The sequence below is a fragment of the Coloeus monedula genome, assembly GCF_965178545.1.
Source record: "Coloeus monedula genome assembly, chromosome: 32".
Taxonomy (NCBI): Eukaryota; Metazoa; Chordata; class Aves; order Passeriformes; family Corvidae; genus Coloeus; species Coloeus monedula.
In genome coordinates this window covers 1,024,051-1,164,468 of record NC_138812.1, presented here as the reverse complement: position 1 = coordinate 1,164,468, position 140,418 = coordinate 1,024,051, and the positions used below count along the sequence as shown (strand labels likewise).

Here is a 140,418-nt window from a genome sequence, read left to right as displayed (position 1 = left end):
AGGCAAGAGCATTGGCTGTAACTCAGAGAAGGGTGAGGGGAGCTGCTCTGTCGCTCCATCTGTCCCCAGCTGCCCCTCCTGAGATCGAGGGCAGTCACTGTGTTCCCCTGAAAATCAGCCTGGCACAGCTTAGAGCAGAGGGACCCACAGCAGAGCAAAGTGGCTCAGCCTTTCTCAGAGTCTCAGCCCCACTGCTGGCCAAGGACACTCCCGGCCCCAGTGTCCCCTGGAAGGCAGCTCACAGCTGGGATGGCATCCCGAGGGCACAGCGAGGGTCCTGTCCATGGCCCTGCTGGAGGAGAGCCGGCTCATTGCCAGCCTCCCAGCCCGGCGTGCCCAGAGCTCCCGGGGCACAGGGAGCTGGGACACCCCATTGCTGTGCTCAGCCTGCACAGGAGGAGCCCCAGGGCTGGGCCTGAGCCTGCAGCTGGAGCTGCCATTCCCAGAGAGCCCCTGAGCAGCGCCAGGAGCAGCTGAGCAGGGCAAGGAGAGAGAGCCGGGCCCTGAGGAAAAGCCTTTCCCTGCGCAGCGCTGCCCAGCCCCTCCCGGGCAGCACCAGGGCAGGACAGTCGCCCTCAGGCCCCGGGCAGCAGGAACGGGCCCGCGGCCGCAGAGATGCCCTTCATCTCTGGTGCTGCTCTGCCGGCCCAGGAGGGCACCGAGGGCCCCGAGCCCCCGGGCTGAGGGCCCCGAGCCCCCGGGCTGAGGGCTGTGCTGGCTGCGAGGGGACACCGGGGCTGCGCTGCTCAGGGCGGTGTCTGCACTGCAGGGCAGGCCCGGCAGCTGCCACAGCTCCCCTCAGCAGGGCTGCCCTCAGCGCTGCCTCCCTCCCTCCCTGCCCACGGCTCTGCTGCTGGAGCTGTCCCAGCCGGGAGCTGCTCCTGCGGCCCGGGCTCCGTCCCTGCCGCTGCTGCCGGAGCCCAGCCCAGCCCCTGGGCCAGCCCTGCCCGGCAGCCGCTCGGGGCTGCGGGGATTAAAGAGCAGCTCCCCCGGGCCTGGGCACCATGGAAAGGTGATGCTGGCTGGATCTGGAGGCCGCGGAGGTGCAGGCACTTGCTGAGGCTCCCAGGAATCCTCAGTGGGATGGTTTAAGAGCCTCAGCCCCTGCTCCACCTGCACAGCTGAGTTTCCATTCCCACCAAGCTGAGCCTGGGAAAAGTGGGAGCACAAACTGAGGAAAGCAGAGACTCAAGCAGGAATCTCCTGCCCTGAATGTGCTCATGAAAATCCCCTCAGGAATGAGCTGGGCATGAGCTGGAGCTCTGAGCAGCCCTGGCCCCCACAGCAGCCTCTCCACAGCAGCAGGACCTGCCCTGCAGGAGTCACTCCTTGCAGCCACAGCTCCCCTGCACCGCCCACGGGGAGCTGCCAGGCAGGCTGAGAGCTGCCCCTGGCAGGTGGCAGATGCCCTGGCCTGGCAAAGAGCCCTCAGGGCTGCAGGAGCTGCTCTGCAGGACAGCCCTGGGCACCCCTGGCTGCTGCCCACCTTCACAGCCTGCAGCCGGCCCTGGCAGCAGGAGCCGTCCTGCCCTGTCCCTCTGACGGTGCCCAGGGCAGCCCCGCTCTGCAGCACATCCTCCCCCAAGGCAGGAACGGCAGCAGAGCCATCCTCACAGCCATGGCAGCCGTGCCATGGGCCAGCTCTAGAGGATCCCTGCAGTCAGAGACTCACTGTGTCCCACGCTGGGAAGGTTTCTCCAGGAATGAGTTCAGAGCTGCCCTCCCAGCTGCTTTAGCCAGCTCTCTGCTCACTCCTCCCAGGTACCTGCAGGCAGTGCCCTCAGCCCTGCTGGGCTGGCAGAGGAGCTGCTCCTCAGCAGAGCTGCCTCTTTGAAGCTCTCCTTGGTTGCCAGGAGCTTGAGAGTTCCCTCTGTGCCAGGAGCCCAGCCCAGCTCAGCAGCACAGCAGCAGCACAAGGATTTTAATGACCCTCTCGGGCCTTTGGTGTTGTTCACATCAGACTCAGTCCCTCAGAGTGTCTTCAAAAAACTTCCCAAGAACTCAAAGTCAGATTCGAAGTCCAAAGTTTCTTTAACTTTTAATGGGTCCCAGTGAGGGACACGACTCACGTGAAAGTGTCCCCAGGTTCCAGTGAGAGCAGAACTCTGGAGGCAGCGATGGCAGGGGGGGACAAGCAAGGGAAAGGTGTCTCTGGTGCTGAGCAAAGCTGGCTGTGTTCCATGAGTGCAAAGGGCCAAGGCCTGAGCCCCAGCCCCTGGCAAGGCAGATCCTGTCCCTCCCTCAGTGCTCAGGGCTCTTGCCGGGGCACTGGGATGTGGGGATGTGCAGTGCCCAGGGCAGCACCATGGGGCAGCCCCTGCCAGGCTGCTGGGCAGGGACAAGGAGGCCCTGAGGCCCCAGGGCTGCAGGGGTCACTTGTCCCCTCCTGGCCTCAGGGCCAGGGCCAGCAGCCGTGGCCAAAGGGCTGCACAAGTTGGCTCTGTCAGGGCCTTGCAGCTGCTGCCCATCCCTCTGCCCTCTGCAGCCCAGGCTGTCCCACGGTGTCCCTGCCCTGCGCCTCTGTCCCTGCAGGCTGTCCTCATCCCCCCGGCTGCCCCACCTGGCTGGCCCCTTCCTTTGCTGGCAGCTCTGCGTCCTGCCTGCCTCTGCCTGGGCACACAAAGACTTGGGCTGCTCCAGACTCCTTCTGGGGGACGTGTTGCAGCCCAGCCCTGCCTGGGAGGGAAATTCCTTTCTCCTGGTGTCCACTCTGGGCCTCCCCAGCTGCCCTGTCACAAAGGCCCCTTGGTTCTTTGGGGCCAGCAGTGCCACAGTGGCCCCTTGGTTCCATGGAACGCCACAGGGTCACAATGGTCCCCTTGGTGCCACCAGCCCTGCAGGGTCACAACGGCCCCTGGGTTCCACGAGGCCACGCAGGGTCACAGTGGTCTCCAGAGGAAGGGCAGCACCGAGCCCCAGGGTTTCAGGGGCAGATGAGACACAGGCACCAGAGGCCAAGGCCAGCCACATCTTTCTGTCCTGGCAGGTTTGTCTGGGAGCAGCCCTTGGATATTGGGAATTTGGGAGGTGGAATCCCAATTTTGGCCATGGGCACCTTGTTGAGAAGGATGGGTTTATTCCACATGCAAGAAAAGCACAAAGTCCAAGAGTTTTGGAAGAAGATGAGAGGTGGCCACCATGGGCGAGGGCAGCCAGACCTGTCTCTCATGGCAGCTTTTGTCTGGGAGCAATCCTTGGATAGACAGAATTTGGGAGGTAGAATCTCAGTTTTGGCCATGGGAGCCTGGATGGGAAGGACAGTTCTCTTCTTTAGGAAGGAAAGCACGGAGCCCCAGGAGCCCCAGGGCTCCTGAGGCAGCCCCTGCTGCCCCGGGAGGGAATTTGGGGAGGGGGCAGAGGGGGTGCGCAGCCCCCGCCGGGGGATGACCCCGGCCCAGCGCCCTTCGTTCAGCACCGAGCTGGGCTTGGGGCCGCAGGAGGAAGAGGCCGATGGGAAGCAGATCCTGCAGGGGGGACAGGGCTTGGGCTCAGGGCAAGGTCCTGCCCTGCACACCTGGCTCAGGTGTGAGCCTGCCCCGGGAAGGGAGCGGGACATTGCCATCCCCACGGATCAGGGCTGGGAGCAGCGCTGGGAGCACGGACATGGAAATCCTGGGAGCCACTGGGACCGCCCTGGGGGGTGAATGATCCCCCCCAGCACCTTTCCAGGCCGCCCTGCGAGCTGAGAAATGCTCGCTGGGCCTCGGCCTTGGCCAAGAGCCCCCGGGCTCAGCTGCTCTGAGCTCAGGCGCTGCCGGCTCCCGCAGCCCGCCCAGGGCCGCCCTGCCCGTGCCGGGGCTGTGCTGGAATTCTCTGCTGCTGCTGGGCCACTCGGGGGCTCTGGCCCAGCAGGAAAGGTGACCCTGAGCCAGGAGCTTTCCTTGGCCGCAGCAAAGCCTCGGCACGGAAAGACCTTCCCAGCGCTGGGCCCTGGGCCGGGAGGGATTGTGCCACCAGAGCTGTCCCTCCATTTCTTCTGCCAGGCAGCTTTAGCACATGAAAAGTGGAGAAGCCAGAGCTGCCTCTCAGCTTTCCGCAGTCCTGCAGAGCAATCCTGTGTGGGAAGCAGCCTGGGAACAGGGTTGAGGTGCCAGGGCAGGGGAATTGAGAGCCCTTTCCTCCGCCGTGGGCCCAGGCTCTGGCCCTTGCCCTTTGCAATGGCCCTGCAGCTGCCAGAGGGGCCTTTTTGGCTCAGTTGAGAGCAGTCCTGCTGCAAGGCTGTCCTCGAGCTACTTGGGCTGCACATGTGCCCAGGGAATGCTCATTGCTTGCAGTCTCAGGCGCTGTGGGTGTGCAGGTGTAACTACTGCAGGAGGGAACAGCTCTGCTGGGGGCAGTTCTCTTTTTCTTGGTGGTTTTTCTGTTGAAGGAACGTTCCCTGCCAGCTGTGGGCAGAGCTCTGTAGCTGTATGTGCCACTTGTGTGTGGCACTGTGGCTCAGGAGGTGGCCAAGGGGAGCTTGGCCGAGGTGTGGGCAGAGGAATGGCCATCAGGCCAGGCTGGGGGGTCAGCGGCCGGTCAGTTGCGTTGCGTGGCCGCGGCTCTGGAGGCTTGTGTGGGAGCGTGTGCAGGGCTGGAAGGCTGGGGATGCCGCCGCTGTGTCCCAGAGCCGGGAAGGCCGGGGCTGGCCCGGCCCTGGCCCGGCCCCGCCAGCTCTGGCAGCTGCCGGCGGGGACACAAAGGGCAGCTCCGAGCTGCGGCCGCTGCGCTGCGGCCGCACAAAGGCAGCGCCCGCAGAGCTCCAGGGCAAGGGCCTGGCCCTGGCTCGGGGCTGGGCCGGGGCCAGCGGCAGAAAATCAACTTGCAGCTTGGGCCCCGCAGCAGGGAGGAGCAGCAATTGCTGGCTGAGAGAGACTCTTGCCAAGGGCCTGCGGGGCCGGGCCCCAGGGAACGGCTTCCCGCTGCCCGAGGGCAGGCTGAGATGGGATGTGGGGCAGCAATGGTTCCCTGGCAGGGCGCTCAGGGCCTGGCCCAGGCTGGCCCCAGAAGCTGCGGCTGCCCCCGCATCCCTGCAAGTGTCCCAGGCCGGCTCGGCCATTGGGGCTTCCTGCCCAGGAGGGCTGGGCTGGGCTGGGCTGGGGCTGCTGAGGGCGGGATGGGCTCTGCCTGAGACAGCTGAAGGCTGCGCATGATGAGGCCGGGGGGACCCCGTTCCTCAGTGGGTTCTGGGGTATCCCACATTCCTGAAGGGATGTCAGGGTATGTCCCGTTCCTGAGGCAATTTTGGGGTCCCCCCAATGCTTTGGGAGGGGTTTTGAGAGGGGGGCTCTGGTACTTGGAAGGGGGACCTATTGTCCGGGATGCGGGGAGCCCATTTTGGGAAGGATGCTGCTGTTTCTGGCAATGTTGAGAGGTTCTGAATGGGCTGTGGGGCCCTGGCTCTCATTTTGGGACTTGAGGTGAGCCCATGGGCACAGCAAGGCCTGAGGAGAGGTTCCAAGCTCCCATTTGGGATGGAGGGATTGAGCGGGTGCCTGCAATCAACTCAAAGCCAGCCCCAGTGTGTCGATGGCAGCCCCAAATGGCTCGATCTGTCAGCCCCAAGACCCGGCTGTGGGGAGTCAGGAAGCACAGAAGGGGAATTGGTGTCCAGGAGGGGTGGGATGGGATGGGATGGGATGGGATGGGATGGGATGGGATGGGATGGGATGGGATGGGGATGGCATCGTGGGGGTTGGATGAAGTTTAGGAGGGATGGGGTGGTTTGAGCACTTGGAGTGGGGGACTCAAGGGAGGGAAACAGGAGCTGCTTTTGGGGAGGCTCCTGGTGCTTTTTCGCAGTTTTGGGGCCTCTAAGTGGCTTCTGGGAGGTTGCAGTGAATTTTGGGAAGGTGCTGTAAACCCCCCGCAATTTGGGGGGCTGAGGTGAAGTCCCCACATTTTGGGAGGGTGAGGGGATCCCAATTGGGAGGGGGTCCTGCTGCTTTGCACCCCTTCAGTGGGGTGAGAATTGAGGAAGGAATTCGGAAGGAAGGAATTCGGAATTCGGAATTCGGAAGGAAGGAAGGAAGGAATTCGGAAGGAAGGAAGGAATTTGGAAGGAAGGAATTCGGAAGGAAGGAATTCGGAATTCGGAATTCGGAAGGAAGGAAGGAAGGAATTCGGAAGGAAGGAAGGAATTTGGAAGGAAGGAATTCGGAAGGAAGGAATTCAGAAGGAAGGAAGGAAGGAAGGAATTCGGAAGGAAGGAAGGAAGGAATTCGGAAGGAAGGAAGGAAGGAAGGAAGGAAGGAAGGAAGGAAGGAAGGAAGGAAGGAAGGAAGGAAGGAAGGAAGGAAGGAAGGAAGGAAGGAAGGAAGGAAGGAAGGAAGGAAGGAAGGAAGGAAGGAAGGAAGGAAGGAAGGAAGGAAGGAAGGAAGGAAGGAAGGAATTTGGAAGGAAGGTAGTAAGGAAGAAGGAAGGGAAGGAAGAAAAGTAAAATCGAAGAAAGAAAAGAAGAAAGAAGGAAAGAGAGGAACAAGAAATAATAAAAAAGAAAAAAAAGAAAGAAAAAAATTAAAAATGAAGGAAGGAAGCAAGAAAGAGATAATAAAAATGAAAAAAAGAAAAGAAGAAAGGAAGATCAAAAGACATATAAAAAAGAAAATGAAAGTGATTAAAAAAGAAAAGAAAAAGAAAGAAAGCAAGACTAAATAACATGAAACCAACAAGGAAAAAATATTAAAAAAGAAAGAAAAATCATTAAAAAATGTAGGAAGCAAGCAAGCAAAAAGATAATAAAAATGAAAGAAAGGAAGAAAAGAGGAAAGAAAGAAAGTGAAAGAAAAGAAAAATTAACAAGAAAATGAAAAAAGTGAAGAAAATAGAAAAGAAGAAAGAAACAAAGAAATAAACAAAGAAAGCAAGAGTACATAACCTGAAGGCAACAGGAAAATAAAAGAAAAAGAAAAAAAAGAAGAAAGAAAGAAGCAAGGAAGAAAGAAAAAAAGAACAGAAAGACACAAGAAAAAAACAAAAGAAGAACAGAAAGAAAGCCAAAAGAGAAAGAAGGAAGACACAAAGCAACAAAAAAAATTTAAAAGAAAGAAAAAAAGATAAAAGAGTGAAGAATGAAGAAAGTAAGCTAAAAGAAATGAACACGAAAATTTAAAAAGCAAAGGAAAGTAAATGATAAAGGAAAGACTCAATAATGTGAGACCAGGAAGAAAAATGAAAAAAAAAGAAATGAAGAAGAAAGCAGCAAGAAACAATTAAAGAACCAAGAGAAATATTGAAAAATGAAGAAAGAAAGAAAAAAGCAAAAAGGTAATAAAAATGAAAGAAGGAAAGGAAGAAAAAAAGAAAGACTGAAAACATGAAACCAGCAAGAAGATAAATGTTAAGAAAAGTCAAAAAAAGAAGAAAGAAAGAAACAAGGAAGAAAGAAAATGACAGAAAGAAAGACATGAGAAAAAATAAAAGTACAAGAGAACCAAAGAAAGCAGAAGAAGAAAGAAAGATGAAAAACAGAAAGCAACAAAGACAAGAAAAAGAAAAAAGGTAAAAAAATGAAGGAAAGAAAAAAGAAGGAAAGAAAACGAAAAGAAATCAACCAGAAAATTTTAAAAGTGAAGAAAAAGAGAAGAAGAAAGAAAGACTAAGTAATGTGAAACAAAAAAACTTTAAAAAAAAAAAGAGGAAAGAACCAAAAAAGAAAGAGAAAAAGAAAAAAAAGAAAGACACAAGAAAAAATAAAAGAAAGAAGAAAGCAACAAAAAAAATAGGAAAAAGAAAGAAAAAAGAGGAAAGAATGAAGAAAGAAAGCAAGCTAAAAGAAATCCAGGAGAAAATGAAACCCTTGTGCCACTGCGGGACCTTGTGCAGCCAAGGAGAGCATTGTGAGAGTGCGGGGCCATGGAACCAAGGGACCATTGGGACCTTGTGGGGCCTCCTGGACTCAAGGGACCATTGCCACACTGTGGGGCCTCATGGAATGAAGGGTCCATGGTGCCACTGCAGAACCAAGGACACCATGGTTACACTGCGGGGCCATGGAACCAAGGCACCATTGGGACACCCCGTGGCCTCATCCTCTGGAATTCCAACACATCTGAGGGATGGCAGCACCTGCAGGCAGCACGGAAGGATTCTGGGGAGAGCCTTTGATCCCTGCTCCAAAGGAAATCAGAGAAAGAGCTCTCGTCAGATCAAGGCACCTTTTCCTTTTCCTTTTCCTTTTCCTTTTCCTTTTCCTTTTCCTTTTCCTTTTCCTTTTCCTTTTCCTTTTCCTTTCCCTTTCCCTTTCCCTTTTCCTTTCCCTTTTCCTTTTCCTTTTCCTTTTCCGTTTCCTTTTCCTTTCCCTTTCCCTTTTCCTTTTCCTTTCCTGGTGTAAACTGTTGACCTGCCTGTAAGGTGCAGCAAAAGCTTTGCAGGGTTTGGTTCAAGGTCCCCAAGGTGGGAAGAGGGAAGTGTTCGAGTCCCTTCTAAGAGAAGGCTTGGAGTCTTTGTGCCATGACTGCCTGGGATGCATGGAACAAGTGTGTTCTGGCAGACTCTGGGACCTCGAGAGCAATCCCATGCAGGAGCCAGCACTGGCCCTGCACCCTGGTGGGAGCAGCGTGGTGCGGATGGGAAACGGGCAGCTGGGTGTGCAGTGGCAACCTCGAGCCAGGTCCTAGAAGGCCAGGCTTTAGCTTTGAACAGAGCAGCACAAAAAGCAGAATGAATGACCTTGCCTAGAAATCCCTGAAGGACAAAGGGTGACCATATGGACTGATTTGAACTCTGGGTTTGCAATAATACACGCCCAGGGAGCCACATGGAAGGAAAGGGCACAGAGGTCTCCAGTGAGCACAAAAAGAAATCAGTCCCCTACTGCAGAGTGTGCCAAAGCCAAAAGAAGTGGCCCTGCTGCCCTTGTAAAGCCCATGGGTTTGGAGACTCCCCAGGTAATCCAGGGAATCCATTGGCTGACCAAACAGCTCAAGAGGGGGCTGCAAAAGCTCTCCTTGCACTAATACCTAGCAAAAGCTGGAATGTTCTGCAACACAAACCAGATTCCAGTGATCAGGACAGGCAGTCAGCCCCAGCAGCAGCAGCAGCTACGGAAAATCCCAGCAGGTGATTGGTAACCCCGTGTGGGCAGGTAATTGTAGCTCCACAATTCATGTAGAACGGAACTAAAACATCAGGAACCACATGAGGAGATGGAGAATCTGGTGGCCAGTTTACAAAGGCATCTAGTAAGCACCAAAATGGCAAAAAATAATAGATCAGTTGTTGAGAAAGATGGGATTGGTTTTGAAGGAAGAAGGCTGCCTCCAGGGCTCGTTAAATGGGAATCACCAGGTGATTTTGGCCAACTGATTTTGCAGAAGTGCCCAGGCAGAAGGGGCACTGGCACATTTTGGTATTGGTGGATCCTTTTTCTGGAATGGCCAGAAGCTTTCCCATGTGGCACCAAGAAGACAAGGGAAGGCTCAGAAGCTTTGCAGAAATGAATATTTAATAGCACTGGGACTAACTCTTGTAAGCCTTAAAAGGTGCATGGTTCTCAACAGATCATTGGGGCTGGACTCGCCTGTGCATCCTTTCCAACCAGGAGATGCGGTGTGCATCAGAACCTGGAATTCTGGAACAATCCAGCCAAAGTGGAAGGGACCATCTCAAGTCCTCCTGGTAACCTACCCTGCACTCAAGGTAGAAGGAATCCAACTTGGGGTTCATCACATGTAGGTAAAACCAGCGAGCACACATTAAACACAGCAGAAACAAGACTGACTGACACCGTGGAGTTTGGGGTTTTACATAAATCCTATTGTTTTAGGTATTGAATATGATTTTCTAAGGGGATACTATTTATTGGATCTGGATGAAGATGATCAATCATTGTGTATCTATAATAATAATAGAAACGATGTTCCTGACTTCTGGGAAGGGAAATGCAGTTTTCAAAGTCAGTGCAAGATGTTGGCAGATGACAGAATGTAACCCCTGTAACAGCTTGTTTGCCAACACCAACCTCTGCAGAAAATCCAGTGCCATGGGGAGCTTCAGTCAGCAATTTGACAAAAATCTGGGAACACGTGTGGGAAGGAAAGAGCACCCAGGGCACCTGGACAGGGATGGAAGGAGAATATTCCTTACCATGGGCACATCAGAACAATAGTGCTGAGAATTGTAACATTCCAAAGCGGATCTGGAAATTACATCAGGAAATATTGATCAGCTGACAGATTGCACTGATAACCCCTGGGGCTGTCAAATTCCAGCAGTATGGAATGGCCCTCAGACAGGACACTGGGAATGTTTCCAGCCAGTTCAGGGGTGTCTGGGCTGGGCAGGGAGCCCAGGCCTCCCACAGGACCCCTTAGAGGTGGGTATAAAATATCCAGATTTAACAAGGTCAAGGCCAAAGGATCCCAGGACCAAGGAAAAGTGGGATTGCCCTGGGACAGACACTTGAGCTGTTTGGAATGCTGAGGTCCAGCGGCTCCTGGCTGTGGCCCAGGCTCTGAGGCTGGGCTGTGTTTGTAGAAATGATTCTGCCTTTCTCAGGGACACGTGGGCTGAGCCAACAAACAAGGAGCCTTGGAGAGGCACAGAGTGTCAGCAGGACACGGTCAGATCCTTAGGAGCCCCAGGATGGGTGGGAAGGGATGGAATTTGGAGCACACGTTTGCCCCTGGGAGAATCAGGAGCACCATGGACACTGGGGGTATGAACGTTCCGTCCCTCGTGCAAGGAGTCACCACTGGGAACCCGACTGTGGGGAAAGGTTAAAGGGGATGGAACTGGGAAACATCCCAGTGCGGGAACTCCAGCGGGATGGATTTTAGAATCCATCCCTGCTCCGCAAAGATCTGCCTTTAGGAACAGACCAGCCCCACACCATTGGGCTCTGCCAATGGAAACTTCAGTGAATGCAGCTCCTTTGGGGTTTGCTGAAATAAAGGAACAATTGCCAGCCCCAGCTAAAATGACCTTCCAGAGCAGATTGGCTTTAGCCCCATTGCTGCTACATGGACAGGGAGTGTGTGGATTCTTGAACTGAAACAGCAACACTTGTTGTGTGCACATTCCAAATGTGATGCTGGATTGGATGATCAGGTAGAGAGGATAAAATCAGTTGCTGCATCCAGCAGGGAATTAAGGGGAGGGTTAGACTGTAACTGTTTGGATAAAATATTTAGAGGACTTGGATTTTCCCTGACTGATGGCTGGCGTCACTTTTGCAAAGTCTAACTGGGATCACAGCACTACTTGTGCTTATGACACTTGCTTTGAGCTGTGTAAAGAACATGGCTGTGAAAGCAGCTGAGGAACTCGTGGGATGTGAGTAAAGGAGCAGAGTGAGGCTTCTGAAGGCTTGAAGGGAAGAGAAGCTTCACAGCCCTCCAAGGGGGGGAAATTTGCCAGATGAAAAACCGTTTGCACCTGGTGGGTTCATACAATGCTTCTTCTCCAAAAGCCACTGGCCATGGACCCGCCCAAGGCTGATTCTGTAGGCAGCAACCAGCCCAGGTGTGCCAACTTTCACCAGTTCACCGGGCAGTCAGGGCTGGCTTTGGGGTCAGCGACCACCAGGGACCCCCAAAGAGACCCCCAGGGCAGAAGAAGGGATGTGCAAAGGGGTGGGGGAAATCTGCAATGATTTTGGGGCAATGATGATCGTGTGTGTGTTTCTGGTGGGACAATCTGGGAATGTGTCTGTGAAGCACAGTCTGCAAACAGGAACATTCCTGAACTCGGCACACACGGCTTTGGGAGGGGCTCTCCCCTCGTGCATCCGGCCCAATAAAGAATGCTGCTGCTTCGTGCTGCGCTGGTGCTGAGGAGGTTTTGTTTCACTGAAGTTTTGGGAACACCTCTGTGCCTGTGTCACAGACCCACAGAGCAGCTGTGATGTCAGAAAGGGGCTGTGTGACATCACAGAGTTGGCTGCGACATCACAGAGTGGGTTGTGACATCACAGGGTGGCTGTATGACATCATAGAGTCTACTGTGACATCAAGGAGCACCTTTGTGACATCACAGAGTGGTTCTGTGGCATCACAGAGTGGTGCTGTGGCATCACAGATTGGGCTATGACATCACAGGGCAGAGGTCAGATATCATCTAGCAGACTGACATCACAGAGCACTTGTGACATCAGAAAGCAGGTTGTGACATCACAGGGTGCTGGTGTGACATCACAGAGTGGTCGCGTGACATCCCAGAACAGGCTGTGACATCACAGGGTGGCTGTATGACATCAGAGAGTCAGCTGTGACATCACAGAGCAGCTGTGTGATATCACAGAGAGGACTGTGACATCACAGGTGGTGTGACATCACAGAGTGGCTATGACATCACAGGGTTGCTATGTGACATCATAGAGTGAGCTGTGACATCGCAGATAAGGCTGTGATATCACTGGGCAGAGGTCTGACATCATAGAGGAGACTATGAAATCACTGAGTGGTTGAGAATGTCCAACACCAAAGCTTCGAGCCAACAACAGCTCCTGGAGGGGATTCTGCCCCCTCTGCCTGTCCTGGGAGCCCAAGGGCAACGCCCCGGGCACAACAGCCCAGAGTGCTGGAGCACAGTGTCCCTGCGCCAGGCCGTGTTCCCTGGCTGTCCCCTGTCCCTCGGCTGTCCCCTGTCCCTCGGCTCTCTGGGGCCGGGGGTGGCAGCAGCCCTGGGGGAGAACAACCCTGAGCCCCGGCTGGGCCAGTTCCCCCAGTTCCACCCAGAGTGGGGCCCAGGTCACTCCCAGCATGGGCCCTGGGGCTCCCAGTCACCCCCAGTACGATCCCAGTCACTTTCAGTTACACTCAGTATGATCCCAGTCACTCCCAGGATGATCCCACTATGATCCCACCATGGTCCCAGGTGTTCCCATTCACCCGTCTGTGCCCCCCAGATTTCTTCTGCAGCCCCCCCGTCAGAGTGGGGGGTGGGGGCCGAGTGCTGGTGCCCCCCTGCCTGCAGCAGATCCAGCGGTGAGGGGAGTTCAGGGGTCCCTCAGCATTTGGGGTCCCCTGGGATTTGGGGTGAACCCCCCGGGCCCCCCAGGATCTCCCTGAACACGCTGACGCTGCCCGTGCGCAGCGAGAAGGTTCATACCCGGCACGGGGTCCCCAGCTCTGTCACCGGCATCGCCCAGGTACCCCAAAACCTCCCGGGAATCCCCAACACCCCCCCGGGGAACCCCAACCTCTCCTGGGACCCCGAAAATATCCCCGGGACTCTCCAAAAACTCCCCAGGACCGCAAAGCCCCATACAGACCCCCCAAAACCCTCTCAGGACACCAAAATTCCCACGGGACCTCCCAACACCCCCCGGACCCTCTTGAGAAAGTTTATACCTGGCACGGGGTCCCCATCTCCATCACCGGCAGGGACCCCAAAACAGCCTTGGGACACCCAAATATTCCCCTTGTGATCGCCCAAACCCCCACTTTGAGACCCCTGAAAACTCCCCTCGGGAACCCCAAAAAACACCGGGACGCCAAAAACCCCCGGGACCCACAAAACCCCCCCAGGAGCCCCTCGCGAATGTTCAGACCCAGCACGGGGTCCCCATCGCCATCATCGGCACCACCCAGGCACCGCCAAACCCTGCCGGGACCCCCAAACCCCCCCGGGGCTCCGCTGCCGGAATCAACGGGAGTGGTGTTGCCCTTTTAACGGGAGTTACAGTGGGCACCGACTTTACCGGGGCATCTTAAAGCGCCGATGGTAGAGCGAACCCCAACATTTCACCCGGGGGGCACTCTCCCGTTTGCTGCACTCGGGGGAGCCCCGAACGGCGACGGCTCCTGGGCTGAGCCCCGCACTCAGCCGGGGCTGGGGAGGGAACGGGGAGGGCTGGGACGGGCTTTGGGGTGCTGGGCTTAACTGGGGGACCCCACTGGAAGCCCTTTGCCGCTGTCCCACCTGCCCGGATCCCCCCTCTCGCACCCCTTTGCCGCTGTTGCCCCAAAGCTCCGCTGCCCCAGCTCGCTCTGGGGTGACCCAGCCCTTTCCCATCGTGGCCCGGCCCGGCCCCGCTGCCCCGAGAGCTCCCGGGCCGCGGCCGCAGGCACGGAGGAAGGGCAGGAGGAGGAGGAGGCGGGCCAGAGGAGGAGGAAGAGGAGGCACGGGGGGAAGAAGGAGGAGCCGGAGCAGGCGGAGGAGGCTCCAGGTGCGGGCAGCGCTCTCTGGATCCGCAGCCGCTCGGGCCGGGAGCATCGCCCGCCCCGCATCCCGCAGGTACCCGGGGAGGGGGAGCTCGGCCCAAACATGCCGGGCGGTGTTTTTGGAGGGGGGAGGGATATTTGGAGCTCGCAGGGAATCGATTTGGGGCTCGCTGTTTCATGCTGTCTGTCGGGGCGGGCGGCGCGATGTTTGGAGCTTGCGGGGCTCCAAAGGCGAGCCGCAGATGCCCCGGCGGGGGCGGATATCGGGGGGTCCCGGGAGGTGTTTTTGGGGGTGGCGGTGGCGGCAGAGCCCCGGCGGGGGCGGGGGGATGCGGGTCCCCCCGCGGTGGGGGTTGGGCTTCCCGGGCCGGGCCCTCCGAGCTCTGCCGGGGCCCCGTGGGGACGGCGCGGGGCCGGCGGGGGCGGGGGGACACCGGTTTTGGGGAGCCCCGGGAGAGCCGCGGCTTCCCTAAGCGGGACCCCGGAGAGAGGAGAGCCCCAGAAGGCCAAAGCGGGGAGCCCGAGAGGGGGGACCCCTGGGATTGGCGGGACCCCGGCGGGGGGGTCTGGGGGCTGCAGGGGCGGCACGGCCGGGAAAGGGGCTCGGGGGTCCCGGGGCTGGAAAGGGGCTCGGGGGTCCCGGGGCTGGAAAGGGGCTCGGGGGTGCCGGGGCTGGGAAAGGGGCTCGGGGGTCCCGGGGCTGGAAAGGGGCTCGGGGGTGCCGGGGCTGGAAAGGGGCTCGGGGGTCCCGGGCCGGGAAAGGGGCTCGGGGGTGCCGGGGCCGGGAAAGGGGCTCGGGGGTCCCGGGGCTGGGAAAGGGCTGCTCCCAGTATGAGCCCAGTTCCCTCCCCGAGTGGTTCTAGTTTCCTCCTCAGTCCCAGTATGAGCCCAGTCAGTCCCAGTATGATCCTGGTCACTTCCCCTCACTCCCTGCAGAATCCCTGTTACTCCCAGTATGAACCCAGTCACTCCCAGTCACTCCCCATTATGATGCAATTTGCCCCCAGCACAGTCTCAGTTGCTCCCAGTTCTTCCCACTTTTGTCCAGTGTGTTCTCAGTTCTCGCAGTTGCCCCAGGATAGTCCCAGTCACTCCCAGTATGATACCAGTCTCTCCCAGCAGGGCCCCAGTCACTCACAATTGCCCCCAGTTTCCCCCAGCGTGGTCCCAGTTCTCCCCAGCACATTCCCAGTCACACCCAGTGTGGTCCCAGTCACCACCCACATGGTCTCAGACACTCCCAGTATATCCCAGTTGCCCTGACCATTCTCGTGGTCATTCCCAGGCACTCCCAGTTACCTCAGCATGGATCAGTTGCCCCCAGATTTATCCCAGTCACTGCCAGTACATCCCAGTTGTCACCAGCATGCATCCTATCATTCCCAGTTCCTCCCAGTGCATCCCAGTGCATCCCCAGTAGGCTCTCAGCATGGGCCTGGTCGCTCCCAGTAACCCCCACTGACACCCACGCTAATCCCAGCAAGGCCCCAGTCACTCCCAGTATGATGCCAGTGGTCCCCAGGGTGTTCCCAGTTGCTCCCTGTCAATGCCAGCATGAGCCCAGTAGCCTCCAGTATGATCCCCGTGACTCCCTGTCTCTCCCAGTATATCCCAGTCACCCCCAGCATGTTCCCAGTCCCTCTCACTTCTTCCCAGCTGCTTTCAGCACGATTCCAGTTGCTCACAGCCACTCCCAGTCAATCCCAGTATGATTCCAGTCACCCTCAGTATGATGCCAGTCTCACCCAGCATGGACCCACTGTGATACCGGTATGATCCCAGTTGCCCCCAGCATAGTTCCAGTTGTTCCCAGTTCCTCCCAGTGTGATCCCAGTTGCCCCTAGAACAGTCCCAGTCACGCCCAGTTGCCCCCAGCATAGATCCAGTTGCTCCCAGGTGCCCCCAGCATGGTCTCATTTCCCCCCAGCATGATCCCAGCTGTTCCCAGTGTGGTTCCAGTCACCCCCAGTATGGTTACAGACACTCCCAGTATATCCCAGTTGCCTTCAGCATGTTTGTAGTCATTCCCAGGCACTCCCAGTTGCTCCAGTAAGGTTCCAGTTACCGCAGAATGATCCCAGTCTTTCCCAGTTACTTCCAGGGTCCTCCAGCATGATCCCAGTTTCTGTCAGTTGCCCAAAGTGTGGTCCCAGTTGCTCCCAGTATGATGCCAGTTGTGGTCTCAGTCCCCTCAGCATGGTTCCAGTACCTTCCAGTTGATCCCAGTTACTCCCAATGTGTCCACATTTTCCTCCCAGCATGGGCCCAGCAGCTCCCAGTAACCCCCAGTCAGGTTCCATTCACACCCGCTGTAATCCCAGTGGCTCCCAGGATGATCCCAGTAGGACCCATAGTCACTGCCAGTATGGTTCCAGTCACTTCCAGTATGGTCCCAGTATCCCCAAATGTGATCCCAGCTGCTCCCTCTCAATGCCAGTATGATCCCAGTTGTACCCAATCACCCCAGTATGGTAACAGTCACCCCCAGTATGCCCCCAGTCAGTTTCAGGTACTCCCAGTATTATTCCAATCATGCCCAGAGTGCCTCCCTGTCACTCCCAGTGTGGGCCCAGTTGCTCCCAGTATGAATCCAGTCACTCCAAGTTCCTCCAAATACGATCCCATTTGCTCCCAGCATGGTCTCTGTTGCTCCCAGTCACCTCCAGTATGGTTCCAGTCATGTCCAGCACCTTTCCAGTCCCTCCCAGTCTGATTCCAGTATGATCACAGTCCCTCTCAGATACTCCCAGTATGATCCCAGTCAGTTCCAGTAGGATCCCAGTATGACCCCAGCATGGGCACAGCTGCTCCCATTATCTTCCAGTGTGGTTCCAGTTGAACCCAGTTGCCCCAGTTCAGACCCAGTCACTCCCCACATGAGGTTGAGTGCTCCCTGAATTCACAGCCCCCCACCCGTGGGATCATCGCCCCCCATCCCGCAGGTGCCCGGGGAGGGGGAGCTCGGCCCAGATATCCCGGGGGGTTCCCTGGGTTGGGTTTTTTGGGGGGATGTTTGGAGAATGAAGAACTCCAAAGCTGAGCAGAAAATGCCCCTTGTGAGGACATTGGGGGTCCCCAGGAGGTGTTTCTGGGGGTCCCGGTGGCGGTGCCAGCAGAGCCCTGGCAGCGGGCAGGGGGATGTGGGGTACGCCCCGTGGTGGGGGTTGGGTCTGCCCGGGTCAGGCACGGCCACCTCCAGCCCGGAGCCAGGGGGCTGCGGGACCCCTTGGGAGAGCCGGAGGGGGAACCTCGGGAGCCCCAGAGTGGGACGAGCAGAGAGGGGCAGTACCAGGAGCAGGGGAGCCCCGGCAGTCTGGAGGAGCGAACCCCTGTGACCCCCAGGGCCCCAAAGTGGGGAGCCCAGAGAGGGGGGAGCGCCGCCATTCGCGGGACCCTCAACAGCCTGGAGAGGGGCAGGGGGGACTCCTTGGACCCCCTGCACCCCGAAGCAGAGAATAAGGGGAGAAGGGACCTGGGGACCCCATAACCCCCAGCATCCCTAAGTGGGGAGACCAAAGAGGGGAGCTTTTGGATTCCTGGACTCCCAGCAGCCTGGGGAGGGTGGAGACCAAGGAGAGAGGGGGACCCCAGTAAAAGAGGAACCCCCAGCAGCTGGGACAGGGGGAACCCCCGGACACCAAAGGGGAGAGACCAGAGACAGGGAACTCCTGAGAGGCTTTTTCAGAGCAGATTTTTATGGACACACAGTGCCCAGTGACTTCTAGAGATGGACTTGGGCAGAGGGACCTTCAGACTCAACGTGCTCATCCCTTGTTTTCCTCCAAACCAGGATTTCCCATTCCCAACCCTTGGCCAGATGGAGGAGGAGGCTGTGAGGAAGAGGAAGATGCCCCGGGAGCCCCAGGCAGGTGAGGAGGAAGTCAGTGCCCCTTTCCCCTCTCTCCTGCTCCATCTCCCAGCCCAGCATCGCCCCCGGCTGCAGGACAACCCCGCTGCCGACGCCGTCCTGCCGGGGACGGACTGGGGGGATCTCCTTGCCCTTCCCTGTGGCACGGCGGCAAATCCCATCCTCTCCTTGTCCTTCCTCCCCAGACAAGGAGCTGAGCACGGGGCCCAGGGAGGACAAATCCCTGCGGCAGAACCTGGTGGAAGAGGCCGTTTTGAGCGGCTCCACAGCGCTGGAATCCAACGGGGAGGAAAAGCCCCGGAGATCCCGCAGGAGGAGGGGCTGCAAACGCAGCCCAGGGTGCTCTGAGGAGGAAAGACCCACCCTGTGCCGGGAAGGCGGCCGGAGATCCAGGCAGAGGTCAGAGCTGGTGGTTCATGAGCAGCTTCACGATGGGGAGAAGCCCCACACGTGTGGGGAATGTGGGAAGAGCTTCAGGTGGAGCTCCCACCTGATCATCCACCAGCGCATCCACACCGGGGAGAGGCCCTACAAGTGTGGGGAATGTGGGAAGAGCTTTGTCACAATCTCCAACCTACGTATCCACCAGAGGATCCACACCGGGGAGAGGCCCTACGAGTGTTCTGAGTGTGGGAAGAGGTTTCACACCAGCTCCAATCTCCTCCTGCACCAGCAGATTCACATGGATGAGAGGCCCTTCCGCTGCCCCGACTGCAGGGAGGGCTTCAAACAAAACTCCCACCTCGTCACCCACCGGCGCATCCACACCGGGGAGAGGCCCTACGAGTGTCCCCAGTGCGGGAAGAGCTTCTCCAGGAGCTCTCACTTGACCCAACACCAACGGAGGCACCGCTAAGGGAAGCCCTGCGAGTGCCCCGACTGTGGCAAGAGCTTTGTCCTCTGCTCCAACTCCGTCTCCCATCATAGGAGCCACATTTGGCAGAGCCCTGGTGACCCACATTCCCTGTGATCCAGGTTGGGAAGAGCCCTGGCTGGTGCTCTCCACGTTCTCCTGGATCCCCGTAGGCACCTGGGTGAACGCAGGGGCAGGAACATCCATCGGGACTCAGATCAACATTGGAGATCCATTGGGAAGAGCTGATTTTTTACCTTTACACCCTAAAATTTTCATCTGCTCTGTCCAATTGTTTCTTCTGGTGGCTGCGGAGACAAACAATTGACTCTACATGATTCGGTGTGAATCAGGCAGAAGCCATTTTATTGATGACCTACTGTCCCTCATATACAGTTCTTGCTTTCCCTACATGCGATCGTGCATAATTATTATGGGTTCAGGGCTATTTTCACACGCTGCTTTATGCTTTGTGATTGGCTCTTGTCTGTGTGTCACATTGTCTGTCGTGTATGTCACAACTGTCCTTCAGTTTGCCTTTTCTTATCCTTTTCTTCCTTTGCTTGTTCCTCATTCACATCCTCCCCAGTGCTGCTTGTTCCTTTCTCACAACCTCCCCATGGACTCTTCCCCTGTGTAGGTGCTCAAGTCCTTCTGTCTTACGTGCTCTGGTTCCTCTGTTTTATGGCTGGTTCACATTATGTCCATTTTCTAGTAAAAACATGATTTCCACAGTCGAGGCATCAATGGGTCCCACTGAGCTCCATGCCCGCCACAGGCTCCTCATGGACTCCTTGGAGGAGAGAATTGGGGGCCAGGATTGCACAAAGCTCTCAGAGACTCCCAGGCAAAAGCCAAAGCCAAAGTCTTTTGAAAACCCTGCAGTCCCTGGGAGCATTGAGGAGCCCCCAGGGCCATTCCTGACCAAGGCTCCGCAGGGACTCCTTCCAGCAGATCCCTGAGGCCACTGGGATGTGGGGGGATGCTGAGGGCAGGACAAGGGGCTGACAGTGCCCAGCCTTGCTGGGGCTGTGCCAGGAGGCCCCAGGGCCTCAGGACAAGGTGTCTCCTCCCAGCCCTTGGTGGCACAGATGCTGCTGTGCCCCAGGGCACCAAGACTTGGCTTCTCTTTGTCCCCCTGTCATCCCTGCCTCCAGTTCTCTGCTCTGACTGCAGCCTGGGGACACTTTCTCAGTCGTGTCCCTCACTGGGACCCATGAAAACTTCCAGAAACTTTGAAGTTCAATTCTGGCTGGAATTCTTGGGAGGTTTGTGCCAGTCGCTGTCAGGGACTGATGTTCAGGGCCTCAGCAGCAAGGCCCGAGAGGGTCATTGCAGTCCTTGTGCTGTGTGTGTGCTGCTGAGCTGGGCCGGGCTCCTGGCACAGAGGCAGCTCCTGGCAAGCGGCAGCGCTGCAGAGAGACAGCTCTGGCCAGGAGCAGCTCCTGGGCACAGCCCAGCAGGGCTGGGGCACTGCCTGCAGCCAGCCCGGGCACAGCACAGAGGGACACAGGGCTGAAACTCAGCCGGGGCTGGGAAGGGGCTGGGAAGTGACTGCGGGAGAATCACTCCCAGCCCCTGGCACAGGAAGCCTCTGGCTGCAGGACACGGCAGCTGCAGCTCCTGGAGGGATCTCCTAAAGCTGCAGCATCCCCCTGCCTACGGATTCTGTGAGTACAACTCGGAGCATCTCGAGTGCAGGGGAGGTGAAATGCTCATGAGCCTCTGACGGGCTGAGGGTTTCTGATCACTCCCAGAATATTTCCAATACAAGGATTTTGATAGAAATGAGGAAATTTCCTGAGACTTTGTTTTCAGTTTCCTGCCATTGGAGAATGGTGGGGAGGGTGGATAAATATTAAAGGTGTGATGAATTTTGTCAGGTCCCTGGGACATCCAAACTGTTCCTTTCAGTGATCAGCAGGTGCACAGGAGATGCCTCCTGTGCTTTCAGCCACTCCCGTGCCCATGGACAGCACCAGCATCACCTTGGCTGGACCCCTCAGGCTCAGTCTGAGCTGTCCTTTCTCCAAGCTGCAAACAGAACCTGCCCCAGCCAGTGCCCTGCACACAGGCAGGTTTCTGTAGGGCCAAGGAGAGTGCACAGAGATTTGGGGTCTGTGAGTGCTGGCAGGGAGAGATCAGGCAGAGGGAAAAAGCTCCAGGAGGAAAATCCCCAGGAAGCAGAGAGGAGATCAGGGAAGGAGAGAAAACAAAGCCAGCAATGTGTCAGGGAGAGTTTAGAGATCCCCACAGGATCCCCTCCAGTGCAGCCCCTCCCTCTGAAGAAGCCCCCTCCCTCCTGTGCCCCCCAGCCAAGCCTCTGCCCTCAGGGCCGGGGCTCCAAGGCGTGAAGCCCCTCCTGGGCAGGCAGAGCTGCAGCAGAGCCGTGGGGCAGCTCTGCAGCCCTGGGCCCAGTTCCCTCTGCAGAGCACAGGGCTGGGAGCAGCTGCCCGGCCCTGGGGGCTCTGGGAGGGGGCACAGCTGGCTCAGGGTGACGCTGGCCCCAGTGCCCGGCTGTGGGCAGGGCTGTCAGTGCAGCCAGGGCAGCAGCTCAATCTCCCTTCATCCAGTGCCCGCTCTGGGACTCTTGGCTCTCTCCCCGAGGTTTCCTTCCAAGCTGGGAGTTTCCTCCAGGATGCAAACGTGTCCTGGAGCATCTTTGTGTTATCTGAAAGGCCCAGAGAGAGGAGAAAAGCAGAGATGCTACAAGTGTGAAAATGCTGTCGGGTTGGTGAAATGAGCCAGGGGCACGAATGTGGTGCTGAGACCTTGAGAGAGGGACGGACATTTGGGGGTCTGTGGTGGATCCATCTGCTCCCAGCAGCACCTGGTGATCTTTAAGGGAAACATGGGAGGGTGAACATTCTACATTTGAGAGAAGTGAAACTGAGAAAATCTGAGCAGGTCAGAATGACAGAGCACCTCCCCTGAGTCTCCACTCATCATCTTGCCTTGCAAAAGTTGCTCTGTTCTCCCTGAAGGCAGCAGAAATGCTGAGGATTTCTGATACCCAAGAATACCAGGAGAGATATGGGGGGAGTTAGAAAAAAAAACCTCAGAACTCTTAAACACAAAAGGGTGTCTGTGTGTGTTCCAGGGGAGGGTGGATGGGAAATGGCTTTGGTTGTGGTTACAGATCTCCTCTAACTCTTCACTGTGTTTTTCTCCATGGTAGAACCCAATGCCCGGACACAGCCAATGTCCAACAGCAGCTCCATCAGCCCCTTCCTCCTGCTGGCATTGGCAGACACGCGGCAGCTGCAGCTCCTGCACTTCTGCCTCTTCCTGGGCATCTCCCTGGCTGCCCTCCTGGGCAGCGGCCTCATCATCAGCGCCGGAGCCTGCGGCCAGCACCTGCACAGCCCCATGTTCTTCTTCCTGCTCAGCCTGGCCCTCACCGACCTGGGCTCCATCTGCACCACTGTCCCCAAGGCCATGCACAATTCCCTTTTGGGACACCAGAACCACCTCCTAGGCAGGAGGTACTGCACAGCCTCTTTCTCTTTCTCTTTTTCATTTCAGCAGAGTTTTCCCTCCTCACCATCATGTGCTACGAGCGCTACGTGTCCATCTGCAAAGCCCTGCACTACGGGACCCTCCTGGGCAGCAGAGCTTGTGCCCACATGGCAGCAGCTGCCTGGGCCAGTGCCTTTCTCTACGCTCTCATGCACACGGCCAATACATTTTCCCTGCCCCTGGGCCAGGGCAATGCCCTGGGCCAGTTCTTCTGTGAAATCCCACACATCCTCAAGCTCTCCTGCTCCAAATCCCACCTCAGGGAACTTGGGCTCATCACTGTCAGTGCCTGTTTGCTCTTTGGCTGTTTTGTGTTCATTGTTTTCTCCTATGTGCAGATCTTCAGGGCCGTGCTGAGGATCCCCTCTGAGCAGGGCCGGCACAAAGCCTTTTCCACGTGCCTCCCTCACCTGGCCGTGCTCTCTCTGTTCCTCAGCACTGTTATGTTTTCCTACCTGAAGCCCCCCTCCATCTCCTCCCATCCCTGGATGTGGCCCTGTCAGTTCTGTACTTGGTGGTGCCTCCAGCCCTGAACCCCCTCATCTACAGCCTGAGGAACCAGGAGCTCAGGGATGCCCTGAGGAAAGTGAGGACTGGATACTTTTCACAAGTTAAAATCTTTCTATTTCCTTCTGCCATGCGAGGAAAATGATGACTAGGATGCTTCTCAGAAGCAATAATCTCTCTCTTTCCTGCTCCAGAACCTTCAGAATGTAACTTTACAATCCGGGCCTTTTTTTTCCTCTTTGTCCATATTTTCATTGGTGCTTTTTCTTATTCTTTTTCTGGTGTTATTCTGCTTTTTATAAAGTACTGTAGTACTACTCCTTGCATTTCTACATGAACATCTACCTTTCTTTTGAAACACAAAGACTTTCAGGAGGCTTCTTCCCTGTGCATTTGAATCAAAACAAGGGGCTGTCCTGACCTTTGTGTCCAAGGTTTGTTCCTCAGCCCTTCTCTGGCTCTGCAGGGGCAGTGCCTGTGGGCAGAGCTGGAGGGAAGAGACTCCCAGCACAGCAGCACGGCCAGGGACAATGGCCCAGCCTCTTCCCACCTCTGCTCTTCCCAGCTCCACACTCCCTTTCCCAGCCCTTCTGAGGGTGCAAGGCCGGAGTGCTCGGGCAGCTCGGTCACTGTCCTGCTGCGTGTCCGTGCTGTGAGCACAGGCAGGGACAGGCCACGGGCACTGCTGGGACACAGCCGGGCTCCAGCACAGCAGCTCCATCAGCAAAGGGCATCTCCTGGGGGCAGGGCAGGAAGGCTTTGCTCTCCTCCAGAGCTGCTGTCAGGAATGTGCCCCAGGAATGCCCTGGCAAAGCAAACCCCAGTGCCCAGGGGCAGGGGGGAGTGTGCAGGGGGGGCACGCAGCAGTGTCCTGGCACTGCCAGAGCTCCTGGGATGGACCTGAGGGAGCAGCAGAGCAGGGCCTGGGCTGTGCCTTTGTTCCGGGCACAGCCTGGGAAGGTGCCCAGGGCAAGTGTCCCACACCAGCCCCTGCCACCAGCAATCCCAGCACTGGCCTCTGCCCTCCCCTGCAGGAGGTTGTTTGTCCCTGCACGGAGGGACACCAAGTGACCAGGCCAGCAGTCCGTGTTTGCTGTGTCCTGAGGAGCCTTCAGCAGTGCATCGAGTGGGTGTGGGGAGATGAACCCGAGTGAGCACAAACACCATCAGCAGCACTCGGGGCTGGCACAATTCCAGGGGCACAAACTGTGCCCTGAGGCCACTTCACTGCCAGAGTAATGTCCTCTGGGAAAGCACCTGAATTCTTTGCTGGGCTGTGCTGAGAACTGCATGCAGACAAACGTCCAGGGCAGGGAGGCTCCAGGGAAAGTGCTCAGGACAGCCAAGGGCTGCACAGAGAGACACCGGAGTGGTGGGTCTGTGGGGAGAAATCACAGCTGCCTCCCTTGGGAATCGCCCCCAGGACCTGGACAGGCTGTGCTGTGTTCTGGGCACTGACCTGGAACCGAGGGATGTGGAAAGGCCTTTGGTGTCAGGGACGTTGGGAAGGCTGGGCAGGCACTGGCATTTGTCCCTCAGGGATTCCATGAGGGTCCTGCCAAGATGAGCTCTGCTCCTCCTTGGAGCCCTTCATGGGCATAGAGGGCTGAGAGACCTTTCCAGGACAGGCTCAGGCCAAGGAGCCCTTGAGTCTCTCAGCCCCCTGTCGGTGCCTGCTGGAATTCAATCCCCCTCCCCATCCCGCAGCAGCCCCGCATTTCCCTCCTCCAGCCTTGCTCTCCAGCACAGCCACGGGGGCTCTTCGGGCTCTCGGCTTTTCCTGCAGCCACCGAGGCCAGCTGAGCTCTGCCTTCCCCACACTCAGCCCTGCCCAGCGCAGGCAATGCCCAGAAATTCCCTGTGTGTCCCTGGCCTTGCTGTCAGCCCCGGCAGCGGCTCCGTGGCCCCTCTGTGCCCCGCTGCCCCAGCCATGGTGCCCCAGCCCCTGTGCAGGCCCAGCCCAGGACAGGAGCGCTGCGGGTGGGAACGGCCCCTGGGCCCTGCTGCCCACAGCAGCCTTGGGGCTCTGCGCTGTTGAGCTTTGGACGGGGTACCCTTCCTTCCCGGACCAGGGTGAGAGAGCAGAGGAGGCTGCTGTTCTGCTGAGTTCTGTATTTCATAGTCTCACAGCTTTCTTGAAGGCAGAGTTCAAAGGGGGTTACATGATAAAGGCAAGCAGCAACAGCAACAACAGGCAAAAACAGCTTCTTCTTCTTCTTCTGTATGCTCTATATGCTTTATATGCTCTATATGCTCTATACTCTATATTTTTTCTTGCAGAAGTGTGGATTAGATTTGTTAATTGACCAATAAGATTAACACACGATTCCAGTTTTCCTTTTCTTAACCTATCCTGGTCTAATTCTAACAGTCGTAAGCCTCACACCAGTGTTACACAGGTATTACACAGATTTGTGGATGCAGTTTCTATCAGCTCTTATTGTTTACGTGAATGCTCCATCTAAAAAATGTGAACAGTGTCATTCTATCCATATTTTGTCTAAAGTAAAGAATTCTGTGAAAAGGTAACACTGCTGCAGTAAGAACTGTGTTTAAGGTCTCTGCTGCAGCTTTTCAATGTTTAAGGCACTTAGCATATATTTCTACTAAAGGTTAAAAAATCTATATTTCTATTTCACTTTGGTGTGACTTCATGTATCTCAGCTTGTCCAAAGGTTTTAATTCAACCCCTGTGCTTTGGCTTCCCTCTGGGCCTGAGTCCAGAGGAGCTTTCACTTCAACAAAACAGAACACTTACAAGAAAAGTAAATGGAGTGGGAACTCATGAGAGATTGAATTTTCTCTGATTCAACTCAAGGATTGATGCCATAGACTTCTGAGTGGAAGAATAATTAATTCATTCTCCTTAAGACAATAAATCAAGAGAATAAATTAGACTTTTGTATCAGGTATGAGTGAAGAGATTGCATCCAACACAAGTTTTTCCTGTAGGATTTTTATTTTATTTTTTTATTTTCTCAGGAGATTGTATCAAGGCAGAAGAATTAAATTCAAGATATTTGTAGCAAAGAGACCTCTGCTGAACTCATTGTTCCAAATAAACATATCCCTTACCCCATATTTCCATGACCAGAAGTTTTTCTAATTCTGGACTCTAGTATATTGTACTGTATGTGTATTCAGAATACTTTGCAACAGTTAAATTTGCTTAAATTTCATTTCAGACATTTACTTAATTTTAAGAATTTGCCTCATTTCAGCCATCTTTTAAAAAGTATTTTCACACTTTCATTTTTTTTGTCTGTTACCTTTTCAGTGAGGAGGATCATCATTTGGGTTTTCTCTTGGTACCTCACTAATGCACTCTGAGAGCCATGTTCTGTGTTATTAATGTAGTAGTGATCCGGGGTTCATGGATGGCTACTGCAGGAAACTTGATGGCTAGTAGTGAAAACAGCAAAAATAATGATGAGAGGAGCCACAGACGTTCTGCTGTCTGAGAACTGTGAACTGCCAAAATCAAAAGGTCAGTGCTCTTCTGGTTCAGAATGCCCTTCAGTTGGAGCTGGAACATACTTTGGGCTAAGAGCCTGAGCACAAGAGGCTGTAGCACCTATTTTGTTCAGCAGTTCCCTATTGCCCTACTCCATACTCCACTGCATTCCAGCATGTGATTTGCTGAGCTGTAGACTGTCCCTGAGTGGTGTGATTGCCTGGAATGCTTGAAAATTTGGCTTCACATTCCTCCGTTTCTTTTCAGCATTTTCTCTGTTGCCCTCGTTGCCTCACACCAGCCCCTGTTTTACTTCTAGATGGAGAACAAGGTTACAAAATACAACTTCTCTTCCTATGTCCTTAGAGGGGCTCTCACCTGTAATAATAAATGAAATAGGTTTCATTCCTTTTGATTCCTCCTGGTATGATGCAAAGAAAGGAAAGGTAGCTGGAACTATGGCTTTTTGGGGTGGCTGTTATACCAGAGCCCTGGATCTGTATTAGGGATATTCGTGTTGGCCGGACTGTCTCAGCAGAAAGAGGGAGGAGTGCAATATTAATGTCAGGAGCTCATCCCTGTCCGTGATTTATTAAAAGAAGCCTAGCTTCATGTCTTAGGCCCTGAATGAAATACCTGCAGTTTGGCTGCCTGAGTTTGTATCTATGGATCCCACTTCTGTGCAATGTCTGAAGGCCAGGGAACTGCCTTTGTTACCTCTCCTACTGGCACTGCTACAGGAGAAGGAAAGAAATCCAACTAATTTTGAATCAGCTAACGTGTCCCTTTTGGGAATTCACTGAGAGCCATAAATACAGTGCGTGGCTTTAATAAAGCACAAACGTGAATTTTAAACCACACCTGGCATTGATGTTGCTTGGACTGAATGTGTGCACAGCCCAATGTTTCTCCTCATCGTCCCTGTTATGAATTTCTGCCATTTTTCCTCTTCATTCCTGTCTGAACAAAAGCAGACTTTGTGCCACTGAGTTGAGAACGTTATAAATAAGGTATGTAATTCATGCTATTATGTATAAAATTGGAGTGTAATCAGACCCTACAGAGACCGAGTTTCAAAATCCCTTCAGCAGCCTGGCTGAGAGAAAAATTTCACAACACTAAAAGAAGTTCTCTCACAATAAGTGAGGATTCCACCCAGGTGGGGTTAGATCTTATCACCGGGACATTTGCACCATAACGACTTGATTGCCACCTTCTGATATCTACATCTCATCTGATAAGGAATCGGACATCCCGGGAACTAAAAATAACTGTTCCAGGAAGCAGAGATGGCCCATTCATCAGCAGAAATGGCCCACTCATCACCCAGGATGGACAATTCCTGGGATCCAGGAAAGGCTTTGTGCAGCCCAACTCCGGGACAAGAAAACTTCATGAATATGCTAAAATGACGAGAAGAGTAGAATTAATTCGGACTCTGCCCAAAAAATGTATAAGAAGGGACCAACCAAAGCAGCATCCGTGAACTTGGGAGGTCTGGTGCGACAGAGATCAGATCTATGCGTGTTCACCCAGCTCCGACCCCGGGCTCGGAGCTGCTTTTCTCCATCGTGGCTTTTAAAACCGATATTTCGGTCACATAATAAATGTCATTTCTTTATAAATTTTGATTGGGCAATTTTGTTTATCTTAAGAACATCCTTCTCAGGCATCAGGAAACTGCCCCATCTCTTTGTTCACCATCTCGAGTGCTTTTCTCACTCAGAGAGGATGGTAACACCACAGGGATTTGTGTACTGACTCTGAGCAGCAAGCTTTGGCCCTGGTGAAGCTGAAGGACCATAAGGCAAGGTAGGAATTTGTTAAGAAGTTCTCACTAATCCCTGGATTTGAAGGAATGATGGAATAAATGGCAAACCTTTTGCTTCAGGCACTGGAGCAGATGATCTTTCTAACAAATAATATTGTTTTGAGCGTTACTGAGCTCATTCACCTTGTGAGGGATTTTTTCTTTAAAAAAACATTGATTTCTTTGTACCTTAACTGCACAGCTTTTGAACAGCTGGGTGCTTTTGTGTTCCTTCTCCCGTTTATGATGTCAGTGTGCTTTTTACTGCATATCCAAGAACAGCTTCTAATTTTTCTCATTTTTAGCTTCACTTCCTAGTTTTTACAGTTAAGTGCATTTTTTATGTTATAGGTCACCTGTCACATTTCCCTCGGGCAGTATCTGTACACTGCAAGTGATTCAGCCTCTCTCTTTCTGTTTCATCTCATGCTAATGGCTGGGAGATGTTATCTGGGTTAGCCAGGCTAAGGAACATCCTGTTCTTGCTTGATTTTCTTGAGCTGAGAACCTTCTGGCTATCTCACTGCTCCTTGGAGTATTATGTTGCTCTGGGTTCTGCAGATAGTTATCTGAGGTGTGAACTGGCCAGATGAGTTGCTGCCCTTTGTAAATGGCTCTGTTTAAATTTCTGTGCTATCTTGGACACCGCTTAAGGTGTTGGGTCCCTCTTGCCTCAGGTGCTGTAAATGGGAAGATGAGAAATTCCTTCCCATCACTGATGAAAGTCCTGGCCAACCTCTGTATAAGGGGAGATCTGTAATGTGATGAATTTCCTTTGCTGCAGTGTCTGTGCCAGGCTTTTCTCCCTTGTGTTTGATCGTTTATAACATACACAGATACATGTTTTACTTAGGGAAAATCTGGGAGCATGGTGTGTTCATAGCTACTCGGTAACATATTTTCAGTATATATAACACGTGAATGGAAAAGGGGAAGTGCAGCACAATGAGTGTGTTTTGGGTATCTCCTGCAGATGTTGAATCTGTCCATAAGAAGAGATTTCTAAGAAAGTTTTATTAATGAACGTTGCATCATTGTTTTTTTTATGCTTGCAGCTGCTCAGAGGGAAGGAAAGTCCCACGTCTCTCTTACACTTGTTGAAACACAGCATGATTTGTTGGTGTATATAAATTTAAGCTAGCTATTTCTCATTTGACTTCATTTTGCTTTGTGCCAAGGTCCTCTGGAGTAACTGAAACAGAAGTAAAATGCCTGTTCTGATGGAATGATTGAATAAAATGTAAAAGGATAGCAACAGTCAAATTAGATCCCCTTGCTGCTCATTGCCAGGAAGAGCTGGTTCATTAAACCAAAGCAGGATGGAAGTGATGAGCAATGTGCTTGCTTAAAGGATTCCTCCCTTGAGAGGGTGATGGTGTCACCTGGATCCTTGAGATCATCATCTGCTGCTTGCTGACTGCCTCTGAGGAACAAGCCTCAATGTCACCTTACCTGTCTGTGACCCATCGGCCTCGGGAAACAGCTGCTTTCTCTCATGCTGCACTGGTTTGGAAAGGAAGGAAGAGGCAGGAAAATTGTGACTTTCACCTGTGTGAGTGCTTTGGTGGCAACAAGATTGTGTCTTTCTATGTAAGAAAGTGTGTGTGTGTCTCTCTTAAAAAGCCTGGTGCTTGTTATCTTTGCTAAGCAATTGCAAAGAACCAATGAAATAGAGAGACAGTGTTGTGGTGGATATTAACTTTTAATGAGCTTACAGAATAGAGCCTTTCATAATCGGAATTCCTTAGCTCTACAGAGATAATGAAAATAAGAATGTAGTGAAGTTGCTATATACACTAGCAGATGATTTCCAAACACTGAAACCCAAAGGATTTAAAATTTATTCTGCTAAGAAATTGCTTGGGACATGCAACTCTTGGACAGGAACTACATTTCATGCTAAGTAGACATCATCTGGTTATGTTGAAATGTAAAGACTCAATTGGGGTCTTGCAGAAAGCAGTGGTAGAAGTACTGTTGGCTTTGCTAAACGCAGACCTGGGGCAGTGGGAACTATCCTGGTGCTGGCAGACAACAAGGTCTGCATGGAGGCGGGGGTGGGGGAAATCACGGGTAGGGCTTGGCCCCAGTATTTTCAGAACTATAAAGGACTTGGAATGGCCTGGGAAATTCTGTTCTGGGTAGAGATGATGATGGGATGGGTCAGCATTTAGGAAATGCTGATTAAATGAAGGGCACGCAGGGAGTTGAAGACATTGTGTTAAGGTGAGGAACAAGACCGGGACACCGCACTGGGGCCCCGCGCACTTTTCCAGCCCGGCCGCCCCCACGGGCCGGGCCCCGCGGCTCCCGCTGCCGCCCCCCAGCACGGGGCTGTGTCCCAGACCCCACGGTCCAGCCCGAGGGTTGGGGGCGGCAGCGGAGCTGCTGGACGGAGCTTCCAGCCCCACCAGCCGCAGCTCCGATCCCTTGGGCCGTGACGCCGGGGACGGGTGTCCGTCGGCACTCGGGGTCTGTCAGCTTTTGCAATGCAGAGGGAGAAACTGAGTCCCAAGGGGTGTCGCTTTCCATCAATCGCTATTTCTCCTCTCTTTTCCATGACGGATTTCACAGCGCTTCCTTTCGCCCCAGAGATTTGGAAAACAAAATTCCCGGCTGCCCCGGATCCCTGCAGCTCTCCACAGCTCCAGCCTCGTCCCTCCTCTCCGTTTCCTTCTCTCCAGTCTCTCCCGCCTGGCCCTGCCGGCTCGGAGGAAGGAGATTCCCCCGGCACCCCCTGCCTCCTCCTCCTGTCCCGTGGGGCGCAGTTGGTGCTTCTGGAGCCGCCTGCCCGCGCAGCCGGACCCGCCCTGCGGCCGCTCAGCGCTGCAGCCGAGGGAATGAATTGCAGGCACCGCTGCGCTGGGCTGGCCCTGGCCGGGTGCCCGGGGCCACCAAAGCCGCTCTGGCACTCTGCTCACAGCTGCAGCACACAGAGCACTGAAGGAAAGGCTCGTGGGCTGGGATCGGGGCAGGGAGAGCTCACTCACTGCTCACTGCCAGGGCCACAACAGACCCAAACTGGGGAAATTAATGGAATTTATTTCCAAACCAATCACACCAGGACAAGGAGAACTAAAACAAATCCTAAAGAAACACCTTCCCCACCCCTCCCTCCTTCCCGGGCTCCCAGTCTCCGCCCGCAGTCCCTCCTCTGCCCTCCCTGCACGGCAATCGTGTCACCAGCCATGAACTTGGCTTTTGCCTCATCCCGGGATCTCTTCCCGGACAGGAAGAACTTTCCCCAGCACAGATTCAGGCTGTGGCAGCCTTTGAGGCTCAGGGTGTTTCTCCTGCAGCTCCTTGCAGGTCTCCTCTCCCCGTGCCGGCTCTCCTGCACCACAGAACTCTGCCGGCTGCAGCTTTGCAAACGTCAGGTCCAGGTCTGGATGTTCCTGCACGATTTGCTCGAGGTCCTTGGGGGCTGCATCCGATCCACTGTTGTTGTGTTCCCCCTCGGCACGGAGCCCATGGATCTGATGGCCCCTGGCCAGGGCCTGGCACAGGAGGTGGAACCTGGGTGCTGCTGCAGCGGCGCCGGGGGAGCCCCAGGACTCGCTGTGGCCGCTGTGGCAGCCGCAGCACAGCCCGTTCCCAGCGAGGAGCCCAGGGCTCCGTGGGGCTCTGCAGGACCTCGGCCCTGGGGCTCGTCTGCATCAGCCCGGGCAGCTGGGCTGGACTTGGCTTCCTTTGTGTCTCTGGCTGCCCTGGCACAGCAGCTGCCCAGCGCCCAGGGGACAGCAATGGGAGCGGGGCAGGTCGGGGTGAGCTTCAGTGTCTGTGCCCGGCAGAAATGCCAAAGCCTTCCCTAAGGAGCAGCGAGTGCTGCCAGAGCACAGGATGCTGCTGCTGCTGCTGCTGCTGCTGAGCACGGGACGGCCCCAGGGCTGATGCCAGACAAAGCCGGGATGGGAGCCACAAACAACGGGAGGAGGGGCAGGAGAGGACGAGGAAGAGCGAGGGGGGAGGGCGGATGGAGGAGCAGGAGCGGCAGGAAGAGGAGAGATAAAAGGGGAGGAGCGGGAGGAAGAGGAGAGATAAAAGGGGAGGAGCGGGAGGAAGAGGCAGGACAGAGGAGGCAGGAAGAGGAGCCTCCACGTGCATCCATCGCTCTCTGTGTCCGCAGCTCTCGGCTCCCCCCATCCCGCAGGTGACCGGGTAGGGACAGCTCGCCCCAAATATCTTGGGCGGTCACTGGGGTTATTTTTGGGAGAGGGGATTTTTGGAGCTTGGAGGACTCCAGCACCGAGCCCCAAATATCTTTGTTGGTTCCTGGGGGAAGGGGGTTTGGTGGGGCGGGGGGGGAGGCGGATGTTTGGATCTTGCGGGGCTCCAAATGTGAGTCGGAAATGCCCCTTGGGGGATATTGGGGAGCCCCCGGCACGCGGGGTTTTTGGGGTCCCGGTGGCGGCTGCCGGGAGAAATGGGATGGGGCGGGATGGGGCCCGGGAAGGGTGGGATGTGGATTGGGGGGTGGGATGAAGTGTGGCGGAGGGGGATGGGCGGGATGGGGCCTGGGCTGAGGCAGCCGAAGGTTGGGGATGATGAGGCCGGGGGGACCCCACTCCTGAGGGGCGTGCGGGGTATCCGGCAGCTCGGAGGGAGTTTTGGGGCACCCCTAATCCTGAGGGGGTGGTGCCGGCAGCGGGGGACACGTGGCTCCGGCAGCTCTGGCCCCAGCTGAGCCCCCCCCGCCGCCAGCGCCCCCCGGAGCGGAATTTGGGGAGGGGGAGGTGGGGGCGGCCAGGCCGGGCCCCCCCGCGCTGTCCCGGCGGGGGCCGAGTGCGGGCGGGAGCCCCGCGGGGCCCGGCCCTGCCCGGGCACGGCTGATGCCGCCCGCCCGCGCTCCGCACTGGTCCGGACTGGTGCTCCCAGTGCCGTGCGGGGCGGGGCCGCTCTGGGGACCCCCCAGGGCACAGCGCGGCTGCTTTGGGGCTGTGGGCAGCGCCCGGCGCTGGGCATGGGGCGTGTGGGGGCAGCTGGGGCCGCACTGGTGGCACTGGTGGTGCTGGGAGCCCCTCGGCCGCGGGCGAAGAGCTCTGGGGTGAGGGGCGGGGGGGGGAAAGGGAGACCCGTTTTAAAGAGGGGGAGAGCAGTGAAAAGGGGATCGGACTCCCCAGACTGAGTGGGAGAGGGAACTGAGAGCCCCAAACCAGGTACGTGGGACACGGAGGCTTTGGGGGAGGATGAGAAAGGAGAGGGGGATATCGGAGAGAGGGAGGAAAAAGGGAGTGGGACCCTTCCCCTTCGTGGGGTCCGTTGGTGGATGAGGATTGGGGGATGATGGGAAAAGGGTGGAGGAGGGGAAAGATGGGGGGTGGGACCTCCAGAGGAGTGGGAGGGGTTCTGGAGAAGCCCAAAGTTGCCATCATTGCAGGGGACTGATCTCCTGTGGGAAGAGCTTTGGCCGGAGCACGGAGCTGATCTCCCAGCACAGGATCCAAGTGGGGGAGAAGTCCTGTGTCTGCCCAAGCTTTGCCCAGAGGTGCCATCTCAGAGGAGAGAGACCCTACAGGGGCCAGGAGGGCAGGAAAAGCTTTCATAGGAGCTCCAGCCTCCCCAGACACCAGGGGATCCACACTGGGGAGCCCCTATGGATGCCCAGACTCTGGGAAGGGCTTCACCGTGAGCCCCAAGCCCCTGGAACACCCGTAGGAGCCACCTGGAGGAGGGTCCCTACAAGTTCTCGGCTGCAGGAAGAGCCCCAAGGAGCCCAGGTCCCTCCAGAACCACCACCTGAAGCAGAAGGTGGTGACAACTCTCCATCCCAGGGCCCTGGGAACACTCTGGGGTCTCCGGGCTGACCTCTCCCAACAAGAACTCACAGCAGCCCTCGTCCTGCCCCTAAAATCCCTTGGGATCGCCCATCAGTCTCTGCATTCCCTGCTCCCCTCTCCATCCTGACATGAGACCAGAGGGGTGGAAGTCCCCACCCAGGGTGACCACAACACCAAGTTTTTATCTCCACCCACCAATTTTGCATCTTTTCCCTTGGCCAGGTTACCCCAGGGGTTGGGAGCAGCCCAGAGCCCTGCACTGCCCATCCCGACCTGTCCTGGCTCCATTCCCATTCCTCCCGTGGGATGTGAGGGGCTTGGGGAACAGGGGAGGAGGGATGGAAGACAAGAAAGGGGGAAGAAGCAGGAGAAAGGATGGAGAGAGGAGGAGCAGGAGGTGGGATTAGGGAGAAGGAGGACAGATGAAGGAAGACGAGAAGAAGGTGGAGGAAGAGGAGGGAGCTCGTGGGTCCAGCGGTCCCAGAATTTGCAGGCCCCTCACCCCAAGGAGCATCGACCCCCCCATCCCACAGGTGATGGGGAGGGGGAGCTTGGCCCAAATATCCTGGGGAGTCCCTGGGCCAGTGTTTGTGGGGGGGATGTTTGGATCTTGCAGGAGTCCAGAGCTGAGCTGTAGGTGCCCCTTGAGGGGATACTGGGGGGTCCCCAGGCGGTGTTTTTGGGGGGTCCCTGTGCTGGCTGCTGGCAGAGCCTCAGTGGGGGGTGGTGGGATGTCAGGTCCACCCCATGCTGGTGGGTCAGGCACGGCCACCTCCAGCCCGGAGCCAGGGGGCTGCGGGACCCCTTGGGAGAGCCGGAGGGGGAACCTCGGGAGCCCCAGAGTGGGACGAGCAGAGAGGGGCAGTACCGGGAGCAGGGGAGCCCCGGCAGTCTGGAGGAGCGAACCCCTGTGACCCCCAGGGCCCCAAAGTGGGGAGCCCAGAGAGGGGGGAGCGCCGCCATTCGCGGGACCCTCAACAGCCTGGAGAGGGACAGGGGGGACTCCTTGGACCCCCTGCACCCCGAAGCAGAGAATAAGGGGAGAAGGGACCTGGGGATCCCATAACCCCCAGCATCCCTAAGTGGGGAGACCAAAGGGGGGAGCTTTTGGATTCCTGGGACTCCCAGCAGCCTGGGGAGAGCGGGGACCAAGTAGAGAGGGGGACTCAAATAAAAGAGGGACCGCCAGCAGCTGGGACAGGCGGGAGCCCCAGAACCCCAAAACAGAGAGGCCAGAGAGGGGGAACTCCTGAGATGCTTTTTCAGAGCAGATTTTTGGTTGGACACACAGTGCCCAGTGATTTCTAGAGATGGACTTGGCAGAAGGACCTGTAAAGTCAAAGTGCTCATCCTTGTCCTTCCTCCCCAGACAAGGAGCTGAGCACGGAGCCCAGGGAGGACAAATCCCCGTGGCAGAACCTGGTAGAAGAGGCCGTTTTGAGCGGCTCCGCAGCGCAGGAATCCAACGGGGAGGAAAAGCCCCGGAGATCCCACAGGAGGAGGGGCTGCAAATGCAGCCCAGGGTGCTCTGAGGAGGAAAGACCCACCCTGTGCTGGGAAGGCGGCCGGAGATGCAGCCAGAGGTCAGAGCTGGTGGTTCATGAGCAGCTTCACAATGGGGAGAAGCCCCACAAGTGTGGGGAATGTGGGAAGAGCTTCAGGTACAGCTCCCACCTGATCGTCCACCAGCGCATCCACACAGGGGAGAGGCCCTACGAGTGTGGGGAATGTGGGAAGAGGTTTCAGACCAGCTCCAGTCTCCTCCTGCACCAGCGGATTCACACGGATGCGAGGCCCTTCCGCTGCCCCGAATGCAGGAAGGGCTTTAGGTACAACTCTGACCTCGTCAGGCACCAGCGCATCCACACCGGGGAGAGGCCCTACGAGTGTCCTGAGTGTGGGAAGAGCTTCTCACAGAGCTCTACCTTGACCCAACACCAACAGAGGCACCGCTAAGGGAAGCCCTGCGAGTGCCCCGACTGTGGCAAGAGCTTTGTCCTCTGCTCCAACTCCATCTCCCATCAGAGGAGCCACGTTTGGCAGAGCCCTGGTGACCCACATTCCCTGTGATCCAGGTTGGGAAGAGCCCTGGCTGGTGCTCTCCACGTTCTCCTGGATCCCTGTAGGCACCTGGGTGAATGCAGGGGCAGGAACATCCATTGGGACTCAGATCAACATTGGAGATTCATTGGGAAGAGCTGATTTTTGACCTTTACACCCTAAATTTTCATCTACTCTGTCCAATTGTTTTTTCTGGTGGTATCAAGCAACCCTGGATGATCTTGGAGATCTTCTGCAGCCTAAGTAACTTCTGTGTTAATCCTACTGAAACAACCAAAATTGGGGTAAAAATAAAGAAATTAAACAAAGAGATCTAAAGCGGCACCATTTTACCGGAATTTGGGGGTGACTTTGCTGTTCAGGGGAATATTCGGGAGGATCTGAGTGTTGTGGGGTCTGAAGCTGGGCAGATTGGGGCCACAGTCTCGTAGTTGTGCTGACAGAACATGTTCACCTGAGCCCGTCTGTTCTCCAGGAATTCCGGTTGTCTGTCCCAGTCCCTGCCCTGGGTCTCCCCCTTTGGGGTGTGACCTCCAAAGTGCCCAAATCACTGCTGAAGTGCCTGAGCTGCTCTGGGCTGTGGATGTTCCTGTGCCCCAGCCTGTCCTGGTCAGTGCCATGGGGGGTGGAAGGGGGTCTGGGGGCTCCTTGGGGGACTGGGAGGGGCTTTTGTGTCTCTTGAGGGCATTGGTGGTGCTTGGAGGGGCCTTTTGGGGTGGTCTCTGAGAGAGTTTTGGTGATCCTGGCTGGGCTGTGTGGCTTGGAGAGAATTTTGTGGTTCTTGGCGTCATTTATGATGCAGGGAGTGGTTGGGGGGTTCCTGGCCAGGAGCTGTGGGGTGATTTGAGGGGTCTGGGAATGGCTGTGGGGCTGGGAGGGGGTTTTAGGGCAGTTGTGCTCTCTCCCGCAGACCCCCAAAGCTGCCACCAGACCCCACCCCCAAGATGCTGCCATGGGTCGGGGGCTCCATGTTGGGGTTCACCCTCCTGGCACTGCACGAGAAGGTGAGGGGGGGTCCCCAGGGGCTGTGTGTGTCCCCCCAGAGCATGTGTGACCTCCCCCATCCCGGTGTCACCCCCTCTTCCCTGCCCACAATGTTCCTGAGCCAGCCCCTGCTGCCCCGGGAGGGAATTTGGGGAGGGGGCAGAGGGGGTGCGCAGCCCCCGCCGGGGGATGACCCCGGCCCAGCGCCCTTCGTTCAGCACCGAGCTGGGCTTGGGGCCGCAGGAGGAAGAGGCTGATGGGAAGCAGATCCTGCAGGGGGGACAGGGCTTGGGCTCAGGGCAAGGTCCTGCCCTGCACACCTGGCTCAGGTGTGAGCCTGCCCCGGGAAGGGAGCGGGACATTGCCATCCCCACGGATCAGGGCTGGGAGCAGCGCTGGGAGCACGGACATGGAAATCCTGGGAGCCACTGGGACCGCCCTGGGGGCTGAATGATCCCCCCCAGCACCTTTCCAGGCCGCCCTGCGAGCTGAGAAATGCTCGCTGGGCCTCGGCCTTGGCCAAGAGCCCCCGGGCTCAGCTGCTCTGAGCTCAGGCGCTGCCGGCTCCCGCAGCCCGCCCAGGGCCGCCCTGCCCGTGCCGGGGCTGTGCTGGAATTCTCTGCTGCTGCTGGGCCACTCGGGGGCTCTGGCCCAGCAGGAAAGGTGACCCTGAGCCAGGAGCTTTCCTTGGCCGCAGCAAAGCCTCGGCACGGAAAGACCTTCCCAGCGCTGGGCCCTGGGCCGGGAGGGATTGTGCCACCAGAGCTGTCCCTCCATTTCTTCTGCCAGGCAGCTTTAGCACAGGAAAAGTGGAGAAGCCAGAGCTGCCTCTCAGCTTTCCGCAGTCCTGCAGAGGAATCCTGTGTGGGAAGCAGCCTGGGAACAGGGTTGAGGTGGCAGGGCAGGGGAATTGAGAGCCCTTTCCTCCGCCGTGGGCCCAGGCTCTGGCCCTTGCCCTTTGCAATGGCCCTGCAGCTGCCAGAGGGGCCTTTTTGGCTCAGCTGAGAGCAGTCCTGCTGCAAGGCTGTCCTCGAGCTGCTTGGGCTGCACATGTGCCCAGGGAATGCTCATTGCTTGCAGTCTCAGGCGCTGTGGGTGTGCAGGTGTAACTACTGCAGGAGGGAACAGCTCTGCTGGGGGCAGTTCTCTTTTTCTTGGTGGTTTTTCTGTTGAAGGAACGTTCCCTGCCAGCTGTGGGCAGAGCTGTGTAGCTGTATGTGCCACTTGTGTGTGGCACTGTGGCTCAGGAGGTGGCCAAGGGGAGCTTGGCCGAGGTGTGGGCAGAGGAATGGCCATCAGGCCAGGCTGGGGGGTCAGCGGCCGGTCAGTTGCGTTGCGTGGCCGCGGCTCTGGAGGCTTGTGTGGGAGCGTGTGCAGGGCTGGAAGGCTGGGGCTGCCGCCGCTGTGTCCCAGAGCCGGGAAGGCCGGGGCTGGCCCGGCCCTGGCCCGGCCCCGCCAGCTCTGGCAGCTGCCGGCGGGGACACAAAGGGCAGCTCCGAGCTGCGGCCGCTGCGCTGCGGCCGCACAAAGGCAGCGCCCGCAGAGCTCCAGGGCAAGGTCCTGGCCCTGGCTCGGGGCTGGGCCGGGGCCAGCGGCAGAAAATCAACTTGCAGCTTGGGCCCCGCAGCAGGGAGGAGCAGCAATTGCTGGCTGAGAGAGACTCTTGCCAAGGGCCTGCGGGGCCGGGCCCCAGGGAACGGCTTCCCGCTGCCCGAGGGCAGGCTGAGATGGGATGTGGGGCAGCAATGGTTCCCTGGCAGGGCGCTCAGGGCCTGGCCCAGGCTGGCCCCAGAAGCTGCGGCTGCCCCCGCATCCCTGCAAGTGTCCCAGGCCGGCTCGGCCATTGGGGCTTCCTGCCCAGGAGGGCTGGGCTGGGCTGGGCTGGGGCTGCTGAGGGCGGGATGGGCTCTGCCTGAGACAGCTGAAGGCTGCGCATGATGAGGCCGGGGGGACCCCGTTCCTCAGTGGGTTCTGGGGTATCCCACATTCCTGAAGGGATGTCAGGGTATGTCCCGTTCCTGAGGCAATTTTGGGGTGCCCCCAGTGCTTCGGGAGGGGTTGTGAGAGGGGGGCTCTGGTGCTTGGAAGGGGGACCTATTGTCAGGGAGCCCATTTTGGGAAGGATGCTGCTGTTTGTGGCAATGTTGAGAGGTTCTGAATGGGCTGTGGGGCCCTGGCTCTCATTTTGGGACTTGAGGTGAGCCCATGGGCACAGCAAGGCCTGAGGAGAGGTTCCAAGCTCCCATTTGGGATGGAGGGATTGAGCGGGTGCCTCCAATCAACTCAATGCCAGCCCCAATGTGTCGATGGCAGCCCCAAATGGCTCGATCCGTCAGCCCCAAGGCCCGGCTGTGGGGAGTCAGGAAGCACAGAAGGGGAATTGGTGTCCAGGAGGGGTGGGATGGGATGGGATGGGGGTTGGTTGAAGTTTGGGATTGATGGGGTGGTTTGGGCACTTGGAGTGGGGCATTTCAGGGAGGGAAAGCAGGAGCTGCTTTTGGGGAGGCTCCTGCTGCTTTTTGACAATTCTGGGGCCTCTAAGTGGCTTCTGGGAAGTTGCAGTGAATTTGGGGAAGGTGCCGTAAACCCCCTGCAATTTGGGTGGCTGAGGTGAAGTCCCCACATTTTGGGAGGGTGAGAGGACCCCAGCTGGGAGGGGATCCTGCTGCTTTGCACCCCTTCAATGTGGCGAGAAGCAGCCTGTGAGGGAGGGGGGGAGGGAAAGAAGGAAAGAAGGAAGGAAGGAAGGAATTCTGAAGGAAGGAAGGAAGGAAGGAAGGAAGGAAGGAAGGAAGGAAGGAAGGAAGGAAGGAAGGAAGGAAGGAAGGAAGGAAGGAAGGAAGGAAGGAAGGAAGGAAGGAAGGAAGGAAGGAAGGAAGGAAGGAAGGAAGGAAGGAAGGAAGGAAGGAAGGAAGGAAGGAAGGAAGGAAGGAAGGAAGGAAGGAAGGAAGGAAGGAATTCGGAAGGAATTCGGAAGGAAGGAAGGAAGGAAGGAAGGAAGGAAGGAAGGAAGGAAGGAAGGAAGGAAGGAAGGAAGGAAGGAAGGAAGGAAGGAAGGAAGGAAGGAAGGAAGGAAGGAAGGAATTCGGAAGGAAGGAAGGAATTCGGAAGGAAGGAATTCGGAAGGAAGGAAGGAAGGAAGGAAGGAATTCGGAAGGAAGGAATTCGGAAGGAAGGAAGGAAGGAAGGAAGGAAGGAAGGAAGGAAGGAAGGAAGGAAGGAAGGAAGGAAGGAAGGAAGGAAGGAAGGAAGGAAAGAAAGAAAGAAAGAAAGAAAGAAAGAAAGAAAGAAAGAAAGAAAGAAAGAAAGAAAGAAAGAAAGAAAGAAAGAAAGAAAGAAAGAAAGAAAGAAAGAAAGAAAGAAAGAAAGAAAGAAAGAAAGAAAGAAGAAAGAAAAAGAAAAAAAGAAACAAAATAAGAAGAAACTATAAAAAGAAAAAGAAAGAAAAAAGAAAGAAAGAAAAAGTCCTAGAACAAAAAGCCAGTGCTGCCTTTCACAGCCCCTTTGCTCTCTAGGAACTAGAGGAAACAAGCTCGTGATACGCACTTTCTTTCTCAACTCCATCGAGCGCATCCTTCTCTCCAGGTGGCAGAGTCCTTGGTGGAAGTGAAGCATCTCCAGCTGCAGTTCAGACTGAGACATGTGCCAGGACAGGAAACATTTGCTGACCTTCCCTCTTCCCTGTGCAACATGATTCTCGCAGCCCAGTCACTTTCACACACCTTCGCTATCCCTGAGTCCAAGCACCTGAAGCTCCCACAGACAGACGTGTCAGGAAGGAAAACGTTCCAAAATCACCCCCTTCTCTTAGCAGCATAGAAATTGTGCACAGCACGCTGCGGCACTGAACCTTCCTTCTCAGATAGACATGCCATCACACTTTTCACTCCTGCAGCTCGGTTGAAAATGTCCACCAGCTGCTCCCGCAAGAGCAAAAGCTTCTCCAAGTGAAAGCCAGCTCTGGGCTGCAGCTTCTCCTTGCCGCATGTAAGCCACACCAAACTCACTGATGCACTCTGTCCTTCCCTTCTCAAACGAGTACACGGCGGCCATCAGGACACACCTGTGTCCCAGCAGCTGCGTGCCCAGCCGGGACCAGGAGCAGGGCTGGGGCTGCTGCCAAAGTTCCCCTGCCCCAATGACACAGCCGGGCTGAGGGGGGGCTGGATCAGGCTTGCTTGTCCACCTGCATGCCAGGAGGGAGCACAAAATCTACCTGCATTCTCTGCAGCATGCCATCCTGCAGCAGAGCCATTCCCAAAGGAAGCCGTGAGCCCGTGACAAGCCAGTGCCGCAGGGGCATCCTAGCAGCACCTGTGGAAGCTGGGAGAGAGGAGCCCACCTGGAGCAGGTTCCTGCCAGCATTAATCATCCCGTGGCTTCCCATCAGGGTCTCCTTGCTTCCAAAAGGCCCCAGAGTGTCACTGTGGCTCCTCGGTTCCACCAGGTTCCACAGCGTCACTGTGGTGCCCAGGCTTCCGTCAGCTTCCCCAGCATCCCCACGGTCTGCAGGGATCCCCGAGCTTCTGTGCTGGTGTCACAGTGGAGCCAGGGTTCCGGGTAGGTCCCCAGCATCACAAAGGCTCTCCTGGCAGCCACGGGTCACAAAGCACCGTGGCTTCTGTGCAGCCCCGCTGGGTCACAATGGCCGCTGGCTTCCACGAGCCCCCGCAGTGTCCCAGTGGGCCCGTGGCTTTAGGAGTGGCTGGCTGGCAGTTGGTGCCCCGCCAGCGGCTGGGCGAGAAGCAGCAGGGACAGCGTGCGGACAGTGCCATGGCCACTTCTGTGGCCACTCGTGTCTCTGTCCCAGGCACAGCCGTGGTGGGGAACACCGGCTCCTTTGGCTGTGCAGCTGGCAGTGACGGCCTGGAGCATGGCTGCTCCCGGGGGACACCCTGGGGCAGGAGGCTGCTGGAGATTCATCCCCACACGCTGCAGCTCCTTGTCATGAGGTGCTTGGAGTGATTCTAAAGGCTCCTCCCACCAGGCACTTCTCTGGCTTAGAGCTGTTGAGCTGTCAGCGGGAATGCAAAGGCCAAGCTCGGGAGCCTTTTGTCCTGGTGCCTTTCGTGTGTGAGCAGTCCCTGGTGCCGTTGTCTTTGGATCCTGACTCTGTGAGAGGGAAGGCTTCGGATGGTGCCTAGAGCTGAGAAGGAAAGTGCCCAGAGCAGCGTGTGTGCTGCTGGTTTGAGGGCTGCAGTTGAAGTTGTAGGCAGCAAGAGCTTTCTCAGCTGGCCCTTTGGTGAGCTCTGCTTTTGCCAGATGGCTTCAAGTTGGTGGCCGGACTCTGGGAGAGGGAAAAGATTTGTTAGGGCAAAGGAGTTCATCTTGCTCTTGGAGTGTGGGTGCAAAGAGGAGTCTGCACTTGCAAGGGGAAGATGAGGGAAATCTTTTTGTCCTGACACCGTTGATTTGAGAGCAGGGAAGTTTCCAAGTTGCCTCTGCCCTTGGGCTGCTTTCGAGCTGGCCTCGCAGTGATTCCTTCTCCTGCAAGTGGGCAGCGCTATCGTGTGCTTGTTTCCATGAGCGCTGACAGTGGCCAGCAAAAAGCCAAGCGCTTGGCTGGCGCGGCCCCAGTCGTGTGCGAGCAGTGGGTGGAAGAGCTCGGCTGTGCATCCTGCCTCTTGGAGACAGAAAGGAATGGGATCCTGCATGGAGCAGGCAAGGAGGAGGAGGAGGAATCGTTTTTGCTGTTGGCTGTGCAGTTTCTAGGCTGCAAAAGAAAAGGCAATTCCAGCACGGCCTCTTTCTTTAGAACCTTTTCTGTGCCATCAGCTGCTCAGCATGGAACTCACAGCCTCTGAAATGCATCCAAATCCCTGAAGATAGGCTTTTTCTCTCAAGCTCAGTGTACCATCTTACCCTCTCATTTTTGCATATCTCAAACGCCCTTCCAAACATCCAGCAGCTGCTTGTCAAGAAAAAGTCCTAGAGCAAAAAGCCAGTGCTGCCTTTCACAGCCCCTTTGCTGTCTAGGAACTAGAGGAAACAAGCTCGTGATACGCACTTTCTTTCTCAACTCCATCTAGCACATCCTTCTCTCCAGGTGGCAGAGTCCTTGGTGGAAGTGAAGCATCTCCAGCTGCAGTTCAGACTGAGACATGTGCCAGGACAGGAAACATTTGCTGACCTTCCCTCTTCCCTGTGCAACATGATTCTCGCAGCCCAGTCACTTTCACACACCTTCCGTATCCCTGAGCCCAAGCACCTGAAGCTCCCACAGACAGACGTGTCAGGAAGGAAAACGTTCCAAAAGCACCCCCTTCTCTTATCAGCATAGAAATTGTGCACAACACGCTGCGGCGCTGAACTGATTTTGGGGGGTCGTGTGTCCCCCCCAGCCCCGCTGTCACTCTGCCCCTGCCCGGCTGCTCCCAGTGTTCCCAGGAAGGCTTCCCAGTTCGCCCCGGTCCCGTTTATTGGGGAACAGTGGGAAGGGACTTTGGGGGATCCCGCGCGGGGACCGAGAGTGGAGGGGGCGGAACCGGCCCCAGGATGGATCGGGAATGGGACCCCCGTGTGTCACCCGTGTGTCGCCCCCCCCGGGGGGTCCTTGGGAGGCACCTCAACCCCAAATCGCCACCCAGCGAACCCCAAAGGCGCAGAGACCCCCCCCCAAGCCGCCCCACAGCCCCCAAGGACCAACCAAAATTCCCCGCGAGTGTCAGAGAATCAGAGAAGGCGCTGAACAACCTTCAGCCAATCAGAGCGCGCGGCGCTGGTGACTCACCAGTTGCCAGGCAGACCCGCAGCGCCCAGCGCTCCCCCCCCGGACCCCACCTGCGCCCCCCCTCGCCCCCAGCGCCCCCCGCCAGGGGAATTTGAGGAGGGGGCGCGTGGGGGGCTCCCAGGCCGGGCCCACAGCCCAGCCCTGCCCCAGCCCGACCTGCCCCGGCTCCATCCCTGCTCCTCCCGAGGGATGCGACCGCGCTGGGAAAACGGGGGGCCAAGGGTGGGCGCTGGGCCCGGGGGGAGCAGGAGAAGGGATGGGGGAGGAGGAGAAGGAGAAGGAGAAGGAGGCATCTTTTAATGGTATTTTATTGAGTCTCATTTTTTAGAGACCAGGATCAATACTCCCCGGGCATCAGGGCGAGTCCCTCAGGGCTCTGGGGCCCTGCTGCCGGCTCACCCCGTGCCAGCGCAGCGCCAGCGCTCAGCGGGGCTTTGGCTTCCCGCGCCCTTTCCCGTGCCCTTTCCCGTGTCCCCAGCCCACCGTCACCACCCCCGTGTCTCCAGCTCGTGCCCCACCCCTCCCCCTCTCCCGCTCTGTCGAGACATGGAGATTGAGAATTTCCCCACCATCCACCCCAAAGGTTCCCCCGAGGCCATTTCCTCTCGTCCTTTCCCTTGGCAGCAGAGCTCCAGCCCTCCTGGCTGCCCCCTCCTGTCAGTGACTTGGAGAGAGCCAGCTCCCCCCTGAGCCTCCTTTCCTCCAGGCTCAGCCCCCTCAGATCCCTCAGCTGCCCCTCAGAAGTCCTCCAGACCCTTCCCCAGCTCCATTCCCATCTCTGGACATGCTCCAGCCCCTCCATGTCTTTCTTGAAGTTTGAAGCCCAATCGCTACCCTGTCGCTGCAGGTGCCAAAACCCCAGGGAGACTCCTTGGAAATGGGAGGAGAGAGGAGCCCTTCAAAGGGAAACGTGTGCAAAAATGCTCCCAAAGGCCGAGCGGGTTTGCTGTGGCTGCGGGAGGAAGAGATGCTCCGGGACTCCGCCTCGGCCCCGGAGCGGAGCGGCCCGTGCTGCCCCGGGGCGCGCGGGGCTCGGCCGTGGGGCGCGCGGGGGGCAACGGACACACGGGCACCGGACACACGGACACGCGGACAAACGCTCCCAGCGCTTCAGCGGCAGCGGCAGCAGCGGCAGCAGCGGCAGCAGCACAAGAGCAGCAGAAGAGCAGCGAGTCCACGAACCCTCTGCTAAGTCCCTTCTCCTGCTCCTCCTCTCCCTCTCCCAGGGTCTCGCACCCTCTCCCGCTCTCCCTTTCGTTCCCCAACCCCCCCGTCCCGCGGCCTCCCTCTCCCCGTGCCCGGCCGGGCCATGCCCCCGGCCCGGCCCCGGCCCCGGGCGGGGCTGCCCCCTCCCCGCCCCCGGGCGTCCCGCCGCGGTCCCGCCTCCGCCCGGCTCTCGCCGTCCTGGCTGTGGCGCTGCTGGGCGGGCATCAGTGCCTGGCTCCTGGGCACCATCGCCAGCCCCTGGCTCCGGCTGGCCCGACCCCGACCCCCACCCCGGCCCCGGCCCCGGCCTCGGCTCCTCCCGGGGCCCGCCGGGGACACAGGCGGCGCGGCCGCTCCCGCCGCCTCCGCAGCGTCTTCCCCGCTCCGAACTCCGCCGCTCTTGAGCGCGGCCGCCGGCCCCGAGCCGCCGGTGTCCGCTTCAAAAGAGGCAACATGTGGGGATGGCCGGCCCGGGGCGGTTGAGCGGCGCTCGGGGGCCGTTCCTGGCCCCGGGCCGAGCGCTGACGGCCGCGTCTCGCCGGCACGGAAGGCGCAGCAGGGCCTGAAGGAGCGCTACCGGCTGGGTTCGCTGCTGGGGCGCGGCGGCTTCGGCAGCGTCTTGGCGGCGACGCGGCTCTCGGACGGCGCCCCGGTGAGTGGCGGGGCCGGCGGCGGGCGCGGGAGGCGGGGGGCAAAGGAGGAGGAGAAGGAGCATGGGGCTCGGCAGGGCGGGCGGCGAGCTCAGCCCGCTGCTCCCCTTGCCTTGCAGGTGGCCATCAAACGTGTGCCGCGGAACCGCATCCACCATTGGGGCCAGCTGGTGAGTGAGCGAGGGGCAGCGGGAGAAGCCGGGGCGCGACGGGCGGGGATGAGCCGAGGCCCGGCAGGGTGGAAGCCGCCAGAACGCCTCGAGGGAGAGCGGCCGTGGGGCCAGCGGAGCGCGCAGAGCGTCCCCGGCTGGCTGAGGGCTTGCCGAGCCCCGGCACGGCATCGGCTCCGCTGACGGCATCGTGCTCCTCCCGCAGCCCGACGGCACCCGAGCACCACTGGAGATCGTGCTACTGGCCAAGGTGTCCGCTGGCTTCCCTGGCATCGTCCAGCTCCACGAGTGGCTGGAGCTCCCCAACAACGTGGTGATGGTGCTGGAGCGCCCGGAGCGGTCTCAGGACCTCCTTCATTTCATTCGGGCACGGGGCTTCCTGTGCGAGGAGGTGGCGCGGCACCTGTTCCGCCAGGTGCTGGAGGCCGTGCGGCACTGCACCAGCTGCGGGGTCCTGCACCGGGACATCAAACCAGAGAACATCCTGGTTGACCTGGCCACCGGGCAGGCCAAACTCATCGACTTTGGCTGTGGCACCTACCTGCAAGCCGCAGCCTACACCAGCTTTGCAGGTGAGCCCACGCAGGGGGAGGCTCCTGGGAGCGGCATCTCAGAGCCCAACAGCTCACAGCCCAAGGCGGCTGTGGCAGGGGGGATTCTCCCTTTTGCTGCCAGTCATGGCAGCCGGAGTCTTCAGCCTTGCTGCTTTTGAGCGGCGCTGGCTGAGGGGCCATCTTCCAGCCCTGCTGGCAGCCTTTGCCAGCCCCTCTGCCCAGGACTGGCGCTGGGGCTGGGGCAGCCAGCGCCACAGAAACACCCGTGGGTGGGGGTAGCAGAGAGGGGGGGCCAGAACCTGTGCTCCAGCCCGTTTGGTGTGCAGGCGAGACAGGGCTCAGACTGCTCTGCTGCCCGTGCTTGCCTCGGCTTAAGAATGGTTTCTGGGGCAGTGCAGGCAGGGAGGATGAAAGCGTGGTTTTTCCCCAGCACCAAGTGGGTTTTTCCTTTGCATGAAATGCTCGGGCCTTGCCAGGGCTTCCGCTGCCCTCTTGCGACACCGGCGGCTTCTTTTCCAACCCCCAGTCTGTACACAAGCCCCAGGTGCTGGCGAGAGGGCAGCGGGTCAGGCCGCGTGCCGCTGGTGCGGCCCCCGCATGCCCGGGGATGCTGGGGCGAGGCTCTGGGAGCAGGCAGCGTCCCCCTGAAGAACTCCATCTCTATTCCATAGGAACACCGTCCTACAGCCCCCCGGAATGGACGCACCTGGGCTGGTACCACGGCGAGGCAGCGACCGTCTGGTCCCTGGGCATCGTGCTGCACCAGATGGTCTGCGGGGAGCACCCTTTCAGGAGGGGCTGGAACAGCACCTGGGGCCGGCTCTCGCTCCCACGACGGCTCTCTCCAGGTGGATCCTCGTCTCTGCAGCACGGGGGGAATAGCAGTGCTGGGAGGCAGCAGCGGGCTCAGGAGCATCCCACACTGGCAGCTGCTGAGGAGGTGGCAATGTCCTGCTCTCCTCCAAAAGAAAGAACTGATGGCAAAGTTTAGGCACAGCCCTGAGCACACGCAGCACGGCCTGGCCATGGCAAGAGTGGGGCAAAGCGGACAGGAGCCTTCTGCAACTGACTGGTGCTTTCTGCTTTCTCTGCGCAGAGTGCCAGGATCTCATCCGACGGTGTTTATCCGTGCTCTCCTCGGAAAGGCCCTCATTAGAAGACCTGTCCTGTGCTCCTTGGATGCAGGATATTCGCGTGCCATAGGAGAAGGGAGAGAGCCACACGCACGCTTTGAGCCAGGGAGCCGGTGAGTTCCAGCTGCACACGCGCCTTGGCAAGGAGCAGCAAAGAAAGGCAGAGTTTTTGTCCTGCCTGAATCGCTGCGCAGGGCTCCTCAGCTGGGCACGCGCAGCCCTGCTGCTGGAGCTGAGCTGCTCTTCCCAGCTCTGGTGGCCCCCGTGCCAGCTGCTTTTGCTTGTCCTGCTTCAGCAACAGCCGGGGCCCTGGGCAGAGCACTGACAGCCTGCTCCAGCCCCAGGGAAGAAGAAGCCCCTGGAGAAGCTGTGCCAGGTGCGGCTGCTGCTGCTGGAGACATGGAGGGTGACATCAAGGATGACAAGCTCTTCCTCCACCTGGCAAGCTGAAGATGATGGACTTCAGTTGTGGCACCTTCTTCAAAGCCAGGCTCCACAGCGAATTTACAGATGAGTCCACACCCAGGGGGATGCTCCCAGATTTGGGCATTGCACGGCCTGGCCAGGAAGCAAAGGTTCCTCCCTTTGCTGGGGCAGATGCAACCAATCCTTCAGCCGGCTGCCAAGCTGCTTTTGGGCAGGGTGGGCGGGATGGGCTGGGGTGCTTACGAAATGGGAGTCAGCCCCTGGCCCTGCCAACAGCCCCCACCACCCACTGTTCCCTGGGCTGGGGCTGGGGCTGGGGCTGGCAGCCCGACACAAACAAGCCCCCATGGCAGGAGCAGAGGTGGCAATCCAGGAGCTGTGCACGGGCTGCTTTGTTTTGCAGGAAAGGAAGGGCTTGGGCTGCTCCCCTCCCCTTGTTTGCTTTGGGCTCGCCGTGCCTGTTGGGGGGCAGTGCAGGGGGGAAGGGAGAAAGCGTGGGCTTCCCTCGCCCGTGGGTGGGTTTTTCCCCAGCATGTAGGGAAGGTTGGGCCTTGCTCAGGCCCCCGACAGAGAGAAGATTTTTTAGCTTTTTTCTTGTTTCTCCTTTTTGTCTGTAATGCCTTTTCTTTAATTTGTTGTTTTTCTTCAAGGAAGCGTTGTAGGTGGTGTCCAGTCTGGATCGGGAAGTGCTTGGGAGCAGCTGCAGCGTGGATGGGACGTGGCCTTGGAGAAGGCCGAGGACATGGCTTGGGAGCAGCTTTTCTTCCGGCGGCGGGTGGCGTGCGGTGGGTCCCCGTCTTCTTGGCACGGCTGGGATAAGGGCTTTTGGGAGATGGCAGCGAGCACAGCAGCATCCCGCTCTGGGCAGCTGCTGAGGAGGTGGCTGTGCCACGGCCGGCTGCGGGCTGGGCACGTGTCCTGCCCTCCTGCTCTCCTGCCAAAGGCAGCAGGGACGGGCGGCTTCGGGCACCGCTCTGAGCACGGCCAGCACGGCCTGGGCACCGCGGGCGGCTGGGACAAGGGGGACGGGAGCCTTCAGCTGACGGGCGGTTTCTGCTTTCTCTCCTTGCAGCCGGGCTCTGTGGATGCTGAGGCTGCTCTGGGCTCCGCCAGGGCTCTGCTGCGGCTCAGCACCGGGCCGGAAGAAGCCAAAGAAGAACCGGTGTGAGCTGCAGCAGAGACGTGCCCGAGCATTTCGGCAACGCAGCTCAAGCCTGCAGAGTGCACGCCTCCAGGGGAAAACATGACACCCCCCCGCCCAAAATAAACTTGTTCAATAACTTGTGAAATGAAATCAATCTGGGATGACCCCAAATGACATTTTTCAGCTTGCTCAAGCTTTAGCTCAGCCCTTCTCTGCACAGTTCTCTGCCCCACCTGCCTTTACTTCACAAGTGCTCCCTCTTTTCCCCCAGTGAGTTGCCAGCTCAGGGCAGTCTCTGTTGCACTGTAGCCTTCCTTGATGCCCCTGACCACGAGGAGGAGCGAGCCCCAGGTTTAGGGACTCATCCTTTCACTGGCAGAAGAACAGCAATGTCTCAGAGGTCCGGTGAGATTTGAGCGTCATTCAAGAGCTGCTCTCCAGGCCTCAGCTCTCCTCACTGTTGGCTTCCCACTGCCACTTTTCCTCGTCCTTGCAGCAGGATGAGCTCTGGGAATGCCCTTGACCCTCGCCACTCCTGCCAGCCCAGCCACCCAGCTCAGTTTGGCTTAAGCTGAAGCTTCTCTGTCTCCTCTGGCACGGCAGTGCAGTTCCCTCTGCGGGGAGCAGCAGCCTCAGAGCACAGCAGGCAACAGAGCAGGCCGTGATGCCTTTCCCTGGTCTTAAAATCAAGAGTCATACACGGTTAGAAGGGGAAAAGGGATTTTACCTTGGTATTTATTTTTAAGGATCCGTAGGTGTTCACGTCCAGGTCATATGCATCGAGATGCACCCCGCCGAGTCTTTCCCTGTGTCTCTGTGTCTCTCCTCCTCTTCTTCTCCCCCCAACATTGGGTATAACATTATAGGTGTTACTAATTAGCAGATCTATCAAAGATTCCCCAATGAGAGACTCAAGTGAGCCCCTCCCTCCCCCAAGGAACCTTCCCCTGGATGGTTCTATCTTGGTTTACAGAATATGTTCTGGAGAGGACCTTGGGCTCTGGGGCACACTGATCCCTGGCTACAAAGCTTCTAAAATGTTTAGCCTCTTAGCTTGACTAACAAGTCCAAGAATGTAGGCAAAAAGCACTGGGAATACAGAAGTTGTAAAAAGGTATAACGGGTAAAAAAGAAAAGGCAAAAATCTTCATGGCATCATTTCCCCCCTTTTAGAGACTAACAAAACTCTACCTTGTCTAGTCTCTACTCTACTCTACCTTTCTAACCACAGAACCGGTTTACACAACCGGCTGCTCCACAGGAAATTACACAGATAATAACTACAATTACAGCTATTATGAATATTTCTTTTACCCAGGCCCAGTTTGGTAACCATGAGGTGAGGGTATCAAAAATATGATCAAATTTTAAAGTGTTATTTTTAGAAGCCACTTCATGTAGAATTTGAGTTCCCTTCCAAATTTCATCCAAATCTTTCTTAATTCTTCTATTAAAATGCCAATCAATGGCCAGTGACCCTTCCCATCTAGGGGTGGTAACTGAGTACAGATCCAGCAATCGCTCTTATTAAGAATTTTGGACACATTTTGGACCACAGTCTTATGTAAATCATGGGGTGAACCCTGAACCATGGTTACCAGTTGGGCAAACAGCAAACATGTAAAAAACAGTTTAGACTGCATCTTTCTGATTTGAATCAGTCTCTGTCTTCTTGGTGATTTTGGGAGCAGAAGCTTTCTTCACCCTGGAGTAGTGAATCCACGGTCCCTTGCCAGCAACCTTGACCGCAGTAAAAGTGGTCAGCAAAACTTGGACTGGTCCCTTCCACTTGGCTTGCAAGGGGTCGCTGTCCCAGCACTTGATGCAGACCCGGTCTCCAGGCTGGAACGGATGAGCAGCTGTGTCCAATCCTATTGGTTTGGATAACACAATGAATCTCTGGAGCTTCTGCAAAGTGGAACTCAGAGCCATTAAATACTTTTGCAAATCAGTTTTACCTCTCGTATGAATTTCCCCTGGGATATGTGGAACCTGGTACGGCCTGCCATATAATATTTCATAGGGACTGATGTTGTCCCTTTGCCTTGGCTGTATGCGGACTCTCAGCAAAGCTACAGGCAGGGCTTGAACCCACGTCATGGATGTCTCTTGACAAATCTTGCAAATCTGGGTTTTGAGGGTCCCATTTCTACACACATAGCTACTTTCTCTGGGTTGTCCCTGTACTTCCCAGTTGAGTTTTTCCACTGCTGTAATTCTTGGTGCATATGACCTGGACGTGTGCACCTAAGGATGCTTAAAATAAATACTGAGGTAAATTCCCTTTTTCCCTTCTAACCGTGTATGACTCTTGATTTTAAGACCAGAAAAAGGCATCACCCTGAGCGTAGAACTGCAGCCAGGAGCCACGCGGCGAGGAGAAATCCACCCCCCTCCCACCGGGAGCTCTTTAGGGAGCGCTCCAAGTGCCCCTCTGAAAGTCATCCTGGAGAGCAGCAGCAACCAGGGATCCTGAGCCAGCTGCGCTGCTGTAGTGGTTTTGGTTCAGAATATTCATTACTTACTTATTTTCCTTCTGTGAGATAAGAATTAGGAGAAAAGCAAAGCAGGCACAAACCTTAAACAGTTGCAGTACAATGAAAGAGTTTTATTACTAATAGAATTAAAAGTAAAGAGGCAATAACAAAACAAAATTAAAGCAAATCCCCCCCCCCCCCCCCCCCCAGCACTTCTCTCCTTTTACCCAGCTCACACAAGGGATAACAGAACGTGGGATGTTAGTCAGTGTTCCAGTTCTTGAAAAGTCTCTCTCTTATGCTTAAGGGAAAAAAGGGTTTTTCCTTCAGTTGCACGTGGTTCCCAAACTGCCACCAACAGCAGATCCGCCCGGAAACAAACAATCTGCTGTGTGTAGAACATCTCTCCCATGAAAAATCTCACAGTTCCTTCACACTGCAAAACATGGGCCATCACATGGGGTTATTCATCTTTTTAAGGATAAGTTCTTTTGGCCTGCACACAAAAGCTTTTTCTTCGCCACAAGTCTCTAACAGCCTCTTACTACTTCTATATAGCCTGGCATAGGCATTCTTCACAATCTTCACAGGCCACACGAGGATTCTCCATCCCCCCATGTTCTTCAAATGGATTAAAGAGACAAACAGTTTGTGGTATTACAGTTTCTTACCACGGCATGCAAGAAGGTTTCTTTTAAGCTGCGCACCAGAATCGCGGCACCGCCCTCTTTTCTCCCGTCGCCATTTCCAGCTCCGTCCCACAGGACTCACTTCTCTTCCTCTCTGACTCTGCAGCCGCCACGTTGAAGGGTGTTCTTGTTCGGGCTTTACGGTGGAGAAAGCCTCGCTCCCCTTGTGCTGCTGGCTGCGTGGTGTCCTCTTCAGTTCAGCACGAAGTGTGCTGGCTGCAGACAGGAGGCTCCGCCGGCTCCCGCTGGCTCCGCCGGCTCCGCATGGAGAGGAGAGGGACCCGCCTGTCCCCAGAAGCCGCGCTGGATGGGTTTAGCTGTGGCAGTCCATGGCTGGTTTGAGCTGCCTGCGGCTCTGGGACAGTCCCCCCCAGCGACCCAGGGTCCGTGCCGCAGTGTTGGGAAAGGGGGGAAGGGGCAGTGGCCCCGGCCTGGCCCGGCGGGGCCTGGAGGCTCGGAGCCCCCCCCACCTTCCAGCAGGCGAGCTCCGACAAAAAGGGGAAGTCCTGCTTTCTGTGTGGTTTAAATATGTAAATTGTGAGAAGCGTAATTGGTCTTAAAGACTGTCCATCAACTCAGGGTCAACCCAATACAGGGGGGCACACACGTGGCCGGCGGGAGCGGGGGAGGTGCGCCAGGTAACGCAGACGCGGCCGGCGGGATCAAAGAAGGGCCGCCAGATACCGCAGACGCGCCTGAATGGAAAAGGGGGGGAATCCCAGAGGGGGAACCAGGGCCAACCAGAGCGCTCGCCCGGAAACATGCCCTTATATACAAGGGCCTCCCTCAGCAGGAGGCGGGGCGAGCCCAGGGGGAAGGAACGGCCCAACCCTAAGAGAAGGGGGCGGGGTAGGAGCCCGGTGAAAAAGCTCCGGAGCCCAGAAGTATCCAGTCAGTCGACTTCCGGCTCCGAGTCGGACCACAGCTGGAGCGGGTGGCCTGACGAATGGTCCGTAACCGACTCTGACTCCGACCAAGATTATTTAAGAATAGATAAAAGCCATAACCACCGCGCTCCTACTTGGGCCAAGGGGAAATTTGAAAAAGAACGTACTCCGCTTACAGACTGAAGAAAGATAAAAACAGCCTGTGCTGAATGGGCCCCTTCAGCCACGCTTGCTTTCCCGGTTCGGGTAGGAGGGCAAGGCGGAAACCGGAGGACTTACCGATAAATCCTAAAGATAGACAAGCAATTGTTAAAGCAATTGCAGACAGAGGGATTAATTCGGCTATGGTTTCCACCCTCATCGACAGCCTTTTGGGAGGGGATGACATGCTCCCATTTGACATCAAACAAACCTGCAGATTAATTTTTGATGGGGCAGGGATGATTGTTTTCAAACAAGAGTAGGAAGACAATTGCACAAAGCAACTAGCCCTAGTAACCGGGGCAGATCACCCCCTCCACGGCTCCAGCCTACAGCGGCTAATGGGCACAGACCCAACCATGATCACACCCCAGGCGCAGGCCGAGGGCCTACGGGCCCACGAAGTCATGGCAACTACCCGTGCTGCCAGAGAAGCTATCTGCTCTGCTTCCAGAGTTATTGCCAGACCATCGCCATGGTCCACAATAAAGCAGAGCGAGAGCGAAAGCTTCACACAATTTGTAGACCGCCTCCAGGCAGCAGTCGATTCCTCTGCTCTGCCCCCAGAAGCAAAGGGCCCTGTGGTGGCAGAATGCTTGCGGCAACAATGCAATTCTGCCACCAAGGACATTTTACGGTCATTACCAGCCGGGTCCAGTATTGCAGATATGATTAAGCATGTCGCAAAAGAAGAACATCTGGCCCCAATCCAGGCAGCCGTCCGCACTGCAATAACCAGTGTAATGGCATGCTTTAAGTGTGGCCAGGCAGGCCACGTTGTAATGAATTGTCCTCAATTAGAGCCTCCAACAACAGCAGTTCCCCCACGCCAGACCCGACCTAGGGGGCCATGCTGGGCATGTGGGAAAAAGGGACATTTTGCCAGAGAATGCAGATCCAAGCTCCAGGGAAACGGGAGGGGGAGGGGGCATCCGGGCCGCACACAGCTCCCTCCCACTCGGGACATGAAGCGGCCCAGCTATGCCAACCCTCAATGGGCCATGGAGCTCCCGCACCCACAGCCCCCCTGGGAAATGACCAATTCCACAGCTCAACCAATGGCTCAGTTGAACCTGTCTGCGCTCCAGGCACAGCAGGAACAAACTCCTGGGAGCGAGACCCCTGGGTGGCTTTGGCCATGAAGGTGGGCAGCCACCCGCCGATCGTGTGGGGAGTTTGCTGTCTCCATAACAACCCAGGTGACTTTGCTATTCGTCTCCCTTTTTTGATTGACACGGGATCAGATGTTACCGTTGTCCCAGAAACGTACTGGCCTATACATTGGGAACTGGAGGAGGCCCCCATGGTGGGCGGAGTTGGGGGACTATCTCGGGCCCAAAAAAGCACCCAATTGATAGCGATAACGCTCCGCACCGAAAGAGGACTGGAGAAAACTATCACCCTTTTCCCATATGTTATGCCAAAGTGTCCACCCTTGTTGGGGAGGGATGCCCTTGCCCTACTGAAAGTCAGGGTGACAAATTTATTCTAAGGGCCACTGCCGCATACCCACTGCTGCCCATCAAACTGGTATGGAAATCAGTTGACCCCGTGTGGACCGAGCAGTGGCCCTTGTCAAAGCCTCGAATGACCGCCCTCCTCGAGCTAGTTAGCCGCGAGCTACAGCGGAACCACATAGAGCCCTCCACAAGCCCATGGAACACCCCGGTTTTTGTAATACCCAAACGATCTGGCGAGGGCTTTCGCCTCCTGCATGACCTGCGGGAAGTGAACAAGAAAATCCAACCAATGGGTCCAGTCCAAACCTTGCTGCCCATGAACTCGATGATACCAAAAGGGCAGCCCTGCGCGGTGCTTGACATTAAAGACTGTTTCTTTTCCATACCCCTGCATGATGAAGACAAAGAGCGGTTCGCCTTTTCCATCGTCTTCCCGAACAGCCAACGGCCTAACCTGCGCTTCCAGTGGAAGGTGCTGCCCCAAGGGATGATCAACTCCCCCACCAACTGCCAGATCACGGTGGACCGAGCACTAGCGCCAGTCGGGTGCAGCCACCCAGCCGCGACCATCATTCAGTACATGGATGACATCCTGATCGCCGCGCCATCAACGAGCCAGGTAGACCGACTGGTGTCGACAGTCTCAGAGACTCTGAAAGCAAATGGCTTTGAAATCGCGAGCGCAAAGATTAAAAAAAGACCATGTGTAACCTTTCTCGGAGTGGGAATTACAAGCTCCTACCTAACCCTGCTCCAGATAAAGATCCGCAGGGATATCAAGATGCTCCATGATATGCAGCAGCTGGTGGGATCTTTACAATGGCTCCGCAACATCATCCTGATTCCTCCCGAGGTCATGAACCCTTTAAATGACCTCCTGAGAGAAAAAAACTCATGGGAACAGAAAGTTCTGACACCAGAAGCGACAAGCTCGCTCGACTTTATCGAGCAGCAAATGTCTGTGAGTACGCTTACCAGGTGGGAGCCAGGAGCACCTCTTGATTTGTATGTCCACTTTACAAAGAAAGGAGGGGTAGGAGCGCTAGCCCAAGGGCCCCTGACAAAGCCCAACCAATACAGTGGGTGGTCTTGGGAAAGCCGTTGCGCGCATTTTCCCAGGAGTTGAGTGTCTTGGCAACCTTATCATGAAAGGGAGAAGGCTTGCCCTAAGGCACTTGGGCACGGAACCTGCCAAGATATACCTACCCTTCCGCAAACAGCTCTCCGCGCAATCAACGACAATGTCAGAGCTTTTAGCCATAGCCCTCGCTGGTTTTGGAGGAGAGGTTTGCTATGCCGCAAAACCCCCATGGACCCAGCTGCTTGCGATCATCGACATCGACCTCCCGCCAAAAGTCATCGACCGACCACAGCCGGGACCGACGGTCTTCACAGACGCGTCTTCACTAACCTCAACTGCAGCAGCGGTGTGGCAGTCGGGAGGGCAGTGGCAGTGCATCAAAGCAACCGACCCTACGCTTTCAGTCCAACAACTCGAAGCAGCTGCCGTTGTGTTGGCATGTGGACTGTTCCCGGAAGAGCACCTCAGCATTGTGACTGACTCTATGTTTGTGGCTAAGCTTTGCCTAGCCATGTCAGGGCCTGGCGTGTCAGTGTCCACGGTGGCTGTGATGCTTGAAGAAGCACTCTCTTCACGGAAGGGCACCATATCTGTCCATCCACGTTAACAGCCACAATCCGGTTAAAGGATTCTTTCAAATCGGAAACGACAAGGCAGACGCCGCCGCAGAAGGACTGTGGACACTGAGAGATGCCCGTCAGCTACACGAGTCTCTCCACATCGGAGCTAAAGCACTAGCAAAAAGGTGCGGGATTTCAACCGCTGATGTGAAACGTCGTAGCCACATGCCCCCACTGTCAAAAATCACCGCTGTGGTCCAGTGGAGTTAACCCCAGAGGCCTTAAAGCCTCAGAAATATGGCAAACGGACTTTACACTATGTCATCAGCTAAAACCCCGAGAGTGGCTTGCAGTGACTGTGGACACATATAGTGGAATGATCGTGGCCACACAACACCTAAGAACTGATTCTAAAGCAACCATCCAACACTGGCTAACAGCTATGGCGTGGCTTGGCGTTCCGAAGCAGATCAAGACAGACAACGGTCCGAACTTTATCTCAAAATTGAGCCAAACATTTGTCTCAAAGTGGGGTATCACTCTGGTACATGGCATCCCGTACAATAGCACCGGGCAGGCCATTGTTGAGCGGGCAAATCAAACCCTGAAAACCAAATTGGAAGCGTTAGCAAAAACAGAGGGCTTTACCAATTCGATTCCCCCAGGAGACCAGGCGCGCATACTGGCAACTGCCCTGCTAGCACTGAACCAATTCCCTAGGGGGGATGAGACAAATAGTCCCGCTCAAAAACACTGGGCCACTCGAGCACTAGACGAAAGCCCGCAAGTTGTAATCAAAAATGAGTTGGGGGAATGGGAACAAGGCTGGAGACTAGTGCTCACGGGGCGAGGGTACGCAGCTGTTAAAAAAGATGGTAGAGTCAAATGGTGTCCACTTAAGTCTATCAAACCTGACCTTCAGAATAAGACTAATGAAAGCTGTGAGGTTTTGTTTGCAGGACTGGATCTTTGAACGCCCCCGTGACCCATACATCCCTGTGCCTGAGGGAAGCGACAAGTCATCGAGCAGCCCAGCAGCACCCAAGAATCCTACACTGGTGAAATCCAAGCAACAACGGTATCTTTGCATAATTTTGCTTTTACAGCTCCTTGGCAGAGGGCAAGCCGATGCAGAACATCATCCTCACCAGCCATTCAGGTGGGTCCTACGCCACCTTTCGGGCGACAAAGCAATCAAAGAAACTGTCACACCAGACAGCCCATCTTTCGAGTTTAAGCTAAAAGACATTTTTCCCTCGCATCTGCAATTTCCTAATTTCGGTGATTTTTCACTGTACCAAACCTATTGGTGTCCTGCTTCAAACCCAGGTAAAAGCTACTGTACCTATCCTGGGTATGGTTATTGTGGGTATTGGGAGTGTGAGACTATCGTGACAAGCGACAGATGGCGACCGCAGCAACCTGATGAGTTCCTCCAAGTCAAGTATGCGCCCCAAGGCTGTCGTGAGCCAAAATCCTCACTGGACAAGTGAATATACCTGCCCCAAGACGGAACGAGACACACTTGCACACACTACAGAATGACAATTCTACAGCCGGCCCATAAGAGCTGGGCCTCAGGTAGAGTGTGGACAGTGTATGTTCGCGCCCCTCACAACTATTGGGTGAACGTACAAATTGTCAAGCTCCTACCGTCAGAATCCCAACCAGTCGGGCCTAATCAGATTCTTACGGTAAATAGAAATCCTATCCTCACCCCACCTGGCCCATTAGGTACCTATCAGATGCCCAAGTCAGCTCCTTAGGATCCGTTTCTCAGCGTACTAAACGCTACCTTTTTGTCTCTGAATCAATCGAACCCGAACTTTACAGAATCACGCTGGCTGCGTTATGACGCGCAACCCCCTTTTTATGAGGGCATCACACTTCATGTTCCTTTTGGCTACTCAGCGGCACAAAATCCACACCAGTGCAGGTGGAACACCCCCTGCAGAGGAGTCACTCTGAGTCAGATCACAGGCCAAGGCAAGTGCTTTGGCAATGCAGCCTTAGCAAAAGGAATGGGCAATGTCTGTACTGAATTTGTCAAACTTGACAAAACGACCAATAAGTGGGTGGTCCCATCCGCGTCAGGAATGTTTGTTTGCCAGCAATCTGGAATAAGCCCCTGTGTGCTCCTTGATAAATTCGATAACTCTGCTGATTTTTGTGTCCAAGTTCTAATTGTTCCTAGAGTCCTGTATCACCAGGAAGAAGAAATGTACCACCTTTTTGAAGAACCCAGCCGGCTCCACAAGAGAGAAATAATAACAGGCATCACGATCGCAATGCTGCTCGGCCTTGGAGCCACCGGCGTGGCCATGGGTGTTTCAGCCCTCGTGACCCAACACCAGGGATTTTCTCAGCTGCAGATGACTATTGATGAGGACTTACAAAGGATTGAAAAATCCATCTCCTTTCTAGAGAAATCTGTTTCCTCGCTCTCAGAAGTCGTCCTGCAGAACAGGCGAGGACTGGACCTCTTGCTCATGCAACAAGGAGGCCTGTGTGCCGCCTTGAAAGAGGAATGCTGCTTTTATGCAGACCACACCGGAGTTGTACAGGACTCAATGACTGAACTAAGAGAAAGGCTAGCCCAGAGAAAAAGAGAAAGAGAAGCCCAACAAGGATGGTTTGAGTCGTGGTTTAACCAGTGTCCATGGCTGACCACCCTTGTTTCCACTCTAATAGGCCCCCTCACTATGTTACTCCTAACGTTGATTTTCGGGCCTTGCATACTGAACAAATTGGTGTCATTTGTTAAAAGCCGGCTAGAAAAGGTCAACATTCTGTTTGTTGACCGCCAGCAATTGCTCTAGAGCACATTTATTTTCTGAATGTTATATCACCTTTTATAACTTGTTATGTAGGTTTTTACTAGTTCTTGAAATTTTACACCATTTATACTTTGCATGTTTTTTAATCAATCATGGGGGGGGGGGGGGGAAATGTGGATAATTAAGGATGGGGGGGGGAAATGTAGGAGATTAGGGACAGGCGTTCGGAAGATATCGCGTTGTGCGGGACAGGTAAAGCCCCTCCCCTCTACAGGTAATACCTGACCAGAAGGAAGTGACGTGGTAAACCCAGGTTATTTAACCCTGTGTAACCCATGAATAAACGCCATTTGCCGTCCACCAAATTGGTGTCTGTGAGCTGATGGCCCGAACGACCTGAGGTGGTCGTCGTACCGTTCCTGAACCAGGTCGCTACGCCTCCGTCAGAGGCAACACCCCTTAAGTTACTTATGGTTGTCTCTTCACTACACCAAGCAGTCCAAATTCACACACACACCAAAAAACACAGTTCCCCCTTTTACACTAAGAGATCTTTTGCGAGAAATCTGAAGACAGAGCCCTCAACTGAGTATGGGGTGCTTTTCACCCAGGCGTGTGCAGTTTGCGGGGAATTCAAGTCACCCCCCTTGCTTTCTAGACACCGCTCACCCTTTGCGGGGTGTCGGGCTGGGTGCGGCTGGAGTGAAACGTCCTTCCCCTATTACAGACTACACACAACCTTGCAACCCCTTCTGTCTGTCAGATCCTGTCCGTGACGCCAATTTAATGTCACGATCCGCTAATGCAAGCGGGGGTCGTGATGGTTCGTTTATCGATCTCAGAGTGTAAAAGGACACAAGAGATTTCAGTTTTAATCAAAACAGTGCACCTTTATTAAGTGTCCACAACACAGTAATGCAATAGAAGAGAGTAAAAGAGAGAGAGAGAGAGAAACAAAGTAGAGAGGGGGAAAAAGAGGGGCAATAGCTACCAACAGATGAGACGAAGCCCTCGTGGTCTTCCGCCAATAGATTCGTCTTCTTTCCGTGGGGAGATCTTGGACTCGGTTATTTCAGAAAGTCCCTTTATAGTCCTTTTCAGAAGCGAGGGGCAACTGGCCAAGAGGTTGGGAAATCTACAGCCGTTGTTATGGGGTCCGTTGCTTTGGGAAGCAGGTACAGGACAGACGTACAAGACAGGTGTACCGGACAGGTGGACAGGACAGGTCATTCCTTTCCGCTTCGGTGCAGTCCTTCCCGCCTGGGCAGCAAGAACGGCGCAGTCCATTGGGACCTGCACTAATTTTCCTCAGGAATGCGTACCAGCTCCCAGTGGGCACACCTGTAGGCAACTCTTGGCAGACATCCCACCTCAGCCAGGCCAGGACTGCTGTGTTCAGTCTCTGTCCTCGGCGATGATCGTGAGGCAGATGAGGGATTTTCGGACCGTCTCTTACACCACCCCGTGACTCACGATTGTCGTCAAGCGAGCTCCATCAGCACAATTTCGTAGTGTCATTGTGAAGTTTTCAGGACTCATCAATGTTGGTAGCATATCCCGGAAAAGGGTAGAAAACATAAGAAAGGAAGGAAAAGAAAAAAAAAGAAAAAGAAACAAAAGAAAGAAGTGAATGATTTTTTAATCAGAATACACATGTAATTTTTTAATCAAAATACCTCTAATTTCTTATCACATCTTATTTTAATACTCGTGTAGTTCGTCTCGTGTCAACAACCTTGGGGATGTCCACAGTGGATGGGACGTGGACGTCTATTATAGATGTCAACTGTGTTAACCGTTTCATCATTCTCCAATTCATGATGTATAAGACTGCTGATAAAGCAAAACCAATCAAGATCAAAATCAAGAGAACAATGATGGGATGGCACAATTTGTTCAGGACACCTGTAGCAGTGGGTGACCACCCAAAAAGAGTATCCCACCACCTGTGTTCAGCATCTTTCTTTACCCTTTCTAGAACACGATGTATTTCTTTCACATTGTGATGAACAGTTACCAAGGTTTTCTGTCCATTTTTCTTGATCTTTTCCAAAATTTCAATTAAATCTTGGTGAAGCAACAATTGCTTTACCAAAGTAAGATTCATCCCAATGGGGGTAGGCAATAATTGGTGGATCAGTGTGTAATTGGACTGTAAAAGGTGATAAGAAGTAACTGGGGCTAAATATGAAAAATCACATCCTATGATTTTAGTAAAGTTACAAACACAAAAATTTGAATGATTTTTAGTATCTACTACTACATTTTCTACAAATATTTTATCACAAGCAGCTCTTAAGCATGCACATCCATTACCTATATAGACAAGCACTGTTTCAGGAATTCGTTAGGATGAATTTCAAAATGACAGATATTTTGTTCTGTATCTAAACCAATGTCTTGAGCTCTAATTGCATTACTTTCACAGATGAACCCTTGTTGTTCTCGGACAATACAAGTTTCCAAATTAACAGTTTGCCACTTCTCACCGATTTGACGGGCCCATTCTCTATGCTCGAAAGGATAGAGAACAGCTCCATCATGGTTCAGCCCTAATGCAATGACAGGGAATATCAAATGCACTGAAGCGTTATGTATGGTTAGTACAAAGGCTGTGGCTGTGTTTGTGAGGGGATCGTAGGTAAAATTTACTAAGTTCCACCAGGATTGGAATTCTCTTTCAAAATCAGCGGCACCGTCCCAGATTATTTTCCGAATTTCAGTAGGAAAAGTGCCTTCTTCGCCTTCTCTTATAATTGAGGCAGCAACTGGCTGGACGCAGCTGAGAGCCAAAGAAACGTTGTTTTGTGTAGCACAGAGCATGCCAATTATCAATTTGTGGTCATTCACATTCACCTTTTCCCAATTTGGTAATGTTTGATAACAACCACTGATGGCTTCCCAAGGCTAATAGGGATGACTGTAGTGGTTGTTGTATTTTAGTCAAATCTGTAGTTGTGGCAGCCAATTTATTCATTAGCACTTCTGAATCAATACTATTGAAGATTCCCAATCCTGTTCCCACAACGCCGGTTATGTCTCTTTGCGTCCGTTTCTTAGAAGGGTTCCGCTTCTGCAACCAGTTTGTCCACCCCTTGAAGGAAGTTTGCAGAAAAGGTGAACAAGCTGGCTGAACAACTGAGACATTGTTTTGCATCAGCAATTTAACTTGTTTGAGGGACCATGCTGGATTCTTCATGTCCCTCGGAGTTCTTCTGTGAAAAGCAAACACAACAGAGTCTGCCACCAAAGGCAGAAAAATTAGAACGATGGAATTATCCAGCGTGTATGTATCCAATGCTCTCTCCCTAGGGCATCAGAGGCTACCCATGTGTGGAAGGAATCTTTTCAGCTTTATACCGGCTAGCGCTTGTATTTCAATGCCTTAGAAAGCCCCGAGCAGCCTTGAGAGGTAGCAAGGGCGATCTAGCGCTTTGGTAGCTCTAAAATCGGTACCTGAATCAGCTGCAGAGCAAATACCATCAGCAGAAGCAAAGAGGGAGAAATACAGCTCCCTGCCCGCTCAATTCCCTGCAGTTAGAAGCTTTCAAACGAGACAGACAACCAGAGATGTTCGCAGGAAAGTCGCTGAGCTGAGTGAGAGAGCGTGGCCTCCCCTCGACCATCTTTTATTAGGAGAAGGGGAAAGGGGAGGACTGGGGGCGGACCCGGGGTGACCGGCCAATCAGACACTGCTGAAGAGTCTGAGTTACATTTGGCTTTGCCCGCGCTTGGAACAAAGGAGCTCGGAGCACATGGGCAGGAGCACGTGTCTTTGGCAGGGGGAGGGGAAGCTCGGAACAGGCAGCAACAATTCCCAATTTTTTTTTCCTTAAAGCTGGGTTGTAACTCTTAGCAACTTAAAAGTGCATAGAACAGTAACAAAACAACAGTGCAAAATAGAATTGTAATCTATCGTCCTTACAACTCAACAGTACCTAGGATGCCTTTAAACTAGTTCCCCAGTCAAAACTCAGGGGTTTAGTTAGGACATCTATGGTATGGAGTATCAGGATGAAGATTTACAAAATACAGTGCAAAAACCTGAGTGCAAAACAGTGCAACTTAAGGGATTAACATAAAGATCTGCAGTAGGGGGTTTACATGAAGGTGCAAAATCAGGATTCTTTTTACGGCGTCTCTCCCAGGAGGCAGTTTTAACCTCCTTAACTTTTGAGGAAGTGACATAAGGTTTTACCCATTTCCCTGGGATCCATCTCAGTCCTTGAGGGGTAGATACACTGGCATACCCACGTCCCCAAGTTACAAGTTTGTACGGTCCTTGGATTTTTTGAGTCTCTGGGTCCCACATCAGGACTTCTGGATTTTCCTTCAGTTTCTGTCTCCCGGTGTTCTGGAAATGACGATAGATGGCAGGGTTTGGATCCTCAAAGGTGCCATTCAGGAAGTTTACGGTAAACAGTGCTTTGCTGAGTCTGAGGACAGGTGAGTTGAGTTTGGTGGTCCCTGACTGTTGTAGCAGCATTCGCTTGAGGGTTTGATGGGCACGTTCAACAATGCCTTGTCCAGTTGGGGAGTGAGGAATACCTGTAACATGTCGAAATCTCCACTGCTGACGAAAGTTTTTAAACTCCTGGGAGGTGTAGGCAGGTCCATTATCAGTTTTTATCTCCTCAGGTACACCGAGCACAGCAACAGCTTGGACAAGATGTTTTTCAACATCCTTAACCTTTTTACCTGCATGTGCAGAGGCATACATAGCACCAGAGAAGGGATCAATAGAAACATGAACGTATTTTAATCTCCCAAATTCAGGGAAATGTGTGACGTCCATTTGCCACACTTCACCGCTATTGATGCCTCTGGGATTGACCCCCATGCCCAGTGATGGAAGCTGTAGCTTCTGGCAGCTGGGACATGTTGCCACTATTGCTTTTGCCTGTGTCCGCGACAGATGGAACATGCGGATAAGAGCAGGAATATTTTGATGGTACATGGCATGGCTCAATTTTGCTTGTTCAAAAACTTGGGGGAGCTTTGGTAAGTCAGCGGATAGAACTGTATCTGCTGGCATAGCCAGAGCATCAGCTCTACGATCACCTTCCGCAATAAATCCTGGCAGGTTTGTATGTGATCTCACATGCATGACAAAATAGGGATGCTCTCTGCGGGAAACCAGATAAATTAATTTTGAGGGCAAATCATAAATTTTCTTGTTTGAGATTTCTTTTAGGAGAGCATGCTCAGCTCTAACAGTTACTCCAGCTACATATGCTGAGTCTGTGACCAAATTAAAGGGTTCTTTGAACCTCTCAAATGCTCTAACGACAGCTGCTAATTCAGCTACTTGTGGTGATCCCTGGGTTACCTCGATGTCAGATTCCCACTTTTGCGTCTTTGGATTTTTCCATGTGACCACGGACTTTTTACTTTTTCCTGAGGCATCAGTAAAAACGGTAATTGCATTGAGGGGTTTTCTACTTTGAATCTCTCGAGGGATGAAAGAGAATGGCAGATTCAACATGTCATGTTTTGGGTAATGATTTGAGATTTGGCCTGAGTAACCATCTAATGCAAATTGTAAATTTATATTATTTTGGAGTAGGTGATCTAATGCGTCAGTTGTTACAGGTAAGTAGATGCATGCAAAGTCACATCCTGCCAGGGTGCGGAGCCTTGCTCTACCCTTCATGATAATTTTTGCCATTAGTTCTTGTGGCTGTGTGATGGTTTTAGGAGGTTGGAGTGGAAGGAATACCCATTCAGTTATGATGAGGGGTTCCTTCTGCTCTTTGTCCCACTGAAATATGAGGCTGTGAAAGCGTGGTACCTTCCCTAGAATGACAAGCTTAAAGGGTAGGGAGGGCTGATACCTGTGTGCTTGTCTGGTGGAAATGAGCTCTTGTATCTTTTTGAGAGACTGCCTTGCCTCTTCTGTCAGGGATCTAGGGGATGCTGGACCACCTTCCCCTTTTACCAGGTTTGCACTAGGAGCTACATCCTCTGTGGTGAGTCCTAACCAGGACCTTAAATACTTCAGTGTCCCACAGATCTGTTGCACTTCCTCAAGTGTTTTTGGGTTATTATTAATGGTGACGGGTGTTGGGGTGATAGAGGTTTCTGTGATTTTGAGTCCGAGGTATTTCCAAGGGCTTGTTCTCTGCATTTTTTCAGGTTGCAATTCAAAGCCCTTGGCCTCTAAGGCCTCAATCACCATGTTAAGTGTCTGCTCGAGATACTGATTATTGGGAGCACACACCAGCACATCATCCATGTAATGCAGGATGATGGCTTTCTCTGCTTTGGCACGGATGGGAGACAGAATTTTAGCAATACACTCTTGGCAGAGAGTTGGGGAATTTTTCATACCTTGGGGAAGCACAAGCCAATGATAACGTTCCATGGGAGTTTCACGATTAAGGGATGGTACAGAAAATGCAAATCGGGGGGCATCTGCAGGGTGCAGTGGAATATGAAAGAAGCAATCTTTAATGTCAAGAACAGCTAAATGCCAATGTTGTGGGAGCATTGAAGGTGATGGCATACCTGGTTGAAGGGGTCCCATGTCTTCAATAACCTTATTAACTTCTCTAAGATCTTGGAGTAGCCTATATTTGTTCTTTCCCGGTTTTTGTACTACAAACACGGGTGTGTTCCATGGGCTGTTAGTTGGAACTATATTTCCTTTAGCCAATTGTTCAGCTACTAATGTTTTGAGTGCCTCTAAGTTTTCTTTTTTTAGCGACCACTGGTTAACCCACACGGGTTCATCTGTTTTCCAAGTTAATTTCTGTGGATGGCACTCTGCTTCAGTGGCCTGCAAGGGAAAATTTTGATGTCTAGGGGTGATATCAATTTTTGTTCCCCACTGAGACATGGCATCCCTTCCCCACAGGGTGAATTTGGCGTCTAGGACATACGGACGAAGCGTCGCTATTTGTCCTTCAGGACCTTCAATTTGGATGGTGTGTTTGGACTGCTTTGCAATTTGGGTACCTCCAATCCCTTGTATGATGCCCTGAGATTGCAATTCCCATTGCTCAGGCCACTTATCAAATGGAATGACAGACACATCGGCACCTGTGTCTATCATTCCCATTATGCTGATTTTATGTGATTTGTAACGCAGCTTACATTCTATTACAGGTTTGCCATTTCCCAAAACCTCAGTCCAACAGATGGCTGGGATATGACCATCTGTGGGCAGGTATTTGGGCAGTGGAAAGGCCTGTGCAATGACTTGACCCTTTGGCATAAAGTACGGTGGATTTATACATTGTACAATTAGGTTAGAACACCCGTTCTGATCCATTTTCATGAGTGTGGGTGTAACCTCTATCCCAGCAGGTGTTTCCCAAGTGTCCCCAATAACAAAAAGGTATGTAAATTCTGGCATGTGGTCCACATTCTGGAATGAGATGGGTATTACAGTCTGTTTGTTGTTGTAGAAATGGTGTGCTTTATCACAGGTCACCTTAAACCTGAGTCCAGAAGTCCAAGTTGCTTTGTCTGCAGCCCTATTTCTGTCTGAACGCGGAGCTGTTAGGACGCGTTGAGTCGCTAGTTTCCCTGCTGTTGACCTGGGGAAACAGTCTTTGGAGAGTTTTTATCAGCAGTTATAATCGCTCTGCAATTGCGAGCTACGTCCCTTTTTCTGACAACGATAGCATACAAAGTTACCGCGCAATTGATTCTCTCCTGTACCCATAACATTCTCTACAACTTCCCCAACCATCCCCACTTTTTTCAAAAAGGGAGCAGCTGTGTTCAGCCGCACCTTCTTCGTACAGACTTCGAGCATGGATTCAACAGTAGGAGGAGGATACAGCGGGAGAGTGAGAATGACTTGTTTGCAAGCATCGTTTGTATTAACTTGGAGAAGTTCGAGTAGGAGCGCTTGTTGGAGGTCAGGATTAGGGACCTGGGAAGAGACAGCTTCGCACAAACGGTTATAAAAGTGAATAATATTTTCATTTGGCAATTGCTTGATGATGGGATAATGAGAATTAGGAGTTTGAGATGGTAATAATGTTAAGGCCTTTTCAGCAGCACGTGTGATTTCAGTAAGAACTGGACGAGGGATAAGCATTGCTTGTTTTTGAGGATTTGCCATATTATTGTCACCAGATAAAAGGTCTAATGTGATGTAATTGTTTTCAAAATCCAGGTAATTATCTGGAGTTTGCCACAAAATTTTTAATAAATCAGATAAAATTATTTTCCATTGCTTTTTCCACACCATAAAATCACCAGGTGTGAGAAGAGTTTGCATTAATGTAAGTAAATCATGAGGTACAAGTAAGTGAGTTGCAAAAGTAGCACTTAAAAGGCTCTTAAAATAATTACTATGCATTCCAAACTCCTTAATTGCCTTGCACAAATCCTTAATATCAGAATAAGGAAGGGGTTTCCAGTCGGGGTTCGCTCCATTGCTAGTACAAGAGAGTGTAGTAGAAGCATTTGGAGTTACTTCCCGGTAGGCATGGGCTCCCGCATTCAGAGGGGCAGTCACGGGATTGCGGGAACCTGGGGCGGGACAATGGAAGCAGGGGCGGGACAATGGGAAGCAGGGGCGGGACAATGGAAGCAGGGGCGGGACAATGGGAAGCAGGGGCGGGACAATGGGAAGCAGGGGCGGGACAATGGGAAGCAGGGGCGGGACAATGGAAGCAGGGGCGGGACAATGGGAAGCAGGGGCGGGACAATGGAAGCAGGGGCGGGACAATGGGAAGCAGGGGCGGGACAATGGAAGCAGGGGCGGAACAATGGGAAGCAGGGGCGGGACAATGGGAAGCAGGGGCGGGACAATGGAAAGCAGGGGCGGTACTTGAGCCATGGGCGGGCACAGAGGGGGGGTCAAACACGACGCTGTGGGGGCGGGGTTGAGGGCGGGGCCAGGTTGTGACGCGGGAGTGGGAGGGGATGGGGACAAGAAGGGATTTGTGGGGTGGGGAGAGAGGGATTGTGGGAGGTGTAGTTTGGAGAGGAAGGAACATTGCGTTCGCCATTACTGGAGACAAACTGGGAGAAACGGGGTTGGGGGGAGGGGTTTTTTACGGGCTGCGAGCACGTGGCAATGGCTGCCCCTGGGAACAAAGAGATCAGGGGAGAAGGGGTTTTTATGCGCGCTTGAAACATGAGGGCTAGAAACTGGGGAAAAGGGAGTGGAGAAAAGGGGTTGGGAAGGTCCTGGGATGGGCTCCGGATTCCCATCCAAGGCAGGGTGCTGAGGAAACGCGGGTGAGCCAGGAGGACGAGAGCTCTCCTGTGCTGAGAAGCAGTCTGCTCTAGCTGTGTTTTCCAGCGTAGGGGAAGAGGGGTCCGGGACACAGGGGTTGGAAGAGGGTATAAGGGAATTAACAGGGGGGTTTTGCAGTGGCTTTTCATGTACTGCCTTTTTCTCCGGCAAAGTATAACTTAGTAACAGGAGAGGAAAGAATTTTGAAACTGTTTCATCTCCTGCACGCCTCAGAGAGCAGAGTTTTCTCCCCACCTTATCCCAAAATTCAGCAGATCTTATGTCTTCGGAGGTCAGATTAGGGAAGTACTGAAAAAGCCATTGTACAAAAGATTGAACTAGATTTTTAGGGTATTTATGCCCTGTGTTCAGAGATAGCACGTTGGGCGCCAAATGTGGAAGGAATCTTTTCAGCTTTATCCCGGCTAGCGCTTGTATTTCAATGCCTTAGAAAGCCCCGAGCAGCCTTGAGAGGTAGCAAGGGCGATCTAGCGCTTTGGTAGCTCTAAAATCGGTACCTGAATCAGCTGCAGAGCAAATACCATCAGCAGAAGCAAAGAGGGAGAAATACAGCTCCCTGCCCGCTCAATTCCCTGCAGTTCGAAGCTTTCAAACGAGACAGACAACCAGAGATGTTCGCAGGAAAGTCGCTGAGCTGAGTGAGAGAGCGTTTGCCTCTCCTCGACCATCTTTTATTACGAGAAGGGGAAAGGGGAGGACTGGGGGCGGACCCGGGGTGAGCGGCCAATCAGACACTGCTGAAGAGTCTGAGTTACATTTGGCTTTGCCCGCGCTTGGAACAAAGGAGCTCGGAGCACATGGGCAGGAGCACGTGTCTTTGGCAGGGGGAGGGGAAGCTCGGAACAGGCAGCAACATCCACCAGCTGCTCCCGCAATAGCAAAAGGTTCTAGAAGTGAAAGCCAGCTCTGGGCTGCAGCTTCTCCTTGCCGCATGTAAGCCACACCAAACTCACTGATGCACTCTGTCCTTCCCTTCTCAAACGAGTACACGGGGCCATCAGGACACACCTGTGTCCCAGCAGCTGCGTGCCCAGCCGGGACCAGGAGCAGGGCTGGGGCTGCTGCCAAAGTTCCCCTGCCCCAATGACACAGCCGGGCTGAGGGGGGGCTGGATCAGGCTTTCTTGTCCACCTGCATGCCAGGAGGGAGCACAAAATCTACCTGCATTCTCTGCAGCATGCCATCCTGGAGCAGAGCCATTCCCAAAGGAAGCCGTGAGCCCGTGACAAGCCAGTGCCGCAGGGGCATCCTAGCAGCACCTGTGGAAGCTGGGAGAGAGGAGCCCACCTGGAGCAGGTTCCTGCCAGCATTAATCATCCCGTGGCTTCCCACCAGGGTCTCCTTGCTTCCAAAAGGCCCCAGAGTGTCACTGTAGCCCCTCCATTCCACCAGGTTCCACAGCGTCACTGTGGTGCCCAGGCTTCCGTCAGCTTCCCCAGCATCCCCACGGTCTCCAGGGCTCCCCGAGCTTCTGTGCTGGTGTCACAGTGGAGCCAGGGTTCCGGGTAGGTCCCCAGCATCACAAAGGCTCTCCTGGCAGCCACGGGTCACAAAGCACCGTGGGTTCTGTGCAGCCCCGCTGGGTCACAATGTGTTGGGGTTTTAGTTTAGTCTTAGTTTTTTTCCTGTTAAAGGAATTTTCTCCCATATGCATGTTGCTAGGGGAGAAATGGCTGTACTTAAGAAAGACAAAAAGAGCTGCCCATTGGGGCTGGGGCAGGCCTGGCTACTCCTTTGTTTCACCTGGGTGTGGGGTCAGTTCGCTCTCGGCATCCGGAGAGAGAAGCTGCCGAGAAAGGAGCTGCTGCTTCTTTTAATTCGCCCGTTTTTGTTTTCTGCTGGAAACAACGCCGGGACCCCAAAAGCCGCTTTCCCTGCCCTGCTGGAGGCCGAGCTGTGGCTGCCCTGCCCCGCTGCTGCTGCTTCGAGCTTTTGCTACGCTGTAGCCCTGCTCGCCCTGCCTGCCTGGGCACCCGTGGGGTTCTCCCATCTGGATACATCTCGCCTGCCACCCGGGATTTGCGTTCGTCCCTGCCGCTCTAGCCTGCCGCTCTAGCCTGCCGCTCCTGCCTGCCGTTCCAGCCTGCTGTTCCTGAGAGTCCGGGATCGGCTGCCCAGGGGTTTGTGAAGCCTTTGTTCCTTCCCTTCCCGGGATCCCGGGATCGGCTGCCCAGGGGTTTGTGAAGCCTTTGTTCCATCCCTTCCCGGGATCCCAGGCCGCCATTGCCCGCGTGTTTCCCGAGCTCGCTCCGGAGCGCCCCCTGCAGCCGCGGGGGAACCATCGCACCTGCCCTGCTCACCGGGAGCCGCCAGCGCCCCTGCCGGCTGCGAGCGGAACTGCACCCGAGGGGAAAGGGCCTGACAGCCGAGAAGGCTGGCACTGGGTTTGTGTGTGCTGTTACTGCCATAGTTGTTGTTGTTTTGTTTGACTGGTTATATACATATACATATATATATATATATATATAGTAAAGAACTGTTATTCCTATTTCCCACATCTTTGCCTAAAGGCCCTTGATTTCAAAATATAATAACTCGGAGGGAAAAGGGGTTACATCTGCTATTCCAAGGGAGGCTCCTGCCTTCCTTAGCAGACACCTCTTTCAAACCAAGACACCGGCTGAGAGGAAAATTTCAGGACACCAAAGGAAGTTCTCGCAGCACGGATGCAATCAATAAGTGAGGATTCCACCCAGGTGGGGTTGGATCTTATCACCGGGACATTTGCACCATAACGACTTGATTGCCACCTTCTGATATCTACATCTCATCTGATAAGGAATCGGACATCCCGGGAACTAAAAATAACTGTTCCAGGAAGCAGAGATGGCCCATTCATCAGCAGAAATGGCCCACTCATCACCCAGGATGGACAATTCCTGGGATCCAGGAAAGGCTTTGTGCAGCCCAACTCCGGGACAAGAAAACTTCATGAATATGCTAAAATGACGAGAAGAATAGAATTAATTCAGACTCTGCCCAAAAAATGTATAAGAAGGGACCAGCCAAAGCAGCATCCGTGAACTTGGGAGGTCTGGTGCGACAGAGATCAGATCTATGCGTGTTCACCCAGCTCCGACCCCGGGCTCGGAGCTGCTTTTCTCCATCGTGGCTTTCTGTGGGACCGATCCTTCGGCCACAAAATAAAATCCATTTCTTTATTAAATTGAATTTGCCTGAATTTCTTTACTTCCAAGTAAAGGCTCTTCCTCATCCTGACTTTTCACCTTTCCTCCCTGCGCCTGCTCTTTGTGTCCCTGGGCTAAGTCCAAACTTAAGGCTGGGTTCAGTTAGTCTGAGGTTAAAACAAGGATTTTTGGGGAAGATTCCTTCGCCTGATCAATAATCGGAGATCTTCTCATCCTGCTTTGGGAGGCACAGCTGGAATTGGGGGAGGGGAATGCACTGATTCGAACGAAGAACTTCGGAGGAAATCACGGAACGTCGGTTCCCCCATCGCCCTGAGTCACTCTGGGTGCTCCTGGACACTCTGGGTGCTCCCCGCACACTCTGGGTGCTGTCAGGACACTCCGGACACTCCCCGGACACACTGGGTGCTCTCCCCAGAAACTCTGGGTGCTCTCCCCAGAAACTCTGGGTGCCCGCTGGACACGCTGGGCACTCTTTGCACACACTGGGTGCTCTCCCTGGACACTCTGGGTGCTCTTCCTGGACACTCTGGGTGCTCTCAGGACACGTTGGGTGCTCTCTGTACAATCTGGGTGCTCTCCGGACACTCCGGGTGCTCCCTGGACACTCTGGGTGCCCCCTGGACACTCTGGGTGCTCCCTGGACCATCTGGGTGCTCTCCGGACACTCTGGGTGATCCCCGGACACTCTGGGTGCTCCCAGGACACTCTGGGCCCTCTCCGGACACTCTGGGTGCCCCCTGGACACTCTGGGCCCTCTCCGGACACTCTGGGTGCCCCCTGGACACTCTGGGTGCTCTCCGGACACTCTGGGTGCCCCCTGGACACTCTGGGTGCTCTTTGGACACTCTGGGTGCTCTCTGGACACTCTGGGTGCCCCCTGGACACTCTGGGTGCCCCCTGGACAGAGGAATTTGGGAAAAGATCCTGGAAAAACCGAGGAAACCGAAGATGGCGCCGCGCACACGCCTCGATGTATCCCAGCATGCCCCGCGCTCCGCAAGGCGTGGCCGGTGTTTTGTGCCTCGGTGTATCCCAGCATGCCCCGCGCGCACGCCTCGATGTATCCCGGCATACCCCGCGCTCCTCTACGCGGGTTCGGCGTTTTTGCCTCGGTGTATCCCAGCATGCCCCGCGGCGCCGCCGCCATTCCCGGCAGCCCCCGCGCCGCCCTCAGCCGCCGCCGCCGCCGCTGCTCCGGTGGGTTCCGGGATTGGGGGAGGGGCGGGGGGGGGGGTTGGGGGTCCCACCGGGATCGGGATCCTCGGGAAGGCCCCGGGATCCTCGGGAAGGCCCCGGGATCCGCCGGGATCCGCCGGGATCCGCCCTGAGCCGCGGTGCCGCCCGCAGGTCCCGGATCCCCCCGCGCCCGGCAGAGGAAATGGTGAGGGACCAACTCCGCTCCCCCCCCCCCCCGCGGCGGGAATGGAACCGGCCGGGCCCGGACAGCGCCCCCCCCCCCATCCCCCAGTGCCCTCCCAGTTCAGCCCAGTTCAGCCCAGTGACCCCCCAGTGCCCTCCCAGTTCAGCCCGGTTCAGCCCAGTTCAGCCCAGTGCCCTCCCAGTTCAGCCCAGTGCCCTCCCAGTTCAGCCCAGTTCAGCCCAGTTCAGCCCAGTGCCCTCCCAGTTCAGCCCAGTGCCCTCCCAGTTCAGCCCAGTGCTCTCCCAGTTCAGCCCAGTGCCCTCCCAGTTCAGCCCAGTTCACCCCAGTGCCCTCCCAGTTCAGCCCAGTTCAGCCCAGTGACCTCCCAGTGCCCTCCCAGTTCAGCCCAGTTCAGCCCAGTGACCTCCCAGTGCCCTCCCAGTTCAGCCCAGTTCATTCCAGTGACCCCCCAGTGCTCCCAGTGCCCTCCCAGTTCAGCCCAGTGCCCTCCCAGTTCAGCCCAGTTCAGCCCAGTGCCCTCCCAGTGCTCCCACTGCCCTCCCAGTTCAGCCCAGTTCATCCCAGTGACCCCCCAGTGCTCCCAGTGCCCTCCCAGTTCAGCCCAGTGCCCTCCCAGTTCAGCCCAGTTCATCCCAGTGCTCTCCCAGTTCAGCCCAGTTCATTCCAGTGACCTCCCAGTTCAGCCCAGTTCATCTCAGTGACCTCCCAGTGCTCCCAGTGCCCTCCCAGTTCAGCCCAGTTCATCCCAGTGACCTCCCAGTGCTCCCAGTGCCCTCCCAGTTCAGCCCAGTGCCCTCCCAGTTCAGCCCAGTTCATCCCAGTTCATCCCAGTGCCCTCCCAGTTCAGCCCAGTTCAGCCCAGTGCCCTCCCAGTTCATCCCAGTGCCCTCCCAGTTCAGCCCAGTTCATCCCAGTGCCCTCCCAGTTCAGCCCAGTTCATCCCAGTGACCCCCCAGTGCTCCCAGTGCCCTCCCAGTTCAGCCCAGTGCCCTCCCAGTTCAGCCCAGTGCCCTCCCAGTTCAGCCCAGTTCAGCCCAGTGACCTCCCAGTGCCCTCCCAGTTCAGCCCAGTGCCCTCCCAGTTCAGCCCAGTGACCTCCCAGTTCAGCCCAGTTCAGCCCAGTGACCCCCCAGTGCTCCCAGTGCCCTCCCAGTTCAGCCCAGTTCAGCCCAGTGACCTCCCAGTGCCCTCCCAGTTCAGCCCAGTGCCCTCCCAGTTCAGCCCAGTTCACCCCAGTGCCCTCCCAGTTCATCCCAGTGCCCTCCCAGTTCAGCCCAGTTCATCCCAGTGCCCTCCCAGTTCAGCCCAGTTCATCCCAGTGACCTCCCAGTGCTCCCAGTGCCCTCCCAGTTCAGCCCAGTTCATTCCAGTGTCTTCCCAGTGCCCTCCCAGTTCAGCCCAGTTCATCCCAGTGACCTCCCAGTGCTCCCAGTGCCCTCCCAGTTCAGCCCAGTTCATTCCAGTGTCTTCCCAGTGCCCTCCCAGTTCATCCCAGTGCCCTCCCAGTTCAGCCCAGTTCATCCCAGTTCATCCCAGTGCCCTCCCAGTGCCCTCCCAGTTCAGCCCAGTTCAGCCCAGTGACCTCCCAGTGCTCTCCCAGTTCAGCCCAGTGCCCTCCCAGTTCAGCCCAGTTCAACCCAGTGACCTCCCAGTTCAGCCCAGTTCATCCCAGTGACCCCCCCAGTGCTCCCAGTGCCCTCCCAGTTCAGCCCAGTGCCCTCCCAGTTCAGCCCAGTTCAGCCCAGTGCCCTCCCAGTTCAGCCCAGTGCCCTCCCAGTTCAGCCCAGTTCAGCCCAGTGACCTCCCAGTTCATCCCAGTGCCCTCCCAGTTCAGCCCAGTTCATTCCAGTGACCTCCCAGTTCATCCCAGTCCCCTCCCAGTGCCCTCCCAGTTCAGCCCAGTTCATTCCAGTGCCCTCCCAGTTCATCCCAGTGCCCTCCCAGTTCATCCCAGTGGCCTCCCAGTGCCCTCCCAGTTCAGCCCAGTTCATTCCAGTGACCTCCCAGTTCAGCCCAGTGGCCTCCCAGGGACCTCCCAGTTCATTCCAGTTCCTCCCAGTTCATTCCAGTGACCTCCCAGTTCAGCCCAGTTCCTCCCAGTCCATCCCAATGACCTCCCAGTGACCTCCCAATTCATCCCAGTTCATCCCTGTGACCTCGCAGTGCTCCCAGTTCATCCCAGTGACTTCCCAGTGACCTCCCAGTTCATCCCAGTGACCTCCCAGTTCATCCCAGTGACCTCCCAGTTCATCCCAGTGCCTCCCAGTGCTCCCAGTTCAGCCCAGTCCCCTCCAATCCTCCCCCAGTTCTCCACCAGTGATTTCCAGTCCCCTCCCAGTTACTCCCAGTGCCCACCAGTAACCACCCAGTAACTTCCCAGTTCCCACCCAGTTCCCTCCCAGTTCCCTCCCAGTTCCCTCCCAGTTCCCTCCCAGTCCCCTCCCAGTCCCTCCCAATCCCCTCCCAGTCCCTCCCAATCCCTCCCAGTGCTCCCAGTCCCCTCCCAGTCCCCTCCCAGTCCCTCCCAGTCCCTCCCAGTGCTCCCAGTCCCTCCCAGTCCCTCCCAGTGCTCCCAGTCCATCCCAGTTCGCTCTCCCAGCACGGGCGGCTCAAGCTCCGCCCCCCGGACTCCGCGCGGCGCCGGCAGCGGGAGGAGAAACTGAGGCACTACCGGGAGGCCATGGACGCCTTACTGGGGGTACTGGTTTGGACTGGGAGGGACTGGTTTGGACTGGGAGGGAACTGGTTTGGACTGGGAGGGACTGGGAGAGACTGGGAGGGGACTGGGATGGGACTGGGAGGGACTGGGAGGGGACTGGGAGGAACTGGGAGGGGATTGGGGGTTACTGGTTTATACTGGGAGGGGATTGGGAGGGAACTGGGAGGGACTGGGAGGGGATTTGGGGTTATTGGTTTATACTGGGAGGGGATTTAGGGTTACTGGTTTATACTGGGAGGGGGCTGGGAGGGGACTGGGAGGGACTGGGAGGGGATTGGGGTTTAGTGGTTTATACTGGGAGGGGATTTAGGGTTACTGGTTTATACTGGGAGGGGATTGGGGGTCACTGGTTTATACTGGGAGGGGATTGGGAGGGGACTGGGAGGGGATTGGGGGTTACTGGTTTGGACTGGGAGGGATTGGGAGGGGTTTAAACAGAGTCTAAAGGGGATTTAGGGTTACTGGTTTATACTGGGAGGGACTGGGAAGGACTGGGAGGGTATTTGGGGTTACTGGTTTATACTGGGAGGGACTGGGTGGGAACTGGGAGGGACTGGGAGGGGACTGGGACGGGACTGGGAGGGGACTGGGAGGGGATTGGGGGTTACTGGTTTATACTGGGAGGGGATTGGGAGGGAACTGGGAGGGACTGGGAGGGGATTTGGGGTTACTGGTTTGGACTGGGAGGGACTGGGAGGGGATTGGGGGTTATTGGTTTATACTGGGAGGGGATTTAGGGTTACTGGTTTATACTGGGAGGGGGCTGGGAGGGGACTGGGAGGGACTGGGAGGGGATTGGGGTTTAGTGGTTTATACTGGGAGGGGATTTAGGGTTACTGGTTTATACTGGGAGGGGATTGGGGGTCACTGGTTTATACTGGGAGGGGACTGGGAGGGGACTGGGAGGGGATTGGGGGTTACTGGTTTGGACTGGGAGGGATTGGGAGGGGTTTAAACAGAGTCTAAAGGGGATTTAGGGTTACTGGTTTATACTGGGAGGGACTGGGAAGGACTGGGAGGGTATTTGGGGTTACTGGTTTATACTGGGAGGGACTGGGTGGGAACTGGGAGGGACTGGGAGGGGATTGGGGGTTACTGGTTTGGACTGGTTTGGGTTCAAACAGAGTCTAAAGGGGATTTGGGGTTACTGGTTTATACTGGGAGGGCACTGGGAACACTGGGAGCACTCGGAGGGTCACTGGTCCATACTGGGAGATCACTGGAAGTTACTGGGATGAACTGGGAAGTCCCTGGGGGGGATACTGGGCCATACTGGGAGGGACTGGGGGGGAAACTGGGAGCTACTGGGATGTAACTGGGAGGGAGTGGGAAGTACTGGGAATTTACTGGGCGGTTACTGGTGGGCACTGGGAGGGACTGAGACAAACTGGGAGTAACTGGGAGTTACTGGGATGGGACTGGGAAGTCCCTGGTGGGGGGGTGGGGGCGGTTACTGGGTTATACTGGGAGGGAACTGGGAGGGGGCGCCTGGTTTATACCGGTTCATACTGGTTTATACTGGTCTGAACTGGGATTTATCTGCCCAGCAGGGGGCGCCACCCGCCCAGGTGCTGTCCCTTAACAGAACTGGGAGTTACTGGGACGGAACTGGGATTTAATGGGGATAAACCGGTTCATACTGGTTTATACTGGTTCATACTGGTTTATACTGGTTTATACTGGGATTCTCTCGCCCAGCAGGGGGCGCTGCCCGCCCAGGTGCTGTCCCTTAACAGAACTGGGATTTAATGGGGATAAACTGGTTTATAGTGGTTCATACCAGTTCATACTGGTTCATACTGGTTTATACTGGTTTATACTGGTTTATACTGGTTTGAACTGGGATTTATCTGCCCAGCAGGGGGCGCCCCCCGCCCAGGTGCTGTCCCTTAACAGAACTGGGATTTAATGGGGATAAACTGGTTTATAGTGGTTCATACCAGTTCATACTGGTTTATACTGGTTTATACTGGTTCATACTGGTTTATACTGGTTTATACTGGGATTCTCTCGCCCAGCAGGGGGCGCTGCCCGCCCAGGTGCTGTCCCTTAACAGAACTGGGATTTAATGGGGATAAACTGGTTCATACTGGTTCATACTGGTTCATACTGGTTCATACTGGTTCATACTGGGATTCTCTCACCCAGCAGGGGGCGCCGCCCGCCCAGATGCTGTCCCTTAACAGAACTGGGATTTAATGGGGATAAACTGGTTTATACTGGTTCATACCGGTTCATACCGGTTCATACTGGTTTATACTGGTTCATACCGGTTCATACTGGTTTATACTGGTTTGAACTGGGATTTATCTGCCCAGCAGGGGGCGCCCCCCGCCCAGGTGCTGTCCCTTAACAGAACTGGGATTTAATGGGGATAAACTGGTTTATAGTGGTTCATACCGGTTCATACTGGTTCATACTGGTTTATACTGGTTTATACTGGTTTATACTGGTTTATACTGGGATTCTCTCGTCCAGCAGGGGGCGCCGCCCGCCCAGGTGCTGTCCCTCACGGGCGCGGTGCTGGCGGCCAACCCCGACGTGGGCACCTGCTGGAACCTGCGGCGCCGCGCACTGGGAGCACTGGGAGGGGACTGGTGCGTACTGGTTTGCACTGGTTTGCACTGGTTTGCACTGGTTTGCACTGGTTTGCACTGGGAGGGCGCCGGGGGGCCACTGGTTTGGACTGGGAGGGGTTTAAAGGGGGTAAGGAAGGGTTAAAAGGGAGGTGGGGGTTACTGGTTTGGACTGGGAGGGGACTGGTTTGGACTGGTTTGGACTGGGAGGGCGCTGGGAAGGGTTAAAGGGGGACTGGGAGGGACTGGGAGAGCCTTTACTGGTCTGTACTGGTCTGTACTGGTCTATACTGGTCTGTACCAGCCTATACTGGTCTCTACTGGTTTATACTGGTCCATGCTGGTCTTTACTGGGAGGGGTTAAAGGGGCACCGGGAGGGACTGGGAGAGCCCGTACTGGTCTGTACTGGTGCGTACTGGTCTGTACTGGTCTATACTGGTCCATACTGGTTTGTACCAGTGTATACTGGCCTGAACTGGTTTGTACTGGTTTTTGCCACTTACATTGGTCCAGACTGGTTTATACTGGTTTGTACTGGTTTGTACTGGTTTTTACCATTTATACTGGTTTATACTGGTCCATACCCATCCATACTGGTCCATACTGGTCCATACTGGTCCATACTGGTTTTTATTTGCTTATACTGGTCGATACCACTTTGCCTCACCTCACAGTGCTTTTTACTGGTTTTTACTGGTTTTTACTGGTTTGTACTGGTTTGTATGGTTTTTACCATTGATACTGGTTGATACTGGTTTATACCGGTCCATACTGGTCCATACTGGTTTTTATTTGCTTATACTGGTCTATACCACTTTGCCTCACACTGGTTTTTACTGGTTTTTACTGGTTTTTGCTGGTTTTTGCTGGTTTTTACCACTTATACTGGTTTGTACTGGTTTGTACCGTTTATACTGGTCCATACTGGTTCATACTGTTTTTTATTTGCTTATACTGGTCTATACCACTTTGCCTCACACTGGTTTTTACTGGTTTTTACTGGTTTTTACTGGTTTTTACTGGTTTTTACTGGTTTTTACTGGTTTTTACTGGTTTTTACCGGTTTTTACCACTTATACTGGTTTGTACTGGTTTGTACCGTTTATACTGGTCCATACTGGTCCATACTGGTTCATACTGTTTTTTATTTGCTTATACTGGTCTATACCACTTTGCCTCACACTGGTTTTTACTGGTTTTTACTGGTTTTTGCTGGTTTTTGCTGGTTTTTACCACTTACACTGGTTTGTACTGGTTTATACTGGTCTGTACTGGTCCATACTGGTTTATACTGGTCCCAGGGTCCCGTCGGAGCTGTCGTTCGTGGGGCAGTGCCTGGGGGTGAACCCCAAGTCCTACGGGGCGTGGCACCACCGGGGCTGGGTGCTGGGCCACGCCGCGGCGCCCCCTGCTGGCCGGGAGGACCTGGCGCTGTGCGAGCGCCTCCTGGCGGCCGACCCCCGCAACTGTGAGTCCCACTGGGTTAGACTGGTTCAGACTGGTTTATACTGGGATGGGGCGCTGGGGGTCGCTGGGTTGTGCTGGGTTGTACTGGGTTGTACTGGGAGAGGGAGCGGGGGGGGGGTGTGAGCGCCCCCTGCTGGCTGGGAGGACTGGGCACTGCGTGTACTGGTTGTACTGGTTTATACTGGTTTATATTGGGAGGGGGTGCTGGTGGTGGTGGGTGATACTGGTTTGTACTGGTTTATACTGGGGTGGAGCGCTGGGGTTGCTGGGTTATGCTGGGTTACACTGGGGGGGGGGTGTGAGCGCCCCCTGCTGGCTGGGAGGACCTGGGAGCTGACATTGAGTCAGACTGGGTTATACTGGTTTGTACTGGTTTATACTGGGATGGGGCGCTGGGGGTCACTGGGTTACACTGGATTGTACTGGGTTATACTGGGTTTTACTGGGTTCTACTGGGTTCTACTGGGAGAGGGAGCGGGGGGGGTGTGTGAGTGCCCCCTGCTGGCTGGGAGGACCTGGGAGCTGACATTGAGTCAGACTGGGTTATACTGGTTTGTACTGGTTTATACTGGGATGGGGCGCTGGGGGGTCACTGGGTTACACTGGATTGTACTGGGTTATACTGGGAGAGGGAGCGGGGGGGGGGTGTGAGCGCCCCCTGCTGGCTGGGAGGACTGGGCACTGCATGTACTGGTTATACTGGTTTGTACTGGTTTATATTGGGATGGGGTGCTGGTGGTGGTGGGTGATACTGGGGTATACTGGGAGGCCCTGGGATGGGGTGCTGGGGGTCACTGGGTTATACTGGGTTATACTGGGAGAGGGAGCGGGGGGGGGGTGTGAGCGCCCCCTGCTGGCCAGGAGGACCGGGCACTGTGTGTACTGGTTATACTGGTTTATATTGGGATGGGGTGCTGGTGGTGGTGGGTGATACTGGGGTATACTGGGGTATACTGGGCGGGGACTTGGGAACTACTGGGTTGTACTGGGGGATACTGGGTTATACTGGGAGGGAGCTCAGGGATGGCTGGGAGCCAATGGGAGCAAATTTTGTGGATACTGGGCTTACTGGTTTATACTGGGAGCTGCTGCCACAGCCCTCACGGGTGACTCCCAGCGCTTACTGGTTTATACTGGTGCCCTCCCAGTATAAACCTGGGATCCCCAAGACCGCACTGGGAGCCCCTAGACCGCACTGGGAACGGGTTTGGCCGCATCAACCCTTACTGGTTTATACTGGGAGCTGCTGCCACGGGCCTCAGGGGCTCGGGGGTGGCTCCCAGTGCTTACTGGTTTATACTGGTGCCCTCCCAGTCCACGCCTGGGAGCACCGGCGGGCGCTGGCGGCCGGGCAGGACCCCGAGGCTGAGCTGGCCTTCGCCGGGGCCCTGCTGAGCCGCGACTTCTCCAACTTCTCCGCTTGGCACCACCGCCTGCGGCTCCTGGCGCCCGCCAGGAATTCCGGGAAGGGCGAGGCAGGGGCGCTGCCCCCCGAAAGGCTGAAGGAAGGTGAGAGAATTCCCACCGAAAATTCCCGAAATCTTGCGCGAATCCCAAAAAATTCCCCAAATTTTGCGCGAATCCCCAAATTTTTTCCAACCTCTTGCCTGAAGCCGCAGAGGGGGGTTGTGCTCCGTTGGGTTTAACGGGTAGACCTGGTGTCCCAAAAGTCCCATTGCCGACAATGGGTAGACCTGGTGTCCCCAAAATCCTATTGCCGTCAATGGGTAGACCTGGTGTCTCAAATTTCCCGTTGCCGTCAATGGGTAGACCTGGTGTCTCAAAGTTCCCATTGCAGCCAATAGATAGACCTGTTGTCCCAAAATTCTCATTGCCGTCAATGGGTAGACCTGGTGCCCCCCAAAAAAATTCCCACCGCCGTCAATGGGTAGACTTGGTGTCCCAAAATTCTCATTTTCGTAAACGTGTAGACCTGGTGTCCCGAAATTCTCATTTTCGTGAAGGGGTACACCTGGTGTCCCAAAATTCCCATTGCAGTCAGTGGGTAGACCTGATGTCCCAATGGTCCTGCTCGTTAACAGGTAGACCTGGTGCCCCTAAGCTACTATTGCCTTTAATGGGTAGACGTGTTAATCCCAAATTCTCGTTGCCGTTCACGGGTAGACCTGGTGTCCCAAAATTCCCACTACCTTTAATGGGTAGACCTGGTGTACCAAAGTTCCCATTGCCGCTAATGGGTAGACCTGTTCTCCCGATAATTCCCCATTGCCGTTTACGGGTAGACCTGTTGTCTCCATAGTCGTGAATGGGTTGACTTGATGGCCCAAATAGCTCATTGCCCGGAATGGGTAGACCTGATATCCCAAAATCCCCTTTGCCATCAATGGGTAGACCTGGTGTCCCATTTATTGTTAGTAGGTAGGCCCGATAGTAAATCCATGTTGTTACTGGTGGGTAGACCTGGTGTCCTTAAATTCCCCGTTGGCTTTAATGGATAAATCTGACTTTGGGGTCACTCCCTGGACTCCTGGGGCCACCCCAAACCCCTGTGGGGACACATTAGGGGTCACCACATTTCCCAAAACCACCCTTAAAACCCCTGGGGTCCCCCCAACCCAGTGTCCCCATTGACTTTACGGGGTAGACCTGAACTCCCACACACCTGGGTGCTCCCCTCAGATATTGGGGTGTCCCTGCCAGACCCTTGGCTGCCCCCCTGAGATACTGGGGTGCCCCCTTTTTTCCACCCCCAGAGCTGGAGCTGGTGCAGAACGCCGTCTTCACTGACCCCACGGACCAAAGCGCTTGGGTGTACCTGCGCTGCATCCTCTCCCGAGGTAACTCAGGGTTCCCTGCCACACCTGGGTCCTTCACCTGCATTTCCGGGGTGCCCCCTGAATGTTGGGGTGCCCCCCAACAGCCCCCCCACCACCGAGGATCATCTGTGTCTACGTCGACCGGGAGGACGCGTCGTTGGCCGTCATCTTCTCCCGCCCCGTCAGGGTGAGTCAGGACGCCTGGATCCCCCCCCAAAATTCAATGGATCGCCCCCCTTACACCTGGGTACCCCTGGAACACCGGGATACCCCCAAAAGCCCTGAGGGGCCCCCCAAAAATCCTTGGGGTTCCCCCACAGACTGGTGGTCCTGTGTCCCCATTGACTTTAATAGGTAGACCTGGTGTCCCAGCAATCTCCATTGGCCTCGAAGGGTAGACCTGGTGTCTTATTTATCCCATTGTCTTTAATGGGTAGACCTGATGTCCCAACAAGGTCTATTGTCTTTAATGGGTAGACTTGGTGTCCCAATTATCCCTATTAACTTTAACAGGTAGACCTGGTGTCTTGATTATCTCCATTAAACCCCACTAACCTCTCCAAGTGCTTCCAGTAATGCCCCAGTGCTCCCAGTTCCCCCCTCCTAGTGCTCCCAGTAACCGCAGTGCCCCCACTTAGCCTCTCCCAGTGCTCTTAGTAACCCGCTCCCAGTACTCCCAGTTTGTCCTTTCCTCCCTTGCGATGCTTCCAGTTCCCCCCAGTGCTTCCACTTCCTCCCCCAGTGCTCCTCCTTAGCCCTTCCCAGTGCTCCCAGTTTAACCAGTAACCCTTTCCAATCAAGCTCTATTAATGGAGAGACTTGGTGTCCCAAAGTCCCCATTGACTTTAAGGGGTAGACATGATGTCCCATTAATCCCTGTTGTGGTTTTCAATAGGTCGACCCGATTTTCCCTTCGTCTCCATCGGGTAGACTTGATGTCCCATGCGTTCCGTTTCCTTTAGTGGGTAGACCTGATGTCCTTTTCTCCTCCATTGTCGCCAATGGGTAGACCTGGTGTCCTTTTAATTCTATTGTCGCCAATAGGTGGATTTGATGGCCCTTTTCATTGTCGCCAATGGGTAGACTTGATGTCCTTTTTCTTCCGTTGTCATCAATGGGTAGATCTGGTGTCCTTTTTTTTCCATTGTCGCCAATGGATAGATCTGATGTCCTTTTCCTTCCATTGTCGGTAATGGATAGACCTGGTAACCTTCTTCTTCCATTTTCGCCAACGGGTAGACCTGATGTCCTTTTTCTGCCATTGGCGACAATGGGTAGACCTGGTGTCCTTTCTCTTCCATTGGCGACAATGGGTAGACCTGATGTCCTGTACGACCTGTTTATTGTAATGGGTAGACCTGATGTCCCCAAATCCCCATTGCCTTTAATTGGTAGATCTGATGTCGAAAAAGTTCCCCAGGCCTTTCAATGGGTAGACCTGATGCCCCAAATATTTGGATCTAAAAAATGTCCACTTGACGGCTGGAAACTCCCAAATTCTGGTGGGAAAACGCCCCAAATGTTGTTCCTTTTAATCCCACAGGTGAACCCGGAGTGCCCGGAGCTGACGGCGACACTGGATGGCTCCACCCTGGACGGGGCGTGGCGCTCGGGGGAGGGGCGGCCACGCCCCAGCCACACCTGGGTATCCTCCCTTGGGAAGGAAGGAAGGAGGGCGGGGCCGGGCTGGGCGTGGCTTTGGGGGGGAGCTGGGCGTGGCCAGCGCCTACCTGGCACACCTTGACGGGTGACATCAGCTCTGCGACCTCCCTGCCCCGCCCAGCGACCGCCCCGCCCACCTGGGGGTCACCTGGGCGCCCGACCCCACCCCTCGCCAGGTGACGCTGCAGCCAGGTGAGGCCACGCCCACCCTCGGCCCCGCCCACTTCGGGCCACGCCCACTCCTCACCTGGCCACGCCCTTTTTCGCCAGGTGAGGCCGAGGCCTGGTGGCAGGAGCCAATCGTGGAGCGGGAGCTGTTCTGGTGAGCCACGCCCCCTTTTGGGCAAACCACGCCCCTTTCTGGGCGAGCCCCGCCCCTTTGTGACCAAGCCCCGCCCCCAGGCCCGAGCTGGGCGTGGCCGAGGCGCCGGTGCTGCGGGAGCAGGTCCGGATGTGCCGGGAGCTGCTGGAGCTGGAGCCGCAGAGCCGCGGTGAGAGCCGGGAACAAAAACCCCCCTGGAGTTCCTGGGAAGGGCTGAGGAAGCCCTGGAAAAGGCCAAAAAAAGGGAAAAAAAAAAAAGCCCAAAAAGCCTGAAAAAATGAAAAAAAAAGGCCCCAAAAAAGCTCAAGAAAACCCTCAAGAAACCAAAAAAAAACCCACCCAAAAAAACCCCAAAAATGAAAAAAAAGGCCCTAAAAAAGCTCAAAAAAACCCTGAAGAAACCAAAAAAAACCCACCCAAAAAACCCCAAAAAATGAAAAAAAAAAGCTCAAAAATTCTCGAAACCCCCCTGCAAAAACCCCAAAAAGGAAAAAAAGACTACCTAAAAAACCCCCCCCAAAAAAAAAGCCCCAAAAATGGCCCAAAAAAAGCTCAAAAAAAACCCCCAAAAACCAAAAAAAACCCACCCAAAAATGCTCGAAAACACCCCCCCCAAAACCTCCAAAAAACTAAAAAAGCCCAAAAACCCCAAAAGCCAAAAGAACCCCCCAAAACCAAAAAAAAACTGCCCAAAAATGCTCGAAACCCCCCCAAAACCCCCCCAAAACAAAAAAAAAGCTCAAACCCAAAAACCAAAAAAGGCCCCAAAAAACTGCCCAAAAAACCCCAAAAAACAAAAAAAACCCCAAGACCAAAAAAAAAGCCACCCAAAGAACCCCAAGAAACCCAAAGAAAAGAAAAAAAGCCCCAAAAGAGCTCAAAAAAACCACAAAAACCAAAAAAAACCCGCCTAAAAAGCTCGAAAAAACCCCAAAACCCAAAAAGCCCCACCCCCCAAAAACCCCCAAAAGCTGCCCCCGAAAAACCAAAAAAAAGAAAAAAAAAACCCCAACCCCCCCCAAAAAAACCCAAAAAAGCCCCCAAAAAACCCCAGCCAAAAAAGCTCAAAAAAAACCCCAACCCCCCCGAAAAAACCCCAAAAAACCAAAAAAACCCACCCAAAAAAGCTCCAAAAAACCTAAAAAACACCCCCCAAAAACCCCCAAAAAACAATTAAAAAGCGCCTAAAAAAGCTCAAAAAAACCCCAAACCTCCCCTGAAAAAACCCCAAAAACCAAAAAAAGACCCCCCAAAAAAGTTCCAAAAAAACCCTAAAAAACACCCCTGAAAAACCCCAAAAAACCTCCATAAAACCCCAAAAATCCCCCCGAAAAATCCCCAAAAACCTCAAAAAATCCCCAAAATCCCCCCCCAAAATCCCCCCAAAAACCCAAATTCCCCCAAACTGCCCCAAAAATCCCCAAAAAAACCCAAAAATCCCCAAAAAACAAAAAAAACCCCAAAATCCCCCAAAATGCCCCAAATCCCCCCAAAAATCCCCCCAAAAAACCCCAAAACCCCCAAAACGCCAAATCCAGCCCAAAAAAACCCCAGAATCTTCAAAAAATCCTCAAAATCCCTCCAAACCCCCCAATTCCCCCAAAAAACCCGAAAAACCCCAAAATGCCCCAAACTTCCCCAAAACTCCCCCAAAAAACCCCAAAAATCCCCTCAAAAACCCAAATCCCCCAAAACTGCCCCAAAAATCTCAAAAAAGCCCAAAAAACCCCAAAACCCAAAAAACCTCTAAAAAACCCCAAAATGCCCAAAAAACCCCAAAATGCCCCAAAATCCCCTCCAAAAATCCCCCAAAACCTCAAAAAAAACCTCAAAAAACCCCAGAAATTCCCCAAAACCCCAAAATCCCCCGAAAAATCCAAAACTGCCCTAAAAATCCCCCAAAACTCCTGAAATTCCCTCAAAAATAATCCCCCAAACCCCCCAAATCCCCCAAAACCTCAAAAAAAAATCCCCAAACTCCCCCAAAATCACCCCTAAAAGCCCCCAAAAAAACCAAAAACCCCCAAAAATCCCCAAAATCCCCCGAAAAATTCCCCCCAAAACCCAAATTCCCCCAAAACTGCCCCAAAAATCCCCAAAAACCTCCAAAAAACCCCAAAACCCCAAAATGCCCCAAACTTCCCCAAATCCCCCCAAAATTCCCCAAAAAAATCCCCCCAAAATCCAAATCCCCCCCAAACTGCCCCAAAAATCCCCCCAAATCCTGCAAAACCCCAAAATCACCCCAAAACCCCCCAAAACCGCCCCAAAAACCTCAAAAAACCCCCAAAAAGCCCCAAATCCCCCCAAACCACCCTCAAAACCCCAAAACCTCAAAAAAACCCCAAAAATCCCCAAACCCACCCAAAACCCACCCAAAACTCCCCCAAACTTCCCCAAAAGCCCCAAAATCCCCAAATCCACCCCAAAAAACCCCAAAACCCTCCAAAAAACCCCCCAACCCCCCCCCAAACCCAAAATCCCCCCAAAAGTTCCCAAAAAATCCCCCAAAATTCCCCAAATCCCCTCAAAAGCCCCCAAAACGCCCAAAATCCCCAAAATCCCCCCCAAAATTCCCCCCAAACCCCCCAAAATGCCAAATCCACCCCAAAACCCCCTAAAAACCTCCAAAAAAACCCAAAAATCCCCCAAAACCACCAAAATCCCCCAAACTGCCCCAAAAATCCCGAAATCCACTTCAAAAACCCCCGAAAATCTCCAAAAAACCCCAAAAATCCCCAAATTCCCCCAAACTTCCCCAAAATCCCCCCAAAGAACCCAAATCCCTCCAAATCCACCCCCAAAAATCCCCCAAAAACCTCAAAAAAATCCCAAAACCTCAAAAAAATTCCAAATTTTCCCCCAAATCACCCCAAAACCCCCCCAAAAAACAAAAAAAACCAAAAACGCCAAACCCAGCCCAAAATACCCCAAAAACCCCAAAATCCCCCTGAAAAATCCCCCCCAAAAACCCCAAATCCCCAAAACTGCCCCAAAAATCCCCCAAAAACCCAAAAATCCCCAAAAACCAAAAAAATCCCCAAAAAAACCAAAAAACCCCCAAACCCCAAAAATCCCCCAAAACCCCAGAAATGCCCCAAACTTCCCCAAAATCCCCCCCAAAAACCCCAAACCCCCCAAAATTCCCCCAAAAATCCCAAATCCCGCCAAAACTGCCCCAAAAATCCCCAAAACCCCAAAAATCTCCAAAAACCCCAAAATGCCCCAAAAATCCAAAAAAAATCCCCAAAAATCTCAAAAAATCCCCAAAATCCCCTCAAAAATTCACCCCCAAAACCCCCCAAAACTGCCCAAAAATCCCCAAAACCCCAAACCCCAAAAAACCTCAAAAAAACCCCAAAATGCCCCAAACTTCCCCAAAATTCCCCCGTAAATCAAACAATCCCCAAAAACCTCAAAAAATCCCCAAAATCCCCCCAAAAAATCCCCCCAAAAACCCAAATTCCCCCAAACTGCCCCAAAAATCCCCAAAAAACAAAAAAAACCACCCAAAATGCCCCAAAATGCCCCAAATCCCCCCAAAAATCCCCCCAAAAAAACCCAAAACCCCAAAACGCCAAATCCAGCCCAAAAACCAAAATCTTCAAAAAATCCTCAAAATCCCCCAAAAAACCCCAATTCCCCCAAAAAACCCGAAAAACCCCAAAATGCCCCAAACTTCCCCAAAACTCCCCCCCAAAACCCCAAAAATCCCCTCAAAAACCCAAATCCCCCAAAACTGCCCCAAAAATCTCAAAAAAACCCAAAAAACCCCAAAACCCAAAAAACCTCTAAAAAACCCAAAAATGCTCAAAAAACCCCAAAATGCCCCAAAATTCCCCTAAAAATCCCCAAAAAATCCTCAAAATGCCCCCCCAAAAACCCCAAAAATCCACAAATCCCCCCAAACTGCCCCAAAAATCCCCAAAATCCCCAAAAACCTCAAAAAACCCCAAAAAACTCTAAAAAACGGAATTTTTACTGGTTCGTACTGGTTTATACTGGTTCGTACTGGTTTATACTGGTCTAGGGGCTGGGTTGAACTGGGAGACACAACTCCACTCCTTACCAGTTTATGCTGGTTCATACTGGTTTATACTGGTTTAAACTGGTTGAAACTGCCTTTAACTGGTTCGTACTGGTTCGTACTGGTTTGTACTGGTTCATACTGGGAGAGGTTTGGGCTCTTTTTGGGGTGGATTTGGGGGTGCTGGGCTTACTGGTTCATACTGGTTTATACTGGTTTAAACTGGTTGAAACTGCCTTAAACTGGTTTGTACTGGTTTGTACTGGTTTGTACTGGTTTGTGCTGGTTCGTACTGGGAGGGGTTTGGGCCCTTTTGGGATGGATTTGGGGCTGCTGGTTCGTACTGGTTTATACTGGTTTATACTGGGTTTGGGTTTAGGAATCCCTGGGAGAGGTTTTTGAGGGGAACTGGTTTATACTGGTTTATACTGGTTTATACTGGTTCATACTGGTTTATACTGGTCTAGGGGCTGGGTTGAACTGGGAGACACAGCTCCACTCTTTACCAGTTTATACTGGTCCATACTGGTTTGTGCTGGTTTATACTGGTTGAAACTGCCTCAAACTGGTTTATACTGGTTCATACTGGTTTGTACTGGTTTAAACTGGTTTATACTGGTCTAGGGGCTGGGTTGAACCGGGAGACACCACTCCACTCTACCAGTTTATACCGGTTTATACTGGTTTATACTGGTTTAACCCGCTTTAAACTGCCTTAAACTGGTTTAAACTGGTTTAGACTGGTTCATACTGGTTCTTACTGGTTTGTACTGGTCTGTACTGGGCAGGCTGCCTGCTGACCCTGGCGCTGCTGCTGGCGGCGCTGGAGCCGCGGGGCCACGCCCAGGAAATCCGCCAGCACCTCCGGAGCCTGCAGGTGAGCGCCACTGGTTTATACTGGTTTATACTGGTTTATACTGGTTTGCACTGGGAGGGCTTGGGGGATGAGCGGGAGGGGGTTTGGGGGTTACTGGTTTGTACTGGTTTGGACTGGGAGGGGTTTGGGGGGGGTTGGGAGTCATTGGGAGGGATTTTGGGGGTTACTGGTTCGTACTGGTTTGTACTGGTTTATACTGGGAGGGGCTTGGCGACTCCTAGGGAGGGATTTTGGGGGTTACTGGTTCGTACTGGTTTGTACTGGTTTATACTGGGAGGGCTTGGGGGGCTTTTGGGAAGCACTGGGAAGGGTTTTGGGGGTTACTGGTTTGTAGTGGTTTATACTGGTTTATACTGGGAGGGGTTTGGGGACCCTAGGAGGGAGTTTGGGGGTTACTGGTTTATACTGGTTTATACTGGTTTGTACTGGGAGGGGTTTGGGGTCCCTTAGGGAGGGATATTGGGGTTACTGGTTTATACTGGTTTATACTGGTTTATACTGGGAGGGGTTTGGCGACTCCTAGGGAGGGATATTGGGGTTACTGGTTTATACTGGTTTATACTGGTTTATACTGGGAGGGGTTTGGGGTCCCTTAGGGAGGGATATTGGGGTTACTGGTTTATACTGGTTTATACTGGGAGGGGTTTTGGGGGTGTTTGAAGGTACTGGGAAGGATTTTGGGGGTTACTGGTTTATACTGGTTCATACTGGTTTATACTGGTTTGGGGCTTTAAAGCCTTTTGGGCGGGGTTTTTCCGTTCCTACTGGTTTGTACTGGTGTGTACTGGTTTGTACTGGTTCATACTGGTTTCTACTGGGACAGCTTTGACACCTTTTACGATGGGTTTGGCGTGGCCAGCCTTACTGGTCCATACTGGTTTATACTGGTTTGGGGCTTTAAAGCCTTTTGGGCGGGGTTTTTTCCGTTCCTACTGGTCCATACTGGTCCATACTGGTTTGTACTGGTTTATACTGGTTTATACTGGTCCCCGCAGGACGCTGACCCGCTGCGCTCCGGCTTCGTGGCCGACGTCCGGTCCCGCTTCGAGGCCGCGCTGGCCGTCCTGGGAGCGGGGGAGGGGCTCAGCCTGCCCGGGAAGGTAACTGGGTTATAGTGGTTTATACTGGTTTATACTGGTTTGGACTGGGAGAGGGATCAGGGGTGAGCGGGAGGTGGTTTGGGGATTACTGGTTTGGACTGGTTTGGACTGGGAGGGGCTTAGGGAAGTTTGGGAGCTGCTGGGAGGGATTTGGGGGTTTACTGGGTTATACTGGTTTGGACTGGTTTGGACTGGGAGAGGGATTGGGGGTTACTGGTTTATACTGGGAGGGGGGTTGGGGTTACTGGTTTAGACTGGGAGAGGGATTGGAGGGGTTTGAGGGCTTCCGGAGGGGTTTGGGGGGTTACTGGTTTGTACTGGTTTATACTGGGAGGGGTTTGGGAGGGCTTGGGAGGCACTGGGAGGGATTTTGGGGGTTACTGGTTCATACTGGTTTGTACTGGGAGAGGTTTGGGAGGCACTGGGAGGGATTTTGGAGGTTACTGGTTTATACTGGTTTATACTGGGAGGGGTTTGGGAGGGCTTGGGAGGCACTGGGAGGGATTTTGGGGGTTACTGGTTCATACTGGTTTGTACTGGTTTATACTGGGAGGGGTTTGGGAGGGCTTGGGAGGCACTGGGAGGGATTTTGGGGGTTACTGGTTTATACTGGTTTGTACTGGGAGAGGTTTGGGAGGCACTGGGAGGGATTTTGGAGGTTACTGGTTTATACTGGTTTATACTGGGAGGGGTTTGGGAGGGCTTGGGAGGCACTGGGAGAGATTTTGGGGGTTACTGGTTTATACTGGTTTGTACTGGGAGAGGTTTGGGAGGCACTGGGAGGGATTTTGGAGGTTACTGGTTTATACTGGTTTATACTGGGAGGGGTTTGGGAGGGCTTGGGAGGCACTGGGAGGGATTTTGGGGGTTACTGGTTCATACTGGTTTGTACTGGTTTATACTGGGAGGGGCTTGGGAAGGCTTGGGAGGGACTGAGAGGCACTTTAGAGGTTATTGGTTTATACTGGTTTATACTGGTTTATACTGGTTTGGGGCTTAAAATGCTTTTGGGCGAGGTTTTTCTGTTCCTACTGGTTTGTACTGGTTTATACTGGTTTATACTGGGACAGCTTTGACACCTTTTGCGATGGGCTTGGAGTGGCCGGCCTTACTGGTCCGTACTGGTTTATACTGGTTTGGGGCTTTAAAGCCTTTTGGGCGGGGTTTTTTCCGTTCCCCCCGCTCTCTCCTGGTCCGTACTGGTTCCTACTGGTCCGTACTGGTTCATACTGGTTTGTACTGGTGCAGGAGCTGACCTCGCTGCCCCTGGCCGAGCGCCTGGCGCTGCTCACCCGCCTGGAGCTGCCCGGCAACGGCCTGGGGGCGCTGCCGCCGGGGCTGGGGGCGCTGCGGAGGCTGCAGGTGAGCCCAGTATGGACCAGTATAAACCAGTATAAACCAGTATAGACCAGTAGAGACCGGGAGGGACCGGGGAGCCCTCCCAGTGCTCCCAGTTCAGCTTCCCAGTGCTCCCAGTTCCACCAGTGACGCGTGAGCCCCGTCCTGCTAACACCGGGGAGCCGTCCCAGTGCTCCCAGTTCAGCTTCCCAGTGCTCCCAGTATGGGTGAGGGAGCCCTCCCAGTGCTCCCAGTTCAGCGTCCCAGTGCTCCCAGTTACACCAGGGACCCCTCCCAGTGCTCCCAGTATGGGCGAGGAAGCCCTCCCAGTGCTCCCAGTTCAGCATCCCAGTGCTCCCAGTTACACCAGGGACTCCTCCCAGTGCTCCCAGTATGGGTGAGAGAGCCCTCCCAGTGCTCCCAGTTCAGTGTCCCAGTGCTCCCAGTTACACCAGGGACCCCTCCCAGTGCTCCCAGTATCACCAGTGACCCCTCCCAGTGCTCCCACTTCAGCTTTCCAGTGCTCCCAGTATCACCACGGACCCCTCCCAGTGCTCCCAGTAACACCAGTGACCCATCCCAGTGCTCCCAGTTCAGCTTTCCAGTACTCCCAGTAACACCAGGGACCCTTCCCAATGCTCCCAGTAACACCAGTAACACGTGAACCCCGTCCTGCTGACACCAGCGACCCCTCCCAGTGCTCCCAGTTCAGCTTCCCAGTGCTCCCAGTAACACCAGTGACCCATCCCAGTGCTCCCAGTTCAGCTTTCCAGTGCTCCCAGTAACACCGGTGACCCATCCCAGTGCTCCCAGTTCAGCTTTCCAGTGCTCCCAGTAACACCGGTGACCCCTCCCAGTGCTCCCAGTTTGACCAGAGACCCTCCCAGTCCCCTCCCAGTCCCCCCCAATCCCCTCCCAGTCCCCCCCAATCCCCTCCCAGTCCCTCCCAGTTCCCTCCCAGTCCCTCCCAGTTCCCTCCCAGTCCCTCCCAGTCCATCCCAGTCCCTCCCAGTCCCTCCCAATCCCCTCCCAGTCCCCCCCAGTTCCCCCCAGTCCCTCCCAGTCTCACCAGTTCCCCGCAGGAACTGGATCTCTCCGATAACCGGATCTCGGAACTGGGCCCGGCCCCGCCCCTCCCCCGCCTGCAGCTGCTGCGGCTGGACCGGAACCGTACGGGGGGGACTGGGATGGACTGGGAGGGACTGGGAGGGAACTGGGAGGGGACTGGGATGGAACTGGGAGGGGATTGGGAGGGACTGGGATGGACTGGGAGGGGACTGGGATGGACTGGGAGGGGACTGGGATGAACTGGGAGGGGACTGGGAGGGGACTGGGATGAACTGGGAGGGACTGGGAGGGGATTGGGAGAGACTGGGAGGGAACTGGGATGGACTGGGATGAACTGGGAGGGACTGGGAGAGACTGGGAGGGACTGGGAGGGGATTGGGATGGACTGGGAGAGACTGGGAGGGGACTGGGAGGGACGGCGGAGGGTACAGACGTTACTGGTTTATACTGGGAGGGGACTGGTCCGTACTGGTTTGGACTGGTCCGGACTGGAGGCGTGTCTGAGGCCGCAGTGGGCGTGTCCTGACTGGCCACGCCCCCAGCGCTTGGCCACGCCCCCGCTCTGTCCCCATTGGCTGCCTGGCCCCGCCTGGCCCGGCTGGGATTGGCCGGGACCCCGCTGAGCTCCGCCCCCGACGGCCCCGCCCTCCTGGCCCAGCTCCTCCCGCGCGTTGACGTCACCTTCAGCTGATTGGCTGCTCATCGGGAGGCCACGCCCCCCGTCCGGGTTAACCACGCCCCTTCGTGGTCATGGTGGAAGCACTTCCGGGTTCGGCACTTCCGGGTTCGGCACTTCCGGGATTCAATAAAGTGATGCTCCCCAGTCTCTCCCAGTTTGTCCCAGTTACCCCCCACTGCCTCCCAGTGGCCTCCCAGTCCATCCCAGTCCCTCCCAGTTTCTCCCAGTTACCCCCCAGTGCCCTTCCAGTGCCCTCCCAGTCCCTCCCAGTTACCCCCGGTGCCCTCCCAGTGCTCTCCCAGTCCCCTCTCAGTCCCCTCCCAGTCCCCTCCCAGTTTCTCCCAGTTGCCCCTCAGTCCACTCCAGTTACTCCCGTGTCTCCCAGTCCCTCCCAGTATGTCCCAGTCCCTCCCAGCCCCCCCCCCCAGCGCCTCCCAGCACATTCCAGTCCCCTCCCAGTGCCTCCCAGTGCCCTCGCCGCCCCTCCCAGTGCCTCCCAGTCCTTCCCAGTTGCCTCATCCCAACCCCAAACCGCCGCTCCGGTTGCGCCACCGCGGGCGGGGCGGGGGTGGGGGAGGGGCGGGGGTGCCCCTGCGGTTTTTATTTTGGGGGGGGGGTGGGGGAGGGGCAGCGGCCGGACCCGTCCGGGAAGTGGGGGAGGGGCGGTTTGGGGTGGGGGGAAAATGCGTCACTGCCAAATAGTGAGCCATGGCCCAGCCCTAGGGCGAGGCCCTTGCCAAATAGTGAGCCGCGGCCCGGCGCCGGGCGTGGGGAGTTGCCAAATAGTGAGTCAAGCGTTGCCAAATAGTGAGCCGCGGCCCAGCCCCGGCCGTGGCATCCCCCACCGCCCCTCCCCCCCTCCCGCGGGGCCGCCCTGCCAGATTGTGATCCACAGGTTCAGCCCGTAGGGAACCCCCTGCCAGATTGTGAGCCATTGAATTACCCTATAGCTGCCCCCCTGCCAGATTGTGAGCCATTGATTATGCTATAGGGACCCCTCTGCCAGATTGTGAGCCATTCATTCAACCCACAGGGACCCCCCTGCCACATAGTGAGCCACTGACTTACCCTATAGGGACCCCCCTGCCACATTGTGAGCCATTGAATTACCCTATAGAGACCCCCCTGCCAGATTGTGAGCCATTCATTCAACCCACAGCGACCCCCTGCCAGATTGTGAGCCATTCATTCAACCCACAGCGACCCCCTGCCAGATTGTGAGCCACTGAATTACCCTATAGGGACCCCCCTGCCAGATTGTGAGCCATCAGTTCAGCCTATAAGGACCCCCTGCCAGATTTTGAGCCATTATTTCACCCTATAGAGAGCCCCCTGCCACATAGTGATCCATTTTATTACCCTATAGGGACCTCCCTGCCACATAATGAGCCATTAAACTACCCTATAGGGACCCCCCCTGCCACATAGTGAGCCATTGCTTCAACCCATAGGGACCCCCCTGCCAGATTGTGAGCCATTAAATTACTTTATAGGGACCCCCCTGCCAGATTGTGAGCCATTGGCTCGCCTTATAGGGACCCCCCTGCCAGATTGTGAGCCATATTCACCCTATAGAGAGCCCCCTGCCACATAGTGAGCCATTCATTCAACCCATAGGGACCCCCCTGCCACATAATGAGCCATTAAACTACCCTATAGGGACCCCCCTGCCATATGGTGAGCCATTCATTCAACCCATAGGGACCCCCCTGCCAGATTGTGAGCCATTGAATTACCCTATAGGGACCCCCCTGCCAGATTGTGAGCCATATTTCACCCTATAGAGAGCCCCCTGCCACATAGTGAGCCATTCATTCAACCCATAGGGACCCCCCTGCCACATAATGAGCCATTAAACTACCCTATAGGGACCCCCCTGCCATATGGTGAGCCATTCATTCAACCCATAGGGACCCCCCTGCCAGATTGTGAGCCATTGAATTACCCTATAGGGACCCCCCGACCCCCCTGTCAGATTGTGAGCCATTAAATTACCCTATAGGCACCCCCTGCCACATTGTGAGCCATTGAATTACCCTATAGGGACCCCCCTGCCACATAGTGAGCCATTCCTTCAACCCATAGGGACCCCCCTGCCAGATTGTGAGCCATTCATTCAGCCCACAGCGACCCCCCTGCCAGATTGTGAGCCACTGAATTACCCTATAGGGACCCTCCCTGCCAGATTGTGAGCCATCAGTTCAGCCTATAGGGACCCCCTGCCAGATTTTGAGCCATTAGTTCACCCTATAGAGAGCCCCCTGCCACATAGTGAGCCATTGAATTACCCTATAGGGACCGCCCTGCCAGATTGTGAGCCATTGGCTCGCTCTATAGGGACCCCCCCCAGAACCTCCTCCCTGCCAAATACTGAGCCAGTCCCCCCACCCCATTGAGCCACAGACCCCCCTGCCACATAGTGAGCCATTGAAGCCCCCATAGAGACCCCTCTGCCAAATAGGGAGCCATTGACTCACCCCATAAGGACCCCCCCACCACGTAGTGGTTTGTACTGGTTTATACTGGGACGGCGCTCAGGGCACTCTGGGACCCACTGGGAGCCACTTTTAGGAGTTCTGGGCTTACTGGTTTGTACTGGTTTATACTGGGAGGGGGCTTGGGACCCACTGGGGACGACTTTTGGGTGGCTCGGGGCTTAGTGGTTTGTACTGGTTTATACTGGGAGGGGGCTTGGGACCCACTGGGAACAACTTCTGGGTGGTTCGGGGCTTACTGGCTTATACTGGTTTATACTGGTTTATACTGGGACGGAATTCATGAGGCTCTGGGACCTACTGGGAATGATTTTGGGGGTACTGGTTTATACTGGGAGGACACCTTGGGACCCACTGGGAATGACTTTTGGGGCTGCTGGGCTTACTGGTTCATACTGGTTCATACTGGGAGGGAATTCCTGAGGCTCTGGGACCCACTGGAAACGATTTGGGGTGGTTCCGTGCTTACTGGTTTATACTGGTTTAGACTGGGGAAGGTTCGGGGGGGGTGCCACATAGTGAGCCATCACCGCGCCCATAGCTCCCCTCCTGCCAAATTGTGAGCCAGGTGAGGTCGGAGGGGGGCGTGGCCTGGGTTGACCCCGCCCCTTTCCCCGCCGGCCACGCCCCTTTCCTCGCTCCGCCGATACTGGGAGTTACTGGGAGCTACTGGGAGCACCCGGACAGGTACTGGGGGCACTGGGAGCGCTGGGAGGGCGAACTGGGAGGACTGGGAGCGCTGGGAGGGCGAACTGGGAGCACTGGGAGGGCGAACTGGGCGAACTGGGAGGACTGGGAGGGGCAAATGGGGTGACTGGGAGGACTGGGGGGGGACTGGGAGCGCTGGGAGGGGGAACTGGGCGGACTGGGAGCACTGGGGGGTGACTGGGAGCGCTGGGAGGGGGTTACTGGGAGCACTGGGAGCGCTGGGAGGGGGTTACTGGGAGCACTGGGAGCTCTGGGAGGGGGAACTGGGCAAACTGGGGGGTGACTGGGCAAACTGGGAAGGGGTTACTGGGTGAACTGGGGCTACTGGGAGCGTGGGGAAGCGGTTACTGGGCGAACTGGGAGCACTGGGAGAGGGTTATTGGTCAGACTGGGAGCACTGGGAGGGGGTTACTGGTCAGACTGGGAGTACTGGGAGCACTGGGAGGGGAAACTGGGGTGACTGGGAAGGTCTGGAGAACCATGGGGGGGTTACTGGGAGCACTGGGAAGGGGTTACTGAGCGAACTGGGAGCACTGGGAGGGGCTTACTGGTCAAACTGGGAGTACTGGGAGCACTGGGAGGGGGTTACTGGTCAAACTGGGAGCACTGGGAGGGGTCACTGGGGCTGCCGGAAGCGGCCGGGAGGGGAACTGGAAGCACTGGGAGCACTGGGAGGGGTTACTGGGCAAACTGGGAGCACTGGGAGGGGTCACTGGGCAAACTGGGAGCACTGGGAGGGGCTACGGGGGGGCACTGGGAGCACTGGGAGGGGGTTACTGGGAGCACTGGGAGCACTGGGGGGGCGCTGGGAGCTCGGGGGGGGGGTTACTGGGAGCACTGGGAGGGAGGCGAGGGGGGAACTGGGTGAACTGGGGGAACTGGTCTGGCGGGGGAGGAGCTGCTGGGGCAGGCCCGGCCCGGGGGGACTGGGAGGGACTGGGAGGGAACTGGGAGGGACTGGGAGCACTGGGAGCGGCTTCCGGGGACGGACTGGGAGGCCAGGAGGGGTTACTGGTCCATACTGGGAAGGATTGGGGGGTCACTGGTCCATACTGGGAGCACTGGGAGGGGTCACTGGTCCATACTGGGACCGCTGGGAGGGGTCGCTGGTCCATACTGGGAGCGCTGGGAGGGGTCACTGGTCCATACTGGTCCATACTGGTCCATACTGGGAGCGCTGGGAGGGGTCACTGGTCCATACTGGTCCATACTGGTCCATACTGGGAGCGCTGGGAGAGGTCACTGGTCCATACTGGTCCATACTGGTCCATACTGGTCCATGCTGGGAGTGCTGGGAGGGGTCACTGGTATTACTGGGAGCACTGGGAGGGGTCACTGGTCCATTCTGGGAGGGGTCACTGGTCCATGCTGGTCCATACTGGTCCATACTGGGAGCGCTGGGAGAGGTCACTGGTCCATACTGGGAGTGCTGGGAGGGGTCACTGGTCCATACTGGGAGTGCTGGGAGGGGTCACTGGTCCATACTGGTCCATACTGGTCCATACTGGGAGCACTGGGAGAGGTCACTGGTCCTTACTGGGAGTGCTGGGAGAGGTCACTGGTCCATACTGGTCCATACTGGGAGCACTGGGAGGGGTCCCTGGTCCATACTGGGAGCACTGGGAGGGGTCACTGGTCCATACTGGTCCATAGTGGTCCATACTGGGAGCAATGGGAGGGGTCACTGGTCCATACTGGTCCATACTGGGAGCACTGGGAGGGGTCCCTGGTCCATACTGGGAGCACTGGGAGGGGTCACTGGTCCATACTGGTCCATAGTGGTCCATACTGGGAGCAATGGGAGGGGTCACTGGTCCATACTGGTCCATACTGGGAGCACTGGGAGAGGTCACTGGTCCATACTGGTCCATACTGGGAGCACTGGGAGGGGTCCCTGGTCCATACTGGGAGCACTGGGAGGGGTCACTGGTCCATACTGGTCCATAGTGGTCCATACTGGGAGCAATGGGAGGGGTCACTGGTCCATACTGGTCCATACTGGGAGCACTGGGAGGGGTCCCTGGTCCATACTGGGAGCACTGGGAGGGGTCACTGGTCCATACTGGTCCATAGTGGTCCATACTGGGAGCAATGGGAGGGGTCACTGGTCCATACTGGGAGCACTGGGAGAGGTCACTGGTCCATACTGGTCCATACTGGGAGCACTGGGAGGGGTCCCTGGTCCATACTGGGAGCACTGGGAGGGGTCACTGGTCCATACTGGTCCATACTGGGAAGGACTGGGGGGTCACTGGTCCATACTGGTCCATACTGGTCCATACTGGGAGCGCTGGGAGAGGTCGCTGGTCCATACTGGTCCAAACTGGTCCATACTGGTCCAAACTGGGAGGAGTCCCCAAGGATCTGCTATAGAACTTAATGGGTGGCAGAGACCCTGTACTGGTTTATACTGGTCCATACTGGTTTTTACTGGTTTTTACTGGTTTATTCTGGTTTATATTGGTTTTTATTGGTTCCTACTGGTCTGTACTGGTCCATACTGGGAGGAGTCCCCAAGAACCCACTAATGGTCCTAATGGGGGGTGGAGACCCTGTACTGGTTTATACTGGGTTTTACTGGTTTATACTGGTCTATACAGGTTTAGACTGGTCCGTACTGGTCCAGACTGGTCCAAACTGGTCCATACTGGTCCATACTGGGAGGAGTCCCCAAGGACCCGCTGTAGGTCCTAATGGGGGGTGGAGACCCTGTACTGGTTCATACTGGTTTATACTGGTTTGTACTGGTTTAGACTGGTCTAAACTGACCCAAATTGGTCTCTACTGGTCCATACTGGTCCCTACTGGTTCAAACTGGTCCGTACTGGTCCGTACTGGGGGGAGTCCCCAAGGATCTGCTATAGAACTTAATGGGTGGCAGAGACCCTGTACTGGTTTCTACTGGTTTAGACTGGTCTAAACTGATCCCTACTGGTCCAAACTGGTCCATACTGGGAGGAGTCCCCAAGGACCCGCTGTAGGTCCTAATGGAGGGTGGAGACCCTGTACTGGTTCATACTGGTTTAGACTGGTTTAGACTGGTTTAGACTGCTCCATACTGGTTCATACCGGTCCATACCGGTCCCTACTGGTCTGTGCTGGTCTGTACTGGTCCATACTGGGAGGAGTCCCCAAGGATCTGCTATAGAACTTAATGCAGAGACCCTGTACTGGTTTATACTGGTTTCTACTGGTTTACACCAGTCTAAACTGATCCAAACTGATCCAAACTGGTCCAAACTGGTCCAAACTGGTCCAAACTGGTCCATACTGGTCCATACTGGTCCATACTGGGAGGATTCCCCAAGGACCTGCTGTAGGTTCTAATGCGGGGTGGAAACCCTGTACTGGTTCATACTAGTTTTTACTGGTTCATACTGGTTTCTACTGGTTTAGACTGGTTTAGCCTGTTCCGTACTGGTTCATACCGGTCCATACTGGTCCCTACTGGTCCAAACTGGTCTGTACTGGTCCCTACTGGTCTGTACTGGTCTGTACTGGGAGGAATCCCCAAGGCTCTGCTTTAGGACTTAATGGGTGGCAGAGACCCTGTACTGGTTTCTACTGGTTTCTACTGGTTTAGACCGGTCTGAACTGATCCAAACTGATCCATACTGGTCTGTACTGGTCCATACTGGGAGGAGTCTCCAAGAACCCGCTGTAGGTCCTAATGGGGGGTGGAGACCCTGTACTGGTTCATACTGGTTTAGACTGGTTTGTACTGGTTTAGACTGGTTTAGACTGGTCTAAACTGACCCAAATTGGTCTCTACTGGTCCAAACTGGTCCCTACTGGTCCATACTGGTCCATACTGGGAGGAGTCTCCAAGAACCTGCTGTAGGTCCTAATGGGGGGTGGAGACCCTGTACTGATTCATACTGATTTATACTGGTCTCTACTGGTTTAGACTGGTCTAAACTGATCCAAACTGGTCTCTACTGGTCCATACTGGGAGGAGTCCCCAAGGACCTGCTATAGGCTATAATGTGTGGCAGAGACCCTATACTGGTTTATACTGGTTTATACTGGTTCATACTGGTTTAGACCAGTCTAAACTGATCCAAACTGATCCAAACTGCTCCATACTGCTCCAAACTGCTCCAAACTGGTCCAAACTGGTCCATACTGGTGTTCCCCCTTCCCCCCCCCCTTTCCAGGCCATGCCGGACCCCGACCCCCGGCGGGACCCGGGGCGCTTCGCCTCCGTCCGCCACCAGGGGGCGCCGTCGCGGCGGGGGGTGTGGCGCCGCCTAGCGGGCGGCTGCTGCGGCTGCTGCGGGAATCGCGACCGGAACCGCGAGTGGGAACCGATCCCGGGGGAGCTGCCGGGCCGGAGGGCGCCGCAGCCGCTGCGGCCAGGTGGGTGCGCTTTGGGGCGAAAAAAGGGGGATTCGGGCAAAAAAATGTACCCGGGGGTTGGGGGGGGAAAGGGGGGGAAAAAATCCGGGGGTTTTGGGGGAAAGTGTACCCGGGTTTGGGGGGAAAAAGGGGATTTGGGGGGGAAAAATGGGATTTTGGGGGAAAAATCATAGCGGGGGTTTGGGGGAAAAAGGGGGAATTTGGGCAAAAAAATGTACCCGGGGTTTGGGGGGGAAATGGGGGAAAAAATCCGGGGGTTTTGGGGAAAAGTGTACCCGGGTTTGGGGGGAAAAAGGGGATTTTGGGGGAAAAATGGGATTTTGGGGGGAAAAATATGCCGGGGGTTTGGGGGGAAAAAGGGGGATTTGGGGCAAAAAATGGGATTTTGGGGGAAAAAATAATAGCGGGGTTTTGGGGGGAAAAAGGGGGAATTTGGGCAAAAAAATGTACCCGGGGTTTGGGGGGGAAAGGGGGGAAAAAAATCCGGGGTTTTTGGGGAAAAGTGTACCCGGGTTTGGGGGGAAAAAGGGGATTTTGGGGGGAAAAATAATAGCGGGGGTTTGGGGGGGGAAATGGGGAATTTGGGGGAAAAAATAATAGCGGGGTTTTGGGGGGAAAAGGGGGGAATTTGGGCAAAAAATGTACCCGGGGTTTGGGGGGGAAATGGGGGAAAAAAATCCGGGGTTTTGGGGGAAAAGTGTACCCGGGTTTGGGGGGAAAAAGGGGATTTTGGGGGGAAAAAATGGGATTTTGGGGGGAAAAATAATAGCGGGGTTTTGGGGGGAAAAAGGGGGATTTTGGGTAAAAAATGTGCCCGGGGTTGGGGGGGGAAAAATCCAGGATTTTGGGAAAAAATGTACCCGGGTTTGGGGGGAAAAAGGGGATTTTGGGGGGAAAAAATGGGATTTTGGGGGGAAAAATATAACGGGGTTTTGGGGGGAAAAAGGGGGAATTCGGGGGAAAAAATAATAGCGGGGGTTTTGGGGGGAAAAAGGGGGAATTTGGGCAAAAAATGTCCCCGGGGTTTGGGGGGGAAATGGGGGAAAAAAATCCGGGGTTTTTGGGGAATAGTGTACCCGGGTTTGGGGGGAAAAAGGGGATGTGGGGGGGAAAAATATACCGGGGTTTTGGGGGAAAAAGGGGGGATTTTGGGCAAAAAAATGTACCCGGGGTTGGGGGGGAAAAAATCCAGGATTTTGGGCAAAAGTGTACCCGGGTTTGGGGGGAAAAAGGGGATTTTGGGGGGAAAAAATGGGATTTTGGGGGGAAAAATATGCCGGGGTTTGGGGGGAAAAATGGGGAATTCGGGGGAAAAAATAATAGCGGGGTTTTGGGGGGAAAAAGGGGGAATTTGGGGGAAAAATGTGCCCGGGGTTGGGGGGGGAAAAATCCAGGATTTTGGGAAAAAATGTACCCGGGTTTGGGGGGAAAAAGGGGATTTTGGGGGGAAAAAGGGGATTTTGGGGGGAAAAATATAACGGGGTTTTGGGGGGAAAAAGGGGGAATTCGGGGGAAAAAATAATAGCGGGGGTTTTGGGGGGAAAAAGGGGGAATTTGGGCAAAAAATGTCCCCGGGGTTTGGGGGGGAAATGGGGGAAAAAAATCCGGGGTTTTTGGGGAATAGTGTACCCGGGTTTGGGGGGAAAAAGGGGATGTGGGGGGGAAAAATATACCGGGGTTTTGGGGGAAAAAGGGGGGATTTTGGGCAAAAAAATGTACCCGGGGTTGGGGGGGAAAAAATCCAGGATTTTGGGCAAAAGTGTACCCGGGTTTGGGGGGAAAAAGGGGATTTTGGGGGGAAAAAATGGGATTTTGGGGGGAAAAATATGCCGGGGTTTGGGGGGAAAAATGGGGAATTCGGGGGAAAAAATAATAGCGGGGTTTTGGGGGGAAAAAGGGGGAATTTGGGGGAAAAATCATAGCGGGGTTTTGGGGGAAAAAGGGGGATTTTGGGCAAAAAAATGTACCCGGGGTTTGGGGGGGAAATGGGGATTTTGGGGGGAAAATATACCGGGGTTTTGGGGGGGAAAAGGGGGAATTTGGGGGAAAAATGGGATTTTGGGGGAAAAAATAATAGTGGGGTTTTGGGGGGAAAAGGGGGGATTTTGGGAAAAAATAATATCGGGGGTTTAGGGGGAAAATGGGGAATTTGGGCAAAAAAATGTCCCCGGGGTTGGGGGGGAAATGGGGGAAAAAATCCGGGGGTTTTGGGAAAAAGTGTACCCGGGTTTGGGGGGAAAAAGGGGATTTTGGGGGGAAAAAATGGGATTTGGGGGGAAAAAATAATAGCGGGGGTTTGGGGGAAAAATGGGGAATTTGGGAAAAAAATAATATCGGGGGTTTGGAAGGGGAAAGGGCGAATTTGGGAAAAAAAAAAGGATTTTGGGAAAAAAGCCATCTTGGGATTTTGGGGGGAAAAAGGGGGAATTTGGGTAAAAAAATAATACCGGGGTTTGGGAGGGAAAAAAGGGAATTTGGGCAAAAAACACAGCCGGGGATTTGGGTCGAAAAAGAGGGAATTTGGGTTTAAAAAAATGGGATTTGGGGGGAAAAAAAAATCTTCGGGTTTTGGGGGGAAATGGGGGATTTGGGGTAAAAAAAGGGGATTTTGGGGTAAAAAAAAAAATATCGGCGGTTTGGGGGGAAAAGGGGGAATTTGGGGGAAAAAATTCTCGAGATTTGGGGGATTTGGGGTAGAAAATGGGGATTTGGGGGATTTGGGGGGGATTTGGGGGCATTTGGGGGATTTTGGGGGGATTTTGGGAGATTTGGGGGGGATTTTGGGGAGATTTTGGCGGATTTTGGGTGGATTTGGGGGAATTTTGGGGGATTTTGGGTGGATTTGGGAGGATTTTGGGGCATTTGGGGGGATTTGGGGGATTTTGGGGGGATTTTGGGTGGAAAAATGGGGATTTTGGGTGGATTTTGGGGGAATTTGGGGGGATTTTGGGGGGATTTTGGGTGGAAAAATGGGGATTTGGGGAGGATTTTGGGGAATTTGGGTGGATTTGGGGGAATTTTGGGTGGAAAAATGGGGATTTGGGGAGGATTTTGGGGAATTTGGGGGGATTTTGGGTGGATTTGGGGGGATTTTGGGGGATTTTGGGTGGATTTTGGGGAGGTTCCCGTCTGGAGATCCCGAAGTGGCTCAGGGGAATTGGGGAGAGGAGTTTTGGGGCAAAATCCCGGGATTTTGGGAAAAAAATGGGAGGCTTTAGGGTGGAAAATGGGGATTTGGGGGGAAAATCCCAGGATTTTGGGGCTTTTGGGGGAAAATTTGGGATTCTTGGGGCCAAAGTTCCAAAAAGCGGCACTTTGGGGCCAAAAATGGCCCCAAAATCGCCAATTCTGAGCCCAAAACCTCTCATTTGGGGCCGAAAATGCCATTTTGGGGTGAAAAGTGCCGATTTTGGGTCCGAAACGTTCCGAAAGTGCAAAAATCCCAGTTTGGGATGAAAAATTCCCATTTTGGCGGCAAAAAATGGCCCAAAAGTTCTGGGTTTGGCCCAAAATTCTGATTTTGGCTCCCAAAATCGCCGGATTTGGGTCCAGAAGTGCCCAAAACGTCAATTTTGGGGTCAAAAATTCCCATTTTGGGTTAAAAATGGCCAAAAATGGTCCAAAAATGGCCCAAAATGGCCAAAAATTCCCGTTTTGGGGTCCAAGAGTTCCATTTTTGTCCAAAAATTCTGATTTTGGTCCCCAAAATTGGAGGATTTGGGTCCAAAAGTGTCCAAAACGCCCATTTTGGGGTCTAAAAGTCCCATTTTGGGTCAAAAGTGGCCAAAAATGGTCAAAAAATGGCTGAAAATTCCCATTTTGGGGTCAAAATTGGCCATTTTCATCCAAAAATTCTGATTTTGGCCCCCAAAGTTGGTGGATTTGGGTCCTAAAGGGTCCAAAATGGGCATTTTGGGGTCTAAAATTCCCTTTTTGGGTTAGAAATGGCCAAAAATGGTCCAAAATGGCCAAAAATGGCTGAAAATTCCCATTTTGGGGTCCAAAAGTTCAATTTTTGTCCAAATATTCTGATTTTGGCCCCTGAAATCACCAAAATTGGGTCCAAAAGTGCCCAAAATGTCCCATTTGGGGTCAAAAATTCCCACTCTGGGTCAAAAATGGCCAAAAATGGCCCAAAATGGTCCAAAATGGTTGAAAATGGGCCAAAATTTCCAAAAATGGTCCAAACCAGCCATTTTGGAGTCAAAAAGTCCCATTTTGGGTCCAAAATGGCCAAAAATGGCAAAAAATGGCTGAAAATTTCCCATTTTGGGGTTCAAAAAGTGCCATTTGGGGGTCCAAAAGTGCCATTTTGGGGTGGAAAATTCCCATTTTGGGGCACCAAAATAAGACCGAAAAATGGTCCAAAAGTGGCCAAAAATAGTCCAAAAGTGGCCAAAAATTCCCATTTTGGGTGCAAAACGGCCAAAAATGGTCCAAAATGCTCCAAAATGCTCCAAAATGGCTGAAAATTTCCCATTTTGGGGTTCAAAAAGCGCCATTTTGGGGTGCAAAATTCCCATTTTGGGGACTAAAATATGACCGGAAAATGGTCCAAAAGTGGCCAAAAATGGTCCAAAAGTGGCTGGAAATTCCCATTTTGGGTGCAAAACGGCCAAAAATGGCCAAAAATGGCCCAAAATGGCCGAAAATGGTGGGAAATTGCTGAAAATTGTCCAAAAGTGACCCAAAACGCTCCAAACCCGCCCCAAAATTCCATTTTAAGCCCTCCAATTCCCAACCCAGCCCCAAAAATGCCCCAAAAATCCTTTTTTTGGCCTCAAAACGGCATTTTGGGGGGGAAATGAGTCAGTTTGGGGTTAAAATGCTGGGTTTTGGTCAAAAAGTGCCGTTTTGGGCAATAAAGTGTCAGTTTAGGTCAAAATTTCCCATTTTGGGGTCAAAAAGTTCCTTTTTTGTCCAAAAATTCTGATTTTGGCACCTGAAATCACCAAAATTGGGGCCAAAAGGGTCCAAAACATCAATTTTGGGGTCAAAAATGTCTCAATTTGGGTCAAAAATGGCCAAAAATGGCGGGAAATGCTCCAAAAATTCCAAAATTGGCCCAAACCAGCCATTTTGGGGTCCAAAAGTCCCATTTTGAGTCCAAAATGGCCAAAAATGGCTGAAAATCTCCCATTTTGGGTCAGAAATGGCCAAAAATGGCCAAAAAAGGTCAAAAATGGGCCAAAAATTCCAAAATTGGTCCAAACCAGCCATTTTGGGGTCTAAAAGTCCCATTTTGGATCAAAAATGGCCAAAAATGGTCCTAAAATGGCTGAAAATGGTCCCAAAATTCCGAAAATGATCCAAACCAGCCATTTTGGAGTCTGAAAGTCCCATTTTGCATCCAAAATGGCAAAAAATGGCTGAAAATTTCCCATTTTGGGTCAGAAATGGCCAAAGATGGCCAAAAATGGCCCAAAATGGTCAAAAATGGCCGGAAAAATTCTCATTTTGGGCGCAAAAAGCGCCAGTTTGGGGTGTAAAAATTCCCATTTTGGGGACTAAAATATGACCGAAAAAAAGGTCCAAAAGTGACCAAAAATGGTGCAAAAGTGGCCAAAAATTCCCATTTTGGGTGCAAAACGGTCAAAAATGGCCAAAAATGGTCGAAAATGGCTGAAAAATTCCCATTTTTGGGGTTCAAAAAACGCCATTTTTGGGTCAAAAATGGCCAAAAATGGTCCAAAGTGGCCAAATTTTTGCCATTTTGAGTCCCAAAAGTGCCATTTTGGGGTGCAAAATTCCCATTTGGGGGCACCAAAATATGACCGAAAAGTGGTCCAAAAGTGGCCAAAAATGGTCCAAAAGTGGCCAAAAATTCCCATTTTGGGTGCAAAACTGCCAAAATTGGTCCAAAATGGTCCAAAATGGGTGAAAAATTCCCATTTTGGGGTTCAAAAAAGGGCCAGTTTGGGGACTAAAATATGACCGAGAAATGGTCCAAAAGTGACCAAAAATGCTCCAAAAGTGGCCAAAAATTCCCATTTTGGGTGCAAAACGGCCCCAAATGGTCCAAAATGGCTGAAAAATTCCCATTTTGGGGTTCAAAAAGCACCATTTTTGGGTCAAAAATGGCCAAAAATGGTCCAAAATGGCCAATTTTTTGCCATTTTGAGTCCCAAAAGTGCCATTTTGGGGTGTAAAATTCCCATTTTGGGGCACCAAAATATGACCGAAAAGTGGTCCAAAAGTGGCCAAAAATGGTCCAAAAGTGACCGAAAAATGGTCCAAAAGTGGCTAAAAATTCCCATTTTGGGTGCAAAATGGCCAAAAATGGCCCAAAATGGGCCAAAATGGTCCACAATAGTGAAAAAATTCCCATTTTGGGGTCCAAAAATTCCCATTTTGGGACACCAAAATATGACCGAGAAATGGTCCAAAATCGCCGGAAATCATTGAAAAGTGACCCAAACCGCTCCAAACCCGCCGAAAAATTCCACTTCAAGCCCTCCCATTCCCAACCCAGCCCCACAACCACCCCAAAACCCCGATTTTTCCCCCCAAAATCCCCATTTTTCCCCCCAAAATCCCCATTTTTCCCCCCCGCTCCAAAACCCCCTTTTTTCCCCCGGCGCCGCCGCCATTTTGCAGGCCAAGATGGCGGCCGCGCTAAGCCCCGCCCCCTGGGGCTCTCCTCGCAGGCCTATTGGCTCCCGTCAGGCTCCGCCCCGGCTCCTCAGCCAATCGCGTGGCGCACCACACGCAGGAGTTCGCGCAGCGCCCCCTGGTGGTGCGGCGGGGGCAGCGGTTCCACGTGGGCGTGGCCCTGCCGCGCCCCCTGGCGGACGGAGACGCGCTGTGCTTCGAGCTGACGCTGGGTGCGGCCCCGGTTTGGGGAGAAATCCGGCGGTTTTGGGGTTTTTGGGGTTTTGGGGGGAAATTGGGGTTTTTGGGGTTTTTGGGGTTTTTGGGGGGTTGAGGGGGAGATTGGGGGAAAAAAATTGGGGATTTTTGGGGGGAAATTTGGGGGATTTTGGGGGAAAATCAGGGATTTTCGGGGGCGGATTTGGGGGGAAAATGGGGGGTTTGGGGAAAAAAAGGGTTTTGGGGGGAATTGTGGGGTTTTGGGGGAAATTTGGGGATTTTTGGGGAAAAATCGGGGGTTTGGGGAAGAATTTGAGATTTTGGGGGAAAATTTGGGGATTTTGGGGGGAAAGATTTTGGGGGTTTGGGGGAAAAGTTGGGGATTTTTGGGGGGAAATCAGGGATTTTCGGGGGGGGGAATTTGGGGGAAATTTGGGGGATTTCGGGATTTTTTGGAGAAAAATGGGGGATTTGGGGGGGAAATTGGGGATTTTGGGGGAAATTTGGGGATTTTTGGGGAAAAATCGGGGATTTTGGTAAAAATTGGGGATTTTTGGGGGGCGATTTGGGGGTTTTGGGGGAAAATTTGGGGATTTTTGGAAAAACAATCGGGGATTTTGGGGGAAATTTTTGGGGGTTTTGGGGGAAATTTGGGAGATTTTTGGAAAAAATTTGAGGATTTTGGGGGGAATTTTGAGGGTTTTGGGGTAGATTTTGGGGGGTTTGGGGGAAATTTGGGAGATTTGGGGGAAATTTGGGGAGATTTGGGGGAAATTGGGGATTTTGGGGGGAATTTGGGGATTTTGGGGTAAAAGTTGGGGATTTTTTGGGGGGCGATTTGGGGAGTTTTGGGGAAAAATTGGGGATTTTGGGGGAAAAATCGAGGATTTTTGGGGAGAATTTGGGGGATTTTGGGGGAAAATTTGGGATTTTTGGGGAGAATTTGGGGGAAAAATTGGGATTTTTGGGGAAAATTTGGGGTTTTTGGAGGAGATTTGGAGGAATTTGGGGGGAATTTTGGGGTTCTGGGGGAAATTTGGGGGATTTGGGGATTTTTGGGGAAATTGGCAGAATTTGGGATTTTGGGGGGGAAAATTGGGGATTTTGGGGGGGAGATTTGGGGAGTTTTGGGGAAAATCGGGGATTTTGGGGGGAAATTTTGGGGGTTTGGGGGTAATTCGGGGGATTTTGGGGAAATTTGGGGAATTTTTGAGATTTTTGAGGGAAAAATTGGAGATTTTGGGGGGAATTTGGGGGATTTTGGGGGAAAACCCGGTGATTTTTGGAGGAAATTTGGGGGAGTTTGGGGAGATTTTGGGGATTTTGGGGGTTTGGGGAATATTTTGGGGATTTTTGGGGAAATTTGGGGATTTTGGGGCAAAATTGGGAATTTTGGGGTAAAATCAGAAATTTTGGGGCAAAATTGTGAATTTTGGGGTAAAATTGAGAATTTTGGTGTAAAATGGGGAATCTGGAAGGGAAATTTGGGAGATTTTGTGGGAATTTGGGGGTAAAATTTGGGATTTGGGGTAAAATTGGGAATTTTGGTGGGAAATTTGGGGATTTTGTGGTGATTTTGGGGTAAAAATGGGAATTTGGGGGATTTTGGCGGTTTTTGGGGAAAGTTTGGGGGATTTTGGGGAAAAATTTGGGGATTTTGGGGATTTTGGGGGAAATTGGGATTTTAAGGTAAAATCGAGGCTTTTGGGGTAAAATTGGGAATTCTGGTGTAAAATTGGGGATTTTGGGGTAAATTTGTGGCTTTTGTGGGGATTTGGTGGCAATTTTGGGGTAAAATCGGGGATTTTGGGGCAAAATTGGGAATTTGGAAATCAAATTGAGATTTTGGGGTAAAATTTGGAGCTTTGGTGTAAAATCGGGAATTTTGGGGTAAAATTGGAAATTCTGGGGTAAAATCGGGAATTTTAAGGTAAATTTGGGAATTTTAGGTTCAAATTGGGCATTTTGGGGTAAAATGGGGAATTTTGGGGTAAAATGGATGAATTTGGGGGTAAAATTTGGGATTTTGAGGTGAATTTGGGAATTTTGAGGTAAAATCGAGAATTTTGGGGTCAATTTGGTGAATTTTGGTGGGAAATTTCAGGATTTTGCGGGAATTTTGAGGTTAAATTCGGAATTTTGGGGTAAAATTGGAATTTGGGGGTAAAATTGGTGAATTTTGGGGGGAAATTTCGGGATTTTGCAGGAATTCCGGGGTAAAATGGGGAATTTTGGGGGTAAAATTGGTGAATTTTGGGGTAAAATTGGGAATTTTTGGGTTAAAATCAGGAATTTTGGGGTAAAATGGGTGAATTTCGGGAAATTTGGGGGTAAATTTGGGAATTCTGGGGTAAAATTGGTGGGTTTGGGTCAAATCAGGAACTTTGGGGTAAAATCGGGAATTTTGTGGGAATTTGCGGATTTTGTGGGGATTTTGTGGGAATTCTGGGGTAAAATCGGGAATTGTGGGGTAAAATCCGGAATTTTGGGGTAAAATCGGGAATTCTGGGGTAAAATCAGGAATTTTGGGGTCAATTTGGTGAATTTTGGGGGGAAATTTCGGGATTTTGCGGGAATTCCGGGGTAAAATGGGGAATTTTGGGGTAAAATCGAGAATTTTGGGGGGCAAAATCGGTAATTTTGGGGTAAAAATCGGGAATTTTGGAGTCAAATCGGGAATTTTGGGGTAAAATTGGTGCGTTTGGGTTAAATCAGGAATTTTGGTGTAACATTGGGAATTTTGGGGTAAAATCGGGAATTTGGGGGTCAAATTGGTGAATTTTGGTGGGAAATCTCGGGATTTTGCGGGAATTCCGGGATAAAATCCGGGATTTTGGGGTAAAATGGGGAATTTTGGGGTAAAATGGATGAATTTTGGTGTAAGATTCGGAATTTTGGGGTAAATTTGGGAATTTGGGGGTAAAATCGGGAATTTTGGGGTCAAATTGGTGAATTTTGGTGGGAAATTTCGGGATTTTGCGGGAATTCAGGGGTAAAATGGGGAATTTTGGGGTAAAATCGGGAATTTTGGGGGCCAAATCGAGAATTTTGCAGCAAAATCGGGAATTTTGGGGTAAAAATCGGGAATTTTGGAGTCAAATCAGGAATTTTGGGGTAAAATTGGTGGGTTTGGGTTAAATCAGGAATTTTGGTGTAGCATTGGGAATTTTGGGGTAAAATCGGGAATTTTGCATAAAAAATGGGAATTTGGGGGTCAAATTGGTGAATTTTGGGGGGAAATTTCGGGATTTTGCGGGAATTCTGGGGTAAATTCGGGAATTTTGGGGTAAAATCGGGAATTTTGGGGTAAAATGGATGAATTTTGGGGTAAAATTTGGAATTTTGGGGTAAATTTGGGAATTTTGGGGGTAAAATCGGGAATTTTGGTGGTAAAATTGGTGAATTTTGGGGGGAAATTTCGGGATTTTGCGGGAATTCCGGGGTAAAATTGGTGAATTTTGGGGTAAAACGGGGAATTTGGGGGCTCAAATCGAGAATTTTGCAGCAAAATCGGGAATTTTGGGGTAAAAATCGGGAGCTCTGGGGTAAACCCGGGAGTTTTGGGTTCAAACCGGGCATTTTGGGTTAAAGCCCGGGAATTTGGGTTGCAAATCCGCCTCCCTCCCGCAGGCCCCACCCCGCAGGTGGCCAAGGGCACGCACGTCCTGGTGCCCTTGGGTGGCTCGTCGGCCACGGGCTGGGAGGCCCAGCTGGACGAGGGCGTGGCCGAGCCCGTGGGGGGCGTGGCCGGCGCTGACCACGCCCTGTGGGCGTGGCTTCAGGCCCCGCCCACGGCCCCCGTGGGGCGCTACGCGCTCAGCGTCCGCACCCGCAGCGAGGCCGGCGAGTTCGCGGCGCCCTTCGAGGCCGCCAACGACGTCGTGGTGCTCTTCAACCCCTGGTGCCCCGGTGCGGCTTTGGGTGGAAAAAAGGCGGATTTGGGCAAAACGGGGAAGGGGTGGGAGAAGGGGAAGGGGAGGGGGTGGGGTGGGGGTGGGGGGTGTTGGGGTTTTTGGGGGGGTTTGGGGGTTTTTTGGGGGGGGGATTTGGGGGGAATTTGGGGAAATCTGGGGGAATTTGGGGGAAATGTAGGGATTTGGGGGGGATTTGGGATTTTGGGGGGGAGGTTTGGGGGGAATTTGGGGGTTTTGGGGGGAAATTTGGGGGAAATTTAGGGATTTTGGGGGAAATTTGGGATTTTGGGGGGGATTTGGGGGGAATTTGGGGATTTGGGGGGGTTCTGGGGGGAATTTGGGGGTTTGGGGGGAATTTGGGGGGAATTTGGGGAGTTTTGGGGGTGAATTTGGGGGATTTGGGGGGAATTTAGGGATTTTGGGGGAAATTTGGGATTTTGGGGGGGATTTGGGGGGATTTTGGGGAGTTCTGGGGGGAATTTGGGGGATTTGGGGGGATTTGGGGATTTTGGGGGGAATTTGGGGATTTTGGGGGGGATTTGGGGGGAATTTGGGGATTTGGGGGGGAATTTGGGGATTTGGGGGGAATTTGGGGGGAAATTTGGGGGTCTGGGGGGAATTTGGGGATTTTGGGGGGAATTTTGGTGTTTTGGGGGAAAATTTGGGGATTTGGGGGGGATTTCGGGGGAAATTTGGGTGTTTTGGGGGGGAAATTTGGGGGTTTGGGGGGGTTTGGGGGCAATTTGGGGATTTTGTGGGGAATTTGGGGGGTTTGGGGAGAATTTGGGGGTTTTGGAGGAAAATTTGGGGATTTTGGGGGGATTTTGGGGGGAAATTTGGGGGGGAATTTGGGGGTTTTGGCGGGGAGTTTGGGGGGTTTTGGGGGAAAATTGGGTGATTTTGGCGGGGAATTTTGGGGTATTGGGGGATTTTGGGGGAAATTTGGGGGCTTTGGGGGGAAATTTGGGGGTTTGGGGAGAATTTGGGGGGAAATTTGGGGATTTTGGGGTTCCTTGTGGAGAAATTCGGGAATTTTGGGGGGAGTTTTGGGGTTTTGGGGAAAAATTTGGGGATTTGGGGGGGAAATTTGGGGGATTTTAGGGGGAATTTGGGGGTTTTGGGGGAGAAATTTGGGGGTTTGGGGTTTCTTGTGGAGAAATTTGGGAATTTTGCGGGGAAATTTTGGAATTCTGGGAAATGAGGGAATTTTGGGGTGAAAGCCGGGATTTTTGTGGGAAATGTGGGAATTTTGGGGTGGATTTCGGGATTTTTGGGGTGGAAAGGAGCGGATTTTTTGGGAATTGAGGGAATTTGGGGGTGAAAATCGGGATTTTTTGGGGGAATTTGGGAATTTTGGGGTGAAACGTCGGGAATTTTTGGGAAATGAGGGAATTTTGGGCGAAACTCAGGAATTTTGGGGTAAAAGTCAGGAATTTTGGGGTGGAACTTGGGGATTTTGGGGTGGAAAGGTGCGAATTTTTTGGGAAATGTGGGAATTTTGGGGTGAAAGTCGGGATTTTTTGGCGACATGGGAATTTTGGGGTGGAACTCGAGAATTTTGGGGTAGAAAGTCGGGATTTTTTGGGAAATGTGGGAATTTTGGGGGGAAAGTCGGAAATTTTGGGAAATTCGGGCATTTTGGGGTGGAAAGGTGCGAATTTTTTGGGAAATGAGGGAATTTTGGGGTGGAATTCGAAAATTTTTGGGATGTGGGAATTTTGGGGTGGAATTCGGGAATTTTGGGGTGAAAGTCGGGATTTTTTGGGAAATGAGAGAATTTTGGGGTGGAAAGGAGCAGATTTTTTGGGGGAAATTGGGAATTTTGGGGTGAAACTCGGGAATTTTGGGAAACTCAGGAATTTTGGGCGAAACTCAGGAATTTTGGGGTAAAAGTCAGGAATTTAGGGGTGGAACTTGGGAATTTTGGGGTGGAAAGGTGCGAATTTTTTGGGAAATGTGGGAATTTTGGGGTGAAAGTCGGGAATTTTGGGAAATTCGGGCATTTTGGGGTGGAAAGGTGCGAATTTTTTGGGAAATGTGGGAATTTTGGGGTGGAAAGTCGGGAGTTTTTGGGACGTGGGAATTTTGGGGTGGAATTCGAGAATTTTGGGGTAGAAAGTCGGGATTTTTTGGGGAATTGAGGGAATTTCGGGGTGGAACTCGAGAATTTTGGGGTGGAAAGTCGGGATTTTTTCGGGAATTGAGGGAATTTTGGGGTGAAAGCCGGGAATTTCGGGGTGACGCCGGGGGATTTGGGGGCGCAGAGGACTCGGTTTACATGGAGCAGACGAGCGACCTCAGCGAGTACGTCCTCAACGAGAGCGGCCGCATCTTCTACGGCACCGAGGACCAGATCGCCGAGAGATCCTGGAATTACGGCCAGGTCGGAGCCCCCAAATCCCAGGAATCCGCCCCAAAACCATCCCGGGAAATCCCCTCCGGGCCCTGCCGGAAAAGGAGGGAATTTCACCCAAATTTGGGGGGGGGGGTTGAGCCAAAATTGGGAGATTTTGAGCCAAAATTGAAGGGTTTGGAGGGGTTCGTCCAGCAGGGGGCGCTAAAGAGCGGGAATTTGGGATTTCTGGGAGTTTTGGGGTGATGCCATCAAAAAAGCCCCAAAAAAGCCCCAAAATTGACCCAAAATGGGAAATTTGTCCGGAAATTTGGGGGGTTTGACCCAGAATTGAGGGGTTTGGAGGGGTTCGTCCAGCAGGGGGCAGCAAAGAGCGGGAATTTGGGATTCCTGGGAATTTTGGGGGGGATCCCGAAAAAATTCCCATCAAAAAAGCCCCAAATTGAGCCAAAATTGGCTTAAAATGGGAAATTTTGACCCAAAATTGGGGGATTTTGACCCAAAAATGAGGAGTTTGGAGGGGTTCGTCCAGCAGGGGACAGCAAAGAGCGGGAATTTGGGATTTCTGGGAATTTTGGGGGGGATCCTGAAAAAATTCCCATCAAAAAAGCCCCAAATTGACCCAGAATTGGCTTAAAATGGGAAATTTTGACCCAAAATTGGGGGGTTTTGACCTAAAATTGGGGGATTTTGACCCCAAAATGAGGATTTTGGAGGGGTTCATCCAGCAGGGGGCAGCAAAGGGCAGGAATTTGGGATTCCTGGGAATTTTGGGCTCATCCCCAAAAAAATTTGGCTTGGAAAAGTCCCAAAAAAGCCCCAAAATTGGCTTAAAATGGGAAAATTTTCCTAAAATTGGGGAATTTTGACCCAAAATTGAAGGGTTTGGAAGGGTTCATCCAGCAGGGGGCGCTAAAGAGCGGGAATTTGGGATTTCTGGGAGTTTTGGGGGGATCCTGAAAAAAAATCCCATCAAAAAAGTCCCAGAATCACCCAAAATTGTCTCAAAATTGGCTTAAAATGGGGATTTTTCCCTAAAATTGGGGGGGTTTGACCCAAAATTGGGGGATTTTGACCCAAAAATGAGGAGTTTGGAGGGGTTCATCCAGCAGGGGGCAGCAAAGGGCAGGAATTTGGGATTTCTGGGAATTTTTGGGGGGATCCCGAAAAAAATCCCATCAAAAAAGCCCCAAATTGACCCAGAATTGGCTTAAAATGGGAAATTTTGACCCAAAATTGGGGGATTTTGACCCAAAAATGGGGAGTTTTGAGGGGTTTATCCAGCAGGGGGCAGCAGAGGGCAGGAATTTGGGATTTCTGGGAATTTTTGGGGAGATCCTGAAAAAATTCCCATCAAAAAAGCCCCAAATTGAGCCAAAATTGGCTTAAAATGGGGGGTTTTTCCTAAAATTGGGGGCTTTTGACCCAAAATGGAGGGGTTTGGAGGGGTTCAACCAGCAGGGGGTGCTAAAGAGCGGGAATTTGGGATTTCTGGGAGTTTTGGGGTGATCCTGAAAAAATTCCCATCAAAAAAGTCCCAGAATCACCCAAAATTGTCTCAAAATTGGCTTAAAATGGGGATTTTTCCCTAAAATTGGGGGGTTTTGACCCAAAATTGGGGGATTTTGACCCAAAAATGAGGAGTTTGGAGGGGTTTATCCAGCAGGGGGCAGCAAAGGGCAGGAATTTGGGATTTCTGGGAATTTTTGGGGGGATCCTGAAAAAATTCCCATCAAAAAAGCCCCAAATTGAGCCAAAATTGGCTTAAAATGGGGTTTTTTTCCTAAAATTGGGGGCTTTTGACCCAAAATGGAGGGGTTTGGAGGGGTTCGTCCAGCAGGGGGCAGCAAAGAGCGGGAATTTGGGATTCCTGGGAATTTTTGGGGGGATCCCAAAAAAATTCCCATCAAAAAAGCCCCAAAATTGACCCAAAATTGGCTTAAAATGGGAAATTTTGACCCAAAATTGGGGGGTTTTGACCCAAAATTGGTGGCTTTTGACCCAAAATTGGTGGCTTTTGACCCAAAATGGAGGGGTTTGGAGAGGTTCATCCAGCAGGGGGCGCTAAAGAGCGGGAATTTGGGATTTCTGGGAGCTTTGGGGGGATCCTGAAAAAATTCCCATCAAAAAAGTCCCAGAATCACCCAAAATTGTCTCAAAATTGGCTTAAAATGGGGATTTTTCCCTAAAATTGCGGGGTTTTGACCCAAAATTGGGGGATTTTGACCCAAAAATGAGGAGTTTGGAGGGGTTTATCCAGCAGGGGGCAGCAAAGGGCAGGAATTTGGGATTTCTGGGAATTTTTGGGGGGATCCTGAAAAAATTCCCATCAAAAAAGCCCCAAATTGAGCCAAAATTGGCTTAAAATGGGGTTTTTTTCCTAAAATTGGTGGATTTTGACCCAAAATGGAGGGGTTTTGAGGGGTTCGTCCAGCAGGGGGCAGCAAAGGGCAGGAATTTGGGATTCCTGGGAATTTTGGGCTCATCCCGAAAAAAATTTGGCTTGGAAAAGTCCCAAAAAAGCCCCAAAATTGGCTTAAAATGGGAAAATTTTCCTAAAATTGGGGAATTTTGACCCAAAATTGAAGGGTTTGGAAGGGTTCATCCAGCAGGGGGCGCTAAAGAGCGGGAATTTGGGATTTCTGGGAGTTTTGGGGGGATCCTGAAAAAAAATCCCATCAAAAAAGTCCCAGAATCACCCAAAATTGTCTCAAAATTGGCTTAAAATGGGGATTTTTCCCTAAAATTGGGGGGTTTTGACCCAAAATTGGGGGATTTTGACCCAAAAATGAGGAGTTTGGAGGGGTTTATCCAGCAGGGGGCAGCAGAGGGCAGGAATTTGGGATTTCTGGGAATTTTTGGGGAGATCCTGAAAAAATTCCCATCAAAAAAGCCCCAAATTGAGCCAAAATTGGCTTAAAATGGGGGGTTTTTCCTAAAATTGGGGGCTTTTGACCCAAAATGGAGGGGTTTGGAGGGGTTCAACCAGCAGGGGGTGCTAAAGAGCGGGAATTTGGGATTTCTGGGAGTTTTGGGGTGATCCTGAAAAAATTCCCATCAAAAAAGTCCCAGAATCACCCAAAATTGTCTCAAAATTGGCTTAAAATGGGGATTTTTCCCTAAAATTGGGGGGTTTTGACCCAAAATTGGGGGATTTTGACCCAAAAATGAGGAGTTTGGAGGGGTTCATCCAGCAGGGGGCAGCAAAAGGCAGGAATTTGGGATTCCTGGGAATTTTGGGCTCATCCCAAAAAAAATTTGGCTTGGAAAAGTCCCAAAAAAGCCCCAAAATTGGCTTAAAATGGGAAAATTTTCCTAAAATTGGGGAATTTTGACCCAAAATTGAAGGGTTTGGAAGGGTTCATCCAGCAGGGGGCGCTAAAGAGCGGGAATTTGGGATTTCTGGGAGCTTTGGGGTGATCCTGAAAAAAATTCCCATCAAAAAAGTCCCAGAATCACCCAAAATTGTCTCAAAATTGGCTTAAAATGGGGATTTTTCCCTAAAATTGCGGGGTTTTGACCCAAAATTGGGGGATTTTGACCCAAAAATGAGGAGTTTGGAGGGGTTCATCCAGCAGGGGGCAGCAAAGGGCAGGAATTTGGGATTTCTGGGAATTTTTGGGGGGATCCTGAAAAAATTCCCATCAAAAAAGCCCCAAATTGACCCAAAATTGGCTTAAAATGGGAAATTTTGACCCAAAATTGGGGGATTTTGACCCAAAAATGAGGAGTTTGGAGGGGTTCATCCAGCAGGGGGCAGCAAAGGGCAGGAATTTGGGATTTCTGGGAATTTTTGGGGGGATCCTGAAAAAATTCCCATCAAAAAAGCCCCAAATTGACCCAAAATTGGCTTAAAATGGGAAATTTTGACCCAAAATTGGGGGATTTTGACCCAAAAATGAGGAGTTTGGAGGGGTTCATCCAGCAGGGGGCAGCAAAGGGCAGGAATTTGGGATTCCTGGGAATTTTGGGCTCATCCCCAAAAAAATTTGGCTTGGAAAAGTCCCAAAAAAGCCCCAAAATTGGCTTAAAATGGGAAAAATTTCCTAAAATTGGGGAATTTTGACCCAAAATCTTGCAGGTTTTGGGGCGTTCCGGGTGGAATTTTTCAGGAATTTTTTCGGGAATTTTGAGAATTTTGGGATCCCTGAGATTTTGGGAAGCTCCTGAAAAATTTGGGATCCCAAAATCGCCCAAAAACCCCCAAAAACGGCGTCAGGAGGAGCCATTTTGAGGCAATTTTGGGGAATTTTACCCAATTTTGGTCAAATTTTGGCCGTTTTAGGTCGGATTTTTTGGGGAATTCCGGGATTTTCAGGAATTTTGGGAATTTTGGGATCCCTGAGATGTTGGGAACCTCCTGAAAAATTTGGGATCCCAAATGAGGTCAAAACCCCCAAAAACAGCATTGGGAGGAGCCGTTTTGAGGCAATTTTGGGGAATTTTGCCCAATTTTGGTCAAATTTTGGCTGATTTTGGTCGGATTTTTGGGGGAATTCTGGGAATTTCGGGAATTTTGGAAATTCCGGAATCCCTGAAATTTTGGGAACATCCCAAAGAATCCTGGGATCCCAAATGAGGTCAAAATCCCCAAAAAGAGATAGGGAGGAGCCATTTTGAGGCAATTTTGGGGGATTTTACCCAATTTTGGTCAAATTTTGGCCATTTTTGGTCAGATTTCTTCGGGAATTCCGGGAATTTCGGGAATTTTGGGAATTTTGGGATCCCTGAGGTTGTGGGAACATTCCAGAAAATCCTGGGATCCCAAATGAGATCCAACCCCCCAAAAACAGCATCAGGAGGAGCCGTTTTGAGGCAATTTGGGGGGATTTTGGTCAAATTTTGGCCGTTTTTGGTCGGATTTTTCCGGGAATTTGGGAATTTTGGGAATTCCAGAATCCCTGAAATTGTGGGAACCTCCCAAAGAATCCTGGGATCCCAAATGAGGTCAAACCCCCCAAAAACGGCGTCAGGAGGAGCCATTTTGAGGCAATTTCGGGGAATTTTACCCAATTTTGGTCAAATTTTGGCCATTTTTGGTCAGATTTCTTCGGGAATTCTGGGAATTTCGGGAATTTTGGGAATTTTGGGATCCCTGAGGTTGTGGGAACATTCCAGAAAATCCTGGGATCCCAAATGAGGTCAAACCCCCCAAAAACGGCGTCAGGAGGAGCCATTTTGAGGCAATTTTGGGGGATTTTACCCAATTTTGGTCAAATTTTGGCCGTTTTAGGTCGGATTTTTTCAGGAATTTGGGAAATTTGGGAATTCCGGAATCCCAGAGATTTTGGGAACCTCCCAAAGAATCCTGGGATCCCAAATGAGATCAAAACCCCCAAAACGGCGTCAGGAGGAGCCTTTTTGGGGAATTTTACCCAATTTTGGTCAAATTTTGGCCGTTTTAGGTCGGATTTTTTGGGGAATTCCGGGATTTTCAGGAATTTGGGGAATTTTGGGATCCCTGAGATTGTGGGAACATTCCAGAAAATCCTGGGATCCCAAATGAGGTCGAAACCCCAAAAAATGGAGGTGGGAGGAGCCATTTTGAGTAAATTTTGGGGAATTTTACCCAATTTTGGTCAAATTTTGGCCGATTTTGGTCGGATTTTTTCGGGAATTCCGGGTATTTCGGGAATTTTGGGATCCCTGAGATGTTGGGAACCTCCTGAAAAATTTGGGATCCCAAATGAGGTCAAAACCCCCAAAAACAGCATTGGGAGGAGCCGTTTTGAGGCAATTTTGGGGAATTTTGCCCAATTTTGGTCAAATTTTGGCTGATTTTGGTCGGATTTTTGGGGGAATTCTGGGAATTTCGGGAATTTTGGAAATTCCGGAATCCCTGAAATTTTGGGAACATCCCAAAGAATCCTGGGATCCCAAATGAGGTCAAAATCCCCAAAAAGAGATAGGGAGGAGCCATTTTGAGGCAATTTTGGGGGATTTTACCCAATTTTGGTCAAATTTTGGCCGATTTTGGTTGCATTTTTTGGGGAATTCCGGGATTTTCAGGAATTTTGGGAATTTTGGGATCCCTGAGGTTGTGGGAACATTCCAGAAAATCCTGGGATCCCAAATGAGGTCGAAACCCCAAAAAATGGAGGTGGGAGGAGCCGTTTTGAGTAAATTTTGGGGAATTTTACCCCATTTTGGTCAAATTTTGGCCATTTTTGGTCAGATTTCTTCCGGAATTCCGGGAATTTCGGGAATTTTGGGAATTTTGGGATCCCTGAGGTTGTGGGAACATTCCAGAAAATCCTGGGATCCCAAATGAGATCCAACCCCCCAAAAACAGCATCGGGAGGAGCCATTTTGAGGCAATTTGGGGGGATTTTGGTCAAATTTTGGCCGTTTTTGGTCGGATTTTTCCGGGAATTTGGGAATTTTGGGAATTCCAGAATCCCTGAAATTGTGGGAACCTCCCAAAGAATCCTGGGATCCCAAATGAGATCAAACCCCCCAAAAACAGCATCGGGAGGAGCCGTTTTGAGGCAATTTCGGGGAATTTTACCCGATTTTGGTCAAATTTTGGCCGTTTTCGCTCGGATTTTTGGGGGAATTCCGGGAATTTGGGGAATTTGGGGAATTTGGGGAATTCCGGCCGCTCCCCGCAGTTCGAGCCGGGCGTGCTGGAGGCCTCCCTGTTCATCCTGGACCGCCGGGGGATGCCCCACAGCGCCCGCGGCGACCCCGTCATGGTGGCGCGCGTCGTCTCGGCCATGGTGCGGATTTGGGGCCAATTCCCGGGGTTTTGGGCAAATTCCGGGCGGTTCGGGTGTCTGGGGAGGTTCTGGGGGGAAATCCCGGGATTTTGGGGCTGAATTCCCGGGATTTATGGGGGGGTTTGGGGGGGGAATTCCTGGAATTTTGGGCTGAATTCCCGGGATTTTGGGGGTAAATTCCTGGGATTTTGGGGGACCTTTGGGCTGAATTCCCCGGATTTGGGGTGAATTCCAGGGATTTTGGGGTATTTTGGGGCTGAATTCCCGGGATTTTGGGGAACTTTGGGCTGAATTCCCGGGATTTGGGGATGAATTCCGGGGATTTTGGGCTGAATTCCCGGGATTTTGGGGGATTTTGGGGGAGAATTCCTGGGATTTTGGGGGATTTGGGGGGAAAATCCCGGGATTTGGGGCTGAATTCCTGGGAATTTTGGGGGATTTTGGGGTGAATTCCAGGGATTTTGGGCTGAATTCCCGGTATTTTGGGGAACTTTGGGCTGAATTCCCGGGATTTGGGGCTGAATTCCGGGGATTTTGGGCTGAATTCTTGGGATTTTGGGGGGATTTGGGGAAGTTTTGGGGTAAAATCCTGGAATTTTGGACTGAATTCCCCGGATTTGGGGCGAATTCCAGGGATTTTGGGGCATTTTGGGGGAGAATTCCTGGGATTTGGGGCTGAATTCCCGGGATTTTTGTTGGAATTCTTGGGAATTTGGGGAATTTTGGGGCGAATTCCCAGGATTTGAGGGGATTTGGGATAAAATCTGGGGATTTCTGGAGGAATTCTCAGGGATTTGGGGGGATTTTGGGCTGAATTCCCGGGATTTTGGGGGGATTTTTGGGGAAATTCCCGGGATTTGGGGGTGATTTCCTGGGATTTGGGGGGAATTCCTGGGATTTGGGGGATTTCGGGTTGAATTCCCCGGATTTGGGCTGAATTTCCAGGGATTTTGGGGAATTTTGGGCTGAATTCCTGGGATTTGGGGGGATTTTGGGCTGAATTCCCAGGATTTTGGGGCGAATTCCTGGGATTTTGGGGCGTCTGGGGAGGTTCTGGGGGGAAATGCGGGGATTTGGGGCTGAATTCCCGGGATTTTGGGGGATTTTGGGGGGGAATTCCTGGAATTTTGGGCTGAAATCCCGAGATTTTGGGGGGATTTGGGGAGGTTTTGGAGGAAAATCCCGGGATTTGGGGCTGAATTCCCGGGATTTGGGGCTGAATTCCTGGGATTGGGGGGGGCGGGGGTTTGGGCTGAATTCTTGGGATTTGGGGGGGATTTGGGGTAAAATCCTTGAATTTTGGGCTGAATTCCCGGGATTTGGGGTGAATTCCCGGGATTTTGGGGGGATTTCGGGCAGAATTCTTGGGATCTTGGGGGATTTTGGGGGAGAATTCCTGGAATTTTGGGGCTTTTGGGGAGGTTCTGGGGGGAAATGCCGGGGGTTGGGGCTGAATTCCCGGGATTTTTGTTGGAATTCCCGGGATTTTGGGGGGATTTTGGGCTGAATTCCCGGGATTTTGGTACAGAATTCCCAGGATTTCCCCCCAGGGGGCGCCATTCCCTCCAACACCAAATTCTCCCAAAATCCCCCCAAATCCCCCCACCCCCCCCCCCCCGAATTCCACTCAAATTCAACCCAAAATCCCCCAAAATCCCCCCAAAATCTCCCCAAAACCCTTCAACCCCCCCAAATTCCACTCAAATTCAACCGAAAATCCCCCCAGTTTTCCCCAAAATCCCCCCAAATCCCCCAAAATCCCCCAAAATCTCCCGAATTCCACTCAAATTCAACCCAAAATCCCCTCAAAATTTCCCAAATTTTCCCAAAATCCCCCCAAATCCCCCCAAAATCCCCCGAATTCCACCCAAAATCCCCCCAAACCCCCCCCAACTCCCCCCAAATTCCACTCAAATTCAACCCAAAATCCCCCCAATTTTCCCCCAAAATCCCCTAAAACCCCCCCAAATCCCCCCAAATCCCCCCAAAATCCCCCAAATCTCCCAGAATCCCCCGAATTCCACCCAAAATCCCCCCAAATCCCCCCAAATCCCCCCAAAATCCCCCCAAACCCCCCCAAATTCCCTCAAAATTCCCCCTAAAATCCCCCCAATTTTCCCCAAATCCCCCCAATTTTCCCTAAAATCCCCCCAAATCCCCCCAAAACCTCCCCAAATCCCCCCGAATTCCACTCAAATTCCCCCTAAATCCCCCCAAAATTCCCCAAATCCCCTAAAATCCCCCGAAATCCTCCCGAATTCCACTCAAATTCAACCCAAAATCCCCTCCAAAATTCTCCAAATCCCCCCAAAATCCCTTCAAAAACCCCCGAAAATCTCCCAAAATTCCCCCAAAATTTCCCAAATTTTTCCAAAATCCCCCCAAATCCCCCCAAAACCCCCCCAAATCCCCCCGAATTCCACTCAAATCCCCCAAAATCCACCCAAAATCTCCCGAATTCCACTCAAATTCAACCCAAAATTCCCCAAAATCCCCCCCAAAATCCCCAAAAACCCCCCAAAATTCCCCCAAATCCCCCCAAATCTCCCGAATTCCACTCAAATTGAACCCGAAATCCCCCCAAAATTCCCCAAATCCCCCCAATTTTCCCAAAATCCTCCCAAAATCCCCCCAAAATCCCCTAAAATCCCCCGAAATCCTCCCGAATTCCACTCAAATTCAACCCAAAATCCCCCAAAATCGCCCCCAAATCCCCCCAAATCCCCCCAAAAGCCCCCCAATCCCCCCCAAATTCCCTCAAAATTCAACCCAAAATCCCCCCAATTTTCCCAAAATCCCCCCAGTTTTCCCTAAAATCCCCCCAAATACCCCCAAAATCCCCCCAAAATCCCCCCAAAACCCCCCCAAATCCCCCCGAATTCCACTCAAATTCCCCCTAAATCCCCCCAAAATTCCCCAAATCCCCTAAAATCCCCCGAAATCCTCCCGAATTCCACTCAAATTCAACCCAAAATCCCCTCCAAAATTCTCCAAATCCCCCCAAAATCCCTTCAAAAACCCCCGAAAATCTCCCAAAATTCCCCCAAAATTTCCCAAATTTTTCCCAAACCCCCCCAAATCCCCCCGAATTCCACTCAAATTCAACCCAAAATCCCCCCAATTTTCCCCAAATCCCCCAAAATCCCCCCAGAATCCTCCAAATTCCCCCAAATCCCTTCAAAAATCCCCCAACCCCCCCCCAAATCCCTCGGAATTCCACTCAAATTCCTCCTAAAATCCCCCCAATTTTCCCCAAATGCCCCCAATTTTTCCCAAATCCCCCAAAATTCCCCAAAATCCCCCCCAATCCCCCCTAAAACCCCCCCAAATCCCCCCAAATTCCACTCAAATTCAACCCAAAATCCCTCCAATTTTCCCCAAAATCCCCCCAAAATCCTCCAAATCCCCCAAAATCTCCCGAATTCCACTCAAATTCAACCCAAATCCCCCCAAAATCCCCCCAAATCTCCCAGAATCCCCCGAATTCCACCCAAAATCCCCCCAAATCCCCCCCAACTCCCCCCGAATTCCACTCAAATTCCCCCTAAATCCCCCCAAAATTCCCCAAATCCCCTAAAATCCCCCGAAATCCTCCCGAATTCCACTCAAATTCAACCCCAAATCCCCCCAAATCGCCCCCAAATCCCCCCAAAATCCCCCCAACCCCCCCCGAATTCCACTCAAATTCCCCCTAAAATCCCCCCAATTTTCCCCAAATCCCCCCAATTTTCCCCAAAATCCCCCCCAAAACCCCCCCCAGGTGAACTCCCTGGACGACAGCGGGGTCCTGGTGGGCAACTGGACGGGCGAGTACGGGGCGGGCACGAACCCCTCGGCCTGGGCCGGCTCCGTGGGGATCCTGCGCAGCTTCCTGAGCTCCGGAGCGCCCGTGCGCTACGGGCAGTGCTGGGTGTTCGCCGGCGTCGTCACCACTGGTGCGCACTGGTTTATACTGGGAGGGACTGGGAGGGGAGAACTGGGGAAAGAACGGCGAAAGAACGGGGGGAAACGGTGGAGAAACGGGGGGAAACGGGGGAGAAATGGAGGAGAAAGGGTTAAAAATGGGGGATTGGGGAATTGGGAGGGAGTGGGAGGGGACTGGGAGGGACTGGGAGGGGACTGGGAGGGACTGGTTTATACTGGGAGGGACTGGGAGGGAAAAAATGGAGGGAAAATGGGGGAAAAAACGAGTGAAAAATGGAGGAGAAAGGGTTAAAAAATGGGGATTGGGAGGGACTGGGAGGGACTGGGAGGGACTGGTTTGTACTGGGAGGGAACTGGGAGGGACTGGTTTATACTGGGAGGGACTGGGAGGGAAAAAATGGGAAAAATCGGGTGAGAAATGGAGGAGAAAGGGTTAAAAATGGGGGACTGGGACAAACTGGGAGGGACTGGGAGGCACTGGGAGGGGATTGGTTTGCACTGGTTTGGGACTGGTTTGGGACTGGTTTGTACTGGGAGAGCACTGGGAGTCACTGGTTTTGGACTGGTTTGACACTGGGAGGGGACTGGGAGCGGATTTGGGGTCACTGGTTCGCACTGGTTCGCACTGGTTTGGGACTGGTTTATACTGGTTTGCACTGGTTCGCACTGGTTCGCACTGGTTTGCACTGGTTCGCACTGGTTCGCACTGGTTTGCACTGGTTTGGGACTGGTTTGCACTGCTTCGCACTGGTTCGCACTGGTTCGCACTGGTTCGCACTGGTTTGGGACTGGTTCGCACTGGTTCGCACTGGTTCGCACTGGTTCGCACTGGTTTGCACTGGTTTGCACTGGTTCGCACTGGTTTGGGACGGGCGCGCCCGTGCGCTACGGGCAGTGCTGGGTGTGCGCCGGCGTGGTCACCACTGGTGCGCACTGGTTTATACTGGGAGGGACTGGGAGGGGAGAACTGGGGAAAGAACGGCGAAAGAACGGGGGGAAACGGTGGAGAAACGGGGGAGAAATGGAGGAGAAAGGGTTAAAAATGGGGGTTTGGGGAACTGGGAGGGACTGGGAGGGGACTGGGAGGGAACTGGTTTATACTGGGAGGGACTGGGAGGGAAAAAATGGGGGGGAAATGGGGGAAAAAACGAGTGAAAAATGGAGGAGAAAGGGTTAAAAAATGGGGATTGGGAGGGACTGGGAGGGACTGGTTTGTACTGGGAGGGAACTGGGAGGGAGTGGTTTATACTGGGAGGGACTGGGAGGGAAAAAATGGGGAAAAACGGGAAAAATTGGGTGAGAAATGGAGGAGAAAGGGTTAAAAATGGGGGACTGGGACAAACTGGGAGGGACTGGGAGGCACTGGGAGGGGATTGGTTTGTACTGGTTTGGGACTGGTTTGGGACTGGTTTGTACTGGGAGAGCACTGGGAGTCACTGGTTTTGGACTGGTTTGCACTGGGAGGGACTGGGAGGGGGTTTGGGGTCACTGGTTCGCACTGGTTCGCACTGGTTTGCACTGGTTTGCACTGGTTCGCACTGGTTCGCACTGGTTTGGGACGGGCGCGCCCGTGCGCTACGGGCAGTGCTGGGTGTTCGCCGGCGTGGTCACCACTGGTGCGCACTGGTTTATACTGGGAGGGACTGGGAGGGGAGAACTGGGGAAAGAACGGCGAAAGAACGGGGGGAAACGGTGGAGAAACGGGGGAGAAATGGAGGAGAAAGGGTTAAAAATGGGGGTTTGTGGGAACTGGGAGGGGACTGGGAGGGGACTGGGAGGGAACTGGGACAAACTGGGACAAACTGGGACAAACTGGGAGGGAAAAAATGGGGGGGAAATGGGGGAAAAAACGAGTGAAAAATGGAGGAGAAAGGGTTAAAAATGGGGATTGGGAGGGACTGGGAGGGACTGGGAGGGACTGGGAGGGACTGGTTTGTACTGGGAGGGAACTGGGAGGGACTGGTTTATACTGGGAGGGACTGGGAGGGAAAAAATGGGGAAAAAACGGGAAAAATCGGGTGAGAAATGAGTGAGAAATGGAGGAGAAAGGGTTAAAAACGGGGACTGGGAGGGACTGGGAGGGACTGGGAGGGACTGGGAGGGAACTGGGAGGGACTGGGAGGGGACTGGGAGGGACTGGGAGTCACTGGTTTGGACTGGGAGGGGTTTGGAGGGAGTTTGGGTCCCTAAAAGGGTCAAAAATGGGGAAAAATCGGTGCTAAAGGGTTTTGGTACTGGTTTGTACTGGTTTGTACTGGTTTGGGACTGGTTTGATGCTGGTTTGATACTGGTTTGTACTGGGAGAGCACTGGGAGTCACTGGTTTTGGACTGGTTTGCACTGGGAGGGACTGGGAGGGGGTTTGGGGTCACTGGTTTGCACTGGTTTGTACTGGTTTGCACTGGTTTGGGACTGGAAGGGTACTGGGAGTCACTGGGAGTGACTGGTTTATACTGGGAGGGCACTGGGTGTGACTGGGAGGGAACTGGTTTGGACTGGTTTGGCACTGGGAGTCACTGGGAGTCGCTTGGAGTGGTTTATACTGGTTTATACTGGTTTAAACTGGTTTCTATTGGTTTAAACTGCCTTAAACTGGTTTGTACTGGTTTGTGCTGGTTCGTACTGGTCTGTACTGGTTTACACTGGTTCATACTGGTAGGAACTGGGTGGAACTGGGACATAACTCCACTCCTTACTGGTTTTTACTGGGTTTAACTGGTTTATACTGGTTTAAACTGCCCTAAACCAGTTGTAACTGGTTTGTACTGGTTTATACTGGGTTATACTGGTTTGTACTGGTTGATACTGGTAGGAACTGGGTTGAACTGGGTGGAACTGGGACATAACTGCACTCCTTACTGGTTTATATTGGGTTTAACTGGTTTATACTGGTTTAAACCACCTTAAACTGGTTCATGCTGGTTTGTACTGGTTTATACTGGTTTATACTGGGTTAAACTGGCTGGAACTGGGACATCACTCCACTCCTTACTGGTTTACAATGGGTTAAACTGGTTTATACTGGTTTAAACTGCCTTAAAGTGGTTTGAACTGGTTCATACTGGTTCATACTGGTTTGTACTGGTTTATACTGGGTTAAACTGGGTTAAACTGGCTGGAACTGGGACATCACTCCACTCCTTACTGGTTTATACTGGTTTGTACTGGTTTTAATGGGTTAAACTGTTTTAAACTGGTTTAAACCCCCTTAAACTGGTTTATACTGGTTTGTACTGGTTCATACTGGTTTCTACTGGTCCGTACTGGTTTATACTGGTAGGAACTGGGTGGGACTGGGCCATAACTCCACTCCTTACTGGTTTTTACTGCCTTAAACTGGTTTCTATTGTTTTAAACTGGTTTAAACTGGTTTAAACTGGTTTAAACCGCCTTAAAGTGGTTTCTACTGGTTTCTACTGGTTTATACCGGTTTATACTGGTTTATACTGGTTTATACTGGTTTCTACCGCTTTCTACTGGTTTCTACTGGTAGGAACTGGGTTGAACTGGCTGGAACTGGGCCATAACTCCACTCCTTACTGGTTTATACTGGGTTAAACTGGTTTCTACAGGTTTAAACCGCCTTAAACTGGTTCTTACCGGTTTCTACTGGTTCATACTGGTTTATACTGGTTTCTACTGGGTTGAACTGAGTGGAACTGGGCCATAAGTCCACTCCTTACTGGTTTTTACTGGTTTCTACTGGTTTAAACTGCCTTAAACTGGTTCATACTGATTCATACTGGTTTATACTGGGTTAAACTGGTTTCTACTGGTTTAAACTGCCTTAAACCGGTTCATACTGATTCATACTGGTTTATACTGGTTTGTACTGTTTGTACTGGTTTGTACTGGTTTCTACTGGGTTAAACTGGCTGGAACTGGGCCATAACTCCACTCCTTACTGGTTTATACTGGGTTAAACTGGTTTAAACCACCTTAAACTGGTTCTTACCGTTTTGTACTGGTTTATACTGGTTCGTACTGGTTTCTACTGGTTTCTACTGGGAGGAACTGGGTTGAACTGGCTGGAACTGTGCCATAACTCCACTCCTTACTGGTTTTCACTGGGTTAAACTGGTTTCTGCTGGTTTAAACTGGTTTAAACCGCCTTAAACCGGTTCATACTGGTTCGTACTGGTTCGTACTGGTTCATACTGGTTTGTACTGGTCAGTGCTGCGCTGCCTGGGGCTGCCCACCCGCACGGTGACCAATTACAACTCGGCGCACGACACGGACGCGTCGCTGACCACCGACATCTACCTGGACGAGGGCATGCGGCCCCTGGAGCGCCTCAACACCGACTCCGTCTGGTACTGGGAGCACTGGTTTATACTGGGAGGGACTGGGAGGGGACTGGGAGGGACTGGGAGGGGATTGGGAGGAAGTGGGGGGGAGTTAAAGGGTTAAAAATGGGGGGGAAGGGGAGAAAAGGGTTAAAAAGGGGGATTTGGGGTTACTGGTTTGTACTGGGAGGGACTGGGAGGGACTGGGAGGGGAGTGGGGGGAGGGGATTTGGGGTTACTGGTTTATACTGGGAGGGAACTGGGACGAACTGGGAGGGGGCTGGGAGGGACTGGAAGGGACTGGGATGAACTGGGAGGGACTGGGATGGACTGGGAGGGGATTGGGAGGGGATTGGGAGGGGATTTGGGGTTACTGGTTTATACTGGGAGGGAACTGGGAGGAACTGGGAGGGATTGGGAGGGACTGGGAGGGGATTGGGAGGGGATTGGGAGGGGATTTGGGGTTACTGGTTTATACTGGGAGGGAACTGGGAGGGATTGGGAGGGAACTGGGAGGGGATTGGGAGGGACTGGGAGGGAACTGGGAGGGGGTTTAGGGTTACTGGTTTGGACTGGGAGGGATTGGGATGGACTGGGAGGGACTGGGAGGGGATTGGGAGGGGATTTGGGGTTACTGGTTTATACTGGGAGGGAACTGGGATGGACTGGGAGGGACTGGGAGGGAACTGGGAGGGAACTGGGAGGAACTGGGAGGGGACTGGTTTGCACTGGGAGGGACTGGGAGGGGACTGGGAGGGGATTTGGGGTTACTGGGAGTCACTGGTTTGGGGTTTTTCCCTTACTGGTTTGTACTGGTTTGGGGTCTGGGGCGACTGGGACGAACTGGGATGAACTGGGAGGGGACTGGGAGGGGATTTGGGGTTACTGGTTTATACTGGGATGAACTGGGATGAACTGGGAGGGACTGGGAGGGGATTGGGAGGGACTGGGAGGGACTGGGAGGGGATTTGGGGTTACTGGTTTATACTGGGAGGGACTGGGAAGGAGGTAAAGGGTTAAAAATGTGCCTAAAAGGGTTAAAAAAAGGGATTTGGAGTTACTGGTTTGTACTGGTTTGTACTGGTTTGATACTGGGGACATACTGGTTTATACTGGTTTATACTGGGAGGGACTGGGAGGGCCGAAAATGGGGGGAAAGGTGTCTTTTTCACACTGGTTTATACTGGTTTGACTCATAGCGCTCCATACTGGTTCATACTGGTTCATACTGGTCTATACTGGGAGGGCACTGACAGCCCCTAAAATCACCCCGGACCTCATTTTCCATACTGGTTTATACTGGTTTGCCTCATACTGGTTTATACCGCTCCATACTGGTCCGTACTGGTTTATACTGGTCCGTACTGGTTTATACTGGTTTATACTGGTTTGTACTGGTTTCCCAGGAACTTCCACGTGTGGAACGACTGCTGGATGAAGCGGCCGGACCTCCCCGACGGCTACGACGGGTGGCAGGTGGTGGACGCCACCCCCCAGGAGACCAGCAGCGGTACTGGTTTATACTGGTTTATACTGGTTTGGGCTGGTTTGGACTGGTTTGGGCTGGTTTATACTGGTTTGGACTTGTTTGGACTGGTTTGGACTGGGAGGGAGGCCTGAGGGAGTGACTGGAGGGGGTGAGGAGGTGGTGGTGGCTTCATACTGGTTTATACTGGTTTATACTGGTTTGGGCTGGTCCACAGTGGTTTATACTGGTCCACACCGGTCCATACTGGTTTATACTGGTTTATCCTCTTCCATACCAGTCCAGACTGGTTTATACCAGTGTATACTGGTTTATATCGGTTTATATCAGTTTATACTGGTTTATACCGGTTTATACTGGTCCATACTGGTCCATACTGGTTTATACTGAACCGTACCAGTTTATACTGGTTTATACTGATCCGTACTGGTCCATACTGGTGCATACTGGTCCATACCGGTCCATACTGGTCCATACTGGTTTATACTGGTTTATACTGAACCATAGTGGTCCATAGTGGTCCATACTGGTCCATACTGGTTTATACTGGTTTGTACTGGTTTATACTCAACCATACTGGTTTATACCGGTCCATACTGGTCCATACCAGTCTATGCTGGTCCATACTGGTTTATAGTGGCTTATACTGGTTTGTACTGAACCATACTGGTGCATCTGGTCCATAGTGGTCCATAGTGGTCCATAGTGGTCCATACTGGTCCATACTGGTTTATACTGAACCATACTGGTCCATACTGGTCCATACTGGTTTATACTGGTTTATACTGGTTTATACTGAACCATACTGGTTTATACCGGTCCATACCAGTCCATACCATTCCATACCAGTCCATACTGGTCCATACTGGTTTATAGTGGTTTATACTGGTTTATACTGAACCATACTGGTCCATACTGGTCCATACTGGTTCATACTGGTTTATACTGGTCCATACCGGTCCATAGTGGTTTATACTGGTTTATACTGAACCCTACTGGTCCATACTGGTCCATACTGGTTTATACTGGTTTATACTGGTTTATACTGAACCATACTGGTTTATACCGGTCCATACCAGTCCATACCATTCCATACCAGTCCATACTGGTCCATACTGGTTTATAGTGGCTTATACTGGTTTATACTGAACCATACTGGTCCATACTGGTCCATACTGGTTTATACTGGTTTATACTGAACCATACTGGTGCATACTGGTCCATACTGGTTTATACTGCTTTATACTGAACCATACTTGTGCATACTGGTTTGTACTGGTTTATACTGCTTTATACTGGTTTATACTGAACCATAGTGGTCCATACCGGTCCATACTGGTCCATACCAGTCCATACCGGTCCATACTGGTTTATAGTGGCTTATACTGGTTTATACTGAACCACAGTGGTCCGTACTGGTCCATACTGGTCCATACTGATGCATACTGGTTTATACTGGTTTGTACTGAACCATACTGGTGCATCTGGTCCATACTGGTTTATACTGGTTTATACTGGTTTATACTGGTTTATACTGGTTTATACTGGTTTATACTGGTTTATATTGAACCACAGTGGTCCATAGTGGTCCATACCGGTCCATACTGGTTTATAGTGGTTTATACCAGTTTATACTGAACCATAGTGGTCCATACCGGTCCATACTGGTTTATACTGATTTATACTGGTTTATACCGGTCCATACTGGTCCATACCGGTCTATACTGGTCCATACTGGTCCATACTGGTTTATACTGGCTTATAATGCTTTATAATGGTCTGTACTGATCCATACTGGTCCATACTGGTCCATACTGGTTTATACTGAACCATAGTGGTCCGTATTGGTCCATACTGGTTTATACTGGTTTATACTGGTCCATACTGGCCTCTCCCCCTCCCCTCAGGGCTGTTCTGCTGCGGGCCCTGCTCGGTGACGGCCGTCAAGAACGGCCACGTCTTCCTCAAGTACGACACGCCCTTCGTCTTCGCCGAGGTGGGCGTGGCCTCCGCATGCAAACGAGGGCGGGCGGGGCTATGCAAATGAGCGAGGGGCGTGTCCCCAGCCATGCTAATGAGGGGGCGTGGCCGCGCAGGTGAACAGCGACAAGGTGTACTGGCAGCGGCAGGCGCACGGCGGCTTCGCCGTGGTGCACGTGGAGGAGGGCGCCATCGGCCGCAGCATCAGCACCCTGGCGGCCGGAGCGGCCGGGAGAGTGGACATCACCCACCTGTACAAGCACCCTGAGGGTGAGGCACCCAGGGGGAGCGATGGGTGATCAATGGGTGATCGATGGGTGGGGGATCAATGGGTGGGTGATCAATCAATGGGGGATCAATGGATGGGGGATCAATCAATGGGGGATCAATGGATGGGGGATCAATCAATGGGGGATCAATCAATGGGGGATCAATCAATGGGGGATCAATACGCTGGCGGCCGGAGCGGCCGGGAGAGTGGACATCACCCACCTGTACAAGCACCCTGAGGGTGAGGCACCCAGGGGGAGCAATGGGTGATCAATGGGTGATCAATGGGTGGGGGATCAATAGGTGGGTGATCAATCAATGGGGGATCAATCAATGGGGGATCAGTCAATGGGGGATCAATACGCTGGCGGCCGGAGCGGCCGGGAGAGTGGACATCACCCACCTGTACAAGCACCCTGAGGGTGAGGCACCCGGGGGGAGCGATGGGTGATCAATGGGTGATTAATGGATGGGTGATCAATAGGTGATGGGTGGGGGAGCGATGTGGGAGCAATGGGGGATCAATTAGTGACTGATGGGTGATGGATGGGTGACCAGTGGGTGACCAGTGGGGCATCGATGGGTGATCGATCGGTGATCAATGGGGGATCGATGGGGGAGCAATGGGGGATCAATGTGGGATCACTGGGGGATTAATCAATGGGGGATCAATGGGTGATCAATGGGGGAGCAATGGGGGATCAATGGTGGCAGATAGGTGATCAATAGGTGATAGATGGGTGACCAATAGGTGATAGATGGGTGACCAATGGGTGACAGATGGGTGATCAATGGGGGAGCAATGGGGGAGCAATGGGGGATCAATGGGTGATTAATGGGGGATCAATGGGGGATCAATGGGTGACCAATGGGTAACTGATGGGTGATCAATGGGTGACCAATGGGTGATCAAGGGGTGATCAATCAATGGGGGATCAATGGGGGATCAATGGGGGATCAATGGGTGATGGGTGGGGGAGCGATGGGGGATCCATGGGGGATCAATGGGGGAGCAATGGGGGACAGATGGGTGATCAATGGGTGATCAATGGATGACAGATGGGTAATCAGTGGGGGATCAATGGGTGATCGATAGGTGAGCAATGGGGGAACAATGGGTGATCGATAGGTGACCAATGGGGGATCAATGGGTGACCAATGGGTGACCGATGGGTTACTGATGGGTGATCAGTGGGTGATGGATGGGTGATCACTGGGGGATCAATGGGGGATCAATGGGTGCCAGGTGGGTGATCAATGGCTGATAGATGTGTGACCAATGGGTGACGGATGAGGGATCAGTAGGGAAACAATGGGGGATCAATGGGTGATCGATGGGTGATCAATGGATGATCAATGGGGGATCAGTGGGTGACAGATGATCAATGGGTGACAGATAGATGATCAATGGGGGAGCAATGGGGGATCAATCAATGGGGGATCAATCAATGGGGGATCAGTCAATGGGGGATCAATCAATGGGGGATCAATACGCTGGTGGCCGGAGCGGCCGGGAGAGTGGACATCACCCACCTGTACAAGCACCCCGAGGGTGAGGCACCGGGGGTGACCAGTGGGTGACCGGTGGGTGACCAGTGGGTGACCCATGGGTGATCAATGGGTGATCGATGGGGGAGCGATGGGGGGATTGATGGGTGATCAGTGGGGGAGCAATGGAGGAGCAATGGGGGATCAATAGGTGATCGAGGGGTGATCACTGGGTGACCAATGGGTGACCAATGGATGACCAATGGGTGATCAATGGGTGACCAGTGGGTGACCGGTGGGTGACCCATGGGTGATCAATGGGTGATTGATGGGGGATTGATGGGTGATTAGTGGGGGAGCAATGGAGGAGCAATGGGGGATCAATAGGTAATCAAGGGGTGACCACTGGGTGATCAATGGGTGACCAATGGGTGATCGATGGGTGACCAGTGGGTGACCGACCGATGGGTGACTGATGGGTGATCAATGGGGGAGCAATGGGTGACCAGTGGATGACCAATGTGTGATCAATGGGGGATCAATGGGTGACAGATGGATGATCAATGGGAGATCGATGGGTGATCAATGGGTGACCGATGGGTGATCGATGGGGAATCAGTGGGGGATCAATGGGGGATCGATGGGAAATTGATGGGTGATCAGTGGTCATCAATGGGGGAACAGTGGGTGACCAATGAGTGATCAGTGGGTGATCAATGGGTGATCAGTGGGTGACGGATGGGTGATCGATGGATGATCAATGGGTGATCGATGGGTGACAGATGGGTGATCAATGGGTGATCAATGGATGATCGATGGGTGATTGATGAGTGATCGATGGGTGACCAATGGGTGATCAATGGGTGATCAATGGGGGATCAATGGGTGATCGATGGGTGATCCATGGGTGACCGATGGGTGATCGATGGGTGACCAATGGGTGATCAATGGGTGATCGATGGGTGAACCTATGGGTGATCAATAGGTGATCGATGGGTGATCAATGGGTGATCAATGGGTGATGAATGGGTGATCAATGGGGGACCAATGGGTGATCAATGAGTGATCAATGGGTGATGAATGGGGGATCAATGGGTGATCAATGGGGGATCAATGGGTGATCAATGGGGGATCAATGGGGGATCCATGGGTGATCCATGGGTGACCGATGGGTGATCAATGGGGGATTAATGGGTGACCGATGGGTGATCAATGGGTGATTCGATGGGTGACCAGTGGGTGACCAATGTGTGATCAGTGAGTGACCAGACACTCACGGGAGTGGCCGCAGGGCCGTTGGGCAGTGGCGCTGTTGACCCAACCGTTGGTCAACTCTTGGTGCCTTCACTGCTTGACCAACCCTTGACCAACCCTTGACCTCTTGACCCAACCATTGACCCCTTGCCCACCCCTTGCCCTTTTGACCCAACCCTTGACCCCTTGACACAACCATTGACCTCTTGACCCAACCATTGACCCCTTGACCCAACCCTTGCCCACCCCTTGCCCTTTTGACCCAACCATTGCCCCCTTGACACAACCATTGACCTCTTGACCCAACCCTTGACCCAACCCTTGCCCTCTTGACCCAACCATTGATCCTTTGACCCAACCATTGACCCCTTGACCCAACCATTGACCCCTTGACCCAACCATTGACCCCTTGACCCAACCCTTGACCTCTTGACCCAACCCTTGATGCCTTGACCCAACCATTGACCCCTTGACCCAACCCTTGACCAGCCCTTGATCTCTTGACCCAACCATTGATCCCTTGACCCAACCATTGACCCCTTGACCCAACCCTTGACCCAACCCTTGCCCAACCCTTGCCCAACCCTTGACCCAACCCTTGCCCAACCCTTGCCCAACCCTTGCCCAACCCTTGCCCAACCCTTGCCCAACCCTTGCCCAACCCTTGCCCCAACCCTTGCCCAACCCTTGCCCAACCCTTGCCCAACCCTTGCCCAACCCTTGCCCAACCCTTGCCCCAACCCTTGCCCAACCCTTGCCCAACCCTTGCCCAACCCTTGCCCAACCCTTGCCCTTTTGACCCAAGCCTTGCCCACCCCTTGCCCACCGCTTGCCCCCCGCGCCAGGCTCGGAGGAGGAGCGCCGCGCCGTCTCCACGGCCACCGCCCACGGTTCCCGGCCGCGCAACCGCGCCGCGGCCTCGGCCGGCGAGCTGACGCTGACGGTGGCCGCGGGCCCGGCCGTGGCCGGAGCCGAGCTGGAGCTGCGGGCGCTGGTGCGGAACCAGGGCCTGGAGCCGCGGACGCTGCGGCTGCGCCTGTCGCTCTGCGCCGTGCGCTACACCGGCGTGGCCGGAGCCGCCTTCCGGCAGGAGCAGCACCGCCGGGCCGTGCCGCCGGGCCAGGGTGAGCCACTGGGAGCCACTGGGAGCCACTGGGAGGGCGGAAAAGGGGCGGCGGGGTTACTGGTTTGTACTGGTTTGGGGTTTGGGGTTCTTGGTTTGGGGTTTGGGGTTACTGGTTTGGGGTTTGGGGTTCTTGGTTTGGGGTTTGGGGTTACTGGGAGGGGACTTGGAGGGACTGGGAGGGGTGAAAAGAGGGTTTGGGGTTACTGGTTTGTACTGGTTTGGGGTTTGGGGTTACTGGTTTGTACTGGTTTGGGGTTTGGGGTTACTGGGAGGGGACTTGGAGGGACTGGGAGGGGTGAAAAGAGGGTTTGGGTTACTGGTTTGTACTGGTTTGGGGTTTAGGGTTCTTGGTTTGGGGTTTGGGGTTACTGGTTTGTACTGGTTTGGGGTTTGGGGTTACTGGTTTGTACTGGTTTGGGGTTTGGGGTTCCTGGTTTGGGGTTTGGGGTTACTGGTTTGTACTGGTTTGGGGTTTGGGGTTCTCGGTTTGGGGTTTGGGGTTACTGGGAGTGTACTGGGAGGCACTGGGAGGGGTAAAAAGAGGGTTTGGGGTTACCGGTTTATACTGGTTTGGGGTTACTGGTTTGAGGTTTGGGGTTACTGGGGATGGACTGGGAGGGACTGGGAGGGACTGGGAGGGGTGAAAAGAGGGTTTGGGGTTACCGGTTTATACTGGTTTGGACTTTTTTCTTAACTGGCTTGGGGTTTGTGGTTACTGGGAGGGTCCCCTGAGCCCCGGGGGTGTCCCCTGAGCCCCCCCGGGGGTGTCCCCGGTGTCCCCTGAGCCCCCCTGGGGTGTCCCCAGTGTCCCCTGAGCCCCCCTGGGGTGTCCCCTGAGCCCCCCTGGGGTGTCCCCGGTGTCCCCTGAGCCCCCTGGGGGTGTCCCCGGTGTCCCCTGAGCCCCCCTGGGGTGTCCCCTGCGCCCCGGGGGTGTCCCCGGTGTCCCCTGAGCCCCCTGGGGGTGTCCCCTGTGCCCTGGGGGTGTCCCCGGTGACCCCTGAGCCCCCCCGGGGGTGTCCCCGGTGTCCCCCCCAGAGGAGACGGTGACGATGACCGTGACCTACACCGAGTACCAGCCGCACGTGGGTGACCAGGACGCCCTGAAGCTGACGGTGGCCGGGACTGTCCAGGAGACCGGCCAGGTGCTGGCCAAGGAGCTGCGGGTCCAGCTGCACACGCCAGAGCTGACGCTGACGGTACGGGGTGGGGGAGGGGTCGTCGAAAGCGGGAGGTTCCTCAAATTGTGGGGATTCCTGGAAAAATTCGGGATAATCCCCAAAAATTTGGGGTTATCCCAGTTTGGGGTCGGCGTTGAGGGGGGGGCACTGGGTAGACCTGATGTCCCCAAATCCCCGTTGTGTTTAATGGGTAGACTTGATGGCCGAAAGTTTCTATTGTCGTCAATGGGTAGACCTGGTGTCCCAATGTTTCCGTTCTTTTTAACGGGTAGACCTGGTGTCTTAAATTTTCCCCCCTTTGCATTTGAAGGGTAGACCTGATGTCAGATAAATCCATTGGCTTCAATGGGTAGACCTGGTGTCTTAAAATTTCCAGTTTCTTTAATGGCTGGACCTGATGCCCAAGAATTCCCTTTTACTTCAATGGATAGACCTGATGTCCAAAAATTCCCATTGCCTTCAATGGGTAGACCTGATGACCAAGAATTCCCATTGCCTTCAATGGGTAGACCTGATGACCGTTTTATTATTCTTGGCTTCAATTGGTAGACCTGATGTCTTTAAATCCCCATTGTCTTTAATCGGTAGACCTGTTGTCCAAAACTCATCATTGTCTTTGAGTAGTGTTGCTATTCAAAAATCTCGTCTTTAATGGATAGACCTGATGTCCAAGAGCTTCCACTTACTTTAGTGGGTAGACCTGATAGCCAAGAATTCCTATTGTCTCTAATCGGTAGACCTGATGTCTCTTGGCTTTCCATTGTCTCTAATGGGTAGACCTGATGGCCCTTGGCTTTCCATTGTCTCTAATGGGTAGACCTGATGTCCTCTGGATTTCCATTGCCTTCAATGGGTAGACCTGATGTCTTTTGGCTTCCCATTGTCTCTAATGGGTAGACCTGATGTCCTTTGGATTTCCCATTGTCTCTAATGGGTAGACCTGATGCCCATAATATTTTGGGGCCAAAAAATGCCAATTTTGGCTTTAAACCCCGCCATTTCTGTGCTAAAAATCGCCATTTTTGAGCTAAACCGGCTCATTTTGGGCTAAAAATCCCCACATCTTGAATTTTCCCGATGAACCCGCGAATTTGGAGGTGGAAAGTGTGATTTTTAAGGGCTGAAAGAGGTGGTTTTTGGGGGTTAAACCCGGGGATTTTTTGGGGTGAAACGCGGGGATTTTGGGGGAATTTCGGGCTGAGATTGGGGTTGGTTTTTTTTGGGGTGAAAATGTGGGATTTTGGGTGTCCCGGCAGCTCCTGGGCCCGGCCGTGGTGGGGCAGGAGGTGTCGGTCCAGGTGGTTTTCCAGAACCCCCTTCCCGAGCCTCTGACCGGGGCCTCGCTCAGGATGGAGGGGGCGGGGATCTCCTGCCCCAAACCGGTGTCACTGGGGTGAGACTGGGAGCGACTGGGAGGGACTGGGAGGGGACTGGGAGGGACTGGGAGGGACTGGGAGGGGACTGGGATGGACTGGGAGGGACTGGGAGGGGATTGGGAGGGGATTGGGAAGGGAGTGGGAGGGGACTGGGAGGGACTGGGAGGGACTGGGAGGGGGTTGGGAGGAACTGGGAGGGACTGGGAGGGGACTGGGAGGGACTGGGAGGGGACTGGGATGGACTGGGAGGGACTGGGAGGGGATTGGGAGGGGATTGGGAAGGGAGTGGGAGGGGACTGGGAGGGACTGGGAGGGACTGGGAGGGGGTTGGGAGGAACTGGGAGGGACTGGGAGGGGACTGGGAGGGACTGGGAAGGGAGTGGGAGGGGGTTTAGGGTTACTGGTTTATGCTGGGAGGGACTGGGAGGGGATTTGGGGTTACTGGTTTGGACTGGTTTGGACTGGTTTGGACTGGGACAGACTGGGAGGGACTGGGAGGGACTGGGAAGGGACTGGGAAGGGACTGGGAGGGGATTTAGTGTTACTGGTTCATACTGGGAGGGAACTGGGAGGGAACTGGGACGGATTTCTCCCACGTTGGGTGCCTGTTCGCCCCATCCTGAGCCCATACTGGTTTCTACTGGTTTCTACTGGTGGCAGGTCGGTGGGGGCGGGGCAGACGCTGCGGCTCAGCCAATCAGTGACGCCGCTGCGGGCAGGACAGCGCCGCCTGGTGGCCGCCCTGGAGAGCGCCGCCCTCCCCCCCCTGCACGGGAGCCTCCAGTTCGAGGTGGCCCCGGGCCCAACTGGGAGCACTGGGAGCACTGGGAGCCCCCCCGGCAGGGCCAGGAGGAGGAGGAGGAGGGGGGGAAGGCCCGGCGGGAGCACGGGGGGGTGAACTGGGAGCACTGGGAGGGGAACTGGGAGCACTGGGAGGGCTCGCTGGGCCGATGTGTGGGTCGTGCTGGGAGCGCTGGGAGAGGGAACTGGGAGCGCTGGGAGCCGTTTTGGGTCATACTGGGAGCGCTGGGAGGGGGTTCGGGCTGTGCTGGGAGGACTGGGAGCGCTGGGAGAGGTCACTGGGAGCACTGGGCCCAACTGGGAGCGCTGGGAGGGGAACTGGGAGGGGGTTTGGGGCCATACTGGGAGCACTGGGAGGGGAACTGGGAGCACTGGGAGCACTGGGAGGGGGTTTGGGGCCATACTGGGAGCACTGGGAGGGGAACTGGGAGCACTGGGAGCTTTGGAGGGGTCACTGGTCCAT

The 140,418-nt window shown here is 53.7% G+C and overlaps 2 protein-coding genes and 1 pseudogene across 4 annotated transcripts; all 3 read left to right on the top strand.

The window, feature by feature from the left end:
- Positions 1-22,006: 22,006 nt before the first annotated feature.
- LOC309583687 (olfactory receptor 14J1-like) lies at positions 22,007-22,976 on the top strand (annotated as a pseudogene). Its single transcript has one exon. The product of its transcript is annotated as an olfactory receptor 14J1-like (transcript).
- A 49,614-nt stretch (positions 22,977-72,590) lies between these two features.
- Positions 72,591-93,567, top strand: RABGGTA (Rab geranylgeranyltransferase subunit alpha). Of its 2 annotated transcripts, none has more exons than XM_082299501.1 (17): positions 72,591-72,631; positions 72,782-72,815; positions 75,415-75,513; positions 78,016-78,131; positions 79,413-79,579; positions 80,893-81,087; positions 82,293-82,376; positions 82,460-82,542; positions 83,899-84,000; positions 84,113-84,209; positions 84,288-84,339; positions 84,420-84,508; positions 89,155-89,243; positions 90,239-90,343; positions 91,592-91,705; positions 92,764-92,851; positions 93,292-93,567. In XM_082299501.1, exons 2-17 carry the CDS (start codon positions 72,813-72,815, stop codon positions 93,438-93,440), a joined length of 1,632 nt encoding a protein of 543 aa, XP_082155627.1. In that variant the 5' UTR covers positions 72,591-72,631; positions 72,782-72,812; the 3' UTR covers positions 93,441-93,567. The 2 variants fall into 2 exon arrangements, with proteins under 2 accessions (XP_082155627.1, XP_082155626.1); XM_082299500.1 differs by having other exon boundaries at positions 78,013-78,131.
- Positions 93,568-100,791: 7,224 nt separating this feature from the next.
- TGM1 (transglutaminase 1) lies at positions 100,792-140,052 on the top strand (the record flags this gene model as incomplete). The annotated part of the gene is made up of 14 exons (XM_082299513.1): positions 100,792-100,990; positions 107,638-107,814; positions 111,431-111,709; positions 113,979-114,097; positions 120,679-120,786; positions 124,547-124,721; positions 128,885-129,023; positions 130,403-130,506; positions 132,390-132,478; positions 132,579-132,732; positions 136,320-136,598; positions 137,636-137,796; positions 139,035-139,171; positions 139,815-140,052. The coding sequence occupies 14 exons, from the start codon at positions 100,792-100,794 to the stop codon at positions 140,050-140,052; spliced, it is 2,358 nt and encodes a 785-aa protein (XP_082155639.1).
- Positions 140,053-140,418: the final 366 nt, after the last annotated feature.

What these genes read in the sequence shown, in the direction of transcription:
- RABGGTA (XM_082299500.1), top strand. An exon ending in GCGCTGCATCCTCTCCCGAG is followed by an intron (nt 82,377 to 82,459) that starts GTAACTCAGGGT and finishes GCCCCCCAACAG; the next exon opens with CCCCCCCACCACCGAGGATC. An exon ending in GGCTCAGCCTGCCCGGGAAG is followed by an intron (nt 90,344 to 91,591) that starts GTAACTGGGTTA and finishes GTACTGGTGCAG; the next exon opens with GAGCTGACCTCGCTGCCCCT.